General features: G+C 39.6%; 2 protein-coding genes, 1 long non-coding RNA gene, 1 other non-coding gene and 1 pseudogene across 6 annotated transcripts; 2 read left to right on the top strand and 3 right to left on the bottom strand.

The window, feature by feature from the left end:
- Positions 1–60655: 60655 nt before the first annotated feature.
- Positions 60656–84949, bottom strand: YEATS4 (YEATS domain containing 4). 3 transcript variants are annotated; one of them, XM_067697300.1, is made up of 8 exons: positions 84669–84946; positions 81634–81753; positions 78512–78578; positions 78311–78405; positions 74103–74195; positions 73927–74014; positions 63858–64050; positions 60656–60968 (listed from the first exon to the last, which is right to left on the bottom strand). In XM_067697300.1, the coding sequence occupies exons 1-7, from the start codon at positions 84717–84719 to the stop codon at positions 63881–63883; spliced, it is 684 nt and encodes a 227-aa protein (XP_067553401.1). In that variant the 5' UTR covers positions 84720–84946; the 3' UTR covers positions 60656–60968; positions 63858–63880. The 3 variants fall into 3 exon arrangements, with proteins under 3 accessions (XP_067553401.1, XP_067553400.1, XP_067553402.1); XM_067697299.1 differs by lacking the exon at positions 60656–60968 and having other exon boundaries at positions 63615–64050; positions 84669–84944; XM_067697301.1 differs by lacking the exons at positions 60656–60968; positions 63858–64050 and adding an exon at positions 66445–69097 and having other exon boundaries at positions 84669–84949.
- On the bottom strand, positions 69012–69084 carry TRNAG-CCC (transfer RNA glycine (anticodon CCC)). The gene has a single exon. It is a non-coding gene; the product is annotated as a tRNA-Gly (tRNA).
- A 24-nt stretch (positions 84950–84973) lies between the features above and the next one.
- LOC137202188 (uncharacterized) lies at positions 84974–97289 on the top strand. The gene is made up of 2 exons (XR_010932484.1): positions 84974–85112; positions 96992–97289. It is a non-coding gene; the product is annotated as an uncharacterized lncRNA (long non-coding RNA).
- Positions 93724–106884, bottom strand: LYZ (lysozyme). Its single transcript, XM_067697302.1, has 6 exons — positions 105984–106884; positions 102522–102648; positions 99762–100101; positions 98366–98530; positions 95965–96043; positions 93724–94652 (listed from the first exon to the last, which is right to left on the bottom strand). Exons 3-6 carry the CDS (start codon positions 99895–99897, stop codon positions 94586–94588), a joined length of 447 nt encoding a protein of 148 aa, XP_067553403.1. The 5' UTR covers positions 99898–100101; positions 102522–102648; positions 105984–106884; the 3' UTR covers positions 93724–94585.
- A 1277-nt stretch (positions 106885–108161) lies between these two features.
- On the top strand, positions 108162–110814 carry LOC137202925 (cytochrome b-c1 complex subunit Rieske, mitochondrial pseudogene; annotated as a pseudogene).
- Positions 110815–122204: the final 11390 nt, after the last annotated feature.

Genomic DNA, 122204 nt, shown 5'->3' with positions numbered 1-122204 from the left:
CCACTCAGACCACCTGATTGTACAGAGGAGGAAACCCGGGTCTCAGAAAATTTAGGTGCAAGGATCCAGCGCCTACACCCTGCCCTCCGACTCTTCCAGTATTCTTACCACTCCAATCTACCTCCTTTAAAAATAATGATAGTTAACATTTATTGACCACTAACTGCGTGATACACACTGTATTAAGCGCTTCTGTGCTTAACTCAGTTAATCGTCCTCAAATCCCTTGAGGTTGGTGCTATTATCTACGTCTTGCAGAGGAGGAAGCCGGTCAAAGATACCAAACCCAACACCACAAACTTCGGTTCTTGATTTTATTTTCACTCATGTTGTGTGTATAAATTTCACCTATCCCTAACACGATTTTTAAGTTCTTCAAGGGCAGGAACCAAATTATATTCCTATATTCCATCATCACTTGAGGCCAAGAGCTGGGAGACTCTGGAATCTTACTACCTGGATCCTGTTATTTAATACTTTTACTTTTTCAGCGTGGGCAAGTTGCTTGACCTCTCCAAGCCTGTTTCCTCATTTGTAATATATTTGATATATTTGATGTGTGTTTGTGTGTATGCACATATATAATCATCTCTGGATTGTTACGGGAATTCAAAATAAAAATGCTTGATAAACAGTGGTGTACCTAGTACCAAAGTACGACTGAGTAAAAATCAACAATTCTCATGCCTCATCATTAACAGGAACAGTTTTTCCTCCAGTGGAGTCACTCTAGCAGGGGGTAATTTGAAAAAATATGGGTTAGCAATAGACAATAGAAAAGGTTAGTTAAGGAAATAAAGAGTAGAGGTTTTTGCAATGGGAAAAATGAAGGTAGGTGAGACAAAGAATGTCCTGGGGCCAGCCTGGATACTTGTGAGGCTGTGAGCTGAGACAGTTTGAGGACCCAGAGTCAGATGCCAGGCAGGGAAAGGAGGGGGAAAAAGAAAAAGGGATTCCTCAGCCACAAAATCAGGAAGGCACCGAACATCTGAGGTAGTTTCTGTATCTGAGTCCAGATTTTGGGGGGGTATGGGGGTGTTTAGCATGCATACTATCTGCAAAACATCTCTAAAAACTGAGGGGGAGGAAGAGGAAGATTTTTCAAAATTGTCACTAAGCAAGGCAGGGGAAATAGAAATAGTTCAGAACCCGTTATTACAAATTTAAGATGCAAACAATGCCTTCGCTTTTGGCTTTTATTACAGCGCTGTGTTATTTTTGTGTGTGTGATCACAGAAGTGTTTGTAAATACTTCTGTAATACCCAAATTTACCAGCCTTTCGTGCCTTGGAGTGTGAAGAAGTAAAAAACAGAGCCTGGGTTGGCAGGACTCACTAACTTCTCTTTCCACCAAGGGCTTAGAGGGATAGTGAGAGGGAATCCTGAATCACAGACATTGTCAGGCTCCCTGCTGGACGCAGGAGTGCTAAAGGTTTGTTACTGAATCTGGTCATCTAACTAGTAAATGGTGCAGCCAGGATTTGAATGTGAGTCTTTCTCCTCAGCTGCTCTTCACCACTGTGCCAACAGTTCTCAATCTTGAGAGTGCATCAGAATCACCTGAAGGTCATGTTAAAACACAGAGTGCTGAACCTCACCCCCAGAATTTCACTTAACCATACTGGTGCTTCTCTGAGGTGTAGTCCCTGGACTAGTATCATCAACATCATCTTTGAACTTGTTACAAATGCAAATTATTAGGCCTCACTCCAGAACTTGTGAATCGGAAAGTCTGGCGTGGGGTCCTGCCATCTGTGTTCAGACAGGCCTTCCTAGTGATTCTAAAACATTCTCCAGTTTTAGAACCTCTGCATTCTACTATCTTGTCTTCCACATAACCCTCTTTTTTTTTTCTAATTATCCCCAACAGAAATAACTCTACTGAAGCAAAAGTTCTTCCCAATGAATTAAATGATGTATTGAAGCATTTTTATTCATGTTTTGCTCTCAGTGGGAGAGGAGGCTAGAAAAAAAAATAATGGAGGATTCTTTTTTGATTACTTTCAATTTGTACTGAAATTTAACCAGATAATACTGGGTTGGGGGTGGAACTAATCTCACTTGGGAACTTCTCTGTGCCAGGGCTTAACATGCATTTTCTAAATTGATCTTCACTGCACTACCATGAGGTTTCATGGCCTTAATTGTACAGAAGAGAAAAACTGAGGCTTAGGTGAAGTAATTGACTTAAGGCCACATTCTTATTAAGGGGCAGAAATCAGAGTTGTTCAAACAAAGATCTCTCTAATTCCAAAACTCATGATCGCTCCACCTCATAGCAGGAGCTTGGAGAACCAAATTCCACTGTGGGCTTCACCACCACAACTATGCAACATTCAGTAAGCAATTTAATCTCTATGTCAATTTCTCCATCTATAAATAATGTTATCATAAATCTGCCCCTCCCACACTGGAACGTTAGAACAAATGAAGAAATAAAAGTGTAAGTGCTCTGAGTTTTTTAAGAAAAACAGTAAAAAGACAAGTTATTACAATATTAATATGTTTAGCCAAGTGTTACTATGTGAGCCTGAGCATTGAATCTTTCCTGGTTATCTCCTGATTCATACATAAGAGGTTCAAAAACTATAGCTGATGCCAAAGAAAAAGCCTTTTGACTTAATTTGTCAGTATCTACTGGAGGTTAAAGAGGATGACAGAGGATTATATGTGTTTCTCTTAAAAATTACAAGAAATCTCTCAACAGGTTCATAGGCTCCAGGTTGTTGCCAAACTGTTGGCCCATCCACATCCTAGAGATCTTTTCTCCAAACCCTTTCTTCTCCCCATAACAAGCACCCCTCCACCCTCCTGCCTCCACCCACTAGGCAAAGACTTAAAATTCCTCCCACTTTATTATGTAGAAGGATTTAGCTCTCAATCCTCCTCTCAGACCAGACTCCAGGCCTATCTTTGTTGACAGAGTCGCCAAGTTGCACAATTCCAGGGGGTACCATTCACAAAGAATACAACCTGAATGGTGCTCGAGGGGGTGCCAATTGCACAGGCGACAATAGGAATGGTCCCCCTGGAACTGTGCAAGGCTGTAGCCCTGTCTATGCATAGCTCCCGCCCCAAAAATCCATTAAGGTGTTTTGTTAAACAAAAGAACCATCTACTTGGGTGTCCACCAGTTTGCCAACCTTTCAAATAATGGGGTTCTTTGTGTTTTTTGTTTGTTTTAACGTAGGACTGATCAAATACTTAAATCACCAGGCTTAAGTCCTGGGTTCCACACTCTACTATTTTTCACTCTCTTCTGTGACATTATTGCCCATCTCCCCGCTAGACTTGTGAGTTTCATGAAGGCTTTGTCATATTTTGTCTTCTTTACCTTTTATTCATGTCTTGGCACAAGTGCTTAAAAAACACTTGCTAATTTGAATAACAGCACGGTGTACTCATAGATATGTACTAGTATAGTTGGCAGAGATTTGACAAATGGCCTTAAATGTGCTGTTTGACCCACAGAGTTCTGTATCAAGAAATAAACTGAGCCAAAAATTTTAAAATGAGAAATGTCACATAAAATAAAAATCCCAATTTCTGGCATCTCTTGAAAATTTGGACACCAGCAAACTGGGCATGCATCCCACAAGGTGTTGGCATCTTTAGCTCAGGTGCAACTCTCCATTCAGGTCGTACAATGAGTTGGCTCCACTCATGTGTGAAATCTTCATGTCAAGTGCTGAGTTTGGAGCCACTGGTGTGTGGGATCATATGGATGTTTTAGAGAAACAAGTATAGAATTTTGCCTTGTAGATTTTACATGTGTTCTTAATGATTTAGTTCAGTGTATTCTGAGGTAATTTTAAATTGTTTTTCTGAGGTAGAAAATCATGGGGTACCATCTTGTGCCATTTCTAAACAAGCCAAGCAAGTGCAGACATCACATTATAAATATGATTACCACCAACATTCTACAGGCATTGTAGCTAATGTTATTTGTCAACTGCCTTGGAAACAGAAACGACAAATAATAACAAATATTTGAATAAGCTTCATGATAAACTAACTTTATGGATTGTGATTTTTTTTTTTTCCTGTATGGAGAAACACAAGCACAGCTAGTTCAGGTAGCAAGCAAGTAATGGAGCCAGGATTAGAACCCAGGCAGTCTGTCTCCGGAAACATGGTCTTAACCACTAAATTAATATTTATTGAGCCTCTCCCATGTGCTATGGCCGTGACTGCCTCCCAACTCAAAGAGACTACCAGATTTATAGAAGAGTGCATGTATCTCTTCCAAGCCTTTTATAGGCTGCTATATTAAACCCACACAGATCCTTCTCATCTCTCTCCCCCTCCCAACCCAAGTCATACTGACATGTTTATAATCTTCAGTTTTGAAGTGTACAAAGTGCCAGATGTCTAAGACTTCCTTTAATTCCAATATAATTCTTTCACAGAGTTTGTTTTTATTGCAAATTATCATGAAGAGTCTTATGCATTTGGTGAACAAAAGGCATCTTTTAAAGACAATGGAAGCACTTTGAAGCAATATAATATTGACAGTGGAAACCAATATCTGTAGTCAAATTATGCTTGTGTGGAGAAATGGGAGATAGCAAGGCTGAATTTTAGCAAAAATGTCACATTGACACAAATGCAGTAAAAGCTCAAAAATAGAGGAATGTCAATCAACATTCCATCAACATTCAAATATGTCATCAGCATATTTTACATTTAATTAAAACTGGGAACAAATTTTGGAACTTACATTTTCCTTAAGAGTTTTAAAGAATTAAACTTCTGTTGTTGTCCAAAATGAGCTGTTTAGCAAGTCTCAGGAATTTTTTTTAAAATTTTTATTGAAATAAGATAGATTTACAATATTCTGTAATAACCTATATGGGAAAAGAATCTGGAAAAGAATGGATATATGTATATGTATAACTGATTCACTTTGCTGTACACCCAAAACTAACACAACATTGTAAATCAACAGCATACTCTTTACTGACTGACGTTACTTCCTTTACAACTATCCCATTTCCTTAAGGATGTTAGCTGCAGTTCCCAAACAGACCATTTTCATTCACATCCTTGTTTCAGGGTCTGATTCCTAGAGAACCTAAGCTAAGATTCCACAGTTATCCTTGAGTCAGTTGAGAAAGAACCATGAATGGAGTCTCAGGAATTTGAGTTGCATACTACCTTCACACTTTCTTATGAAGATATAGCCTATCTTACTCTGCCTCAGTTTCTCCATCTGCAAAAATGCATGATAAGTGCATCTTTATATTGTAGAGACGTTGTGAGACATAGCTAATAAATGATTATAAAGAACAGCTCTTTGAAGTATAAAGCACTGCATAATTACTAAATACTATAATAATCATCCTCATAATAATAGTAATTTTCAACCAACACATCAACCAGACCCAGATGCCTTTAGTCACCTTCCAATTAGACAAAAGTGTATATGCCAACTATGAAATAAAGTAAAAACCTTAAACCACGAACTAGTTCCACTCCCTTCCTCTTTCCTATGCAGAATCTGAAGTCAGATGGCCAGAGACATAGCTCAGTTCCATCACTTGCTAGCTGTGTGACCCAGCTTGCACAAGATAGTTAAACCTCACCAGCCTCTATTTCTTCAACGGTAAAATGACATTAATAATAATACCTACCTCACAGGATTATTGTGACAGTTCAACAAATTAATACATGGAGCGCTCTGTACCAGTGCTTGGCAGACTGGAAGAGCTCAGTGGATGTCAGTGGTGATGATGACTAGCTGCATTATCTGGAAAAAAAACCCAAAAAACAAACAACTAATAGTGAGCAGCTGTCTAATCATGTTATTGGATGAAAGAGAAAGAAAAATCAATACACTCAACTTGGAGGACGATTTCAGCTGCCTCTAGATTACATTCACATTTATCAAATATAAGCATATTAATATGAAATTTTGATAGAAAAAAAAAGGTGAGGCGTTTTACTCTCCCAGTGTGTTAATTTGTTTGTTTTTAATGACTGTGCATGAAGTAAATGACTATAGATGATTAGGGGGAAAAAATAGAGTAAAATAAAAAAATACAATGCTCCCTATTCCCCAGCCCACTCCTCTCCTGTTAACCACTGTTAACATTAACCACTCCATTATCCTCTCCATTAACCACTGTTAATGATTTGGCATGCTCCTTTCCAGACCTATTTTTGTGCATTTACATTTATATAAACAGAATTACCCAAGAGGCAGATGAAGTATGTACTTAAGGCACCAGCAAACCAGAACCCAAAAAAAAAATTTTGTAAAGAATTTCATGTCTTTACAAATGCATTGATATAAAAAATCAGAACTTGTTGGGACTTCCTTTACATTTATTTCATTTTAAGATGGTTTTAATCTTAAAGTAAATAATAGGATACTATTTCATATGCATCATAAGCTCTGCAGTGCTTAGGGCTTTTCTTAATATCTTAATCCAAGCTTGCTACAGGCTCCGGACGCACAGGCTCAGCGGCCATGGCTCACGGGCCTAGCCGCTCCGCGGCATGTGGGATCTTCCTGGACCGGGGCGAACCCGCGTCCCCTCCATCGGCAGGCGGACTCTCAACCACTGCGCCACCAGGGAAGCCCTATACACCCATATTTTTAAGACCATAAATATAATCATATTGTTTTGCAACTTTCTCTATTTGTGTGATTTTAAATATTGTGATATTTACATAGTGGCAACCTAAATAAAAAGGAACTTTCAACATACATGCCATTTTACTTCAAGAACGATCTCTGTATAAGGGTCCTATTGGAACAATTTGAGTTTCAAAAACCTTCCTTTCTTTGTAAAGCAAATTTCATCTTCCATCACATTTTCAAGCCAATGTAATTCAATCCTTTTTTAATCTCCACAGAGCATATGATGGATTGAAATCCTGCCGACCAGGAGTTTTCTAAATGGTGACTATGGAGAGATGCCAAGGAAATTGAATGGTGCCAAAATGTAGAATCCTCAAGTTGCTCTCTAAACCAACGGAAATTCATTCGGGGCTGGATTTCACTGAGACAGGACGTATTTCACCTACAAAGATAGAGCACAGGTCTTCCCTGGTGGCTCAGTGGTTGGGAGTCCGCCTGCCGATGCAGAGGACGCGGGTTCGTTGTCCAGGTCTGGGAGGATTCCACATGCTGCGGCCGCGGAGAGGCTGGGCCCGTGAGCCATGGCCGCTGAGCCTGCGCGTCTGGAGCCTGTGCTCTGCAAGGGGAGAGGCCGCAACGGTGAGAGGCCCGTGTACCGCAAAAAAAAAAAAGATAGAGGACATGTGGAGATTATATATGGGACCAGGGAATAAAGAAGAAAAGTAAAGCTACATTGTATTTTAGTAGACAGTAAGAAGGGAACATTCCCTGAAGAGAAGACCACTGACCTTCTGTGAGGGAAGAAAGAATGCTTAAGCAATAGTTTAAAACTACAAGTATTTAAAATGTTCCCCTTATAGTAAATTAACTGTTGAATAAGCTCAATGCATTCTGAGGATACAAACATATATGCAAAGAGAGATATCCAGTTATTTCAAAATTTAAATGTATATATTTGTATACATATTAATATATGTGTATATATACATATGTATATATTTGAAATAACCTTGGATCTAAACTATTGCAAATGCTTATTACACATTTACTGTGAACAAGACACAGGGGTGTCAAGGGATACCAAGAACTCTAAGTCACAGAACCTGTCCGCTAAGAATCAAAATGCCAGTTGGGGAGCTAAGTTATGGACTCATAGAACCATATAATGCCAAGCATCCTGTGGTAAATGCTAAATAACAGAGCCACTAATCTTTGAAACCTCTTCCATCGTTAATGGTCGTGGGACCAAGTAAGAGGCAGAACTTAAATAGTATCTTAAAGGACTTGTAGAAATTATAGGAAAAGGAGGGAAATAAAAACGATCTCAGCTCTCAAAAAAGTATAGAGGTAGGAAAGTACAGAGCACATCCAGAAGACCTTGACCTTTTAACTGCAAAAAAGAGTTTGGGTAAGTAGGTTGGGCCTCTCGTCTGAAGGGTCTGACTACTAAATTAAGATACTTGAATATTATCTTCTTAGGCAGTAAAGAATCAAAGCTGTAATTCCATTTCTGGGTATATACCCAAAGGAAATGAAAACAGGATTTCAACAAGGTATGCACTCCCATGTTTATCACAGCATTATTCACAATAGCCAAGACATGAAAACAACCCAAATGTCCATTAATGAATGAATGGATGAAAAGAAAGATGTGGTATAGATACACAATGGAATATTATTCAGCCATGAGAAAGGAAGATATCCTCCCATTGGCAACAACATGGACAAACCTTGCACACTTTATGCTAAGCAAGATAAGTCAGAGAAAGACAAGTACTGGACGATATCACTTATAAATGGAATCTAAATAAGTTCAACCTCGGAATTCCATGGTGGTCCAGTGGTTAGGACTCAGCATTTTCACTGCTGTGGGCCTGGGTTCAATCCCTTGTCAGGGAACTAAAATCCCACAAGCTGCACAGCACAGCCAAAAAAAAAAAAGTTAAACCTGTAAAAAACAGAGTAAAACATTGTGTACCGGGGGCTGGGGGTAGGATAAGAATATAGACAAAGATATTGCACTGTAATTAAGTAATGTGATAAATATCACTACATTGGCAATCATATTACAATATATAAATGTATCAAAGTAACATGCTGTACACCTTAAACTTACACATCAAATTTATTCAATTAAAAAAAAAATCAAAGCTGTTTTCCTGACTGTGAAGCAACAAAATTAAAGAACACGATTAATTTTTTTTCATGAAGGAAATTTGCAAAACACAGAAAAGCAGAAAAATAAAATAAAAGTCACCTGGAAACCCACCATTCAGAAATATGCTATGCTTTTGATGGATAAACTTATAGCATTTTTTCTGGTTATATATATATCATGTGTGTGTGTGTGTGTGTGTGTGTGTGTGTGTGTGTGTGTGTAAGTTGAGATTATGCTTAATTCACTCAACATTATTTTGCAAATATTTTCTTATTAAAATTGTAACTGCACTGTATTTCATCATATAAATGTAATATGTGGTACTTACCCAATTTTTTATGTTTCATCCAGGCGCAAATAACTAAAATAAATCCAAAGTTAACCTAAGCAGTATGTTGAATGGATTGGAGAAAGGATAAACTGAGAGCAGGTGTAACTGTTAAGAAGCTTTTGGTAGAGGACTGCATATACAAATTAGGCATATTCACAAACTAGAATAGTTTATGACTATTATATTACAACATAACAATTATTTCAAAGAATGATGCTGCTCCCTGTGTATTATTTCAGTGTGATCTCCCAGATATATTTTCTCTTCTCCCAGTTTCTTAAACTTGGAGTGCTCCAGAACTCAGTCCTTTTCCCTCCATTTACATTTCTTCCCTTAATGATCTTATCCAGTCTCAAGGATTTAAATATTGCCTACATGCTAACCACCTGATGGCCTGTGGAAAGAAAGGGTATTCTATATGCAGAAGTGGATACAAGTTTTATGAAAAAGAATTCAAAACTGTAAGTAAAAAATGCCTGTTCCACTCCAATGCTATCCAACAGGAGAAATTATAAATACAAAATGCTGGTGTTCTGCTCTGAGAGGGGTCCTTGGAAGTCAGGGGCCTTGAAGCTGTATGCTACAGCTTAAGCAAGGGTCTGCAGACACAAGCAAAAGGATATGATGAAGGAATCAGTAAGGGGGCATCACTTCTCAGAGTCAGGGCATGGGATGGGTGGAAAAATTATCCATAAATTGAGGCAATTTGCTCTTTGACCTCTATTCATTCCAATGTTTACAGAATAACAACATGAAACCATCATTTGATTTGGAGTCCTAAAAAATGGTACATAACTCATTGTGAAAGGGGTAGGAAAGTCTCTGTGGGCTAATTAACAAAATAATTCTCCTGAGATAGAAAGCAAATGTACCTGATTCTTCATTTCCAATACCTTCTCCATGTCAAAGTTTCTCTCATTGTTTCTACTCCAAGTTGTGCTTTTCACCAAATAACACCCTCAGCTAAAATCTGCGAAGAATTCTTGCTTTCTGTATTGAAAAGACTGGGCTACTTTGACATGACTGTGGTCTGCCCCCCATTATATGTGAGTACAAACAAGTAAAAATGCTTATACATCTCTCCAATCTATAGAAAACCATTTCGGGGTCTTGAAAACAGTCTCTTTACAGATGGAGAGAATGTGAGAGAAATGCCCTCAGTGTGCTGGCTAAAAACTGCAATGTCTGCCCAGCACTTCCTCTCATAACGGGGGATGCTCTGCTGAATGAGCCCTTGTATGTCAAGATTCAAAACGTTCTTGTTTGCTCCAGTTGAACAAAGCTCTTACAGACAGTGGGATCTGCAGGGCAGCCACCAAGTGTGTTAGACCAATGTTCCCTCCACCACATCGCCGAGTAGTTTATCGTAATGGCAGTTCTCACCTTCATGTATAGAGGCCGGTGTTCGAGTTGCCGTCCTGCACAGAGCTCCCTCTGACTTCAAAGGAAAAGACATAGAACAGAACCCCATGGTGTAAAGAGAAACAAGCAGTATCTGAGCAGAATCGGGCCATTTTTTTTTCATTCTCTCTGTATAAATGGCTAAATTTATATACAGAATATTTAAAGGCCACCTTTCACTTCAGCAGTTTATGGATTGTCAGATGTACATACACTTATTGGGGAGCTTGACACTGAGCTGTTTTTTATGTAAGAGGGGAAGGGAGGGAGTTGTGTTGCAGAGAAATCCATCCCAATCCCATAGGTTTTGTTGTGGTTTTTTTGGTCTATAAGACCCCCAAGAGACCAAAGTCATTGGGGCTTTCTTAGTGACTCATTTCACTTAAAGCTGGACTTGAGGCAAACCCTAAAAAAGAAGGAGAAGAAAAAGAGGAGGAGAGAGAGAGGGAGAAGGAAGGCAAGGAAGAGAAAAAAGAAAATATAAGTGTACATTTATTAAATCTCTGCATAGGGGAGGTCTCTTTCTAAGCTTAGAAGAAAGAGAAGAAGTCACTAGGGTAAAGATTAGTAAATCTAACTACAAAAAATGAACAATTCTACATGTCAAAAATCAAAATAAGATTTAAATGGCAAATAAAAATCCAGGGAAAATATTGGTGACAACTCTGATGGGTAAAGGATTAATACTGTTAATATTAGAATTTTCTACAGACTAGCTAAAAATATAACAAAGTAAGTTCCAGATGGGTAGAGAAATGTTTAACAAAATTTCTAAAAATATTTAACAAAAATAAAAATGTTTAAGAAAAATATTTAACATTTCTTAAAATGTAAGTTTCTTAAAATCTTTAACAAAAATAAAGTATAGGTGAATATCTGACCTCTGGAGAGGGAAGGAAATTCGAATCTTAAAGATAACTAGGGGGCTTCCCTGGTGGCACAGTGGTTGAGAGTCCGCCTGCCGATCCGGGGGACGCGGGTTTGTGCCCCGGTCCAGGAGGATCCCACATGCCGCGGAGCGGCTGGGCCCGTGAGCCGTGGCTGCTGGACCTGCGCGTCCGGAGCCTGTGCTCCACGACGGGAGAGGCCACAGCAGTGAGAGGCCGCATACCGCAAAAAAAAAAAAAAGGTAACTAGGAAAAAATCAAAGCATTAGGCCAGGGCTTCCCTGGTGGCACAGTGGTTAAGAGTCTGCCTGCGGAGGCAGGGTACATGGGTTCAAGTCCTGGTCTGGGAAGATCCCACATGCCTCTGAGCAACTAAGCCCGTGTGCCACAACTACTGAGCCTGCGCTCTAGAGCCCACAAGCCACAACTACTGAGCCCATGTGCCACGACTACTGAAGCCTGTGTGCCTAGAGCCCGTGCTCCACAACAAGAGAAGTCACTGCAGTGAGGAGCCCGCTCAGCGCAATAAAGAGTAGCCCCCACTCACCACAACTAGAGAAAGCCCGTGCGCAGCAATGAAGACCCAACGCAGACCAAAAAAAAAAAAAAAAAATTAGGCCATATAAAAATTTTCAATTCTGTAAATTAAAAAAAAAAATTTAAAAGATTCCAACCAATTAAGTTGGAAAATATTTGAAACAAACAGGAAATTATTCTCCTGAATTTATAAAGAACTCAAGAAAGTTGATTTTTAAAAAACCACAAAGATTCTCAGAGAAGAAACAAATGATGCATACAATTCACAGAAACATAAATTAATATGGCTAATAAACATTTGAAAACTGTTCAGTGTTACCAGTAACCAATAAAAGCTATGAAATAAAAACTTTCTAACCTCAGATTGGCAAATATAAAAAATGAAACTATATATTGTAGCCTTTTCAAATATAAGCAATAAACAGAAAATGTAATTTTTTTAAAAGTGCGTTTTAAAAATAGCAAACAAATAAAATACCAAAGAATATATATAATAAAACATGTGCAGAACCTCAATAAAGGAAATGAACTTTCCTTCCTTCCTGACCAGAAGAACTGCCCAAAGGCCAGGCCTGCACAAAGAGAGCATTCTGTCAAGGTGGCAGCCTAAAGGTGTCAGGAGATTGGCCACACACAGGGTTATCAAGCAAACTAGCAGAATACTGAGGATAATGACAGTCAAGCTTTTCACTGTGAGAGAAGAGAGGTATAAATATGGAAGGAGGAAAGCTAGAATGAGCTCTGTGGTAATGGACTGAAATGGAACATGAACTCAGAGTGAACTCACCATTTTCAATATAGGTAGATACAGAAACAAACACAGATGTAAATGTATGTGTGAATATATGTATATTCCTGGCTCAGTCTAGTAAGACCGCCTAGAAGGGACACCCCTAGTAACTGATCTAGTGCTTGGTTTCTTTTTTTTTGGCCACGAGGCTTGCGGGAATTTAGTGTCCCGACCAGAGACCAAACCCGGCCCCAGCAGTGAGAGCACTGAGTCCTAACCACTGGACCTCCAGGGAATTCTAGCTCTTGGTTTCTAAATACCACCTTCTTCGCCACCTAAACTTTGTCCTTTGGGGAGCTCATCCATTTCCTAAGGCTTCATGCTGAGGAAGCCTACATTAGTATGTCAAAGCTAGACCTTTCATCTAAGCCCCAGATTAATATATTCAAACTACTAATTTGACATCTCTACTTTGTTATCTCACAAACATTTCAATCTTAACATAGTCAAAATAGAATGTTTGATTTCCTTGTGTCCTCCCTAAGCCATTCCTCCCCATTGTCCCTATTTCTATAAATAGTGACTTCATTCACTCAGCCACTGGAGTCTGGAGTCAGAAAACTGGGAATTGTTCTAGTCTCCTCCCTTTCCCTTATCCTTCATAGTCAGTCCATCAGCAAGTCTAAATTGTTCTACCCCCAAAATACATCTTGAAGTCATTCACTTTTTTTTTTTTTTTTTTTTTTGCGGTACGCGGGCCTCTCACTGTTGTGGCCTCTTCCGTTGTGGAGCACAGGCTCCGGACGCGCAGGCTCAGCGGCCATGGCTCACGGGCCCAGCCGCTCCGCGGCATGTGGGATCTTCCCGGACCGGGGCACGAACCCGTGTCCCCTGCATCGGCAGGCGGACTCTCAACCACTGCGCCACCAGGGAAGCCCGAAGTCATTCACTTTTACCCATCTCCACTTGTGACTATGCTAGTGTAAGCCACCATTCTCCCTCTCCTGGATTACTGTAGTAGCTTTCTAACTGGTCCCTGCACTTCCATGGTAACCTCCTTGCATTCCATTATCAACACAGCCAGAGTGAACTCTGAAAATGTAATTGGAGCATGCCAATTCTCCTCTTTAAAACTCTTCTGTGATTTTCCAGCCTGTTGGAACAAATCCAAGTCCCTGGCTATGGCCAAAAAGACCCTGCATGACTGGCCACCTGCCTCAGGCCTCCAAATTTATACCATGTACCTTATCCCACCAGTTACAACTCTGCAATCAAAGTGTCCTCTGCAGCCAAAGTTCCTAGAATACACCAAGATTTTTTCTGCTTCGGGATTTTTGCATCTGCTCTTCTTTCTGCTTATAATGTCCTTCTTCTGGCTTTCACATGATTGGCTCCTTCTCATTCTTTAGTTCTTAGCTTAAATGTCAATTCCTCAAAGCAGAATTCCTTGGCCAACCTATTCAAGTAGGGTCCTCTATTCTTCCTTACTAAAGCAACTGTTTACTGTCTTCCTAACACAAGCAGCAATTATTTTGTTTATTTGTTTGGTTCACTGTCTATCTCTCTCACTAGAGTGTAAGTTACGTGAGGGGAGTAATCTTGTCTTTCTTGTGTTCTCTTGTATTTCCATAGCCTAGCACAGTGCCTGCTATCTACCATGTAGTTGATGAATTCGAAAAATATCTGTAGAAATTTACCATATGTTAGGTGCTAGGGATTCAGAAGAACACGAAATTCCCTCAACTGGCTTATAATCTAGAAGAGTAATAAATAGGAAGGTAAATAAGAAATTGCATTCTGCATGATTAGTACTATAATGAGAAAAGTATAATTGGGAAAATATCATATAGGAGAAGCCCCTAATCTGGGCTCAAGGAAGATCACAAAAGGCTTATGGAAAGACGTGACACCATAGTGAAACCTGCAAGATAGACGAGGTTAGTCATCAAAGATGTAGTGGGGTAGAGCAGAGGCAAAGAACAACATGTGCCTGGAAATGAAGCAGAGCATGGTACATTCAGGGGCCTTAGGGTGGAGAGTAGAGATGAGGGTGAGGAGGATGGATGGTGAGAGATGAAGCTATAGAAATAAGCTGATATAATGGTTTGTACTTCATCTTAAAGGAATGGCATGGTCACTGGAAGGCTTTCTGCAGGGAGTAACATGAGCAGTTTTGTGTTACACAAAGGTCATTTTGACTGCAGTATGTATAAGGGATTGAAGACCAAGAACGAGTCAGGAGGCTATGGAAGCAATCTAGGTGAAAGTTGGAAGGATGATAGTGACCTAAACTAGGGCAGTACCAATGGGAAGATAAAGAGTAAGACAGATTTGAAGGCTATTTAAAAGGTAGCAGTGGCAGAAATTAGCAATTCAATACATAATTTGATAAATGATGTAGGGATAAATGGTTATTTGGAGGAAAGGAGATCCTTACTTCAAAAACTATGTCAAAATAAACCCCAGATCAATTAAAGATTTAAATGTTAAAAAAATAAAATTATAGGGGCTTCCCTGGTGGCGCAGTGGTTGAGAGTCCGCCTGCCGATGCAGGGGACACGGGTTCGTGCCCTGGTCCAGGAGGATCCCACAGGCCGCGGAGTGGCTCTGCCCGTGAGCCATGGCCGCTGAGCCTGTGCGTCCAGAGCTTGTGCTCCGCAGCGGGAGAGGCCACAGCGGTGAGAGGTCCGCGTACCGCAAAAAAAATAAAATAAAATAAAATAATAAAACTATCAGAGGGCTTCCCTGGTGGCGCAGTGGTTGAGAGTCTGCCTGCCAGACTCTCTCGCGGGTTCGTGACCCGGTCCGGGAAGATCCCACATGCCGCGGAGCGGCTAGGCCCGTGAACCATGGCCGCTGAGCCTGCGCGTCTGGAGCCTGTGCTCCGCAATGGGAGAGGCCACAGCAGTGAGAGGCCCGCATACCGCAAAAAAAAAAAAAAAAAAAAAAAAAAAAAGAAGGAAAACTTTTATTCAATAAAAGCCATCATAAATAAGTGATAACCCCCGCTTGCCGCAAGTAGAGAAAGGTTGCGCGCAGCAATGAAGACCCAACACGGCCAAAAATAAAATATAAATAAGTTGATTAATTTAAATAAATAAATAAATAAATGTGATAAGACAATCCACAAACTTCTCTTCTGCGATGGACAAAGATATTTTCAAAGCATATATTATGCCATTGAACCTAGACAAGGGGTAGGTGTCTGCCTTGCATTGCTGGTTCTAAACTTTTCTGCTTCTTTCCTCCATAAAACCCTCAGTTTTTTTTTTTTAGTTAATTTATTTTATTTTATTTATTTTACTTTTGGCTGTGTTGGGTCTTCGTTGCTGCGTGAGGGCTTTCCTCTGGTTGTGGTGAGCAGGGGCTACTCTTTGCCATGGGCTTCAGTAGTTGTGGCACAGGGGCTCAGCAGTTGTGGCTTGTGGGCTGTAGAGCACAGGCTCAGTAGCTCAGTAGTTGTGGCACACGGGCTTAGTTGCTCCACGGCATGTGGGACCTTCCCGCACCACGGCTGAAATCCGTGTCCTCTGCATTGGCAGGCGGATTCTTAACCATTGTGTCACCAGGAAAGCCCAACCCTCAGTTTTGATTAACATGGTATCTGACTATAGCACTCACTTTACTCTTTGTTATACCTGTCCTCCCATCCTGAGACACTTATCTTTCCTTGAAGATTTAAGCTGGTGGTTCACTGTCACTTCAGTACTATTCTTGTCATAATTCTTACAGATTTAGATATCCACTTACTGATGTGGTCTTTCCAATAACTTAGCTGCTAAGTTTTTGGCCTCCTCTTCTCCAATAACATTGTCTTCCATTTTAGCTACTCATTAACATGGTCATAATCTCTAGAATTGCACTGTCTAATATGGTAGCTTCTAGCTTCATGTTGCTCTTAATTTTAAATTTATTAAACTTAAATAAAATTTAAATTTTATTTCCTTAGTCAGCCCATTTCCAGGGACTGGTAGCCACCAGTGGCATATTAGACAGTGGATATAGAACATCCCCAACATCAGAAGAAGTCCTATTAAATAGTGCTGCTCTAGATCTTGTCATTTACCCGTAAATGCAATTCCTCCATAGTGTCAGTATTAAGCATCACACTCTGACCAAGACTTTCTACTTTTTAAGCTTATTCCTGTCTCCAAAAATTTGTCAAATATACCTAGACCTATAATCCATGATTCTTCCATCATTTTATTATCCCTAATCTGTGCCATGTTCTACTTCCATTATTATCTGACTTACATGACCAACCATTGTGATGAAACTTCCCTTGCATACACGTGTCTCTCTTGCTTTTTTTTTTTTAACTTGACAGATTCTGATTAAATCTAAATTTCTGCCTGTTTGTCACCTGGACACACCTAATTCTCCATTTCACTCTGCACCCACACCTCTGCAGCTGACTGTGGTGGGAGAAAAAAACCCACACAATCATCACTAACCTCACATAGGCCCTTAATTCTACTACCAATCAATATTGTTCCCTAGTGCATTCAATCTCCCATTCCTCTAGACTACTCATACTTTTCTCTAAGTTTCAAACCTCTCACAACTTCTCCCTATCTTCACTCTCAGTTGATGACTTGCATCTTACTTAGCTGAAAACTAGAAACAATCGAAAGAGAATTTTCCTATGCTTCCATAATCATATCTACCCACCTACCTGTACTTGTGACAATATGGTGTGCCTTCTCACCTGTTACTCTGAATAGACTGTCTATGCTCCTGATGAAGACCAGTCCTCCATGGAGCACTAGAGCCCATGCCCTCTAGCCTGTTCAGTACAGTAATTCTCTACTTTCTCTCTGGCATCATCAGTTTTCCCCCTCTTTACTGGATCTCTCTTATCATCATGAAACCATGGTTTTATTTCTCCCATCTTAAAAAAAAAGACTACTGTTGACCTCACTTTTCCCTCCAATTACTCATCCGTTTCCTTCCTTCCCCTTTTAGCAAAAGTCCTTGAAAGAGTAGTCTGCCTATATCCACTATCTCTAACTTCTCTCCTCCCACTCTTTCTTGAATCTGCATTGATCAGGTTTTGGTCCCACCATGTCATTAATTCTCTTGTCAAGATGACCAAAGATTTCCACATGACTAAATCTAATGGTCAATATCTGTCCTCACCTTGCTTGACCTATTAGCAACATGTGACATAGTTAATCCCTCCTACCTTCTTGAGACACTTTCTTTACTTGACTTCCAATCTGGTTTTCCCCCTACCTTACTATTTGCTCCTTCTCAGTCTCCTTTGTGGGTTTTTCCTTGTCTTTCTGACCTCTGAACATTGGAATACCTGTTTTTGGATTTCTTCTCTTCAATGTACTCACATAGTGGGAGATTGAATTATGGTTTACAACTATTTGCTCCCTCCCTTCTATGAGAATTGTACATACATACCATTTGAATTGCCTTTTCTGTGCACAATATACATCCTTGTCCCAATGCAGGGCTGGGCTATGTGACTTTCTTTAGCTAATGGAATGGAATGGAAGCAAGTGATATAGCCACATGCAAAGAGAAGCTTTAAATTGAATTGCATTGCTTAGTTTAGCCCCTGTTGATTCTGCCCTTTGCCGTGAGTATGGCTTGTGCTGGACAGTGGCTGTTTAATCAGTTTAGGCCCCAAATTAGAATACACTCTAATGAGACACATAGCTGGCCCACAGCCTAGAGCAGAACTGTAATCAACCTGTCACCCACATGTGACAAGAGCAAGAAATAAATGTTTGTTGCTGTAATCCACTGAGATTTCAGAGTTGTTTATTACATCAAAAATGGTGACTAATAAAACTCCCTTTAAATTCTCCTGAATGCCAAGCTCATATATCCAGTTGCCAGCTGGGCATCTCCTCCTGAATATCGAAAAGGCAGCTCAAACTCAATAGTCCATAAATGAGCTCCTGATCTTCTCTACCAAATCTGGTCTTCTTGAAGCTTTTTCACTATCAACTTATGGAAACTCTAACCTTTTAGAAACAAAAAAACCCTAAAGTAACTCCTGATTTCTCACTTTTGCTTACATTCCATGCCCAATTTATCAACAAATCTTGTTAGTTACACTCTAAAAATAAATCCAGATTCTGCAAACTTCACTGGGACCACCTTAGCCCAAGCCATTACCATTTTTGTGTATTTACTGTTATAGTCATACCAATCACCACCAATGTCTTGGTCATTTTTGTTTTCTCCATCCAGAGTCCCAGCTCCTAAACATTAGTAGAGAAATTTCTTCTAGCGTAAGAAAACAAAAATTAACCAATAACTACCCAACAAATGCTACCCAACCTCAACATGGTCATAGTTACTCATGGATTATCTTTTAGTTTTCTCTAATCACTTTTTAGCACCTCAGTATCACCTTAGCGCAAGCCACCATTATCTTTCACCTGAATTATTCTTTTTTTTTTTAATTTAATTTTAATATTTGGCTGCGTTGGCTCTTCGTTGCTGTGCATGGGCTTTCTCTAGTTGCAGTGAGCGGGGGTTACTCTTCGCTGCAGTGGTAGGCTTCTCATTGCGGTGGCTTCTCTTGTTGCGGAGCAGGGGCTCTAGGCGCGCAGCTTCAGTAGTTGTAGTACGCGGGCTTCAGTAGTGGCTCGCGGGGTCTGGAGCACAGGCTCAGTAGTTGTGGAGCAGGGGCTTAGTTGCTCCGCAGCATGTGAGATCTTCCCGGACCAGGACTCGAATCCACGTCTCCTGCATTGGCAGGTGGATTCTTAACCACTGCGCCACCAGGGAAGCCCCACCTGGATCATTCTGAAAGCCACTCAGTTTACTCCTCCCCTTGTCCCCAGAATGGGCCTTTTAAAGCAGTAAGTCAGATTGTGTCACTCCTCTGCTCAAATCTTTCCTTTTCTCAAAAGGCTTCCCACCTCACCAAGAGTAAAAGTCAAGTCCTTATAATGGTCTACAAACATCCTTTACATTCCGCACACATACATTCTCCACCTTGCTGTTCAAATCTCATGTCTTGGAGAACAGTATGGAGGTTCCTTAAAAAACTAAAAATAGAACTACCATATGACCCAGCAATCTCACTCCTGGGCATATTCCTGGAGAAAACCATATTTCGAAAAGATACATGCACTCCTATGTTCATTGCAGCACTATTTACAATAGCCAGGACATGGAAGCAACCTAAATGTCCATCAACAGAGGAATGGATAAAGAAGATGTGGTATATATATACAATGGAATATTACTCAGCCATAAGAAAGAACAAAATAATGCCATTTGCAGCAACATGGACGGGTCTAGAGATTGTCATACTGAGTGAAGTAAGTCAGACACAGAAAGACAAATATCATATGATATTGCTTATATGTGGAATCTAAAATAAGGGTACAAATGAACTTATTTACAAAACAGAAGTAGAGCCACAGATGTAGAAAACAAACTTATGGTTACCAGGGGATAAGGGGGGCAGGGAGGGATAAATTGGGAGATTGGGATTGACATATAAACAGTACTCTACATAAAATAGATAACTAATAAGAACCTGCTGTATAGCACAGGGAACTCTACTCAATACTCTGTAATGGTCTATATGGGAAAAGAATCTAAAAAAAAAAAAGAGTGGATATATGTAGATGTATAACTGATTCACTTTGCTGTACACCTGAAACTAATACAACATTGTAAATCAACTATACTCCAATAAAAAAAATTTTTTTAAATGTGTTCTTACCAAAAAAAAAAAAAAACCCAAAACAAAAAATCAAATCTCATGTCTTATGACTCATTTTCCCTATTCAGCTTTGGCCACACTGGCCTCCTTGCTGTTCCTTGAACATACCATTTATGTTCTACCTGCAGGGCCTTTGCGTTTACTATTCTATCTAAGATGCTCTTCCCCCAAACTCCTCTATGGACTGTTTCCTGACCTCCTTCAGGGTTATACTCAAAAGTCGCCTTCCTTGACCACTATTTAATTAAATTAAATTAATTAATTAACTTATTTATTTGCTGCACCACGCCGCTTGCAGGATATTAGTTCCCCTGCAGTGGAAGCACAGAGTCCCATCCTCTGGACTGCCAGGGAATTCCCTTGACCACTTTATTTCAAACTGCAACCCTTCCCCAGAATTCCCTAAGCCCCTTCCCTGCTTTATTTCTCTCTATAGCTTTTATCATAGAGTATGTAAAATTTAATATACCTTCGCTTTACTTATTTATTGTGTTTATTGTTTCTCTCCCTATACTAGAATGTAAGCTTCATAAACTAAGAGTGGTTTTTTGGTCTGTATTGTTCACTGCTGTATCCTTTGAGCATAGTAAATGCCCAATAAATATGTGTTGAGAGAATCAGTATAACTAACGAAGTGTAATATCCAGAATATGTAAAGTACTACTACACCTCAAAGGAAACATAAAACCAACTGAAAAACTAGCCAAGGATATAAATAATGACTTCAAAGAAGAAATACATAATCAATAAACCTAAGAAAAGGGACTCAACCTCCCTAGTAATCAGTGAATTAAGCAGAATGAGCTCTCCTTTCATAACCATCAGATTTGCAAAAAGTTTTAAAATCTAACAATACCAAGCCTTGGTAAGGACTAGAGCATCAGGAACTCTCATGCACTGCTGGAACAACTTTGGATATTTGAAATATCTAGTAAATACTAGATATACACATGCCCTTCACCTAGCAATTCCAGTCCTGGATATAAACCCAAGAAATAAGTGCTAACATATATTTTTACAAGAGACATGTAACAGAATGTTCATGTTAGCATTATTAATAATAGCCCCAAATGAGAAATTTACATTCCCATTAATAGTTGAATAAATACATAAATTTGGTACGTGCACACAGTGGAATATTGTACAACAATGAAAGTGAGTGAACTATAGCCAAACAACAATATGAAAACTACCTGAAACAACCAAAAAGCCAAAGTGTGACATCCTGGACAACGTAGTTCCCTGTGATACAGCACAGAGCGGGGAAAGGATGGGAGATGGTTCTGAGAGCAAACAGGAAACTGACAGGCACACATGGGAAGTTGGGTTTGAGTGCAGCTCCTCTTTTTGGTGAGACAGATGGGTGTGTGGTCCAGTCAGCCCATTTCCAGACAATCCAGAATAAGTTCCTGGAGTTATTTTTCATTTATCCACTTTGTCATTCTACAATATATTTCCCTGTCCACTCTTTACCTCCTCTATTCACCCACTCCAACGGTCACTCCTTCATTTATCAGATAGTACATTGGGTGCTATAGAGACTAGAAGGAAGTATAAGATGTGAACTCTGTCCTCTGGGAGTTTAGAATCTAGGTTTTATTTTGTGGGGGGCGGCGACAGAGCAGCTTGTGGGATCCTAGTTCCCTGCGCAGGTATAGATCCCAGGCCCTCCGAAGTGAGAGCACAGAGTTCTAACCACTGGACCGCCAGGGAATTCCCCCTAGAATCTAGTTTTAAAGGTAATACTGATGCTGAAGTGCCACATTCATTTGCTCATTAAAAAAATGTTATCATAAGGTAGTATACTAAGTATCCTGGGAACTTAGGCCAGAAAGAGATTGCTTCTGACTGAGGTAGACAGGGAGATTTCGAGGAGAGAGTCGAATTTCAGATATATTTTAGAAAATGGCTAAGGTTCCTGTGGGCACACATGGGGAAAAGCTCATGAATAATAATAACTCATGATGGTAGAGAACATAAGGGAGGTTCAGAAAAGGGCATCCAACAGGGGTGGATTGAAAGACAGCACAAATGTAGGGAAGAATAGGGAGAGAAGGGTAAAAAGGAAGGTTGAAACTGTATATCGAAGAATTTGAAAGGGATGCTAAGGAGTTTTAACTTCAATAACAGGTTTTGACATGGGAATAATTTGGTCAAAAATGTTATGGAGAAATAAACTGGCAGTAATAATGCAGATTAGCTTGGAAAAGCCTGTCTGAAAGCAAATATGTTTATTAAGAAAAAGAGATTATGTTAATTACTTCATGGGAATTCCCTGGTGGTCCATTGGTTAAGAATCCTCCTGACAATGAAGGGGACATGGGTTCGACCCCTGGTCCGGGAAGATCCCACATGCTGCAGAGCAACTAAGCCTGTGCGCCACAACTACTGAGCCAGTGATCTAGAGCCCGCGAACCGCAACAACTGAGCCCACGTGCCACAACTACTGAAGCCCATGCACCTAGAGCTCCTGCTCCGCAACAAGAGAAGTCACTGCAGTGAGAAGCCTGAGCACCTCAACGAAGAGTAGCCCCCGCTCGCAGCAACTAGAGAAAGCCCGCGTGCAGCAACAAAGACCCAACGCAGCCAAAAATAAATAAATAAAATTTTAAAAAACAAGGTAATTTTTATTATAGTTATTATTATATAAAAGTAAGTGTAATTAAAATACACTGTGTCTCAGCAGTGAACAATATTTACATGAACATAACAATGTAAACATGAACATTGAAATAATCAAAACTCCTATATTGGGAGGATGGAAGTACAGAGAAAGATGACTTCTCTTTTATGCTGGTTGAGTTTAAGTTATACCTGATGGGACTCCAGGTGGAAATGTCAAAAAGCTATAGGATGTCAAGCTAGAGGTACACATTTTTTTAGCAATCTGCTTGAGCTGTGAATGTGGGTAAGATTACTAAAGTGGACAGTGTAGAGACCAAGTTGAAGACAAAGAGCAGACCTATGACCCTCTTTACAGTCCAATGAAAGCATTCAATAAAGATGTAAATAAGCAGTTAGAAAGAGAGGTACTTGAAATAAGAAACTTTATGGAAGAAAGGGGAAAAGACATTCTTGAAAAAGGTGTAATAATATAAAATATTTCAGAAAGCTCAAGGAAGATGAACAAAGTCTCTTGATTTTGTTTTTTATTCTTTATTTTTATTATTATTATTTTTTGCGGTATGCGGTCCTCTCACTGTTGTGGCCTCTCCCGTTGCGGAGCACAAGCTCTGGACGCGCAGGCTCAGCGGCCATGGCTCACGGGCCCAGCCGCTCCGCGGCATGTGGGATCTTCCCGGACGGGGGCACGGAACCCGTATCCCCTACATCGGCAGGCGGACTCTCAACCACTGCGCCACCAGGGAAGCCCTATTCTTTATTTTTTAAATATGGGTGAAAAGATATATTTAGAATTAGCCATCTGGACTCAGTTTAGATGATCCCAATTTTGTTGGCAATATTCAAGGCACCATAGTCAGGAGCCAGTGGAACATATGCCTTCTTCTTTCCTTTAGGCCTGATGAGAGTGTTGACCTTGGCCACATCAGTGTCACGGAGCTTCTTCACAGCCTGTTTGATCTGGTGCTTGTTGACCTTGACATCCACAATGAACACAAGTGTGTGTTATCTTCTATCTTCTTTATGGCTGACTCAGTGGTGAGGGTGACCTTGATGATGGCGTAATGGTCAAGCTTGTTTCTCCTGGGTGTGCTCATCTGAGGGTATTTGGGCTGCTTTTTGAGCTGCAGTGTCTTAGGCTGTTGGAAGTTGGATGACATTCCTTTCTTCTCTTTTATTGTGGCTGTGGATGTCTTTCATCACTGCCTTCCACGCCTTCAAAGCCTTTGGCTTTAGGAAGGTAAAGAGCAGGGACTTCCGTCTTTGCTTTCGGCACCATCTTCCTGAAAAGCCAAAGGCTCTTGGTTTTCGTGGTAAGGAAGTCACTAGTGACCTTCTACAGAAGAGTTTCGTTCGGTGGCGGGGGGAAGAAGAATTAGGGAATAGGGTAAAAGGCAGCAATATGAGAGTCTTAAAAACTTCTTGGCATTACATGGGGCCAAAGTATCACTCCAGGCATTGGTTATTTACTGATTGGAAAAAAAGTGTATCATAACTTAACAGTGGGAAGATCTGGCTGTTGCCTCCTTAAATCAGTAATTAACGTTAGCATCACTAAAAGTGAGACAGTTAGAAGTGATGTGCATAAAATGTGATGCAATATAAAGCACACAGCACTAACTATGAATATTCCCAACAAAAATATTTAACTTGAAATCAGCCTTTATATCTCATCTCCATTTTATAGAAAATACAGGGGTAGATGAACCTCTAATGACACCAAACAATCAGACAAATCCAGAAAGTGGGACATTAAATAGGGACAATGGGCCCAGTCTCTTCAACAACTCAATGACATAAAAAGAGGGTGGGAAGCACTGTTGAAATCAAAAGAGAACTAAGCCATCCTAAGCAATGCATCATCTTTAATTGAATTTTACTTGAAAAAGACAGCTGTAAAACACATTTTTTGAGATCACTGGGAAAATTTAAATATGATGTGTTATATAAAATGAAGGCTTTATTATTAGTTTTGCTAATTGTGATAACGATATTTTTTTTTCTGTACGCTAAACCTAACCCGTACTGTAACCCTCACCCTAACACTATCCCGTACCCTAAACCATACCCTACTCCTAACCCGTACCCTAACCCTAACCCGTTACCATACCCTAACCTATGATGATATTTTTAAGAGATGCATTCTAAAGTTTTTAGGGGTAAAATGTCAAGATGTCTATCATTTGATTTAATATTTCAGGAGAGGAAAGATGAAGAAAATATGGTCAATTGTTAAATCTGGGTGCAAGAATATAGGTATCTATTATGGTATTCTACTTTTCTGTATGCTTGAAAATTAAAATAAACTTAGTGGTAAAAAGAAAGTGATGAAGTAGTAGCTTGAGGCAATAACTGAGTCCAGGTTGCTTTTACTGTGGACATGTTTGCAAGCTAAAGGGAAGGAGGAAATACAGAGAGAGAGAGAGGAACAGATGGAGCAAAGCCAAAGAAGAAATGGGATAGGATGGAATATAAGGACACGTGAAGAGTTTAGACCCAGAAAGGAAGATCAACACCTATTCCTCGGAGACAAGAGGGAGAAAAAAATAATGAGTGAAGAGATGAGAACTTTCTCAAGCGGAGATAGCCAAAGTGGGGAATGGCCTTCCACTGGAGGAAAGCTAAAGGCAGACTAAGAATAGTGAAGGTAGATTTGGGAACTTGAGGAGAATGAGAAAGTTCTGGAAATGCTGCTGGGTAACTTCTGTAGGGATGCACTTCTGAAGAGAGGTGTTACCCAGATGATGTTAGATAGCATCTATTTATAGTACACCCAGTCTGCATGATTTTATAATTTCCTTCTGGCATGCTCATCAACCTGGAAATGGAAGAAAAACCAGAGAATGCTAGATCTTTCCTGAAGTGGAAGAAGGGAAGGTGACAATCCCACAAATCAAATAGGTGAGTGTAGGTGTTCCTAGGTTTTTAATAAGCCTGTACATAAGTAGCCGCTCATAGGAAACACCCTGTGTGGGGCTTTGAGTCCCCACAAAGACAGGAAGGATATTAATAGACTAGCACAAGAAGGGATGAAGAGGCTAGGAAGTCATGTCTGCTGTGAGTGAAGTTGTGGGACAAGTAGAGGGAATGACAAGTAGTAGTCATGACAGAGAGCAGAGAGGGTGAACGTTTGAAGAACAAAATTCCAAGTGGTGTTGAGGTCCCAGGTATGGCCATACCAATTCATGACTGAAGTAGAAACTAGTCAGCCAAGGGACTTCCCTGTGGTCCAGTGATTAAGAATCCGTCTTGCAATGCAGAGGACGCTGGTTTGATCCCTGGTCAGGGAACTAAGATCCCACGTGCCACGGGGCAACTGCACACCACAACTACTGAGCTCACCTGCTCTGGAGCCCACGCACCACAACTAGAGAGAAGCCTGCGTGCTGCAACAAAGAGCCTGCGCGCCACAACAGAAAGATCCCACGTGCTGCAACTAACACCCAACACAGCCAAAATAAATAAATAAATATTTAAAAAAAAAGAAAACTAGTCAGCCAAGTTATTAGAGGAAAATGCACTTGGATGTAGTTGGCAGCCTCTAAGATCGCCCCCAAACATCCTCCTGCTACTTGCACCCTTGTGTAATCCCTCCCCTTGAGCGTAGATTGGATTTAGTGACTTACGTCTAACAAATAAAATAAGGCAAAAATAATGGACTGTCATTCCTGAGATTACAGAAAGACTCTGGCTTCCATCTTGCCTCCCCTTTCTTACTTTTTCACTTGTTCGCTCTATGAAGCCATATTGTGAGCTGCCCAATGGAGAGACCAACCAGGCAAGTAACAGCCCATGAAGACACGAGGCCCACCATAAGTCACACGAGTGAGCTTGGAGCGGCTCCTCCCCAGCCCAGCCTTAGATGACTACAGCGCCAGCTGACACCTCGATTGCAGCCTTATGAGAGACCCTGAGCTACAAGATCCAGATAAGTCTTAACCAGATTCCTGATGCACAGAAACTGTGAGATAGTGAATGTCTGTTATTTTAAGCCAGTAAGTTGGGATGATTTTATATGCAGTCATAGATAACTAATACAACGGGTATTGATATCTTAAGGATAACAGGAGACAAGATAGAAAGGAAAACTGTGAGCCACGAGCAGCGGTCATCATAAGGATGTAAAGCAGAGCTTCTCCAACTCTAATGAGTACACAAATCACTTGAGAGTCTTGTTAGAATTCCGATTCTGATTCAGTAGTTCTGGCACCTGAGGGTCTATAGTTCGAACAGGTTCACAGGTGATGTTAATGCTGTTAGTCCTTTGAGAAGTAGGGATCTAAAGGATCAGCAGAGATACTGATTTTCTGATAGCAGTATGGGTAAAAGGTGAGTCAGGAGAGTCCAAATCAATATGCTTGTGTAGGGGGTCAAATTGTTCAATAAAACAAGGAAGCAGGCTAAAGCACACAGAAGCCAGGGCCTAAGATGAGGCCAGAGAATAACAGAAGGATCAAATGAGTAGATCAGTCTGTGAGAAAACGTAAAGCATCAAGTATTGCGTAACACTGGCTTTTCTGGGTTCCCCATGGTATAATGTTTGATAGGTCTCTCCCCGTTAGGGAATGGGATTCATTCTTCTCTCTCTCTCTCTCTCTCTCACACACACACACACACACACACACACACACACATATATACAATTGCTCTTAATATCTATCTACATCCATTTAATAAAACCTGATATAGAAGGTCATTAGGGTAGAGGGAGAAAGAACTTCATTCATTCACTCATTCCTTCATTCACTTAGCAACTCTGCACTGAGCACTTATGTGCTAGGCATTGAGGAAACAAAAGCGGACAGGGACCCTGTCCCTGTCCCAACTATCTAAACAGCAGGGGAGACAGGTATATCAAGAAGTACTAGAATACGAGTGATTGGTGCTATAATAGGTATAAAAGTTATGCTAAGCTGGCTGGGTGAGTGATTAATTTTTCCCAAGGGCCCAGGGGTAGAAGAAGTTTCACAGAACAGGTAAGGTGTGAACTGGACCCTCAGAGGAATAGACATTGTTAAAGGGAATCAGGGAATTCTAGGCAGGTCAATTTATAAACAAATCTCTCTGAGACCCCCTTCCTCGTACCAATAATTTACACAGCAACAGACTTCTAGTCTTTGTTTGGTTTCCTTTGTGGGAAGAGAACTCACAAACGGGCCAACATAAATATCACCCCACTTGGCCTCTACATTTCTCATTGTAAATGATTAAACTGATTTTCTCATACAAATCAGATTCACCTGAATTTGGGATGCATGAGTCAGTTTTTCTTAGGTCCTGACCAATCCAAGGTAAGCCAAGATTGAGGATCCAGATTTACAAAGACAGAAAACCCAGAGAATCTAGAAGGGCAACATCTTGACCATCAACCCACTCCTCACCTGTACACAGTGAAACGATAAACCTAAAGAAGATTCAATTAGTGATAATATTGTTTAATGAAAGACACAAACAGCACATACTGTAAGATTTAGGGTCAGGGGAAGAGTCCTGAAAGAGAACTAGGAAGAGACCTAATGAACACATTTGAACAGATACTAAACTTTGGGTACTTCAGCCACGTGGGTGCACTAATAGGGGGCTTCAGCACCATGCTTTTATGCCTTTGACGGTGACAAATACCAATAAAGAGAAGAGAACTCGGTGAAATGTTCCTGGACCCTCTTTGTACATAACGTCAGTTTGACATCACACACTAATGTTCTGCTTGATCAAGTCTGACCAGTTTCTCTCAGTTAATAGGGCAGTTCTTTTCCTGCTCTGTGACTTCTCAGTGGTTTTGAGCTACTGCTCAGCAGTCCCTGATGTGACCACGGGCCAAGGGTGTATATGCATCTACGAGCACACTAAGTACAGCCATAGGCTGTGGGCTGCCTGCCCCATCCCCATCCTGACTTGAATTGATGCAAACACTGACATCCCAACATAAAAAAATCTGTCACCGTGTCCTTAGCCCAACCTGTTGTACTGGGGTCTTAAGTTTTTAAGTTCTGCTTCTAGTTTTCTCTTCATTGTATAAAATCCCATGTGAGTGCCCCCAGCAGAAAATTCCAAGGGCATTATTTGCCCTGTTTAAATTTTTATGTCACACTTAAACAGAAAATCTGATTCACATACAATACCAAACATTTTATTACTTTTTATTACTATCTAGTCTTTGTCAGTATGTACATGTGTATATTTACAGAGGTGAAAGCAGGGTGTTCATTATCCTGTTTGTTAAGTTTATTTCACATTTCCCACCTTTAGACACATGCTCATGCCTCAACACAGACCAGATTCTTGTCATTTAAAGTAGGTACTGAGTATTCCAGTGTATTGATAGAGCAGGTCTTGCTTAGCCCTGCCCTTTATTGTTGGGTTTTGGTTTGTTTCCAGTTTTTTAATATTGTGAATAAAGCTACTACATACATCCTTGTACAAGTTGTCCTTTTCTTCTTTTTAGGTTATTAACTTATAACACGTTTCCCCAAGGAAGGATTAATGAGCCAATGGGGGGACAGTGAGGAATCACTGAAGGATTATAAGCAGGGAAAGGGTATGATCAGGTTTTCATCTTTAAAGTATCTGTCCAGTGAGGGTAGTACCTACCACAGGGTTACTGTGAGCATTAAGATAAGGACAAGAAGGTGAAAGACCAGTAAAGAAACTCTGCAGATACAGATTATTATACTCAGAATTTGGGCAGCAAGTCTATCTGCCAAAGTCTAATCATAGTTAATTGAAGATTATTGATTAATTTAATCCCACACTCAAAGTGTTTTTCTTGGGTTCTTATTTTATCTTTGCATGCTAAGGATAATGCCGTGCCATGAGAAGCAGTGAATCCCAACAAATAAATACTCAAAATCGACCCATCCTTTATCCTGTGGGCAAATACCTGCTTTAGGAACTCAGGCCTGCCTCAAAAGCATGGAGGTGGCCCACTCTGAAGCATGACAACTCCTGTGACCTGACAAAGAGAAAGGAGACATTATCTAGTCTAGACACCGGCTTAAGGGACAGCGCCTCACATTTCTCTTCTCTCTTTTCATTTTATCCATTGTAATCCTCTTATTATATTTAAGTCCTGTTTTTGTGTCTCTCTCTTTTCTTAAATGCTCAAAATTTCCTGGCTTCACCATCTCTGGGCTCTATTTTCTCATCTGGAAAATAAGGAGGTGAACTTGAAGGATGTCGTCTGGTATTTGGAGCTCTGACCTCAGGGGTTCTATGGTTCTGTCCACTCTCTCTAGATGCCAAGGCCCAGTGTCTTGTTGCTGCAATTTCCCCACACCATGAACCACTGGCTCTTTAAGAAAATCTTTGTCAGACTGTGGCATCCCAATCACCTTAAAGCATGCTAAAAATGCAGATTCATGGGCTCCATGCCTGCAGAATCAGGATCTTAGGGGTAAAGCCTGGGGAAGCTGCTTTTATTTTATAAAAGACAAATATGTATTCAATACAAATGGTCGCTGCCTTAGAGGAACACCTCCCCTGCAACTCCCTTCACCTTCTAGTCACTACCTCTTATTTTTCAAGGTTCTGCCCTCTAGAACAGGTCAAAACAGTCACATCAGAATCATATGAAAGACAACAGGTTCAAATGATGGGATTGGCAGGCATTAGATGCATAAAGAAGGCCTTTTTAATCCCACTGATTCTCAGTCCTACCTCATCTGCAATTGCCTACCCTACTACCATTAAGGTTGACACTAAATGTGACATTTCAAGACTGTCATGGATTGAATTGTGTCCCCCTCAACCCTAAATTTATATGTTGAAGCCCTAACCCCCCAGTATCTCAAAATATTCATATGAACTTATTTAAAAACAAGGTCTTTACAGATGTGATTGGTTAAGAGGAGGTCGTACTGGAGTAGGGTGGGCCTCCAACACTATATGACTGGTGTCTTTATAAAAAGGGGAAATTTAGACCCAAACAGACAGAGCACACAGAGAAAACACTATGTGAACATGGAGGCAGAGATCAGGGTGATGCATCTACAAGTCAGGGAAAGCCAAAGATTGCCACCAGGTGCTAGGAGAGAAGCATGGAACAGATTCTGTCTCCCTGCCAACATCTTAATCTCACTCTTCTAGCTTCCAGAACTATAAGACAATAGAGTTTTGTTAAGCCACTCAGTTTGTGGTACTTTATCATGGCAGCTCTAGCAAATGAATACCCAGACCTTGGTTACATTCCTGGCTTAGTCACAGCAACTAGGCTATTACTTCAGCTACTCTGGGCTGGGCTGTGCCATCTCATCAGAAAGACAGAAAATAGGCTGTGTTCATTAGAAGATGAGTGTTGAATGAGATCTGTGTGAAAGCACCTGTGAAGTATTGACTGTTAGTGATGTTATTATTTACCAAGTGGCCAACTGGGAACTGCTTTGGGAAAATCATAAAGGAATTCCTTGGTAACCAGGACTTATTATTCACTATGTATAAAGATAGGCACCAGATTGTAGGTGCCTTCAATTATCCAAAATGTGCTGTTAGCATAGATGAACTCCCTCTGCGCTTGTCCAAAGGCAATCCCTCTACTTGTACATACCAGACTGCATTCCCTCTCACCTAGTCAAGGACATCAATCTAGCATTTTCCCCTTTCCCTTCTAAAATGTTCAGTTTTCTCCTCCCATCAACATATAAACATGCTATTATTTCTCTCAGCTTAAAAAAACCCTTCTTTAACCCTCCTTCCTCTGTGAACTACCCCTCATATCTTTCCTCCCCTTTGCAGCAAAACTTCATGAAGGAGTTGCTATGACCCTTGTTTCCAGTTCCTCTCTTACCATTTTTAATTTTTAGGAAACTTTACTTTAGACATTCAGAAGTGTGCAGAAAATCCTAAGTGCTCAGTTAATTTTCGCCAAGTGAACAATCCTGGTAACCAACACCCAGATCAAGAATTAGAAGATCATCAACACACTTGAAACTCACCACCTGACCCCTCCCAGTCAGTAACCCCAAGGTAACCAGCCTACTTACTTCTAGCACCGTTGATTAGTTTTCCTGTTCTTGAACTTCAGACAAATAGAATCATGCAGTGTGTACTGCTTTGTATCTGGCTTCTTTCCCTGAACACTGTATTTTGGAAATTAGTCCATATTGTTATGAATAGCAATAATCCACTCATTCTGATTGCTCTAGTCCAGAGATGGGCAAACTTTTTCTATAAAGGACCAGATGATAAATATTTGAGGCTTGTGGCCATAGGACGTTAGCACAACTACTCAACTCTGCTGCTGTAGCCCACTAAAGCAGCCACGGATATTACGTAAACAAATGGTTGTGTCTATGTCCCAGTGCAACTTGTTGAAAATAGGCCCTGTGCTGGATTTGACTCTCAGGCTGTAGCTTGCTGACCCCTGCTTAGTCTATAGTATTCCCTTGAATGAATATGCTATAATTTATCTACCCATTTGAATATTGATGGGTATTTGTGGAATTTCTAAGTTTTGGTTATCCTATTTCATACTTCCTCTCTTCTTGTGCTTTTAAGTTAACTTTATTGAGGTATAATTTATACATAATAAAATGCACCCATTCATTCATATACATATATATACATATATATACATATATATATATATATATATATATATATATATATATATATATATTCCAATCTGGATTTTCCCCACCACTCCAGTAAAATGTTTGTTAACAAAATCACCAATGACCTCCATGTTGGTAAATCCAATGATCATTCTCGGTCCTCATCTTACTTGACTTTTCAACAGCATTTGACATTGTTGATACCCACCTCCTCCAGGACATACTTTCTTCACTTGGTTTCCAGAATTTAGCATTTAGGTGGCCCTCCTACCTCTGGTTATTCCATCTTGGTCTCCTTTTTCGAATCCTCTTTTTCTCACAATCCCTTAATGTTGGGGTATTAAGATTGAAGTCATACTACCTGGACCTCTTCTCTATACATACTCACTTCCTTCGTGGTCACAACGAGCCTTTGGCTTTAAATATCATCTGTATGCCAACAACTCCACATTTACCTCCATTTATCTCCAGACCAGACTTTTCCTCCGACCTCCAGACTTGTATATCCAGCAACTTGCCCCACATGCAGTCTTCTCCATCTTGATGGTTATAGTCATCTGACTCATCTTTTTCTTTCTTTCTTTCTTACACACCACATCCAATCCACAGCAACTCCAACTGGCCCTACCCTCAAATTCTACCCAAAATCTGAGTACTTCTCACCACCTCCACCGTTACAATCTGGTCTGTGCTAGCATCCTCTCTCTTCTTGATAACTGAAATTGCATTCTCTCTGGTTTTCTCATTTCCACTCTTGCAATCAATTTGCAACACAGCAGTCAAAGTGATCTGGTTATAACATAAGAGAGAACTTGTCACTCCTTTGCTCAAAGCTCTTCTAATGGAATCCCATCTCATTCAGAGTAAAAGTCCTACAGTGTAAAAGTAGAAGCCCCGACAGTGGCCTATGAGCCAGCACATGATCAGGTCCTTGCTACCTCTCCTGATCTTCCATGGTCCCCCGCCCCCGTCATCCTTCACCCACTGCTCTAGCCACCCTAGCTTTCTACTATTCCTCAAACATACCAGGCGCACTCCCGCCTTGCTGTTTCCTTTGCCTGGTGTGCCCTTTCCCCAGATGTCCACTTGGCTGATCCTTTCAATTCCTTCAAGTCTTTGCTCAAATGTTACCTTCTCAATAACATCTACCCTAACTATTCTACTTGAAATTGCAACTATCCCCAAACACTTTCAATCCCTCTTATTCTGCTCTACTTCTTTTTTTTCCCATAACACTGAAAACCTCCTCATATACACCATATAATTTACTTATTTATTATGTCCATTGCTAATCATCTATCTCCCCACACTAGAGTACAAGTCCCATGTGGGCATGAATGTCTGTTTTTCTCACTGATGTATTTCAATCTCCAAGAACAGGGCCTATCACACAGTAGGCACTCAATAAATATTTGCTGAATGAATGAATGATTTAGAAAATGGGTATTTCTATTTCTCTTTAAAAAGCATTAGTCTTAGTTTTTTCTTGCAAATCCTCATCTTGGATTGGAATCTAAAGGACTCATCTGTCAAGTTCCCAGTGAGTGGTTTGGCAATTATATCAACTACAAGCAGGTCCTCTTAGGTCGATAGACACCTGAGGCTATTTATTTTATTGGTGAAAGCTTGGTGTGAGAGCATTTTGGTCCAGTTCACGAAAGCAGCAGTGTTCTAACCAGCAGCTCCAATAAATCTTACACATTCTTGAGCCCATAAGTCCTGGCTTCTTGCCTCTCTACACATCCATTCATCCAACTAAGAAGAACCTCTTGTTGGAGCACACAGGGGCACTTGATTAGTATGAGCTATGGGAAGGAGTACAATCTTCTTTCCTTTCTGTCTCGGGGACAAGACTTCAGACAACCAACTCTTTGCTCAGGACACACGGACTCTGATGAGAAAGACTTTACATCTCTTTCCACATATACCAGATGGTTTGCCCACTGTCCAGAGACAGATAATGTTAACACACAGAGCCCTTCACTGATATAACCTTATTCCAAGGCAAGCTGTGTTTACTTCTGGAACTGGCAGTTACTACATGGCCATCAAAGTCTATAGGAATTAGTAGGCTGAGAGATGGTTCATTCAAAATAGCATGTTTCCTATAATAATTTTCTGATTCCAATCTTCTTACCTATATGTTTTGCTCATCCACTACACTAGCAGTTTCTCATAGCTGGGACTATGGTTTATTAATTTGGCAGCAAAGTATAGTAGTTAAGGGCATGAACTCTGAAGCCAGATTGTGTGGGTCAAGTCCTCGCATTAACACTAGATGTATGAGCCTGGGCAAGTTATTCAAACTCTTTGTGTCTTGATTTTCTGCAATGTTAAATGAGCATACTAACACTACCTGCCTCATGAAAGTGTTGAAAGGCTAAAATGAATTGATATATATATAGATCACTTAGTGCAATACCAGGCACACAGGAAGTATGAATATATATAGATATAGATATAAATATAGATATATAGATAGATATGTAGTATAAATATATATTCATATATGCCGCAACTACTGGATCCCGCGCGCCTAGTGCCCACGCTCCACAACAAGAGAAGCCACCGCAACAACAAAGAGTAGCCCCTGCTCGCCACAACTAGAGAAAGCCCGCACAGCAATGAAGACCCAACGCAGCCAAAAATAAATAAATTAAAAATAAAGAAAGAAAGAAAGAAGAGGGAGAGAAATGTCTCTCTTCGTGCACCCAAAGTCCTTGTGCGGACACAGCAAGAAAGTGGTCATCTGCAAGCCAGGACAAGAGCTCTCATTAGGCACTTAATTGTCCCACACCTTGGTCTTGGATTTCCAAGCCTCCAGAATTGTGAGAAATAAATTTTTGATGTTTAAGTCACATAGTCTATAGTATTTCGTTGCAGCAGCCTGAGCAGACTAAGACAGGTTGAAGCAGAAAGCATGCCCAGATGAACTCTATAGCGGGGGTTTAGTGCTGGGATTTATGGAGCAGCATGAGGTGCCCTCTGTTACCTGGGCAGCCATTCTTGGTCACAGAGCTTCCTAGACAGGGATGATCTATAGGCTCATGGAGAAATGAAACAAAGGCTCAGCATGGATTGGATTATTGCCTACTCTTTTATTTAGTATTTACATTTCCTGGTTGACTCCATTTGTCACTGTCCAATACACAGCGTCCTTATTAGGCAGTCTGACACCAAGCTTTTTTTGGCCTCCTTCTGACTAGCCCATTCCCATGGGACTCTGGCTCCAACCAAGTGTAGCTGGAGTAGTAAGGTTGGTTTCACATGGCAAGAAATAGAACAGCTTTATGCAGAACAGACCACAAGGGGCCTGTTTCTCAGAAGGGGGCTGTAGAGCTTCAAGGGTTTCTCCTTAGTGTAGAGTCTGACCCTTTCTATAACAGAGCTTGAAAACAGTAATTCTGAGGTAAGTTGTCCTATAATACTTGTATGGTTTTCTAGGGCTGCTATAATGAACCACGACAAACTGAGTGGCTTAAAACAACATACATTTATTCTCTCACTATTCTGGAGACCAGAAGTCTGAAATCAAGGTGTGAGCAGGGCCATGCTCCCTCTGAAGGATCTAAGGAAGAATCCTACCCTGTCTTTTCAAACTTCTGTTGGCCTCAAGCACTCCTTAGCCTGTGGCAGCATAACTCTAATTTCTGCCTACCTTCATCCTCAAATGGACTTCTTCTCTGTGTGTATTTCTTGTGTCCTCTTGTATTGTCGTAAGAACATAAGTCATGGGATTAAAACCCACTGTAATCTAGTATAATAACCTCATCTTAATTAATTATATCTGCCAAGATCCTATCTCCAAATAGGAGATAAGGTCACATTCCGAAGTTCTGGGTAAATATGATTTCTTTAGTTGAAAATTACAGAAAAACACTTGAGCCATATTATGCAAAACAACAACAACAAACAAAGAAAGAAAACAACAAAGGATTTTATTTATAGGACATAGGAGTGTTTTATGGAAACAGTAAAGTAGTCAGGCCTCGGGAGGAAGAACCCAGAACTGTGCAGCTATCAGAAGTAATAACCTCTCTCTCTTCCTCTCATCTCAAACTCTTCCTGTCTATCAGCTTCATTCTCTCTCTAGACCGGCTTTCTCTGCATCTCCATGCCCTCAGCAGGCAGCAGATGGCCAATCCATTGCTCCAGAGTTTACATTTCTGTTCAAATGCTCAGTTCAAACTGGATAGTCTTGGTCCCAATTCTAAATTCTCAGAAGAGGGAACCTGATTGGTCCATCTAGGATTAGGTGTTCAGTCCTGGTCCAATCAATTGTGGGTAGGTGAGTGGGGTGATGTAGTAAATCCAGCTGGGGACCTGGAGTCATACTAGTGGATGGGAAGGCAACCCTCAGAGAAAGATGAGTCATTGTGAGCTGGGTAGAAAGCACAAAATAGTCTACACTTATCTTGTGTTTCATAGCATTTAACAGCATACAAAGTGTTTTCATGTACTCAAATCTGATTTGTGCAAATACATCTGGAATAGGCATAATTGGCATTCTGCCCATTTTACAAATGCAGAAACAGACGCAGAGAGATGAGACTACTAGCCCATAGAGGTGGTCAGTGTCAGAGACCAGACACAACATTAAGCCTTCTGACTCTTGGCCTGACTCTTCCACCTCGCCACACAATACAGAAATGTAACTGTAGTTTTTACTGCAACCAAATGTCGCTTATGCAAAGTTATTACCCAAGTTTACGAATGTGCTTTCAAAAACAAAAATTTAGGGCTTCCCTGGTGGCGCAGTGGTTGAGAGTCCACCTGCCGATGCAGGGGACACGGGTTCGTGCCCCGGTCCGGGAAGATCCCACATGCCACGGAGCGGCTGGGCCCGTGAGCCATGGCCGCTGAGCCTGCGCATCCGGAGCCTGTGCTCTGCAACGGCAGAGGCCACAACGGTGAGAGGCCCGCGTACGGCAAAAAAAAAAAAAAATTATTAGTCTGATGCTCACAGCCCTTCTACTCTTGTCCAGCTCATCCAAAGTTTTCCCCACATCTCATTTTCCTTCTTCTTTCCCAGTCCACAGTTTCTTCACAGTTCTAACCTCCTCCACATCATTATTCTCCCAGAAAGTTTTCACTAGGATTTAGTATACTAAAAGAAAAAGGGAAATCATTTTCCTTTTAACATTTAAACTCAAATCCCTCCTCCTATGCATTCTAGGGTTCCCTTCTTACTGACTCTGGCGTCCAATCAATTCACAGTGTTTGGGGAAATGTGGCTGTTTTGGGGATACACATTTGTAATCCTTTTATTCATCTTATATTTTCTCTAAGGCTTGTTTCCCACAGTCACCGGTTCAGGCTCCCTCTTCTCATTCGCTCACTCACTGGATTCCCTTGGCCTCTTCTCATTGGCCTCTTAGTGAATGATTTTGCCTACTGTTCACTGAAACTCCATTCATTACCTTGGCCTTGTTTAATTCCCTTGAACTTTCTGTCTCTATTTTATATCCACCTTCTTTCCATTACCTCAGGGAAAAATCATTCCTCTTCTCTTTAGAGATAAAAGTTTTCTCTCCTAAAGCTTCCTAAAGCCATTAACCTCACATAATTTCTTCTTTCTAACCAAATTAAACATTTCCTTCCCAACAACCTCCTTCTCTTTAGTTTTCATTTTTAGCTTCTCAGTTTCTTTCTAGGGAAAAGAAAGAAAAGATAAACCAACAACCCAAGACTTTGATAGGGCTTGCTGTCCCTTTCTGTCTTTGTAGTCCTACTTCTTCTTCTTTTTTAAAATATTTATTTATTTGGTTGCGCCAGGTCTTAGTTGCAGCAGGCAGTTTCCTTAGTTGTGGCATGTGAACTCTTAGTTGTGGCATGCATGTGGGATCTAGTTCCCTGATCAGGGATCAAACCCGGGCCCCCTGCATTGGTAGCATGGAGTCTTATCCACTGCGCCACCAGAGAAGTCCCTACTGAAGTCCTACTTCTGAAGTAATCAGTGTTTGCCCACTACCTTCATTTTGCCCTCATCATCCCCTCCCTGTTTTCAGTCTTGTATCCCTCTCCACAGCTCTGTTGAAACTTCACTTTTTTTTTTAATGTCCTCCATTTATCTCCTCATTGATCATGTTTTCATTTAAATAGTCAAACATAGTTGTAATACTGCTTTAACATTCTTGTCTGCAAATTCTATGCATCTCTATCATTCCTGAGTCTGTTTCCTTTGAGTAATTTTTCTTCTGGTTATAGGTCACATATTTCTGCTTCTTGGCATTTTTAGTAATTTTTTACTGGACATTTTGCATTTTACATTGTTGAGTGTCTAGATTTTCTTGCCTTTCTTTAAAGACTGTTGTGTTTTGTTGTGACGGACAGTAAAGGGTACTTGATCCATTGGGGGCTTGTTTTTAAGCCTTTTTAGGGCAGACATAAAGTAGCCTTTATTCTAGGACTAGTTAAGTAACACCACTAAAGCATGGCCTTTCTCGGGTCTCTATTTGAATGTTCCTAGTGATCATTGAGGACACTCCTCTCTGGCTAGTCAGAACTTGAGCAATCCTGCCCTGTGTAACCTCAGGGACTGTTCAGCTCACAGCTCCCCAACCTCTTTACCCAAACTGTGGAGTTTCACTGTATTCAGCAAAGACTCAAAATAAGCCCATACAGATTTGTGGAACTCTCTTTCTAAGTAGCTTCCTCCTCCCTGCAACTCTGCCCTACAGCTTGCAGCAGCTTCAGGTGTCCTGAACTCTGATCTTTGTCTCCTCAATTCAATACAATCATTGGGGTTTACATGGGACCCACTTCCCTGCTCCATGGCCAGGCGTGTGTCTCAGGGTAGAAAGCCAGGGCCATCTTAGGGCCACCTTTTCTCAGGGATCACAGTTCCATACTACCTGTTGTCCAAAGTCTGAAAACAGTTGTTTCATATATTTTATCCAGTTTTCTAGTTGTTCAAGTTTAACCCTGGTTGCAATGACTTTATTCTGGCTAGCAGCTGGAGTGTCTGAAACTGTTCTTTTAAAGAACACCAGTGACTGCTTCTAAGTAATTCCAAAGGCTTTTCCTTATTCTTCTCATCCTTGTGGCAATATTTGGGTCACTGTCTTCTTAAAATTCTCCTCCTGGGACTTCCCTGGTGGCACAGTGGTTAAGAATCCGCCTCCCAATTCAGGAGACATGGGTTTGAGCCCTAGTCCAGGACGATCCCATATGCGTGAGCAACTAAGCCCGGGAGCCACAACTACTGAGCCCACGTGCCACAACTACTGATGCCCGCATGCCTAGAGCCCGTGCTCCGCAACAAGAGAAGCCACCATAATGAGAAGCCCATGCACCACAACGAAGAGTAGCCCCTACTCGCCGCAACTAGAGAAAGTGCGTGCGCAGCCAAAAATTAATTAATTAACTAATTAATTTATTTATATATAAAAAAGAAGGGAATACAATTCCAGAGCAGCATGAGTGAGTAAAAAGGAAGTCAGTCAGGGATGGAGAAATAGTAAACGTAAAGTGGTGCATTAGGCAATCGGCTCTGGTTTCATGAGAAAACAGTGAGTTGCTTGGTCAAGCCCTATGGAATCATGGTGCCCAGAGTGGTCCATCAAGGAGGAAGGGGAAAGGGAAAGAAGCGCTGGCTCCTGTCTTTCTTTGATGAAAACAGATCTCACAGACTTCAAAATGATTGCTGCAGCTCCAAACATTATATCTCCAAAGAGCAACATCCGGAAGCAGAGGAAGGAAAGGGACAAGAGAAACTTTCTTCTCAAGCATTTCCTTCTTTTCAAAGAACTGCTTCCCAGAGGCTCCTTGTATACATCCTTTTATACCCTATTAACCTAAAGTGGGCTGCATGCCCCAACCCTAGGTCAATCAGTGGATGAAGAGATTGAGATTGCCATTATTAACTTCAATCAATCAAGATATATCCTTCGTGGCTGAATTTCTTTCGCACATAATTGCACATTGAAATTGGTCTCCTTCTTGACCTTCTTGCTTCTAGCCAGCATGCTCTTTCTAACAAACAAGCTGATGATGTCACTGTCATGCCTGACATCCTTCCAGGGCTTTTCCTCATCTATAGGACAAGTCCAGGTTCCATGACCATTCATATTTCTTCATGTTAACTCATCACTTTCATCCCCTCCCACTCTGCAAAGGGCACTGTGTTTCACACACGTGGCATTAGCTGAAATTCCCAGAGCACACCATGCTTGTTGTTACCTCTAGCGTTTTCTATATAATGCCTCTTCTGACTTTCTCCATTGTCTTCATAGCAACTACAACTTAACTTTCAAACATAGGCTTAAATGCCCCCCCCTCAGAAAGCCTTCCAGGATGTTTCTCCTGTTTTCTCAATAGCACCCTGATTATACCCCTTTTATGACATTTACAGCCTTGTGGTAATTACTTATTTCTTCATCTACCCGCTTAACCTGATCAGAAATCCCAGGGCTTAGCTCACTGCCCAGAATGCAGAAGCCACTTAAAAAGTGCTGATTAAATGGAAAATCCCTGTAGATGTATGCTATCAATCTCAACCAGGTCTTTATTTGTTTAATTTGTCACTTGGTGAATCCTGACCCTGGGGACTGTTGCAAACACTCCTCACCCTCCCAAGGCCCAAGTGCAGTCTTCACGTCCCTCATCCTCAGCAGGTAATCTCTACTTCTTAGAGTCCATTGATGACATTAAGTTCACAGTCTTTAAACTTCCCTCATTTACCTCAACGCCCATTCCCAACATTTAACATTTCTCTGTTTTTCACTCTCTTCATACTTCTCATCTGAAAGGAAAAGGTGTCTCTTCTCCCTCAGGATCTCATGCCTCTCACCTGCTCCTTGGACCTCTTGCCCCAGAATCTTTCATCTTCCCTTTGACACCAGCTAGCACTCCAGTCTCTAAAACACCCATCAGACTGGTTACTCTTGCACTGCCTTATATACAAAAGATTCCTGTCCTGTCATCAATGCCTTCAAAACTAGCAGAGGTTGCTAGAACTGGTGGCTCAAAAACCAGATACAATTGATAAGAGTTTCACTTGACTCCCACAGAGTTTTTTCATTTGGGAAATTTCACTTAAAAATTAAGGATTTGGGTATTCTCTGTAAAGATCAGACAGCTGGCTGCCCTGGGCCACCCTTTCCATGTGGCAACAGTGGTCTGGGTACAGCAGCTGTGGGTGGGGCCTGTGATCAGTAGGTCATCACAGTCTCCTCTGACCCTCTTTGCTCACTTCTATCACCTGTCAGGTCCTTATAAGCATCTGAGTTTGCAATCCCTTGCTAGTGTTTGGTTTTGTCCCTATCTTTCACCTGCAAGTTTCCTCTTGAAAGTCCCTGGTGATTTTCCAGTTATGAGATACACAGGTGTGCGCTCCATCCTCATTGTCCTTGAACTTTCTGCCTCTCTCTGTCACCTCTGTAGAGACCACAACCAGCTTGGCTTCCTTAGCACCTTATGCTCCTGGTACTATTAGATCCTTAATGCCAATGTTGCTGGCTGTTTTACTTCTGCTCCCTAAATGAAAGCTTTTCCTAAAATTCCTGGAATTTTCTTTCTTGTCCCCATTCACCTCCGTGGGCTCACCAAGTCATGCGGCTTTTGCCATCCATCCCTTTATGTGAAGAGCTGCCAAATATCTCTCAGTCTATAATGTCTCTTCCTCGTGTTCTTTTCACATATCTCCAATGATCTGCTGGAAATATCCTCCTGGATGTATTTCCAGCACCTCAGATTTAATACATCTGAAACACAACTCATCATCTTGCCTTCCGCCCCCTCCCCCCTACCATCCAGGTGCCTGACTAGTTAACTGTTGATGGAGATTTCACAGCAACGCAGTTTGCAAATCACTTCACCCCTTTCCTTTGACATCCAAAGCATTTCTTCAGATCCTCAAAACTCCTGGCCTCCCAACTAGCCTCCCTGCCTCCTACGCATCATTCATATCTCATTCCTTATACCTCAGAAAATTATTCTTCTAAAACACTGCTGTGATTATGCCCTTCTACCGCTCGACGTTTGGTAGCTGAAAGAATGAAACATGCAGTTAGTCAAGGTTCCTATCCATGTTCTTCTCAGCAATCCAGTTATATTTAAACCTCAAAGCAATGACAATCCATCCTCCCCACACTGTTCTTGGTAGATCAGAGACTTTTAGTAGTTCTCCATTATTTGAAAAAGATAATCCAAAACTTATGACTTTCAGCCATCCAGGCTCAATTAGGTTTCCAGCCTTATCTCCCACTGCTTTTGGACACTGACCTAATGTAACCTGGACAACTTGAAATTCACCAGACAACGTGAAGTTACCTCATGTTTTCTCCCTTTGCTCATGCAGGTCCATTGCTTGTAAGCTTCTTCCCACATCCTTCCAGGCCCATCTCAAATGTTTCACTGATAATGCCACCTGTCACACACATTCTTATATTGTATTTATGGCTAGGTCTTCTGTGATCCACTACATTCTACGCTCCTTGGGAGTAGAGACAGACTCCTTCTCCATCTTTCATCCCGTTGGAGTGCCCAGCACATGGCACCCTTTCGATCAACAAGCATTTAGACAAGCCTTCTATAATGGCAGACACTGAGCCAGATGCTGACATACAAAGGTGGACAAGGCACAGCCCTGGCTCTGATGGGGTTCTCATTCGAACCAGTGAGAATGACACATAAGCACATGACTATAAACTAGGATGAGCACAGTAGAGGTGTATGCTAAGTAAGGGAGGATCTATTCATGGAGGGATGATTGAGAATGGGAAAGTGAGGCCTCAGAGGATGTGACACTTGAATTGGGTCCCAAGGAAAGAATGGTTAGAGAGGTGGGCAGGAGAAATGTTTGCAGTGAAACTTAGGCCAACCATATTTACAACTTAATGGCAATATTGATGATGAGGAGGTAGCAAGGCTGAAGGATTAGCCCAAATATATTTAGATTATGTAGGTTGTACTTTGATATGAAACAGATAAACAAGAGTTAAGTATCACACAAGGATGGATTCTACCAAGGGAAATACACAGAGGAAAAACCAACTGAAGTCACTCTGATCCTTGGTTGTTTACTCCCTCCGACACATACATCACTTTGTTGACAGGTAAATGTTTTAGAGCGGCATTTATTTATTATTGACGTCTTACTTTATTTTTTTGGCTGCACTGCGAGGCACGCAGGATCTTTGTTCCCTGACCAGGGATCGAACCTGGGCTCTTGGTAGTGAGAGCTCGGAGTCCTAACGGCTGGACCGCCAGGGAATTCCCTATTATCGACCTTTGAAAAAGAGGGATAGAGAGTTGTCAATCAAGATTTGGTGCAGGGGCTTCCGTGGTGGCACAACGGTTGAGAGTCCGCCTGCCGATGCAGGGGACAAGGGTTTGTGCCCCGGTCTGGGAAGATCCCACATGCCACGGAGCGGCTGGGCCCATGAGCCATGGCCGCTGAGCCTGTGTATCTGGAGCCAGTGCTCTGCGACAGGAGAGGCCCCAACAGTGAGAGGCCCACATACCGCAAAAAAAAAAAAAAAAAAAAAAAGATTTGGTGCAGATCAGAAAACAGGTAAAAAGTGCCTTATACAAATTGAAAGCAGAGTATCTGCAGTCCAAAATTGACTTAGATTTTGGAACTCTTCCAACCTCCGAACAGGATTAGAACAGCATTATCACCTGCCAAGGCTGAAGTCACTGCTAAAATGGCTTCCCTAAAACAAGACAATCACCAGAATCCTTGTCAGAACAATGACCTTTGATTTCTGTGCTAGAATACACAGCTTTATTTGACAAAGATAAACAAGCCAGAAACTTAAATATAACTGATTTTATTTGATCATCTTAACTGAAATCTCTTTCTATTTGAGAAAAGATACCCTATCAGCAGTTTTTTAAAGGGACATCTGGCTTCAAAAGCTTTGATTACTTTTTTTTCTACTGTAAAAATATTAAGTAAAGCATTTCTGGGGAGGCATGCAACAAAAGTGCCAACATCAAACTAAGCGCTACTGATTTCCACTGGGACTCTTTCCACAATGACAAGCGGTTGCTGTTATTTTTACAGAGACACCAATAAATAAACAGTCCTGGAAACACAGCACATGGATAGTGATTGATAAAATTAAATATTTCTCCACTTTAAAGCTAGTCCTAAAACATCACAGAATTCCTAGTGGAGAACACAGATAATTAGACTTGAAAAACAAAGGATTTAGTCACAGGAGTTTTAGCCTCCCACCCACGTAGCCCTTACGCATTAGCAGTTGGTCATCCTTTCTCATCTGCTCCAAAGCCTCAAAGGTATTCAGCCAAGATCTTATAATTCAGCCCTGACCAAACTGGGAACTAACCATCCATCTCCCACCGAGTGTATTCTTAACATCAAAATTAAGCATTGGAAGTCAGTCGCTACACATGGACCTGAGAGGAAAGTGGACTGTCCTAGGTGCCTTGTAATATCAAACCCAGACCTTGGTGAAGCCAACCTAGGTCATCTGATGGTGGTGGGAGGGTTGCAGGGAGGTGGGCAGGGAACATGACCCACTGTGCGTATTGGACTGCCCTTTGAACCAAATCAATGGAGATCTTTCCTTACTTGTGATAAGTGCCTTCACATACTGATAAGCACCATTTGGAAATCTTCACCATTCTGATAAACATCACAAGGCCACGGTGAGTATTACTGAGTTCTGGGTCTTTCCCTGCGACCAATCACTTTGCAATAAGCCTCTTGGGCAAACTCCAGTTCACTAGCTAGCGGACTGTAAATATAAAAATCAGGAGAATTTCTTTTTCTTTTTTATTGCTTGCTAGATAACAAATTAAACACATCAGAGGATTGAAAAGCCTTGAAACTGTTTCTTGTTATGTTGTTTTACAGGCAGGAGAACAGCTCATGAGCCAGGTTGAAGTATTTGTCCCTGTTTGCTCTTTGAAGCACAGCGTACAGGTGAGGGTTAGTGGTGGTGTCCGTAAGAGGGCATGGAGCTGGGTTCACTGTTCTTCCACTGAGGTGGGACTGAGGGCCTGGAAGGTGCCAGGCCTAGAGGATTCAGCATGCCTTTGGCTTCTAGGGCTGGTGTAATGGCTCTGTTTTCAGAGAAGTGCTGACAGAACATGACAAATAGAAAACAGATGTGAACTGACCTTCCACAAAAAATGTATTTCAAGGTTTCTTAATCTTCATAGGAATCCTTCAGAGTGAGAGATGCCACCTTCGGACAGTGACCCACAGGACATTTAAAGAAAGGCTGCAGTTCCTGCCTGGAGCCCCCAGCCAGTCACCCACCCTCTTCTCCTCCCACCCCTCCCTTCCTGCATTGACTTTCAGACATCTTTCCCCTCCCAGTCCGTTTCACATGTGGTCATGTCCCTGCACACATGCCTTTCCCCCACCTGTCCCCCCATACCTATGGCCTTGGCTTTTATAGATGTACCACCTTTCACCAAGCATTCAGGCCACTTCACTCCCAATTTTGCTTTGAAACCGTCACTGTCACTGGGTCCATTACTAGCTCTAAATACTTTTGTGACACTAAATGTTGGCTTGGAACCACTGAGTACACTGGACTTTTGTCCACTTAATGACTTAAGTTAGAAATACTGGAATAGAAGGGTACAAAGGCCAACTGGGGAAACAAGTTCTCGTGTTCCTCTCTTACTGCCTTCAGGGCCCCTGGCTCTGAGGGCAAAGTACTGCTCCTTGTGCACGTGATACGGGCTTGAACCATGCATGATTCTAGGGGTTGTGAATTGCTCTGCTTATGCTCTTTGTGGACACCTGTCTGCATCCTGCAGGAATTTGGGTGGGATTTCCCAAAGTTTTGCCCTTCCAATAGCTACAGTACTTTGTCAAAGACTTTTTTCCTTGCCAAGTTGTTGATATCTCACAAAACAATTTATGGCAACATTGTCCCTGAGAAAGAAAGTCACGTAAACGCAAGGCAGTGCAAATTCATTCCCAATGCCACTGATGAGCAATCAACTACATCACCCTGGTTAATCCCAAGTCAGTTGGCTTCAAGGTCTGGTCACCTCTCAGTGGGCCAAGCTGGCCCTGACCCTGGAAGTCCAGGGGATTCTCTGTTTAAGAAGTCAGTGCATTCTCCTACTTCTAGACATCATATGCCAAGAAATTCCCATCTTATTTTGAAGTAAACTAAACAGAAAGTTCTGGACAGAAGTGGATCGAGTTTGTGGATGTCAAATATTTGAATCTGGGCTTCCCTGGTGGCGCAGTGGTTGAGAATCCGCCTGCCGATGCAGGGGACACGGGTTCGCGCCCCGGTCCAGGAAGATCCCACATGCCGCGGAGCGGCTGGGCCCGTGAGCTATGGCCGCTGAGCCTGCGCGTCCGGAGCCTGTGCTCCGCGACGGGAGAGGCCACAACAGTGAGAGGCCCGCGTACCACAAAAAAAAACAAAAAAAATTTGAATCTTTTTTCTATTCCAATATCACTTAAGACTAAAACATTTGTCCAATTTGTAGGATAATCAAGAATGCACTCTTTATCAGATATGCCATTGTTGTTTAGATTTTTTTTTTTTTTTGACTTGTGAAGTGACTCCATTTGGGTGATAATCATGGAAAGGACTACACGCTCAGATGTGAACTGGATGGGGGATGAGCACTACAGTTTAAATGAGATAGCATAGCAGGGATCACATCTGGATGCACTGTCATTTCTCTATGGATAAGGTATCAAAGAAACTGCACAGATAACTTGTTTACTAATGTGCAGGAATAGCTGGAAAAGAAGACTGATAGGAAAACTTGATCTACCGAACTTTACAATGCATCCCACCCTTAACAAACTGAATCACCTTCAGTGTCATCTCCTCCGTCCCATATCATCCTATTATAACCCTCATCACACCCGCCAACTCTAAGGAAGGCACTCTGCAGCCCAACCCCCTGCACCTGAATTCTGACTTTGCCTGATTGTGCAAGTTTGGGCTATTCACTAACCCTCTCGATGTTTGACTTTCCTCACCTTTAAATGGGGACTATAGTGGTACCTGAGCTCTCGAAATAGGTCCATATTAACTGAGAAGATACCTGTCAAGTGCTTCGAGCTGACCTGGCTTTGCAGCAAGCCCTCTGTCCATGTTAATCATTACCATTAGCTGTTTATAGTGATAGGGGAGGCAGTGTCACTAGGCTGGCCACCACAGCATCCTGGCACATAGCACAGTGCCTATGAATATTCACTGGGTAAAATGAATCTCCAGTTGCACAAACATAGCTCATCCCCAGCTCCCAACCCCGACCATCATCATCTCTTGTCTGGATTCTGAAATAGGGTCCCAACCAACGTTCCTACTTCTATCCTTCCTCCCCTCCAGTCCAGCTAGAGGGGTCTTTTCCAAACTTACGTCAGGTCATGTTGCTCGTATGGTCCCCATCTCCCTTGGAATAACAACTATAGTCCTTGCAAGGTACATGAAGACCCTACGTGGCTTGGCTTCCTATTATCCACCTAAGCTCACCTTCCACTCCTCTACCCTTGCCCACTCGGCTCTAGCCACACTGTCCTCTGTGATACTCCTCAAACACAGCAGGAATGCTTTTTCTTTAGGGAGTTTACTATAGCTGTTCCTTCTACCACTGTTTCCAGAGATAATTGCTAAGTCTATCCCCTCCTTCATGTCTTGTTCTAAGGCCACCTTCTCAGTAAGGCCTACATAGATCACCTATTTAAAATTGTAACCTCATCACAAGAAAGAAAGAAGAAAGAAAAGAAAAGAAAAGAAAAGAAAAAGAAAAGAGAAGAGAAGAAAAGAAAAGAAGAAAGAGAAGATAAGAGAAAAGAAAAGCAAAGCAGGGACTTCCCTGGTGGTCCAGTGGTAAAGAATCTGCCTTCCAATGCAGGGGATGCAGGTTCGATCCCTGGTCAGGGAACTAAGATCCCACATGCCCCTGGGCAACTAAGCCCTGGCGCCTCAATTAGAGAGTGCGTGCTACAAACTACAGAGCCCACGCACCACAACTAGAGAGAGAAAACCTGCACGCCACAACTAGAGAGAAGCCCACGTGCTGCAACAAAATATCCCGTATGCCACAACGAAGATCCCGCATACCACAACTAAGACCTGACACAGTCAAAAAAATAATAAATAAATAAATAAAAAGGAAAGCAAAGGAAAGCATAGAGGGCAGGAAGAAACTTTTGGAGATGATAGATACATTTATGGTATCGAGATTGGTGATGGTTTCACTGATCTATACATATCTCCAAATTCATCGAGTTGTTTTCTTTTTTAATATTTATTTATTTATTTATTTTATTTTTGACTGCATCAGGTCTTAATTGTGGCACACGGATCTTTGTTGTGGTGCTTGGGTTTCTCTCTAGCTGTGGTGTGTGGGCTCCAGAGCATGTGGGCTCTGTAGTTGTGCCCCACATGCTCAGTAGCTGCATCACGCAGGCTTAGTTGCTTCGTGGCATGTGGGATCTTAGCTCCCAACGAGGGATCCAACCCCAGTCCCCTGCATTGGAAGGGGGATTCTTAACCACTGGACCACCAGGGAAGTCCCTCATCAAGCTTTATATTTAAATATGTACAGCTTTTTGTATGTCAATTATACCTCAATAGTTTTTTTTTCAAAAGCAAAAAAATAAAGTTGCAACCTCGTCTATGGTCACCCCCAGCAATCCTAACCCCCTTACCTTGCTCTGATTTTCTTTAACTTAACACCTTCTGACTTGAAGCTTTAGTTAACTTATTTATTATTATTATGTTTACTGTTTATTTTCTGACTTTCTCTTTTAGAATGCTAATGCCACAAGCACAGGGACCCTTGTTTATTCACTGATATATTCCCAAGTGCTTAGAACAGTACCATGTGGCACATACAATTAATAAGTATTCTTGAATAAATGGTTCCATATGCATGCATATGTACAGCTGTGCATAGTTTTAGTTTGCAGTTACTACGGGATGGTAAAGTTAACAGGAAACCAAGTCTTCCAGGTGAGAAAAGCAAAGACCTCTTCACTTGCAGTTTTGACATAATGCCCTAGCTAGATTTCATCTAAGTGGATCTTTTCAACAGAAGGGGCATGATACAAAGCCCCATCTCTGTGCAGCCTCAACATTGTCTTTGGCAGTTTGGATGCTCTGCCGCCTAGGCGTGGCCCCGCACACGTGGGCCTGATAGAATGTCCCAATTAGTTATCAGATGTGCCTGAGCGGCTCTGGGGACGAGCTTGTCTGTTCAGGTCTCACCAAAAAAAAAATAGTTTCTCACTAGCAGTTCGACTGAAATCCTCCTTGGACTGTCTCAATCCTTCTGCAGCTCAAAAAAGCACTCTCCCTCATAGTCTCTTTTGTCAAACTTTTCCCCTATTGATTGCTAAAAACAAACTTATAATTTCTTAATTTATGACTACAGTGCTAATTTTGACTGAATATTTCAGCCCTATTCCAACTATTCTGTGGTATATATAATAATTTTTGTCTTACTTATATTGGAAATAAACTATATCAGGAATATGTTACTGTATAACATATGTTATATGTTATATGTTATATTATGTTATATTCAGTATATTCAGTATGTCATGAATGTCAGTATGTCATGAATATATTATATTCAGTATGTCATATTCAGTTTACAGGACAGATCTGGGTTCAATATACGAAGATTTAATAAACAGATTATCAAGCTATAGAATGGGCTGACTCAATATAAAAAATTTCTTAATCATTGGAGATTATTTATATGAAATGTCCAGAAAGGCAAATCTATAGAGACAGAGAGAAAACTAGCAGGTGCCTGGGGCCAAAGGTGGGAATGGGGAGTGACTGAAAGTACGGACAATGTTTCTTTGAGGAGTGATGAAAATAATATTATATCGTACTACTCTGTTAATTTACTAAAAATCAATGAATTATACACTAAAATGGGTGAATTTTATGTCATGTGTCTTAGTTTGCTAGGACAAAATACCACAGACTGGGTGGCTTAAACAATAGACATTTATTTTCTGACAATTCTGGAAGCTGAAGTCTGAGATCAAGGTGTCAGCAGAATGGATTCCTTGTGAGGGCTATAAGGGAAGGAGCTGTTCCAGGCCTCTCTGCTTGACTTGCAGATGGCCATCTTCTCCCTTTATCTTTACGTCATCTTTTTTTCCCCTTTTTTAAAAACATTAATTATTATTTTTGGCTGCGTTGGGTCTTTGTTGCCACACGCGGGCTCTCTCTAGTGCAGTGAGCGGGGGCTACTCTCTGTTGCAGTGCGTGGGCTTCTCATTGCTGTGGCTTCTCTTGCTGCAGAGCACGGGCTCTTGGCACGTGGCCTCAGTAGTTGTGGCTCACCGGCTTAGTTGCTCCGTGGCATGTGGGATCTTCCTGGACCAGGGCTTGAACCCATGTCCCCTGTGTTGGCAGGCAGATTCTTAACCACTGCACCACCAGGGAAGTCTCGTTACATCATCTTCCCTCTGTACATCTGTCGCCAAATGTCCCCTTGTTATAAGGACACCAGTCATATTGGTTAGGGTCTATGGTAATGACCTCATTTTAATCTAATTACATCTTTAAAGACCTGATCTGTGGGGCTTCCCTGGTGGCACAGTGGTTGAGAATCCGCCTGCCGATGCAGGGGACGCGAGTTCGTGCCTCGGTCTGGGAAGATCCCACATGCCACGGAGCGGCTGGGCCCGCGAGCCATGGCCGCTGAGCCTGTGTGTCCGGAGCCTGTGCTCTGCAACGGGAGAGGCCACAGCAGTGAGAGGCCCACGTACCGCAAAAATAAACAAACAAACAAAGACCTTATCTGTGGATACAGTTCCATTCTGAGGTACTGGGGGTTAGGACTTTAACCTATGAATTTGAGGGGTGAAGTGGGGGACACAATTCAGCCCATAACAATATGTAAATTATACTTCAATAAAGCTGTTTTTAAAATATATCAATTGAGCACTTATTAGGTTCTAGGTACTATGCTAAGTATTTTATATATATCATCTCATTTGATCTTCTCAATAACACTATGAGGTAAGTATAATTATGCCCACTTTAAACATGAGTAAAGTAAGACACAGAGAAGTAAATAATTTGCCTGTGATCACAAAACCAGTAAGCAATGGAGCCATGATTCAAAGATTCAAACCTCGTAGTCCGACTTCAGAGCCAGCACTTTTAATCCTTATGGTAACACCCAAATGTGCTGGGCAGTCAGGCCCTTTAAATCATTCCCCTGAAATCGGTTTTATAATTTCAGTTATGCAAGAGAATACTGAGGCTCAGAGAAATTAAGCACCTGTCCCAGTTCACACAGTCCATATTGGGCTTTCTCCAAAACCCAAGTCATTTCTAAATATTATGGTATTTCTAATTATGTGTAACTGTGGCTCTCACCATTTGGGATGGGAGAGCTCTAGGGCAAGAAAAAGCTTCTTAGCACACAATAGATGCTCAATAAATAGTTGTGGAATGAATGAGAATATATTGAAAGGGGCTGGTCTGTAGTTTTAATGTCAGTGATGGACAAAGAAATATGCTATGCTGGAGACCTGAGCTGCCTCCAGCCTGAAATTCTGGAGATGACTTGGGCTGCAAGTCGATTGTCTTGCATGTGAAATTCTTGATACAAACTCCAGAAGTCACCTCTCAGCTGAATTCCTTTGTATGGGGAAATGGGCACCCTCATAGTCTGCTGGTGCAAGTGCAAACTGGGGAGAAGTTTTCTTGAGCAACCTGACAACATGTATCAAAAGCCTTAAACACACACACACACATGCACACGCACACACACCCACACCCCTTTATGTCCTGATAATTCCTCATCTAAGAATATATAACTGTTAAGAAAAAAACTGGAAACAATCTAATCTAAGTATCCAATAGTAAAAGAACATGGTACAGTCATAGAATGGAATAATGTGCAGTCCTTACTTACGGTGTTGCTTTTTATTATTGTTCTAGATAAAGTTCATGCTATATAATATTAAGTGAAAAAAGAAAGAAATCAGACCAGTTGCATGGCAGTTCACAAAAAAAGAAACTCAAATGGCCAATAAGTATATGAAAAGATATCCATTCTCACTCAGAATTGAAAGAAATGTAATTCAAAACAATGAAATATTTTTCACCTAAGACTGATGAAGAGTTGGCCAGAGAGTAGGGAAACACTCTAATGCACAGTTGTAGAAAGTATAAATTGGTACAAACTTTTGGGAGAAATTTGGCACTATCACTAAAATTTAAAAATACATATACCCAGGGTATTCCCTGGGGGTCCAGTGGTTAGGATTCCGCATTTCCACTGCAGGGGGCATGGGTTCGATCCCTGGTTGGGGAACTTAGATCCCCCATGCTGCGTGGTGTGGCCAAAAAATAAATTGCTTTAAAGTGATTAAAAAAAAAAATACATACACCCTTTTTGGACCTAGCAATATTACTTCTAGCAATTTTACTTTGTCCTATAGAAATACATATATATGCAGAGATGTTCATTATAGCACTAACTCTAGCAGCAAAAAACTTGGAAACAAGTTAAATGTTCATCAATAGCCAAATGATTAAATATATGGTGGAACATTCAAAAAAGTGAAACATAGGCAGCTCTCAAAGTAAATGATGTAGATCTCTATGTGCTTATTTACAAAGACATTTACATTAGTTAAGGTCCAGCCAGGAGCATAAAAGTCATGTCAGACAATGCAACAGAGGGAATTTAACATAGGAATTAATCGCAAAAGTTTAGAGGCTAATTATTTTATATCTAGAAGGTGGTGATCCAGAGACACAGGCAGCCCTGCAGGCAAGGCACAGGCAGGTGGAGAGTTGAGAGGGCAGAATCAAGATTACTCTATCTAAGGCCATTTCTTCTACTCTTTCTGCTTTTCCTTGTGTATCAACTTCAATTTCTCTCTGTACACAACTTTCAAATTCCTCTCCATGCACATAGCTGCACCAGTTTTAGTTCAAGCATCAGTGATGGTTGAAGATAATCCCAGGAGATAATCTGATTCAGACTGGGCTAAGCATCCACCCAAATCCAATCATCTCTAGCCAGGGGGAAGGGCCACAGGACTCACCTCTGTGAGTAGCGACTGCAGTTCTCACCAGAGGAGCCTAGGTTGGGAAAAGACTGTCTACCCTTGACAACATGGAAAACTGGATTGGTTCTGATGCTATCAAAGGAGGGAATTCATGATGGGGAGAGGATAGGGATGGAAGATGATAACTTAAGTTTTGGACATGTTCAACTGAGATGCCCAGAGAACATCCAAATATATTGTTTAGGAAGTAAATGAATGTAAAGTCTGGAGTTCAGCATGGGAATTTGGACTAGAAATCCAGGCTTCAGACGGTCAGCATAAAAACTGTATTTGAAGCCATGGGTACATGAGAAAAAAATTGCTGGTTCAAGATACAATTCTAGAGACTAAAAAATATAGAATAAACAGAGGAAGAGGAAACACTAAAAGAAACTAAGGAAAATTGACCAAAGGACTGGTATATAAAAAAAGAAACAACACAGAAAAAATAACATGGAAAGAGGAAAGAGAGAAGTTTCAAGGAAAAGAAAGTGGTGACTTCTACTAAATAAGATAAACCCGGAAAACCGCCCAGTTGGATATGGCCCCAAGGTCTCTGATGAGGGGCATCAAAGTGAAGGAAAACACAAAACTGCAATGAGTTTAGGAGGTTAGGAAGTGAATTCCTCATGATTTAATGCTTTTGTAGTCACCCATGAGACAGCAAGGTGACAAGCCTTGGTGAAATTAAATGGAAGGAATAAGTCCGTGTGCTTTTGCGTCACAGTTCTTCAGCAAATCTGCTTTGTATAGAGTAACTTGGACTAACCTAGTCAACTGGGGACATTACAGGCCATGGGGACATTTAAGGCCCAATCTCAGGTTTTTATTCCGAATTTGCAGAAAAAATCCTAGAGCTCCCTCTTGGGGTTGGCCACTCTTGTATATTCCTAGTCTTAGAAATACTAAAAGGATCAGCAAACTGTGGCCCTGGGGCTGCATCTGGCCCTCTGCCTGTTTTTGTATGGCCTGTGAACTAAGGATGTTTTTCATCATTTTTCAATGATGAAAAACAATGAAGGAACATTCAAATTTCAGTGTCATTAAAGACATTTTCATTAGAAGACAGTGCTCATTTGTTTCAGTATGGCTACTTTCATGCTACAATAGCAGAGCTGAGTAGCAGTGACAGAGGATGTATAGCCTGCAAAGCCTAAAATATTTACCATCTAGTCCTTTTCTGAAAACATTTGTGGACCCCTACTCTAGAAGAGTGGAGAGGGTGGTCCTGGGACTTTAGGTTGCCTTTTAGAGATATAAAAATAGCTTAGTTCTGGTCACGAAACCTCAGTAAAAAACAAACTATAAATCTGTCTAATCTCTGAAAATCTTAAGTATAGGAACAACCCCAGCATAATTAGACCCACATAAATGCCTCCATTTTAGGCCAAATCCAAGTGTTTCCACCTGACTTATTTGTGCTTCTTTGTGATATCTGGAGACAGAGCTGGGCAAGACTCTGTGCCTAGCACTGGGACAGGCTAGAGTAGATGAAGGGAAAGCCAAGATCTGCAACTAGACTTGTGCCTTGGTGTGGAATAGATCCCGGTGCAGGTGCTGGAAGTTAAGTGGCAGAGAACAATAAAATGACAGCGACCATTTATTGAGCACTTCCTGTATGGTAGGCATGCCAAGTGCTTTACATTCTATTATCAAGACAAACAAAACTAACTCCCTGCTCTTTACCAAGAGTGAAAAGTCTGAAGGCTGGTAATACAAGTATAGGGTTAACATCAGTTTCCACATATTTATATATATATATGTATAGTTTCCAAGCGGGAACCAGGAGTTCATCAATTCCAGTTTACCCTTTTGAGGTATGTGAACTACAACACAAAAGAGAAGGAAGCAAGATGCCATGGTACTTCAGAGGAAGATGAACTTACTTGGGAGTGGGAAAGGGAAATTTAAGCCTGGAAGAAAGGAAATATTTTAACAAAGGAAGATGGAGGGTGTGAAACAGGAGAGTGCAGGGTACATTTAAGGAACAGCATGCAGATTCTACTCGTTGAAAAGGAGGGTGTGTATAGACTAATTTTTTAACTTACAGATTTATTTTCACTTCGTCATAAAGGCCCTTCCAACCATGCCCATCACAGGTTGGGGTGGGGGCGGTCTTCTTAGGTTCAACTACACATTGACTCACAACTAGAGTGTAGACCACACTTGGATACTCCAAAGGGTACAGAGCAGGAACCACAGATGTCTGCCAGGGTGTGGGTGAGCACCCCCAGGATTCCTGGCGGTAGACCCCTGAGCAGTGCAGCTTAGACTCCGGGAAGCAAGGCAACCATCCTGCAAGCATGGAAGCTGCCTTGGTTTACAGGCATCACTCCCTACAGGAGCTGATATCTCTTGTAACAACTTCATAGGCATAGCTTCCAGGTTTCTAATTACTAGAGTCACAGCATTCAGGGAAATCCAAAGATAGGACTTCCTGCTAGGGATTGAGAAGTTCTCTCACTCCAGATGTATTTTACCAAACAGGGGTCATTTATCCTATGTGCAGTGTTGCCTAGCAGCATGGTTGACACATTATCCTTATCAAGTTGCCTGAGAAACAGAACTAGAAAGTTAACCAAGGGTCTAATTGTCAAGCAGGAAGGGGAAAGGTTTTGTTAACATTTTACCCATCTTCCCCAACGCCCAATCCAATTTCAGTGCTTTCCTCAAAAGTAACTCCTGTTAATAACCTTTCTAAAAATTTACATAAAATTGTGTACGTATCTGTAGGCATTTAGTTTACATCCAAGTTTTCACTATCAAAAACAATGAATATCTTTATGTACACATGAGAGTATTTCCTAGCAGTGAAATTATTTGATTAAATGATAAACGTAAAATTCTTATAAATTGCTGTTAATCTTACTGCACACCAGCAATGTATGAGTACCAATTCCCCTTCACTCTCTGTGACACTGTGTATTAGAAATCTTTAAATTTTGTCATTATAATGAATGAGAAATGGTCTTGTATTAATTTGCATTTCTCTGAATACTGCTGACTTCACACATCTTTTCAAAGGTTTGGCCACCATTTGATTTTTCCTTTTCTGAATTACTTAATTATATTTTTTGCCCATTTTTCTATTGCGTTGACTTAACCTTTTTTATTGATTTGTGGGTAATACATATATTATTATATAACCTATATTATATACTACTTATATATTTCATATTATATAGTATATATAATAGTATACATATTACTGCATATATATACAATACTCCATCTATATTACTACATATTTTCTATATATTACTATAGCATATATATTGAAGTAGTGTTTATATATACACACATAAATATTTTATTTGAGTATTAACAGATATGTAATGGGAACTATTAACAATTTTTGATCGGGGAAGCTTGGTGCTGGGAGTGATTAAATGTTGGGGCTTTGGAGTTAGACCTGAGTCTCAGCTCAAATGCTTCCTCGTATATGTGACTATGGGCAAAGCATTTAATCTCCTTGAACCTAGGTTTTCTTATTTGTTAAGTAGGGATAATAACATGCATTCACTGGGTTACCTTTAGCTAAGTGTGGGGCCATTAAGTCTTCAGTAAATGGTAACACTTAGCATTATTATTTTTTAAATTGAGATATAATTCACACACCATAAGGCATACAAGTTTTAGTATATTCACAAGGTTGTGCAACAATCACCACTATCTAACGCCAGAACACTTTCATCACCCCCCAGAAGAAATGGTTTCCTCATCACTCCCCACCTCCCATACCCCTATCCCCTGGTAACCCCTAATCACTTTCTACCTCTGTGGATTTGCCTATTACGGACACTTCACATAAGTGGACAATACAATATGTGGCTTTTGTACCTGGCATCTTCCATCTAGCATAATGTTTACAAGATTCACCCATATTGTAGAAGATTTCTGCATTTCATTCATTTTTATTCTGAATAATAACCCATTGTATTGATATACCACATTTGATTTATCCATTCATCAGCTGATGAACATTTGTGTTGTTTCCACTCTTGGTTATTATGAATCATGCTGCTATAAATATTCAGGTTCAAGTTTTTGTGTGGACCTTTGTTTACAATTCTCTTAGGTATATAGCTAGGAGTAGAACTGCTAGGTCATGTGGTAACTCTATGTGTGACTTTTCTGGAACTCCCAAATGTTTTCTTTAGCAGCTGTACCATTTTACATTCTCACCAGCAACATATGAGAGTTTCAATTTCCTCACATCCTCACATCCTTGTAAACACTTGTTATTGTCTGAGTCTTTTATTACAGTGATCCTAGTGGGTTCTGATTTCCGTAGTGACAAATGATTTTGAGCACCTTTTCATGTGCTTATTGGCCATTTATATTTCTTCTTTGGAGAAATGTCTATTCAAATATTTTGCCCAATTTTTAATTGGTTGCTTTTGTAAGATATATAGTTTGCAAGTATTTTTCTCCCATTCTGTGGGTTGTCTTTTTACAATCTTGATAGTGTCCTTTGAAATATAAAAGTTTTTAATGATACAGTCCAATTTATCTATATTTTTCTTTAGTTACTTGAGCTTTAGGTGTCATATTCCTAAGTATTTTATCCTTTTTGATGCTATTATAAATGGAATTGTTTTCTTAATTTTACTTCCAGTTCATTGCTAGTATACAGAAATATAGGGATCCCTGGTGGTGCAGTGATTAAGAATCCACCTGCCAATGCAGGGGACACAGGTTGGAGCCCTGGTCCGGGAAGATCTCACATGCCACAGAGCAACTAAGCCCATACACCACAACTACTGAGCCTGCGCTCTACAGCCCACGAGCCACAACTACTGAGCCCGCGTGCTGAAACTACTAAATCCTGTGTGCCTTGAGCTTGTGCTCCACAACAAGAGAAGCCACCGCAATGAGAAGCCCGTGCACTGCGACAAAGAGTAGCCCTTGCTCGCTGCAACTAGAGAAAGCCCGCGCACAGCAACAAAGACCCAACACAGCCAAAAATAAATAAATTAATTAAAAAATATATATATATAACTGATTTTTTGGGGGGAAAGCAGGGGTGTGCTGGGATGAACTGGGAGACTGGGTTTGACATATATACACTAATATGTATAAAATAGATAACTAATAAGAATCTGCTGTATAAAATAAAATAAAATTCAAAAAAAAGAAATATAACTTATTTTTGTATATTGATCTTGTATCCTGCAACCTTGCTAAACCCATTTATTAGCTCTAATAGTTTGTGTGTGTGTGTGTGTGTGTGTGTGTGTATTTCTTAGGATTTTCTAGGTACAAGATCATGTCAACTGCAAATAAAGGTACTTTTACCTCTTCCTTTCTGATCTGGATGCTTTTTCTTCTTCTTGCCTAATTGCCTTGGCTAGAATCTCTAGTAACTCAATGAACAGATGTGGTGAAAGCAAACATCCTTGTTTTATTTCTGATCTTAGGGGTAAAGCATCCAGTCTTTCACAATCATGTATAATGTTAACTGTGGGTTTTTCATAAATGCCCTTTATCAGGTTGAGGAAGTTTCCTTATATCCCCAGTTTGTTGAAAGTTTTTACCCTAAGAAGGTATTGTATTTTGTCAAATGCTTTTTCTGCATCTATTGAGATGATCACATGTGGCTTTTGTCTTTTATTCTATTAATATGGTATACGTATTAGTCTGCTAGGGCTACCGTAACAAAGTACCATGGACTGGGTGGCTTAAACAACAGAAATTTTTCTCATAATTCTGGAGGCTAGAAGTCTGAGATCAAGGTGTTGGCAGGATTGGTTTCTTCTGAGGCCTCTCTCTTTGGTTTGCAGATGGCCATCTTCTCCCTGTGTCTTCACATGGTCTTCCTAATCTCTTTTATAAGAACCCAGTCATATTGGATTAGGACCCATCCTAATGCCCTCATTTTAATTTAATTACCCCCTTCAAAGGCCTTATCTCCAAATACAGTCACATTCTGAAGTATTGGGGGTTAGTTAGGACTTCAACATACGAACTTTGAGTGAACACCATTCAGCCCATAACTGTATTACACAGATTTTTATATGTTGAGCTTACCTTGTATTTATGGAATAAATCCCATTTGGTGATGAGATGACTTAATCCTTTCTATATGTGGCTGGATTCAGTTTGTTAGTATTTTGTTGAGGATTTTTATGAGCAGCTACTAGCATTATTATCTTCTTTATTCCCACCATTCCAAGTGCTTTTACATGTACTATTTCACTTACCTTAAACAGAATTGCATGAGGTGGGTAGTATACTCATATTCACTGAAGCAAACTGAGGCTCAGGAAAGTAATGTGATTTTACCCTAATTATAAATTTGCAGTAATACATCATATAAATTGAAACCAAAACCACAGATGAGAAGAACATTAGGGAGATGAAAGAAAGCAGGATTTGGTGAGAACAAAGAGAAACTTTGTACAGCTAGAAGTTTACGGGGTCAATTTGAATGGCATCTGTGATTTCAGTGACATGAGAACTGAGGTCATCTGCTGATGTGCATAATAAGAGTAAATAGACTTGTGGTTTCAGTTCATGCATGTAATGAAACCAAGTAGGGGTGACAATTCTCAGTAATTTTGAGATCATGATTTGACCAGATAAACTGGAAGGAGAATAAACCAAAATTTTGATGATAGAGATTTGACTGTATCAATAACAGCACACTGCAATTTACAGATTCCTTTTTCCTTGGAAAGCTTTTCCAAGTAACCTGCCAATTCACACGCTCTTCTCTAAGCCTTGGTGGAGCCGTACAATGATATACCATGACTGCTCAGTCAGAGAAAGCTGAGTTCAAATTCTACCTCTGGCTCCAAAGGACTGTGTGACTTTGCAAGTCATTTAATATCTGCAAGACTTTACTCCCTCATCAAATGAGGGAATTGAATTAGATATTCTCTAAGCTGCCTTTTAGTTTTACGACTCTATTAATTTAATGAATAAGGGGAGTGGTGATTCAGTGGACTGGGAATTTTCAAACAGCATTGCTGAGGAATTCACTGAGGGTAGATAAGGAATTACTGAAGAGCAATGAAGTCTGGTAGCGGACAGAGAGCAGGTAAGCTAGGGTGAGTAGCCAGTGAAAGTGAGAAAGTAAGCAGATTGGAGTGGGGGCGGCTACCCAGAGTTGGGGATGTCATGGGGCATATTACACAGGCTACTGCAATCTAGTTGGTTAATTAATTACACATTGTTTTAATTAAAAATAACTAAAAGTAATTAAAAATCCAGATCAGAGAGTCCAGACTGGGACAGAAGTCAGATATACCCCACACCTTTCACCACCTATTTTTACATCACGATTATGATCCCAGTTCACTGGATGATGCATTGAAGAGCAAGGATCTTACCCATAAGTCCCTCCAATAAAATTCCAGAAGAAGTCCTGGCCCATCAGCTTCTCACGTCATTCACAGGTCACATTTCATTTCTCTGAACTGTCACATGACACTTCATATTGATCTGGTTCATCGGAGGCAATGTTCTGATAATCAAAAGACATCAGTTTTTCCTTTTAAGTTTTAAACTATTTTAAAATTCTCTTTAATGCAAATGAAATGCACTATTACTGTAAAAAAGTCTAACATTCACACACATTATGTAGATACTGACAGTCCCTATAATTCCTTTTCCTATTGTTAAGATGGGTGAAAATTCCTCCAAGTCATGCTTTCTCTCTATACGCTAATGTAATATTATTTACAAAAAACGGAATCATGAACACTATTTTGCAAAGTGCCTTTTTCTTGCTCACCAACCAGTATAATCCAGGTATTTTTTCATGTCAGAGCATACAGATGTGCTTTATCCACTTTGACAACTACAGAGGAGTCCATCATATCACTATATCATAGCATAATTTATGCAGCTCCTATTGATGGGCATTTACCTTGTTTCCAATTTTTTGTTATGTAAAGAATAGTGCAGTGAACATCCTTGTATATATCTTGCATATTTGGGTTTTTAAAAATAAATTTATTTATTTATGGCTGCATTGGGTCTTAGTTGCTGTACGCAGGCTTTCTCTAGTTGCAGCGAGCGGGGGCTACTCTTCATTGCGGTGCGCGGGCTTCTCATTGCGGTGGCTTCTCTTGTTGTGGAGCACGGGCTCTAGGTACGCGGGCTTCAGTAGTTGTGGCACGCGGGCTCAGTAGTTGTGGCTCGTGGACTCTGGAGCGCAGGCTCAGTAGTTGTGGTGCACAGGCTTAGTTGCTCCGCAGCATGTAGGATCTTCCTGGACCAGGGCTCGAACCCATGTCTCCTGCATTATCAGGCGGATTCTTAACCACTGCACCGCCAGGGAAGTCCCCGCGTTTCTACCTTTCTTGAAATAATAGAGCATAATATGCTGAAAATGCTGCTTTTTCTTCCATCTTCAACATTAAAATGGCTACACAAAACTTCACCAATTTTGATGTCTTTTAAATGCATGCTGATATGACAGCTGTCACATACAATCTAACAAAATTGTTTCAAATGAAGTTAAAGACAAGTAAGTGCTACTAGAGCCATCTTATGGAAAAAACCAAATTAACCTTTTGGCAAACCCAGTAGAATGAGACTTCTCCCCATTCTTTTTTGATTTATCCCCAAGCCCTACCCTATACTGTGGGCATTGGGGTAAAAGGTAGGGGAGAGCTGAATGATGCCTAGCACAATTAGAAGTGCCATCTCCAACCCCCCAGAGAACCCCTGGCAGAAATCTCAGACCACAGCTTTGTCCAACCTCCATAATGCTTATAAATGTCACAACCTAGAAAATAAAGCAACAAAGTAAAAATTAACCAATCCACCAGGGCAGGTAGATTAAAAGTATCTTAAAGTACTAGAGTGGCTAGTTATCACTCTGTAGAAGGTATAGAATCTGCATTAGGCACATGTGTGGTTTCCATTTTTAGCAGCTTTGTAACATGTTAATATTATATGTTTTCCAAAATACTTTCCTACTTATTGTTGCTCCTAGGTTGCCAAGATGGGTCGGCCAACATGGCCTTAAAAATTAAATACCACTAATGTTCAAATTAGATGAGTCAAAAATAGAGGACTCACCATGTGGATCTGAACAGGACAGCCTGAGGATAAGGTAGAGAAATTAGGGGAAGTATGTAAAATTGATGCACAGCTGCATCCTATATGTCAGCAGTCCCCAACATTTTTGGCACCAGGGACCGGTTTCACGGAAGACAGTTTTTCCACGGACTGGGGATGGGGTGGGGATGGTTTTGGGATGATTCAAGCGCATTACATTTATTGTGCACTTTATTTCTATTATTATTACATTGTAACATATAATGAAATAATTATACAACTCACCATTATGCAGAATCAGTGGGAGCCCTGAGCTTGTTTTCCTGCAACTAGATGGTCCCATCTGGGGGTGATGGGGCTGTCTCAGCTCCACCTCAGATCATCAGGCATTAGATTCTCATAAGGAGCGCACAACCTAGATCCCTCGCGTGCCCAGTTCACAGTAGGGTCCCCACTCCTATGAGAATCTAATGCCACCTCTGATCTACAGGAGGTGGAGCTCAGGTGGTAATGTGAGTGATGGGGAGCGGCTGTAAATACAGATGAAGCTTTGCTCACTCACCAGCCTGCCACTCACCTCCTGCTGTGTGGCCCTGTTCTTAATAGCCACAAACCGATACCAGTCTGTGGCCCCGGTTGGGGTCCCCTACTATATATCTTTGGAACAGGCATGAAGGACTGAATATTGTTCTATGTAAAACTAATGACACTGTGGGAGTTAGGCAGAACAATACTTAAGATATGATCTTGGCTGTCAGAGAGCTTCTGTATGCTACAGTGACTGCAAATAAGAGATGCATGGTCACAATACTATGGAGATACATTAACTGTAACGAGAGAGTGTGAATTGCTTCAAGGCAAAGAAATACATCAAGAGGCAGAAACAGCAACTGTAAACTGCATTTATTGAGTGCTTATTGGGCACTGGGTACATCAGATACAAAAGAGTTGGGATGGGGGCAGGTAAGAACTTAAGAAATTAAATACACACATTAATTTTACCACGAATTCTAACTACTAGGGAAGTACAAAATTCGTACAAGTTATACTTTATAATGAAATTTTGATGTCTGTCAAAAGGATAAGCTATACATACAATGCAATAAAAATGTTTTAAAATTGTGCTTAGTATCACAGAACTACCCCGAAATGGGTTGATAAAATGCCTATACAGCATTATACACATATATTTTATATTAAAGATTGCTTGTAAAGTACAAATACTTTGACCCCATTGCTGAGAAATCTATGGCTGACAACTATATGTGCAGTTCCTCTAAGAAACATTGCAGCATTTGTAGTACATCTCTCCTTTAAACTCCACCTTATTTTTAGTTTCACTTACTATCGAGTTCTCTTCAGAACTGTTTATATTTCTTTTGTCTGATCATCTTCTTCGAGCTTCCTGATTTCATTTTTTAAACAATTTATAGTTTCACGACTTGCTTTTAATCTCTCTTTAAGCTCTGCAATTTCAAAGCTTGTTTTTTTTTTTGCAGCTTCTAATTTTTCTCTGGTTTTCACTTCAAGTTCTGCAACTAAAGAAAACATACACTTTTACTGATTTATTTCATTTTTCTCACATGTACAAGATATTTCATAGAGCAATAAATGTGGCATTTCCTTAGGCCAATGTTTTCATGATGAAATGCGGACAACTTAAGATATGTAACTTTAGACAGAGGGGGGTAGGTAAGAAAGTCTGAACTCTCCAGAGAGGATCTAATATGTTTTCTACCACTAAGAATGAAATTCTGACCACTAATTTTTTAAATTTTATTAAAAAAAATTTTTTTGACCACTAGTATTTTAATTCACAGTTAACATTTTAAGACATAATATCTTAAATTATGTCTTAAAATTATGTCTAATTTTCTAATTTGATTTGGAAATGAGGGAGTATACAGTCCAAGAAACATCCAGCTAATAAGAGTTTACTAAAAACAGTACTCTTAAATTTATGTACAGGTAAAATTTACATAATCACACTGGTAAAACAAACCTCTATCTTTTTTCAAAAAGATATCAATAAGTGTCTAGGTTTGAATTCCAGCTCTATCATTTACTAGATGTGCCACTCTGAATAAGCTATTTATTATCTCTATGCTCTATTCCTCATTGCTAAAATGAAGATTATAATAGCAAACACCTCATAATATTATTTGTTTAAAAGATTTAAAAAGAATACTGTCTGGCACATAAAAAGCCATATTAACTACTATTATTACTGAATATTTAAAACATTCTAGCTGGCTACATAACAAATTACAAAATAAAAATATCATTACTGCAAAATAGATTATATCGATTTAACTATTCCACTTGGATAGTGTAGCATCAAGTTTTACAGAGAAAAATGACTACTATCATCCAACATTTCCACCTTGTGGACATTTCAGGTAATTGCTGCTGACGAATGTTGAGGCACAGTTGTTTGTTAACCTAAAAGGATCACTAATTGGAAGCAGTGTGGTTTGGTGAAGAAAAAAAACCAAAACCATTGAAATCAGAAAGACTTGAGTTCAAATACACCCTTGGCCCCTTAATAGCTGAATGCTGATATCTCTAAGTCTCCCTTCATCTCGTCTTTCTATATGATACAGTTAAAACTTCGTATTTCTCGGATTTATGAGGATTAAGTAATATACCTAAAGCATCTAGCGCATTAAAAACACACAATGTGGGACTTCCCTGGTGGCGCAGTGGTTAAGAATCCTCCTGCCAAGGCAGGGAACATGGGTTTGAGCCCTGGTCCAGGAAGATCCCACATGCTGCGGAGCAACTAAGCCCGTGCGCCACAACTACTGAAGCCCACGCACCTAGAGCCCGTGCTCCGCAACAAGAGAAGCCACCGCAATGAGAAGCCCGAGCACCGCAACGAAGAGTAGCCCCCGCTCGCCACAATTAGAGAAAGCCCGCGCCTAGCAACGAAGACTCAGTGCAGCCAAAGATAAATAAATAAAATAAATAAATTTATAAAAAAACAAAAACAAAACACGCAATATGTCCTTATTTTCCTCACTGCTGGTGCTTTCTTTTTGTGATATATTTTGTAACACAGGTAAACTTTTATATTGCCAAAACAATCCATATTTTTCTTTGTAATTTTTCATTGCTTTTATTTTTTAAATTATTTTTGAAGACAGTACATACACATGATACAAAATTAAAAGGCTGAAAAGTGTAGACTATGGAAAAAATGTCTCCTTTTTATATGTGTATGACTGATTTACTTTGCTGTACACCTGAAACTAACACAACATTGTAAGTCAACTATACTCCAATAAAAACAAAAACAAAAAAAGCCTCCTTTTACCCCTGCCCCCCACCAACCAGCACTCTTCCCAGAGATAATCAGTTAGGTTTCCTTGGTATCTTTCCAGAAATAATTGGTTCAGAGACGAGCATACACCTAAGTGTGATTTCTCCTCACCCCCAACACAAGTGATGTCACACTATCCACACTGCTCAGCACCCTGCTCTTTCACTTAACATTACTACATCTGAAAGCTCACTCCATATCACAGGGCTGTCTCATTCTTTCAAAGGCTGCAGAGGACCTCATTGAATGGACATACATAATTCATTCATCTGTCCCCTCTGATGTACATTTGGAGTATTTCCAGTTTCCTCTATTACAAACAATGCTATAACGTGTATGCTGCGCATAATCATTCCAGTATACTTGTGGGCTAAATTCCAGTAAACAGTAATTGAAGGACATTTGATCTTGTAAATCTGGAAGAATGACAAGTGACTCTTAGAAGTCCTCTTAATTTATAATCTCACTAGCATTGTACGTCTATTTCCCTACTGCATCAACTTTTTGGTCTTAGTTACTCTGAAAGATTAAAAATGGTATTTCAGAATAGTTTTACTTTACATTTCTATTACTTCTGAGGCAGACAATCTTTTAATATGTTTAGGGGACATTTCTCGCTTTCTTTTTATGGATTGTCTGCTTTTCCTTTGCTCATTTTTCTTTTAGGTTATCGGCTCTCCCCACCACCCTTTTAAAAAATTGAGGTATAACTGACATATACTAGTTTCAGGTGTACAACATAATGATTCAATACTTGTATATATTGCAAAATGATCATCACAGTAAGTCTGAAGTTAACATCTGTCACCACATATAGTTACAGATATTTTTCTTGTGATGATAAATTTTAAGATCTACTCTCTTAGTAACTTTCAAATATGCAAGACAGTATTATTAACTACAGTCACCATGCTATAAATTACATCCCCAGGACTTACTTTATAAGTAGAAGTTTGTACCTTTTTGCCCACCCCTCACCTCCCACCTCTGGCAACCACCAATCTATTCTCTGTATGTGAGCTTTTTTTTTTTTTTTTAAGATTCTACATATAAGTGAGACCATACTGTATTTGTCTTTCTCTGATTTATTTCACTTAGCATAATGCCCTCAAGGTCCATCCATGTTCTCACAAACAGCAAGATTTCTTCCTTTTTTTTTTTTTTTTTTTGCGGTACGCGGGCCTCTCACTGTTGTGGCCTCTCCCGTTGCGGAGCACAGGCTCCGGACGCGCAGGCTCAGCGGCCATGGCTCACGGGCCCAGCCGCTCCACGGCATGTGGGATCTTCCCGGACCGGGGCACGAACCCACGTCACCTGCATTGGCAGGCGGACTCTCAACCACTGTGCCACGAGGGAAGCCCAAGATTTCTTCTTTTTTATGGCTAATATTCCATTATGTATATATGCGCGTGTGTGTGTGTGTGTGTGTATATATATATATATACATATATATATATACACACACACACACGCACATATATATATAAAACACCTCTTCTTTATCCAGTCACCTGTTGATGGACACTTATGTTGTTTACCTGTCTTGGCTATTGTAAATAATGGTGTAATGAACATGGAGTTGCATATATCTTTTCAAGTTAGTGTTTTTGTCTTGTTCAGATACGTATCCAAGTGGAATTGCTGGATCATATTGCAGCTCTACTTTTATTTTCCTGAGGACCCTACATACTGTTTTCCATAGTGGCTGCACCAATCAACATTGCACAAGGGCTTCCTTTTCTCCACATCCTTGCTAACAGTTGTTATTTCTTGTCTTTTTGATAGTAGCCATTCTAACAGACATGAAGTGATATCTCATTGTGGTTTTGATTTGCATTTCCCTGATGATTAGTGATGTTGAGCATCTTTTCGTATACCTGTTGGCCATCTGCATGTCTTCTTTGGAAAAATATCTACTCAGTTCTTCTGCCCAATTTTAATTAAATTGTATGCGTTTTTTGGCCATTGAGTTGTATGAGTTCTTTATATATTTTGGATATTAACCCCTTATCAGATACATGATTTACAAATATTTTCTCCCATTCAGTAGGTTGCCTTTTCATTTTGTTGATGGTTTCCTTTGCTCTGCAGAAGCTGTTTAGTTACTGGTTATCAGCCTTTTTAAATGATGTGCAGGAGCTCTTTATACATTAAAGAAACTAGTCATTTGTGATTTGAGTACAATATTTTTTAATGGCTTGTCTGTCTTTAGACTTTGTTGACAATGCTGTTTTACTATGCAGAAATTTTTATCCCCTTGCTCTCCCCCTCTCTCTCCATATTAATTATAAAACATATATGGAGTGAAAGGCACATTGTGAGATGGTGGGATACAGAAGTAGGAGACAGACAAGAAAGAAAAATGCATTACAGTGTCATGAGATAATCATAGGGTGCTATGACATACCAAGGGGAAAGGGTGTGTGTGTATATCAAAGAAGGCTTCTTGGCAGTAGTAAAATCTGAATTGAGTTTTAAAGAATGAGAAAGGAATTAGGTAGATGAAGTGGACATAGTGGGCCTTGGAAAGCGTACAGAAAGATTTGGGAAACAACAAGGAGTCCTATATGACTGTAACAGGTAGTTTTAAATCTAGTTAGGAAGACCTGATTTAACTCATTTGTCAGAGGACAGCATGTACTGTAGATACAGATTTTTGTGGTCTGATTTAGTCACTATACTTTATTTTTGACAAATCATGAGACTGCAAAGGGTACCATATATTGAAAGAACTGGGTTAATTACCAATGAGATGATAGGGGAAAACATTTAAAAACTTCTTTTAGCCTGTTCTGGTTTTCTGCTTCCAATATATTAAATGCTTATACATACATTTAAGATATATATATATGTATGTGTGTGTGCCTGTGAGTGTATATATATATATATATATATATATATATATATATATACACAGATAGATAGATATAGATATAAAATTTCTGTTTTAAATTTCCAAATAAAGCTTCAATTTAGAGTAAGTCAATCCAAAGAAGAGTTAATATTTTTGCAAAGCCAATGTAACTTACTGGTTAGAAAAATAGACTGTAAGGCTTTTTTTTTTTTTTTAATATTTATTTATTTATTTATTTGGTTGTGCTGGGTCTTAGTTGTGGCAGGCTGGCTCCTCTGCTGTGGCATGCGAACTCTTAGTTGAGACATGCATGTGGGATCCAGTTCCCTGACCAGGGATCGAACCTGGGCCCCCTGCATTGGGAGTGCAGAGTCCTAACCACTGTACCACCAAGGAAGTCCCTGTAAGGCTTTTTTACAAAGAGATAGAACAGTTCATCGGTTAAGAGCACACACTCTGTCTCGGTTTAAATCCTGCTTTGCTGAGTGATTTGGGGCAAGATATCAAATCTCTCTATGCTCTAGGGTCTTACCTAGAAAATGGGGCTAACAGTAGTACCTTCCTCCTAGGGTTGTTAAGGGTATTCAATAAATTAAGAAATGCAAAGCACTTATCTAGTACATGTAAACTCTCTTCAAGCATTCACTATCATTTTTAAACATTTTGTTTTTTTGCGGTACGCGGGCCTCTCACTGTTGTGGCCTCTCCCGTTGCGGAGCACAGGCTCTGGACGCGCAGGCTCAGCAGCCATGGCTCAAGGGCCCAGCCACTCCGCGGCATGTGGGATCTTCCCAGACCGTGGCACAAACCCGTGTCCCCTGCATCGGCAGGCGGACTCTCAACCACTGCGCCATCAGGGAAGCCTATTCACTATCATTTTAATTATTCCTTGTAGAAGCAATTTCTATTAAAAGCTAGATCCCTAGTACTTAAGTAAATTTCCATGGGTTTACCAGTATAAACATCTTTATAAACTTTTAATGTGTTTTAAATTTTATAATGAGCAACCTCTATCCCGGCCATTACTCTATCTAAAAATATTACTATGTTTTTAGAGCCTAAGTTCTGAGGACTGCTTAGGATAAAGTCCTGGCTCTACCACTAACTCATGTTAACTTGGGCAAGTTTCTTACTCTCCCTGTGCCTCAGTTTCCTTTTCTAAATGGATTACCTAATAAAGTTATTGTAGATCTAAATGAGTTTATACATGTACAGATTTACAAGAGTACAAACAGTAAGCACTCAATAAAGCTAACTGATATTACCAAATATTGAGTATAATGCTCTCAAACTGGTAAAAGTATACCTACCTTTTTAAGACCTTTGATTAATATTCCCAAGTTGCTTTCCTAAAAGGCCTACTCACACAAACAATTCATAGAACACAGGGTTCACCACATTCTTAATAGGTACAACTATTAAAAATTCCTTTTGCTTATTTGATACAAATATAACCACCCATTATTATTTGGTTTGCATTTTAAAAATTACTAGCAGGGTCAAATATTTTCCCTTTTTATTTACTAGTCATCTCCTCTTTCATCTGTCCATGTCTTTTGTCCATTTGTCAACTGAAGTTTAAAATTTTATTCTATTTTATTTATTTTAGGGTTTTAAAGATATTAATCCTTTGTCATATTTTCTACAAATTTATCTTTCTTTTTTGCCCTTTTGAAATGAATAAGTTAAATATTTTTTTGCAGAATCAAGTTTGCCTTTCTTTCAATGTGATTTCTTCTAACACTTCAAATTTAGAAAGTCTTCACTAGCCAGGACAGTCATTTCTCTAATTTTTTAAACAGCTTAACTGACTTTAAAAAAACAGTTAACTGGGCTTCTCTGGCGGCGCAGTGGTTGAGAATCTGCCTGCCGATGCAGGGGACACGGGTTCGAGCCCTGGTCTGCGAAGATCCCACATGACGCGGAGCAACTAGGCCCGTGAGCCACAGCTACTGAGCCTGCGCGTCTGGAGCCTGTGCTTGGCAACGAGAGAGGCCCGCGCACCACGATGAAGAGTGGCCCCCGCTCGCTGCAACTAGAGAAAGCCCTCGCACAGAAATGAAGACCCAACACAGCAAAAATAAATAAATTAATTAATTTAAAAAAAAGTTAACTATCATTAATTAAACTGGAATTTGTTTTGATAAGTGCTATAAAGCAATGATCTAAATTAAGTTTTCTTCTCAAAAGTTATCAATTGTGTCAATACCATTTACAGAATTATCCTTTTCTTCCTTATGGATTTGACACTGTTGAGAAAATAACCTGAAGATAATATAAAACATGCAATTTACTGATAAAAACTTCCGAAGGTTATAAATCTCCACACATAAACTTTAACACGTCAAAAATTAATTTGTAGAAAAGTCTTTTTATGAAACATTTGTCTCTACTATTATACTATATTATATAGTATAATATATATATGAATTAATGATATTATTTTTGTTGAAAACACAGAAATATGGGTACTTGAATTTAAAAAGAGAAGTTTCCTCTATGAATTGGGCACATTTCATAGTATGAGAGAAAGGAGATCTATAATGGAGAGAATATGACCAGTAACAAATTAAAATAGCATGTGACTAGTGTTTTTTAACCTTTTCAAAAGTGATCATATACGTATCTGTTTTATGTTCATAACAAAGTAGCCCAAGTATTTTTTCAGATGTAGAAAGTGAAACATAAAATTTTTTAATGAGTGTGATTTTCAATTTTAAATGACTACCAAGTAGCAATTATAATCAGTATTCAGATCTTTTAACTCTTGGTCAGGGTTTCATGAAAATACAAACAAAACACTACTATAACCAACAATGGTTAAACAGCAACCTCTTTCTCTCCTGCTTTCTCATCCCCCACCCCCCTTCTTTTATTGGATCGCTTCTTCCAGCCTATAACGATACTGGTCTGTTTCCCCTGAAAACTCTGCTCTCTTGACTCCAAATCCTGCTCTGCTACTGCTTCAAGGGCTACTTTCCCTTTATAGTCAAGCTCCAAGACAAAGTTGTCCATAGCACCTGTCTCCAATTTCTCATCTCACTCTCTCTCTCTCTTTTTTTGCCAGCACTGCACGGCTTGCAGGATCTTAGTTCCCTGACCAGGGATTTGAACCCAGACCACGGCAGTGAAAGTGCCAAGTCCTAATCACTGGACCGCCAGGGAACTCCCTCATCTCATTCTCTCTTGATCCACTTCAACTGATCTTCTGTCCTTACTATTCTCCTTCAACTGCTCCTGTTAAGGTCACCAAGGACCTCCACCTTGCTATAGCCTATTTCTTGGCTCTGATCTTACTTGACCTATCAGAGGTACTGAACACAGCTAATGACTATTTCCTGATACACTTTCTTCACCTGGCTCTAGGATATTATGTGCACCTAGTTTTTCTCCCTCCACACTCACTGTTCTTTCCTAATTCCTTTGCTGGTCATCTCCTTAGTCTCTAAATGTTGGAGTGCTCAGGGCTCAACCTTTGAACCTCTTTTCTATCTTCACTTACTCTTGTGATGATACCATTTGGTCTCACAATTTATAAATCCATGTGTATATTAACTTCCACATTTATATCTTCAGCCTAGACCTCTCCTTGAATACCAGACTTTGAGCACAATTGCCTTCTCAACATCTCCACTTAGATGTCTTACAGGCATCCCACAGCCATCATGTCCAAAACTGTACTCCTAATCTTTCAACTCAAAGCTGCCCCTCCCAGACTTCCCATCTCTATGAAAAGTAATAACAATTTTTGTTTGTTTGTTTCCTCTGGCCCCAAACCTTAACAGTCATTCTTTGTTCATCTCCTTCTTTCATATATTGTTGTCAAATCATCAGCAAATCCTACTGTACCTATCTTCAAACTAGAACCTGACCCCTTCTCACCACCTCCATTGCTATCATTTTGGTACTACCCACAATTCTATATCTGGATTACTGGAATAGCCTCCTAACTATTCTGCTTCTACCCTTTCTGCTTTACAGTCTACTCTCAACACAGCAACCAGGGTGATTGATCTTTTTAAAATATTAGTCTTATACTGTCACTCTTCCTGCTCAAAACCCACAAAAGACTTCCCATCTCCTTCAGTTTAATAACTTAAACTCCTTATATGAGCTGGTCCCATAATAACTTCTTTGGCCTCATGTCCCACTCCTTGTCCCCTTGTTCACTCTACTCCAGGTACACTGGCCTTCTTGCTGTTCCTCGGATATGCCAGGCATGCTCTTACCTCAGGGTTCCTGCCCTTGCTGCCACTCTACACGTAACATTCGTCTCTCATGTAGCTGCATGGATCATCTCCCCACTCCTTTTGGTATTTGCTCCAATGCCACCATTTCAGGAAGCATTCTCTGACCTGATATTTAAAACTCTTAACCATCTCCTCCCACCAAAAGCGCTCCCTCCCCTACTTTAGTTTTCTTCATGCCATCCAATCACTACTTCACATTTCATTGTTCTGTTTATTTAATATTTGTCTTCTTTCCACTAGTATGTAAGCTCCATGAGGGCAGGGCTTTTGTCTGCTCTATCCTCTGAACAATGCCTGGCATCTTACTGTTGCTCAATATATACTGTAAGCAAATAAATGAAAAAGCAAAGGAAAAACCGAATAAATGGTGACATAAATGTCAACACAGGGTCGGTAAGTAGATTTCATCTTGAATGACAACTGCAAATGGTTGGCAATAGCTGCATGAAACAATGTGTAGGGGATTCTGAGGCCTCGTAAGCTAAAGGGAAAAGACAGCATGACTGACTGACTATCAATAAGACATTCTGGTCTTCACCACCCCAGCATTAATATAAAACTATGTCAGGTGACAGGTTAAAAAGAGAGAGGGAGAAACTAGTTCACCGTACACTTAAGTATAATTATGTTCTGCAAGGTTCTTCACACCGATTTTGTTAGCAAAGACTAGTAAACAGAAAATGATTGAGTGACAGGTTAAGCAAGATTAATGAAAAGCTATGCTTAAATGTAATTAGTGAATAAAGACAAACAGTATTTCAGAGTGTGTCAGAGGCTGTCTTTTACCTTTTTGAAAGTAGGCCTACTTTGAGAACTATTTAAAACATCCTTCTTACCTGTTCTTTAGTAATACGTATATTGTATAACTCCTAAAAATTTTACCTGTATCTACTAAGGAAAAAAATTTGATAGTTGCTAATCATACAATCCTTTCACCATTACAGAATACATTATTTCTCAGGATTAATTATGAACTCATGGCACTTACATTCTGTTTCATGCTTATAGGCTCCTAAGGTAAGCTGACGAGATGTTGTTAATAATTGTTGCATCATTGCTGTTGGGTCTTGAAATATCTAATGGAAGAGAATGAAAAAAAGCCCAATAATTGCAAAATCTACAATTTAAAATGTTTTAAAAACTCTCATTATAAAATCTTCTTACCATTTCATCATAGAACTCTGAAACCACTGTCTTTTTTCCCAGCATTGCATTGGTGTCTGATTGAAATAGCTTTAATAAGTGATACAGGGTTACCTGTGAAACAAAAACAGACATGACATCTGTGCAATGGTTTTTATCATCATTATGAGACATCATCATTTCTGTAACTGATTTAGAGACTGAGTTAGTAAACACATCAAATTCAGGATCTTGTTTCAACTACAACTTACTGTGGCAGGTCACCCAAATTCTGTGTGTACTTTTATTTTCCTATTAGGTATTACCTAATTATCTACATCTATTCAATATGTATGTTTTGAAGAGGGTAAGCAAACATTAGTTACAAAGCATCTCTAGAGAGTGACTATATATAAAAATAACACAAGATACAGCTATGGAAATTAAACTGGTAAGTCACTAAGATGAATTCTTTTACTAACACAGGCGACATTTGATTAACTGTGACAGTTAAAGTTTACAAACTTACTATGGCGAAAAAAGATTTGATACTTTCAAAAGGAATGATCAATACTAAAATGCTCAGTGAGGACAAGTTAATTTCTTTAGTGTAATAATAAGATTAATACATAAATAGCATAATAAACAAACACAAAGTTAGTCAGTGAAAATTCACTTCGGCAAGAGCAATATGTCTTCAAAATATTTAAAAACAGATACAGCAAGACATCAAAGGAAAAGCTTTGCAGCGCAATGAGTGATTATTTGAGCAAAACAAAACCTAGCTGGTAAAACATCAGAGTTCATGTTGAAGGTATAGAAACCAATTCAAAGGCCTCAAAGAATTTTCCAAAAAGTTAGCTAAAATCATCATAAGGAGTATAGATCATATGCCATATTTAAAGCAGATAATTTGACAAATTTCTGGAACAGACAGAAAGCAGATGAGACTACACAGATGGATAAACCATAACAGGGAAATCCATAACCTAAAATCTTAAAGAAGAAAACTGCATCAGAGGTGGGAGCTGCTGCCCCCAGTGGAGCTCTGGGGAGAGACTGCGAGCACAAAGCTGGCAGGTACAGAAATCAAGAAGGCTGTGGGGCGGCTAGGCTGGCCAACCTTCCCTCCTCTCCCCCCACTCACAGACGAGAGAGTGCACCTCCTGTGGGACCTAGAATTCTTCACCCAATCAAGTGAGAGGTAAACAAAAACAAAGATATTTTCAGAGAGCATTGGCTCTGAAATTTTACTTCTCTCGCATCCTTTCTGAATAAAGTCCTGCAGCAAAATGAAAAAAGAAACCAAGAAAGACAAAGAAAAAGGATCATCACTAGGAGCTGACAGGCACTATCTAAAATTGAAAAATCCAACCTTAGGGATTTAAATACACGAGATGAATGGGAATAATTTCTAGAGGAACTGAAAACAGTAACTGTGGTTTTCCTGAGGAAGGGGTCAGAGATGGGGGAAAGAAGATGTTACGGGTTGAACTGTATTCCCCAAAAGATATGTTGAAGTACTAAATCTCAGAACATGTAAATGTAACGTTATTTGGAAATAAGAGCCTTTTGCAGATGTAATCAAGTTAAGATGAAGTCATTGGGGGGGGACCCTAATCCAATATGACTGGTGTCCTCATAAAAAGAGAAGTGACACAGAAACAGGGAGAGAGAGAAGGCCATGTGAAAATGGAGGCAGAGACTGGAGTTACGCTGCCACAAGCCAAGGAACGCCTGGGGCCACCAGGAACTAGAGGAGGCATGAAAAGATTCTCGCCTAGAGGCTATGGAGAGAGCGTGGCCAACACCTTGATTTGGGACTTCTAGTCTCCAGAACCGGGAGGATAAATTTCTGTTGTTTTTAGCTACTCAGTTTGAGGTACTTTCTTATGGCAGCCCTAGGAAACTAATACAGGAGACTTGTACTTTTTAGTTTTTAAATCTTTTAAAAAAACTATATGCGTGTCTTTTATAATTTAAGAAGTATTAAAAACTACATCATAAAGCCTTCCATTCCCAAATTTATTATTCAGACCTGGAGAGGCATTCATGCAGATATAGGCAATGAATAATTTCAGGACAGATGTCTCTAATTTTCAGTGGTGTTTGAAGATTCTTAGAGCAATGAAAATGCCTATACTTGCCAGAGATATTTCTAGGAATAAAAACCCAATATTAGCATTTTGCTTTTAGAAACAACCATTCCTTTTACAGTGGTTTGATGAGTAATAGGTTACTGGATAACAGAAGTAAATCACAAGTTACCCATATCTTTCTTTTATATTTTAAATAAACCTCATATGACTTATTTTCTGTAAGAGCCAACTATTCAAAAACTATAATGGGTTCATTATACTAAAAGAACACTACAGTAATTTGGAGGGGATAAAACTCAGGCCTATGTAGATCTATATGGAAACCTATTCAATAAAGGAATCACTCCAGAAAGGCAAAAGATCGTATTACCCTACTTTGCCAAGAGTTGACTTTGAGAGCTGTCTCATAATGACGTTACATTATATAATGATTTCTTTCAGAGATGTATTTTCCAATTGAGGGCAGGGTAGGGAGGAGAGAAGGGGGAGACAGATGAGGAGGCAGACAGGTAAGGCAGCACATTCTCAAAATAAAATGAATTCAAAGCAATCATACAAAGTTAACAAGAACCTCTGCTCTAGTAACATGACCAACTTCTTCTTCCTCTCTCTCAACATCTGCCTATTCTGTGCTCTATTCTCCCTAATAGACTACTTTGGTTAAGGATAGGTGTAGTGTCTCATCTTTGTATCCCACCCCTTGGGCAATATCTTGCAAATATGGATATTTAATAATTTCTTGTCAAACAGAATATAATGTCTGTGAGAGTATCCCAGAAGGACAAGAATGGTAGGAGACCTGGAAACCTTATCACATGGAAGATATTTAAATGAGCTATAGATGGTTCTTCAGGAGAAAAGAAAACTAAAGTATGAATAGTTATCAGTAAAAAGTTCAAGGAAGCTTAACATAAAGTAGAGCTTTCTTAAAACTAGAACTACCCCAAACCTGAATAGGATGTTTCACTTAATAACAGAAGTCAATATTCTCTTCTTGCTATACTGGACTGCCTAAAGGAACTTCTATGAGGAAAAGTACGGTCTACCTCAATGGGTCCTAAATATTATTGCACATCAGAATTACCTGGGGTGCTGGCCCCTCTCCAAACCTGTGAATCACGCTCTGTGGAATGGGGCCTAGAAGTCTGAACTTATAAAAAAACATCTCAGGCATTTCTAATGCAACTAGTTAGGAACTAATTCTCTGTATCACTGGCCCAGGTGACATCCAAATCCTTTAAAAGCACATCGTTTTACAAATGTAATCTGATAATTAAAGTGTCAATGTTTGGTGCTAAAGGAGCGAGCTGAATCTATCAAGATGAAAATTAATGGTGATGAACACTAAAGCCCTGAAACTGGAGTTAAACACCAGCCACACAAATGTGCAATGAGAGAGCCTGAGTTGTGACCCTTTAGGTTTAAAAATAAAACAGGCTTAGTGGTTTTAGTCAAAAGCAAGAGTAAAGGAAGGAGTGTGAGGTCTGAATGCAAATACCTGGATTCAAAAACTAACTCCACCACAATTAACTGTGTTTTTGAGCACATGACTTCATCTCTGAGCCTTAATATGCTCATCTCTAAAATGAGGATCTCACCAAGCTCACAAAGCTGCTGAGGGGTCAAAGTGAAAGCTTTGAGAGACTTTTTACATTATCAAGCAACAATCTGAAGAGATCAAATAATGAAAAAGTCAGTGGTTATAAATAAGGATCCAGGTATAAGATAAAGCTGCTAGTACTGATGACAGTTTGAAAATGTACAAAGACTTTCTAGGGCTTTTAACTATAAAAAACCGGACACTCCCATTTCAGAGAGCATATGGACTCCACTTGTTTGTTACTAATAACCAAACGATACTAATGAATTTTAAATTTTTTTGCTGTAGTAATCATGTAATTTCCATGATTCCTTTCAAATAACTGTTCACATTCTATCCCTTCTTTTTATACTAGAAAAACAAAAGAGTTTTGAAAGGCACTTCACTTAAAAATGAAAAACCTTAACTCATAGCGAGATACACCAAGCCATAAGCTTACATAAAGTATACCTGAATGAAAATGTCAACATATAACAAGCTATTGAATATTGTAAAATTTTCACAATTACTAAAAAATCCATTTTATATTTGCAGAGATTAACATTACTCACAGGTCTTTCATTAGGATCAATGAAAAATATTTTGATGATTATTTCGAATTCACCCCAACCTGTTTCAGTAATTTCATATGGAGGCTTAGTAACAACTAAAAGAAAGAAAAAAATAAAACAATTATAAATTGTAAATTACTGATACAGTTTCCTAGCTCTTTTAAAATTTATAACATTATGAATTTTAAAAAACTATTGTACCTCTTAAAGGATTGCCATAGCTTTCATGTAATTTAAATTGGATTTTCTTCACATATGCTGACATATCCTAAAATACAGAGGCATTAATTAGTTCTGCCATCTACACATAACAATTAGGAAGGAAATACACAGAGCACCTGTGCCAATTTTATAAAATACACTTCCCCTTAAATTTTATGGAAACGAATTTTCTAAGAAACATGAATTATACCCTGGAGGTTTGTTTTTAATTTTAAACAAAGGAAGGCTGTGCAGAATTCTTTCAAAATTCATAATATATAGAAATATATATGTCCCTAATTCATTGTTTTGCATTCCTATTTTTATATATCTCTGTAGACAATACTCAAAATCAATTTTGATTTTTCCATAAAACAACAGTACATTTCCAATATTTTCTACAGAAATAAACATATACACCAAAGCAAATCTAAGAACTAAGCAACTTCAAAAAACAAAATTATATTATACAAAGGTCAACTAAGCTAAGCAACCTAAAACTGTTGGATATAAAACTCTTCCTTTCCTTAATTATATTTTGAAGCACAAAAGCATATTCATTAGTTCCGGCACACAAAAGGGATCCTGCTAGCGAAGGAGGCCTTTTCAAAAATAATTCATTATAGAAAAACAGGAAAATGCAAAACAGAGTAAGTTGCATTCAACAGTAATGTTCATTAATCTTTTTATTTGCTTTCAGGAATTTTTATGTGCTTATTATCTACATATTTTTTTAACTGGGATCCTACTGTAATAATATATTACTATCTGCCTTCATCACTTAACATTATTTTGTGAACATTTTTTCTGAGGCAGATTTTCATAAGCCTCTTTGAAGACTATTTTGGGAATACTTTCATTCATTTTTTCTACAAATAGGAGTGACTACCAATACTGTTAGATGCTATAATGATAAATAACAGAATCTTGTCCTCAGGGTCTCACTGTAAAGTGGGGGGCAGACAAGAAAATCAGCATTTCAATGCTGTAATCTGTAATCTGTTGTGTGCATATTAGGTCATGTGTTATGAGGACATTAGGTACAAATCCATAGGAAAGGCAGCTATTTTAGTCTTTGGAGATCAAGAAAGTAGATCTAAAGAAAATACACTTGAACTAAGACCTAAGGGAACAATAAGAATGGAGTGGGTGGGAAGAAAGGAAGAGGTTTAAGAGTGTTCCTTTGGGAAACTGAGAGTAATTTAGTATTGGTAAAATGTAGGATATAAAGAAATGAGGCAAACACAGACAAGGGACAAGGCTGCAGAGATAGGATAGGGAAAGGTCATGGCAGGCCTTCTAAACATGATAGCTTTATGATGAGGGCAATAGGTAGTCACTGAAGGTGGTTTTGTTTTTTTGTTTTTAACAGCTCTATTGAGATATTAACATACTACACAAATCACCCATTTAAAGTTCACCATTCAATGGTTTTTAATATATTCAGAGTTGTACAACTATCACCACAATCAATTTGAGAACATTCTATCACACAAAAGGAAACCTCATACCCATTCTTCCTCCCACCTGCTGTCAACCACTAATCTAGGTTCTATGTCTATGGATTTGCCTATTATGGACATTTTATAAAAATGGAATTATACAGTATGTGGCTTTTGTGTCTGGCTTCTTTCACTTGCCATGTTTTCTAATTTATTCCATGTGTTAGTAGCATGTATCAATACTTTATTTTATTCCTTAATAATATTCCACTATATGGATACACTACATTTTATTTATCCATTCATCAGTTTAGAGACATTTGGACTATTATGAATAATGTCACCACAAACATTCATATACAAGTTTTTGTGTGGACTTTGAAGGTTTTTTTCCTTCGTCTTTTAATTTTATTTAATAGAGAATAGTATAAATGCTGAAGAAAAAACATTATCAAGCTTAATTGGTTTCAACATGTATTAACTCAGCCTTTTGGTGGAATATATGAAGAAAAAAAGAACTCAAAAGTCAACTGCCTTATTCTTTGTCCTTGAAATTAAGATAACTTTGGGTTGCATCACTACTTGATGTCCTGTAGATTTCAGCTCAAGACCTCTACATTCAAGTGGTCACCTTTAAATTGTGGCTACAGCTGCACTGAGTTCAGTTACTGTAAACTGTCCTACATGGCAGTTTAATGTGTGGCATATTCCCCTTCTTTCAATTTACCTCTAAATTTATCATCTCTTAATTTATTAAATGTGACTGAACATACTGTGGGGTACATGGGAAGAAAAGAGTATTCAGCATTGGAAGTAATTTTGAATGATAAGTCAGCATTTCTACCCTTAAAATTGACACTATAAAGTTATTTTGAATAATTATTCAATTTATTTTAAAAATGTGACCCTTGATAAAGTAAAAGTATGTCCAAAATTCTAGTCTCTTACAGGTGGTAAAATATAATTCAAAGTGTTTGAAGCAGACTACCTTTATCATCATCAAGCTGTGAATCTACCCTTGGGCTATTTGGCACCATTTTCATCTTTTCAGAAGTAACAACTCTTGGTGACATCTCTAACTGCTTTTTCAGATGTTTCTGAAAGGTGACGAATGATTACAATGATAACATAAATTCTCACCTGCCTTCTTGCTTCCACTATATTGGAACAATGATATTTGAAATACAGAATGAAGGGTTTTAAATAGAGGAATAGTTTATTCATTCAGTAAGTATCTGTTGAATACCCACTATGTACTTACTGCATTCCAGGCATTAGAGATTCAGTAGCAAAACCAAATTACCAGCAGCTAGATTATGTAGCAGTTTGTCTTTCATCTTTTCTGATGGTCTGATTACCAAATTATCACTTAAATTTACTATTCCTGAAATACCTGATTATATACTAGGCTACCTTAAGGTGTGGTGATTGGAAGACGTACTGTGCATATAGCATAGTTCTTTTTACCGTAACTTAATTTTAATTAGAAAACATTTTTGGAAAGTTGATTCTACTAACAATTATAGAAAGATGACAGCTCTTACTTTATTCTTTCAACTTTTTTGGTAACATTTCTACAGTGGGCCAATTTTATTATCAGTTACTATACAATATTACAATTTAACTCTGAGCAAAAAAAACTATAGCTTCAAAAAAGTTTTAGGAAAAACAATTACCTACCTCATTTCTATATGGTTTTACATAGACTGTCCACTGATGGGTGTGCCCATCCTCTTCTCTTTTCTTTCCAAAATATCGAGCAACATTACCATAAACTATTGGTTTAACGATTGTAACCCCCTACAAGAAAACAATTTCAACACCAGTTAACACTGTATTAGGCTTCCCTGGTGGCTCAGTGGTTAAGAATCCGCCTGCCAATACAGGGGACACGGGTTCGAGCCCTAGTCCGGGAAGATCCCACGGGCCGTGGAGCAACTAAGCCCGTGCGCCACAACTACTGAGCCTGCGCTCTAGAGCCCGCGAGCCACAACTACTGAAGTCCATGCACCTAGAGCCCGTGCTCTTCAACAAGAGAAGCCACCGCAATGAGAAGCCTGCGCACCACGACGAAGAGTAGCCCCCGCTTGCCGCAACTAGAGAAAGCCCGTGTGCAGCAACGAAGACCCAACGCAGCCGAAAATAAATAAATAAATAAATTTATTAAAAAAAACCACCACATTGTATTATTACCCAAATAAACAGAATTAGAACTCTGAAAGCTTGTTTTAAGAAATGGCAGGCAGTCTAACAACCTAGAGTTTGCTTATAACATGGATTTCCCTCAACAAATAATTTCCAGACAATTAGCCTCATTTCATAATACCACAAATAACTAAACACCACATTAATTACAATGTTCTCACTTTGAAAACGTGTATTTAAATCATGTGGAGTACTTTGAGAGTTCCTTTTTTCTTTCTCTCTCTCTTTTTTTTAAAAAGAAACAGAAAAAGCTCTATTTACAAACTTTAAAGAGCAGTCTGGAATAACGCTCACCAACTTTACCATCACCTGATGGTAACGTCCTTATCAGCTTACACCAGGGTTCTCCAAAGCACAGTACAAAAATTAAAGACAGTTTGGAAGGGGATTTTAGGTAGAATAAGGGCAAACATTTTCATTTTATTACTTGTGTTTAATCTGTATTAGAAAAACCATAACTATAACTAGCAATTCAAACCCACAATTTCAAAAATAGTAATGCTTAGGAAGGGACTTGAAAAAATTGATTTAAACAAAAATGTTAAACACTACATTTCGATTCAGATAATGGCAAAGAGGCACTTGGACGACTCAAGCTCGGTAATCCCTGGACTGATGGCATGTGTGCTATATTTGTGTTCAGTTCTGAGATGTACATACATGTTTCTCATCACATCCGGTTAAGTGTAAAGGCAGATTACGATGAAAAGGAGATAGAAAAAATTCCAAGTGAAGAAAATTACTGAATGTTGCACACGAATTTGAGACCAATTGTTCAATAGTAAGACTGTATCTGAAGGTCAAAGAGCAAGATATATCACATGTGAAAAGTGCTGTGCCAATGTAATCAACAATTAATAAGAAATGAGGAAAAGCAGTGAACAAATGGAAAAACTTTTCATTGTGACTAGATAATTCACAAATAAAACCAATACCTATTAGCCTAAAGTTAGTTCAGGAGAAGGCAAGTGGTTTGTACACAAACTTAAAAAAAAAAAAATCACAGCAAGTGTCCTTTTGTGGTACCCAAAGATGGGGCCTCACATTCAAGGCCCGAATGAATAAGTACAAGGAGCGTTGACATGGTGAGGGATAATAGATCCTGAACTGCTACAATGTTGCTAGGAACTTGGGGAGTTCCTCAATGATGAAAAGCGGGTTCATCTGCCAAAAGACTTTCTACCTGGATCAAATTTATCTAAATTGGGAAAAGATGCTTACAAGACCACATAACAATCAGCATGGAGAAGAAATAAGTCCCTAATTTTAAAGTTTTACATGACTAACTCGGACCCATTTTCGGTGGAAAAGCATTTGAGGACTACAGGCCTAATCTCAAGTGATTCTGGACTTAAAAGACTTTTAGAACCTAACATGATTACAAATAGAGAGAGTTCTGTAAGTTCTTCTCCAAAAGCTAGTGTTCTAAACCTTTGTTCAGTAGTACTTTCTTATTATTCCAAAACCTCGCCCAAAAGTGAGGGAAAATGTATGTTTATGAACCTTATGGTACTATGAATTTTACCTGGCATCTGTTTCCCCCTTCCATTAAATTTCAGTAGCTTTTGAAACTTTCAAAGCACTGTGTATGACAATTGTATATTCAGTATAAAATTATGTGAAAACAATACGACATACAGAAGGACTCAAAAAAAAAAAACCTAGATAAACTAGATTGGTGCAAAAGTGGGTGATTTCTTTTATAAAAAATTTTCCTTTCTGCGGTAAATAAAAATCCGAAGGGGTAAAAATAGGTGTTATATCAGGAACCAGTTGGTCGTCTCATAAAAAATTAATGTGCCAGGGGATGTAGTAAAGTGAGTGGGAAATGTGTCACAGTGTCATACATTACGTTAGGCTCTATGATCACTTTAATTAAAAACTAAGAAGCTACCGTGTACTGAGTGTTCCCTATGTGCCAGGCAGTGTTATGTTCTTTGCATGCCTTGATTAGTATCTTGGCTGTAGCCTTGGGACTTTAGGAACACCATGAACTTGGGGAAGTCTTCTGAACTTTTCTAGTTGTAAATACTGGGAGTGATACTGCCTTTGTAGGGACTGAACCAGAGAATCGGGTAAAGCGTCCACCCACTGTGCTTACTTCGCACGGTATCTGCTACTGTTATTATCCTCACAATAGGTGGGTACTGCCCTCCCCACCGCCTTTTTACAGGTGACCTGGGTTGGCAGAGGATGAGCAGCAAGCCAGGATCTCCCAGCCCCGCAAGTGGCTTTTTCCTCAGCAACAATGTCCGGCTCTCCCCCAGGCACCACCGATTATGTTTGTTTTTTGTCTGGGATGGAAGGGAGGCGGTGACACATGAAGTTGGGGCCAAATGAAATCATGATTTTCCCTCTGGGGCTTTGACTCGCCTTCCGCCTGGAAACCGCGGCTCCCGCCCGAGGAGAAAAGGCGCGAGAAGAAACAGGCAGGCCCTCCCCAGGCCGCGCCACGAGGGGCCGGGGCGAGAGAGCGACTCCCGGAGGGGAGGCGCGGGGCGGGCACTGACCTTCACTCTCCCGCCGGAGTCAGGCCCAAATTCGGCCATTCTCTTGAACATATTGTCCTACGGAAGAAGCCGCCGCCGCCAGGGAAAGAGACCGGGGCCGGCGGACTCGCCGCTCCGCTCAGAGGCCCCGCTCCTCCCGCGCGGGCCCAGGAGGAGGGTTTCCGGCCGAAGGAGGACGAGTCAGCTGAGCTCGGGGTGCTGAGGGATCGCCAACGCCTCACAGGGGAGGGCGTCGCGGAAGCCCACTCACCCCCGCGCGGTTGGAGAGCGGGCCGGGAAAGGTGGCAACGGCGACGTTTTGTGCGCAGGCGCGACGAGCTCGCGCACACTGCGCACGCGCCGAGCCGCTGCTTTTAGGCGAAAGAAGACCGGTCTTGGTTGCCAGTGCCTGTCGACAAGCCAGACCGCCTGGCTTCGTAATGACCGAGAAACTGTCTTTTGGAGGTAATACCTTGCCATCGCCAAAGCATGACAGTTCTGAAATTAAGTTCATGAAATCTCGCCCACCGACAGCTTTTCGTTGTGTTCATCCAGATGTCCTCAGACTTTCAGGCTTGAACCGCTAATTTCTTTTTTTATTTACTCCCTTCTTCCTCTCCTTCCTTCCTTTCTACTCATTTTGGATTCTCAGGTCCATAACGTGACGCAAACCTCCCCTCCCTTGCCCTTCTGTGGTACTAACTACTTTGCAGGTTAGTGCAGTGCTAAATGAATGACCTCCAATTTAATTGAAATATGAGGTGCTAGTCAGAGGTTCGCTCTCCCTTTTCTTCTGTTTTAAACTGGAAGCTATTCTATTTCCCTAATCTCAAACCTCCAACCTTGACACCAACCCTCTCATTCTGATCAGGTGACTTTGCATCTTATTTCAACAGAGAAAACGGACCTCCATGCCACCAGACCTGAACACAAGCTTTGGTTTGCCCAATATCCACCCTCCCTTCCTTTCTTCTCTTCTGTTCAAGAGAGAATCGGCTCCCATTTTATTTATTTATTTATTTGGGTGAAGTAGGAAAGAATAGCTTTATTGCTTTGCTAGGCAAAGGGACACAGCGGGCTCGTGCCCTCAAAACTGTGTCTGTCTTCCAGTTTAAAATCAGTCCTTCAGTCAGTGTTCTTGATCTCATTCTTTTTCACTTTATTGAGGATTTTGCCCCATCAACCGTCTCCATTCTGCCCTGTACCTCCAACTTTTCTTCTTAGGCTTTTTCCCTTAAGAAGAGTTAAACAAACTTTAATCTTTCCTGTTAAAAACCAACCAAACACATATGTAGTCCTGCAAAACACTCTGTTTTATCTTTCAAAGTCAAATTTGAACCTGAATTTCATTCACCTTCACAGAAACCTCTCTGACCAGTTACTGACTTTATCAGTAAATCCAACATCCACTTTTAACGCCCTTAGCTTCTTGGCAGGATTTGACTCTGCTATCTACTGCCTCCTTTTATAAAATACATTCTCTTGGTTTTTCTCCTATCTCTCTGGCAGCTGATTTCCGGGTGGTTTATAGTCACACTGTCCTTTCTGTTTCCATGGTGCCTAAGGGATTGAAACACTTAACAAGTTTATATATGAGTTATTTGTGAACTCCACAAGGGTAGTAATCGTATCTTATACCCCTTAATGTTCTTAGGCCCTAGTAAACATTTCTAGTCATCAATGTTTGTTGACTAGTAAATAAATGAAAAATGGAGAAGTTAAGAAGACTTGAGGCTCTTTTTCCAAAGGTGGTTGAAATCAGTGAGATCTGTTAAAGTCCGCTGTCATACAACATCCTTCATACCACAGTATAGGATTGTTTGTCCCCTGTGAAACAGGAGTGCAGGGGGCAGGGCACAACCTTTGAAAGAATGACATGACATAAACTGATTAGAACCAAATGGATCCAAGATGGCAGACAAGTCGACTTCCACTAGACCTTGAGCCTCAGTATACACTCACTGTAACTCATCAGCAAGCTAAATGACACACCCACAGGCACCATGACTGTTCCAAGGCCAACCATAAGGATCAAAAAGTGGGCAGTGGCCCAATTCTGGAAATCCCCGCCCCTTCCTGAAATAGCTGGAATACTCCTGCCACTTATTAGCCTATGAAATTACCCACCCCTATAAAAACTGACAAGCCCAAACCCTGGTGCTGCTCTTGCCTTCTGAGATGGCCCACACTCTGTCTGTGGAGTGTGTTTCTCTCTAAATAAATCCCCTATTTACCTATCGCTTTGTCTTTCACTAAATTCTTTCTGCCATGAGACCTCAAGAACCAGGTGTGTGATCTCAGTTGGAAGACCGTGGGTTTTGGCTGGGTTTGAGTCCCAGTCGCGTGGGTTCAAGTCCTAATCTGGGTTTAGGCTGGGTTCAAGTCCCAATGTGAGGTGCAGTTTCACCTGTACCCTCTCCTCCATTTCCGCTTTCAGAACATGATCTCTGGAGCACAAATTTGCCCTTTGTAATTATTTCTCCAGCTTTCGTATTTCTGCTTTCCCCCTGTTTCTCAACGAATTTTTTAATTCTTTGCCCAAAGTGTTACCCTAAGTTTTTTTTTTAATGAATTTATTCATTTTATTTGTTTATTTTTAGCTGTGTTGGGTCTTTGTTGCTGTGCACAGGCTTTCTCTAGCTGTGGCAAGCGGGGGCTAGTCTCCCTTACGTGGGCTTCTCATTGCCGTGGCTTCTCTTGTTGCGGAACATAGGCTCTAGGCGTAAAGGCTTCAGTAGTTGTGGCACGCAGTTTCACTAGTTGTGGCACACGGGCTTAGTTGCTCCACAGCATGTGGGATCTTCCTGGACCAGGGCTCGAACCCGTGGCGGATGGGCAGGCGGATTCTTAACCACTGCACCACCAGGGAAACCTAACCCTAAGTATTTTTAAAGCAAAATAACATTTTAACATTTAATAAAATGAAATTAATACGTTAAAACACATTGGGAACTTTGAGGGAAAGATAGCAGATTGAACACACATCTTTTGCTTCCTTTCAAAACTCCTTTGAAATAAGTAAAGAGATTTTCAAAAAGGCATAAACCTTTTAGAAAGGGTGGGGAGAATGGGAGAGAAGGCAGAAACAAAATCTTGAAACTTGGAATACAAAAGGCAAGTGGTATACAGCAGTCCTAAGAGCTGAGTAGTCAGAGACAATAAGCTATTCAGTTCACACTGCAGAAACCCCCCGAATCTCAAGAATTTGTGGTTGTAGGGATCTCTGGAAATAAGGGAAGGGAGGAGGAGGAGAAGAGCTAGCAAAAAAAGACTGGTTGAGATTCTGTTTAAGAAATATTCAGGTCCTTACAGCCCAGCAATTACCCCTTACTTATCCCCAAGGGATAGAACAATGGTAAAGCAGGGTCTCTGCATTGAGGATCACCAGACAGAATTGAGGGAGGAATACCCTACAGAAAATAGGTAGATTAGCCAAACACATGCCGGGTACTAAGACCTTCATCGCACTTAACTCTTAAAATACTGGCAGCCAGACTTTTTTTTTTTTTTCCTAGTAGAGAATAGGGATAGGCTTCTCTGAGGAATGTGACCAGTCTAAGAGGAGAGATCTAAGGAGCCCCAATGAAACTGATTCAACCAACTTGGTCATCCTTCAGTGAAGTACACATGGTCAAATCCACATAGGCCCTTGGAACTTCAAATTACTTTTTTAGTTCCCCAATCCTAAATATAAGTAGATAACCAAGAATTACCAAATAACAGAGAAATGCCTCTAGTATGAAAGATATAATCCAAATTAAACAAGCAAAATGGCAGATTAGAGGAAACATGGAGAAGTCAACTAAAACCAAAACAAACCCAAAGTATTATTATTACTATATCCAGATAAAATAAGAAATAGCAAACGTGACACAAAACAAGGAAACAAAAGAATATATATTCAGAGAACGAAAAACAGCTGTTGGAAATTAAAACTGTGATAGCAGAAATGAAAAAACTTGGAGAAAGATGAGACTGATGAAATTCTAGCTGTGTCTGAAGACCTGAGAGGAGATTTAAATAGAAGACCTAGATAGCAGTGGGGATTTAGAGGTACAAACTACTATGTATAAAATAAATAAGCTGGGAATTCCCTGGCAGTCCAGTGGTTCCGACTCTGTGTTTCCACTGCAGGGGGCACAGGTTCCATCCCTGGCAGGGGAACTAAGGTCCTGCAAGCCGTGCAGTGTGGCCTAAATAAATAAGCTACAAGGATATATTGTACAATACAGGGAACATAGTTAATATTTTATAATAACTATAAATAAAATATAACCTTTAAAAATTATGAATCACTATGGTGTACACCTGAAACATATAATATTGTACAGCAACTATACCTCAATAAAGAAAAAAAAGACCTAGAGTTTGGGAATTGAACTAATGATAGAAACAAAGAAAGCTAAGCCAATTTAAAAATCATGCAGGTATTAGCTCTAGGGAAAATAAACTCTTGCATAAGAGAAGAAAGTAATTGTATTTATGGCTATGTAAATACTGAGTATTGATCTAAAAATATATATGTAATTACACTGGAAGGATGGGTTTTAGGGAAAGGTGCCATGTATGACAGAGATGGAGGAGAAAATAGAACTTAATCCTTAACTTGCATAGTGGGAATCAATATCTTAAAATGGAAAAATCCAGAAGGAGCAATACAAGCCTAATACTTAAAAGCATGGGAGTAAATATAAAATTCTTTTTTTTTTTGGTCATGCCACACAGCTTGTGGGATCTCAGTTCCCCAATCAGGGATTGAACCCGGGCCACAGCAGTGAAAGTGCCAAATCCTAACCATTTGGAACTCCCTAAAATTCTTAACATTAAGCTAAAAGAGTAGAAAATTGTGCATGTGAAGGGGGAGTTACATCTTTCAAAACAAACCTTGTAGAACTATCTGACTCTAAACATTGAGAATTTATAACCTTGTTAAAATTTAAAATGATTCAAAATATAATTTGCCTAAAAGACGTGCATTTAATTGAAAAACACTATGTCTATGACATTAGTCACTCATGATTGTAACTTTTAGTAATTCCCTTTAGCAACTTCTAAGAAAATATTTTTTAAATAAGTCCGCTATATACAAGTGCAAGAAATGTGCTCAGGGCTTAGTTACAATTAGTGCTACATGAAGAGCCCCGTTATCATCTGGAGTATCACTCTGCATTTCAAATAATATCCTGAGGTGAAACTAAGCAACATAGGAATTGAATTTCTTTTAAAAATGGTCAAACTTTGATATTGATTTTTTACTTCATTCTCAGAATAAGGGTTGAAATTTGGTTTGGGAACTTGATTGTATTAATATAACAGGTATAAGTAAGACAGATTTATCAATAAGCAGAATCGCCAAAAACTATTGCTTTCCCTCTTAAGCCAACTTTTGCTAATCTCTGATTATTTCTTCAGTCAGCCATTGTTATGGGTCTGTCCTGGTGCTTCTTGGATATATCCTATCTCTGCATCTGAGCTGTCACTCTTCAAGCCTCTCTCCCCTACCTTGATTCATTCTTCATACACCTCTGGAAATCCTGATATGAATAAACCCATATTCTTTTTTGTTTATTCATATCAAAATGGCCCCAGAATCTTGAAGCCTGAGGCTGCACCTGTATTGGGGCCCTCTGCTGTCCTCTCATGGCTGGTCACATAGATTTGAGACCTGACCCTTGGAACCCCAGAAGCTGCTGTACTGGAATCATGTGGGATCAGAGAGTAAGAAAAATCTCAGAGGGACTTCCCTGGTGGCGCAGTGGTTAAGCATCCGCCTGCCAATGCAGGGGACACGGGTTCGAGCCCTGGTCTGGGAAGATCCCACAGGCCACGAAGCAACCAAGCCCGTGTGCCACAACTACTGAGCCTGCACTCTAGAGCCCACGAGCCACAACTACTGAGCCCATGCACCACAACTACTGAAGCCCGCACGCCTAGAGCCTGTGCTCCGCAACAAGAGAAGCCACTGCAATGAGAAGCCCGTGCTCCTCAATGAAGAGTAGCCCCCGCTCGCCACAACTAGAGAAAGCCCGCACGCAGCAACGAAGACCCAACATAGCCAAAAATAAATAAAATAAAATAAATTAATTTTTAAAAAAAGAAAAGAAAAATCTCAGAATGCCCAGCATGGGGGAATATACTAAATAATCGGAGAGATTCAATCAGTGGATATTTATTGAGCACGTATCATGTTATAGGCACTGTTCTAGGTGTTTGGAATATGGGTGTAAACAAGAGTAAAACATTTCTGCTCTTCTTCCTGTAAGGACAGTGGCCCAGCATGGTGTGTCAGAGTAACACATGTAACACAGTAAAGAAGGTGTCCAGATGTGGAAGTAGGGGTGGCCCAATGAGGGGTATCAAAGCCTGAGTGGAGAGCATGTATTCCATGGTGTGGCAGTGTTGGGAGATTGGTTACATACAGGCAAATTGATCAAATATATGCATGTGCTAAGGATACGTTTTCAGGATATGAAGGACAATGGGTGCCAGGTTTCTCACTGTCATAGAAGGGAGTTACCAACATGAAAAAGGAAAAAACTAGAATTAACCTTGTGGTGTGGGATTGGAATTGGAGGTATTATACAAATTCAATTTAAATAGATAAATATTATGTCAATACACATATCCTCTAGCCCTGGCCATTGATGGGGCCTGGGAACAATGACACTCTAGTGCCCAGAGCTTATTTTTTAAATACCGTTATCCACTATGAGGAAGAAGGGCTCTTTGGAGAAATGGCTGATTCCAGGCTGAAGCAGGAAAAGAACAAGGTGAGCCTTAGAATATCTTATGCCAGAAAACAAAAAAGTGCACAAAGAATGATGGGGACATGTCAAAATGACACAGAAACTAGCTTGCAGAGGCTCTAGTGGCCAAATCAGGGACAATGTGAACATCAAAATAAATGATAGTAATGGATTATGACTCATTATAATTTGAATAAAGTAGGAAGCCAGGGGTCCATACTGATATAATAAGTAAATGCGTACATTGACATTTTGATGAGGAACAAAATTTCTCAAAGTACCTTACCCTCTCCCAAATACTTCACAGTGGAGGTGACTTGCAGACATCACCTTATTCAAATGATGAATGTGAACACCATCAGTAACAGAATATTTAAAAACTGCATGTCACCTGAAAGGATCCAACGAGAAAAGCACAATCACTTCTGTGTTATCCCTGCCAAAGATGCATAACCTAATCTAATCAAGAGAATATCAGAAAAATCTTAGGTCATTTTACAACATAGCTGGTTTGTGGTCTTCAAAAGGGTTAAAGTCAGCAAAGTCAAGAAAAAAAGTGAAGAAGTGATCTAGATTGAAGGAAACTGAAAAACATAACAACCAAACATAACACATGATTCTGAATTATACCTTTTAATTAAGAAGGACCTATGGGGACAGTTGATGAAATTGAATAGGATCTGATGATTAGGTGGTCCTAATTTGTCAGTGTTAACCTCCTGATTTGGATGATGTTTTGAGGTTATGTAGGAATTACACACAGAAGGATTCAGAGCCACTGGGCACCATGTTGACAGTGTATTCTCAAACTGTCAGAAAACATAAAAGGCTGTACTTGCAAATTTTGGGAAAGATTGAGATGATGTCAATGTCTTTAAAAAGTGGGAAAAACTCTTATTCTTTTGAAAGTTATAATTCAGCAAGAAGAGACAAATAAATGAGGAAGTAAAACATGTCTATCAAATGGTTATAGGCTTGAGCCCGGGGCACTCCCACAGTTAAAAATCAAACAGCAGAGAAACAGCCAGCCAAGAAGGACTGAGAAGGAGCCATCAATGAGGCAGGATGTAAATGAGAAGAAGCTGAGGAAGAAACTAGAAGTATGACAAATGCTGCTGAGAGATCAAGTAAGATGAACAGAAAACAAGTGATCACTAGAACTGGCCCCAAGGCATCATAAAAGGAGTCATGTTGGAGCAGTTTTCAGCTGAGTGAGGATAGCAGTCAGATGAAGACGAGTTGAAAAGAGAAAGGGAGGTGAGGACGTGGAGCTGGTAAATATAGATATATCTCATCCCACAAGTGCTGCTGTAAAAGGAAGCAGAGAATGATGCTGTAGTTGGAGGGTCATGTAGAGAATACAGAGAGTTCTTTGTAAGATGGAAGGTTACCAGGGCAGTTTGTACAGTGACGGGGGTGATCCAGCAAAGAGGGAGAAACTCAGGATGCAGGAAACCGCCTAAATTGGAGCAGTGAGAGGGCTTCGATGACGATTGCATGTGGAGACACTGCCATTGGCAGGAACAGAGGCCCTTCATCCTAGTAATAAAGGGGTTTGATGGGCCCAGGGAAAGATGTGACCTCTGTTAATGGTGGTGAGGAGGGGGAGAATTTTGTCTAAGGTTGTGTCTATTCTCTCAGTGTAATATGAGGCCAGGTCCTCTACTGACAGCAGAGAGTGTGGAAGGCCAGTGGCTGGGCGTGTGTGCTGGGACTTTGAAATGAGAGAAGTAAATAGTGATAGTCATTTTGGAGAGTGGGGACACCAACACAGAAGGATTGCAGAGAAGTGACTAAGATGACCAGGCAGACTTGAAGGCCCATTTGAGATTTGTGGTTATGAATTTAAAGCGAGGGGAGGGCTTCCCTAGTGGCGCAGTGGTTGAGGGTCTGCCTGCCGAGGCAGGGGACACGGGTTCGTGCCCCAGTCTGGGAAGATCCCACATGCCACGGAGCGGCTGGGCCCGTGAGCCATGGCCGCTGAGCCTGCGCGTCCGGAGCCTGTGCTCCGCAACGGGAGAGGCCACAACAGTGAAAAAGTGAGGGGAATTCCCTGACAGTCCAGTGGTTAAGACTCCACACTTTCACTGCTGAGCGTGCGGGTTCAATCCCTGGTCAGGGAACTAAGATCCCACAAGCCGCGCAGCACGGCCAAAAAAAAAAAAAAAGTGACATCTGTCAGCATGTTTTTGGATTTTTCCAGCAATATCCAGCTGTTTCGGTACAGGTGAGGATGTAGGAAACACTAAGTGTCAGATCATTTTTTTCCAAATATATACACATGTATTTCTTCAGAGATACTAAAGGGCTCTAAACAAAGAGACAAGGTATGAATTGCAAATCTTTTAATGAAAATGTTTGTATTTTTTACAGCATGCAGAATTTCACACCTGTGGTTAATTAGCAATTATTTCAATACTTGAAAACTCACCTGCCTCTGAATTTGTCATAATGCATGAATCTAACTTAATAAAATTAAGGAAAAGCAACAGGTCATCTAATCCCTCTTTATATTCCTTCATGACCAGCAAGACGCATAAATGAGTTCTTTAAAAGGGATAAGATAGATTGATATATAAATTGTGAGTTTATATTTAAAGCTGTGTAAATGCAACATTTCTAAGAAAACATTCAAATCAAAGGTCACACTTTATGGAAACAAAATTCTTAATTCAGGCTGTTTTTATTTTTAGCCACTTGGCACTCTGCTCTTTTTAAAATTTTATATTGCCCAACAAAGAGTGGTTATCTTTTACTGTTTTGGGAGATGACAGAACAGATGAAGGTGTCACATGCCTACACAAGTGGGATTTTGCCTAAGATCAATTTGTTTAAACATATTCTTTGGTTATATTTTTATTGCATATTGGGGAGTACTTATATCATTCAAAATTAAGTCTGGGTTATTTCTTTGATTAAGAACTGAATGTACTGGACATATATTTGATAATTAAGATTTTAGACAAATATTCACCAGCATTAGTTCTATTAGCAAACCAAAAAATATTGTAGGCCTAATATAAAACAATAAACACATGAGGTAAACATTAAGCCTCTTAGAAGAAAGACCATATGCTCCTGCTTCTGTAAAAACATTATTTATTTGAAAGAATGGTAGTATGACCTTTCGCTCAACTATTACTTCCTTAATGTGAAAAAGAGACAATGAGCTGAAGAAAGAAAACTCCACAGTTACACTCCGCAACCCTGAACATATGTCCTGAGATCTTGGTTTTGACAGTGACTTCTCCATGCCACCCTGCAGAGAAAGATGAAACACATGGTAATAAGGTTAAAACATACCTTCATTGTAATACACATACTTCAAATCCTTTGGGAGAACAAAATAGTTTATCAATACTGAAATACAGGCTACAGATCAATCCAAGTATTAAATGGAGATATGTATACCAAGTACTTCCTGTCTCTCCCCAAGCCTTCACTAGAGCACAGAATGCTGAAGAAGAATGTTGAGTCCCGTGTAGTCCACAACTGCAAAGTACATTCCACATTTACTTAATTACAAAAATAATTTCAAGATATGACAAGGAGTTCATAGAGTGGGGAAAATCTTAAAAACTCTAGAAATTGGGACTTCCCTGGTGGTACAGTGGTTGAGAATCCGCCTTCTAATGCCGGGGACGCGGGTTCGAACTCTGGTCAGGGAAGTAAGATCCCGCATGCCGCGGGGCAACTAAGCCCGCATGGCACAACTACTGAGCCCGAGCACCACAGCTAGAGAGCCCATGTGCTCTGAAGCCCATGCGCCAAAACTAGAGAGAAGTCCGCGCACGGCAACGAAGAGCCCATGAGCTGCCACGAGGACCCGATGCAGCCAAAAATAATAAATAAATAAATATTTTTTAAAAAGAAAAAAACTCTAGAAATCGCCTAAAAAAAAATTGAGGAGTAAAAGAATAAGATTCTGAATCAGTTAACATAGATGGTTTCTATGTGATACGTTGTTTAGCATATATACCTAAAGCTGCAATTTTCAGTTCTCAGTAGCATACGTTGGTCTTTGAAAATATTCCCTCACTTCTCTCATAACAGTAGGGTAAAACAGCTCTCCCCTTTAATGATTAACACATAGCATGCTCTGTAACAGGAACTAACATAGTGTTGTAGGTCCATTATACTGCAAACACAGAGAAACGAACATACAAACAAACTCATAGAAAAAGAGGTTGGATTTGTGGTTACCAGAGGTGGAGGTTGTGGGTGGTGTGAGGGGAGGGGATTGGATGAAGGCAGTCAAAGGTACTACAAACTTCCAGTGATAAGTACTAAAGATATAATGTACAACATGATATATATAATTAACACTGCTGTATGTTATATACGAAAGTTGTTGAGAGAATAAATCCTGAGACTTTGCATCACACACACAAATTTTTCTTCTATTTCTTTAATTTTGTATCCATATGAGATAATGGATGTTCACTAAACTTATGGTGATAATCATTTCATGATGTATGTAAGTCAAATCATTATGCTGTACACCTTAAACTTATACAGTGCTGTATGTCAATTACATCTCAATAAAACTGGAAGGGACAAAAAAAGCATACCATGCTCTAATGCCTTGTGGATCATTGACAACCCTCTTTGCACACCTTACAGCATCAGTGATGTCATCTTTCAGCAACGCTGAAAAAGAAGTGGTGAGAAATGGAAACAATGCTCATAGAAATTTCATTTTAAGTTTAGGTTCAGCCAGCTTCATTCTCTTAGGCTGAGAAAAGAACAACTAAAATTATTTTTTAAGAGTCCATGTATCTGTGAATGTGGGGGGAAAACTCTTTCTTCATTCCATCCCATTTGGCATGAAATAAACCATTCTGTTTCTCATTTACCAAAGTCATTGGAAGCTCTGGAATTATTCACTAATGTGATAGAAGGTTCTCTTTTTACTAGGCACTGTAAAAAACAAAACAAAACAGAAACAAACCAACAAGTAGAAACCGGTCTAGCACTTTTTTGCTCAGCAATTCTACTATTGGAAATTCACCCTAAAGAAATAATACGAGATGTACCCAAAGATGTATGTACAAGGTGTTTCATAGCAATTAATAATAGGGGAAAATGGAAACAGCCTAAGTGCTTAACATTAAGAGTTGGATTGATAAATTACAGAATATTTATAAAGTGGAATTCTATTCATCTTTAAAAAATAATAAAGATTGGTATTTGTTGACAAAAATAATTTTGTGTAATAAAGAGCAAATTGTAAAGCAGTAAATATAGTACAATTTCATTTTTGTTGAAACACACATTGCTTACATGTTTGTATGTGTGTACATATGTGTATAACATAGCTTTACATTCATATATGTAAGTGATACATATCCTCAAAGAATATATGTATACCAAAAGTTTCCAGTGGTCATACATCTCTGGGTAGTAAGAATGTTTTTTCAATGACCACAGATTATTATATAATACAGAATATTTTTTTAAATAAATTAACTGGATACAAAAGAATATTCTAAGACGAATGTTCTCTTTTAATATTTAAAAATTAACAATATCAATTTTGTGATACTTCTCCAGTATTTTATGTACTAAAGATTCCACATGTTCTCTCTCTTTTAAAAGGAACTGAATAGGGCTTCCCTGGTGGCGCAGTGGTTGAGAATCTGCCTGCCCATGCAGGGAACCCGGGTTCGAGCCCTGGTCTGGGAAGATCCCGCATGCCGCGGAGCAACTGGGCCCGTGAGCCACAGCTACTGAGCCTGCGCGTCTGGAGCTTGTGCTCCACAACAAGAGAGGCTGCGACAGTGAGAGGCCCGCGTACCGCGATGAAGAGTGGCCCCCGCTCCCCGCAACTAGAGAAAGCCCACGCACAGACACGAAGACCCAACACAGCCAAAAATAATAAATAAATAAATAAAATTTTTTTTTTAAAAAAAGGAACTGAATAGAATATTTGTTTCACCCCAATTAAACAAGTCCGTAAATTAACTTGTTAGAATAACAATGTTTATATAGGAACTATATTTTTTGGAGATGCAAACTAAAGAATTTAGAAATGAAATGTCATAATGTTTCTAATTCACTTTAAAATCACTCAGCAAAAAAAAATATATATATATATATAAAATATATACATAAAAGAAGTAAATATGACAAAATGTTTTACTGTTAAAGTACATGATGAGCATATTGATGTTTATTATACTAATATACTAATGTTTCTAATTTTCCATATATTTAAAACATTTCATAATAAATAAAAAGTAAAAACAATTTTTTAAAAAGGACCACACATATTCCTCCTCTTTGGTTAACTACTAATCCTTTCATTTTCCAATAAAGGAGAGTAGATTAAAAAAAAAAAATGACCACACACCAAATTATCCCTAAACCTCCCCAAACAAGGTAAGTAGGAGGAATGGCATTGTTCTTTTTTTTTCCTTTTTTTAAAATTTTATTTTATTTATTTATTTTTTTAACATCTTTACTGGAGTATAATTGCTTTACAATGGTGTGTTAGTTTCTGCTGTATAACAAAGTGAATCAGCTATACGTATACATATATCCCCATATCCCCTCCCTCTTGCGTCTCCCTGCCACCCTCCCTATCCCACCCCTCTAGGTGGTCACAAAGCACTAAGTTGATCTCCCTGTACTATGTGGCTGCTTCCCACTAGCTATCTATTTTACATTTGGTAGTGTACATATGTCCAATTGGCATTGTTCTTTACAAAGCATCAACAAGTCCAGTTATAATAAAGTGATGTCATTCCAGAAGCTTTTGTATGTTAGAAAACAGCAAACTTTTATGATACCAGCTCTTTAATTTCTTCCTTAAGGAATTATGAGAATAATAAAGAGTTTCTAGAAGTTAAGGTGGAGTTTTTCTAGGTCCCTGATGAACCCTTCAAGACCTTTTCATTTGTATTGAATCTCTATTCTTGTAAGTATAACCAGATGGATCCTGTGCCATCACTCAACATTATCTTGTCTTACCACTGCAGGGCATGCCACAGGCGTTATGTGCTCTTGGGGTTTTGCCATCATTACACCAGTAGCGGCTATTGATTTGAAATATCCCATAGTCAGTGCTTCGGCTTCCAGGATTGTAGTTTGTAGCTTGTGTGTTATAATTGCTTTCCCATTTGGCCAAACACATCCCTGAAAAAAACGTATTTTAAGTAATAAACAGCAACACCATATGATTTATAGTTCATAGCATAATTATATAGTTCTATTTAACTAATTCTATTTTACTAACGACTTTATAAAGATGTAGTTTACTTGTAAAATATTTTAACACTTTGGTGTTAAAGGGCCCTTAGAATTCTTTTGTTAGCAAATCATTTGGTAATACTAATGAAACAAGGTAACATATTTTTTAAAATATTAAAATAGCTGTTTCTTCCATTGCTATTACCCTTCCCCTGCTCCCATCCCTCAGGTAAGATTCAGCCTAGAATAGGAAAATCAACAGAGATGTTGAGTGGGTTTGGTAATTAGCAGCAGATGCATATGCTAATGCTTTTTATTAGGAAAAATAAGGATTTTCTGGGAGAAAGAAAATTTCTTATGATACCTAAAGATGAATTTGGATATCAAATTAGAATCCAGACAACAGGAGTCATAGAATAGGAAAGACTGTGTCATCCATCCACCCATCTAGCCATTTGCTCATTCATTCAAAAATAGTTATGGAGGGGAAATGTCTGAATTCAATCTGAAAAATTCAGTGATTACATTGGCAGATATGGACTAAAATATAAAGTAACTTTTACTTAGGGCACATCTTGAATTCTGTGGAAGAAAATGAAAAATAATCAACTAGAGTAAGAATAAAATGTCATTTCATGCTGCATTTCAGGAATCCTTATATAGATATTGACTGAGGGGAAATAGGTTCCTACTGTCCCTGTTTTAAGAATTCAATGTAATTTTTTAAAAACTTTGCTGTTAAAAACCCAACATCATGGTAGGGGGATTAAAAATGAAAAAAATACTACATTACTCAGGCTTGCAGAACCCAAGTTCCAAATTGGAAATGGCTGGAGTCCAACACCAAGGGCTTGATAGACATATCCTCGGTGCACAAATGAATCTTTGAGTCAGCTTACATGTGCCAGCGGGCAAATTTAGTGGCACTAGAAGCGTACAACGGGTCCTGGCATGCTTAAAATGGTACAGAATTTGGTCCTCCCATGCCTCAATCCTTCACCTGGTACATCTGATTCTAAAGGAACAAGTTGATGTTCTTAACCATTTTAAGTGTACAAACCATCAAAGGAATAAAAAAGTCCATTCACTCAAAGTCCCTTTCTTATTCTTCATCCTCTATGAGTATCTGTTCCACACCTGGCTAACTATTTGGACGGATGAAGAAGAGTTAACTTACAGTTTGCCAGGCTGACTCCCCTATAGCCATCCAATCCAAGTCTTTTCAGAGTTCTGGCAAGCTCACACCTCTCAAAGGTCTTGCCCTGGACAGCGACAGAAAGGAGGAGAAGCCCCAGAATAAGGACAGCCTTCATGCTGACTGAGAAGCCAGACCTCCAGGCTGGCCAGGGTGAGCTGGCCCTGGTATTTAGCGTCTTTTCACTTCCTTCTTCTCCGAGTGGTCTGGCAGCTCCACCCTTTGAGACAGGTGGAAAACAGGAACCGTTTATTGGTCCACTGTCTTTAAAAGTTTTCTTCCTTATGTTTGAAGAGGGATATTCTGAGGTCCTAAGGATGACCTGCAAGAAAATAATGAAATGACATTGCTCAAGAAGAATTGGGATTAGCACTATTGCCAAAAGAGGAACTTCCTCCTATTTTATCATGAATTTCAGCAACTATAAAGGAAAAAAACTGAACATTTTACGTAACTGAAAATGAGCTCCAATCTTTGATTAATATTCATTTTCATTAAATTGTTTTATGTGCCTTCACTATGTTGTCTTCATCTTTTTCACTTAAAATTACTTTATATAATTTCCACAAAAGAACACGACACTCTGTTGTTTTGATAGTTACATAGCACAACACCATGCTGCTCAGCCAGATTCCTATACTAACTTCTTTGGTTACTATTGTAAACTCTTAATTTATAAACCAATGTTTACTATTATAAATAAGTCTCATGTCAACAACATTCCTAACTCCTTTCTGACAATGCCTTACTTCACATTTCCATGTTAGAACATAAAGGGTCATTACAAAGCAAGGGAACTTTATAGCAAAACCTACAGAAGAATACCAGAATATATCACCAAAAAATCTTGCCCTTTGGCATGAGAATGATTTTGAGCTGAAGGCAATTGAAAAGAAGCAGATCCAAGAAAAGTTCTCTGTCCTCCCCCTATTTTCTTGAAAGCAGAACATAAATTTGTGCAGAAATTAATCACCTACAACCCTAGACACTTAGCCCCAAGACAGCACCAGAGGACTCTACAAAACAACATCTACTGACTAGCTATTATCTTCCATTGGTTTCTTATATATTGATCATCCCACAATTTGCCACCCTTGGAAGCCTAGTGCTTGTTGCTCCTCTAAAAATATATTGTTCTTTGGTTAAGAGGATATGTAAGTCCAAGTTCTAGCCACCTCTTTGAGTTACTCATCCCTGCATTTCTTATAAGTATATATGAGATATATATATTAATAAACTTGTTCTCTTGTTAATCTGTCTTTTGTTCCACAGCCCCAGCCAAAAACCTAAAAGGGTAAAAGGAAACAAATTTTTCCTCCTGTACAGTTTCTGGTGATGGGACAGTAAAAGGCTGGAACACTCTACTCTCCCTAGAGACTGTAGTTTAGATATGGGATAACTGACAACAGACCAGCAGAAGGTAAGAATTCTTACCATGTCAGTCTCCCAGATCTCTGTCTGTAGTGGACAGTCAAGAGAGGAGGATAAACATTTCTCCTTGTCCCTTCCTTTCCAAATGCACAGTGGCATGAGAAAAACATTTGTGAAGATAGATCTTGAACCATGACTTTTGTGATTTTGTTGTTGGTAATCAACACATATGGGTATTGATTCTTAGCCCCCCAGAAAGAGTCATGTTTTCCTGTGTCTCTGTCTTTTGTGTCATTTGTCATAAGGATGAAAAACCGTAAGATGAGAATCTCCTTTTGTCTCATTTTATGTACTGAGAACTTGGCTTTGTAACCGGTGAGAATATTCCCTCTGGTTTCTGCCACTTTGGGGGTGCAGACTGTCTGTCAGGCTTGCATCAGCAGCTAGTCAGCCAGCTAAGAGCCTAAGACATGAAGTGACAGGCAACATTCTCTTTGTCGAACCATGCTGGCTCTCAGGGGAGTTTGTCTTAATAAAGGGTCTCAGTCCATAAGGGGCCTTTATCGCCTTTACCTTCATTGCCTTGTTTGTGAGGGAAAAATTCTCATCCCAGTATCCCCTTTCTGGTAACACAGATAAGTAGGTCAGTGATTTCAGGTGTCTCACTTTGTGGGAGATAGATGTTTCTCTGACACCTGTGACAATGAAGGTCTTTGCTTTCTTAGGCTACCTCTGGAGTGGCTCTGCATCTTGAGAGGGTTACATTTCTTAGGGGACACATTTTGTGTCCATGGTTAAGCCTTGAAATTGGTTTTAAGACATAAAAGAGGGCTTCCCTGGTGGCGCAGTGGTTGAGAGTCCGCCTGCCGATGCAGGGGACACGGGTTCGTGCCCTGGTCCGGGAGGATCCCACATGCCACGGAGCGGCTGGGCCCGTGAGCCATGGCCGCTGAGCCTACACGTCCGGAGCCTGTGCTCCACAACGGGAGAGGCCACAACAGTGAGAGGCCCGCGTACCGCAAAAAAAAAAAAGATTTACCGGTTTGGAGTCACAGTTGAAATAGGTATATTAAAGATTTGGACTTTTACATCTGAAAGGATTTTTAAGAGAGCTCTCATCTTAAACAGATGTCCTACTGGTACCTATGGGAAGATCAGATTGAAGAAAGGAAGGAAGGAGGGAAGGAGGGAAGGAAGGAAGGAAGGAAGGAAGGAAGGAAGGAAGGAAGGAAGAAAGAAAAGAGAGATACAGAGGAATACGTTGGCTAGTGTGAGAAAAAACAAAACACTTCCTTAACAAGATTAGGAGGGGAAGATCAGAGAACAAATGTCAAGAAGTGCAGGTGGCACTCAAGCAGGTGTACAACTTACGTAAATATTGATAGCCAGGAAATAGCTTTGAAGGTTCAGAAAATACACAGGAAGAGTTGATTTATTGTCCCTTACTCTGTAAGCAGACCCCACCAGGTCCAGACCTTCCCCGTATCTTGGGCCGGCACTACAAAAAAAAAAAAAAAAAAAAAAACCACTGAACTATCCTATCTTATTGTTAAACAAAAGAGAAACATTACAGTAATTATCCTAGATTTCTGATAGTAGGCAAATATGCCCGAGTTCCTTCTTAGATAAAACCTACAATCCTTTCTCAGTCCGTTGGAAATATTGATCTTACTATATCTTTGAAATGTAAGCATCCAAAGAGATAATTGTTGGAACTTCCCTGGTGGGACAATGGTTAAGAATCCACCTGCCAATGCAAGGGACAAAGGTTTGAGCCCTGGTCTGGGAAGATCCCACATGCCACGAGCAACTAAGGCTGTGCGTCACAACTACTGAGCCTGCGGTCTAGAGCCCGTGAGCCACAACTACTGAGCCCACGTGCCACAACTACAAAAGCCTAGAGGCCATGCTCCGCAACAAGAGAAGCCACCACAATGAGAAGCCCGCGCACCTCAACGAAGAGTAGCCCCTGCTAGCTGCAACTAGAGAAAGCCCGTGCACAGCAACAAAGACCCAATGCAGCCAAAAATAAATAAATAAATGCATTTATTAAAAATAAAAAAATAAAGATAATTGTTGGCTAAAGCAACCATGGGACTGGAAAAAAAAAGAGAGAGAGAGTTTTAAAAAGAAACTGCTATTTTATATTTCCATAAGCTCCCTTGCCCCAAATTTTGTCCACAGCCTCCATAAGATCATGTATTAAAGAAAAGTAAAATTCTTAAAAGTCTTTTCCACAAATATTGGTAAAAGCTTCAGCCATCTGAGCAGGTAAACTTAACTTGTTCAATCTGCCAGAAACACCATTTAGATCCAACTATTCTTTTCTTTTGCGGTATGCGGGCCTCTCACTGTTGCGGAGCACAGGCTCCGGACGCGCAGGCTCAGCGGCCGTGGCTCATGGGCCCAGCTGCTCCGTGGCATGTGGGATCTTCCCGGACCGGGGCACGAGCCCGTGTCCCCTGCATCGGCAGGCGGACTCTCAACCACTGTGCCACCAGGGAAGCCCCCAACTATTCTTTTATAAGCTAGTGAGTTTTGTACTACTGTACCTGATATGTGGCTAAAATTTTTAAATGAAATCTATAAGATCTCTGTTTGCATCTGTCTATGTGTCTATGTATATCTATATATGTATGTTATGTATATGTGAGATTTTTTTCCCTCTGGATAGTATTCCTAAAAACTTGTGAAAGAGCTCTATTTAATTGGCTTAAAGAAAATACAGGCACTTATATAAATTAAGACTAGTCAAATAAGTTTATGTTATCTCTACTAGATGCCTGAGATTATAAAATCATAAATTTAGCCTAAGGAAATAAAGTTACAACAAAAATGATTTTCTTCATGTATGTCAACGTGGTAGGGGAAAAAAAGCCATGTTTAAATGTTTGGGGTCTTTGCTTCTGTGATTTTTGCTACTTGCCTAGTTTATCAACAACAAAAATAACTTAAAATGATGGTTAACTTTTCATATCTCATGAAATTTTCACGGCAACTCAAGAATAATTGTTAAGAACACATGAATTAAATGGATGTAAGTGGGAGAAAAGTTTGTAAATGAATTTTGCAACAATCATTATGTTCTATAAAATATGTCTGCTTAAAAATAGTTTCCAAAATCTATTCGTAACCCTAACTGTATATGATGGATATTCATTGAATATCTAGATAATTTCCAAATAAGAGAAAATACTGAAACATTAATTGCCAAACATAGGTTAAGGTTATCTGCTTTTGACTTCTTATTACAGAGAAACTAAAGATATTTGGGTCTGTTAATAACATGTTCTTTTTGCCACTTTAAAAAAATTGTACTATAAAAAGGCATATGTCTCTAGAAATTGCAAAATGATGTATTCTTGGGAATTCCCTAGCAATCCAGTGCTTAGGACTTGGTGCATTCATTGTCGGGGCCCGGGTTCAATCCCTGGTTGGGGAACTAAGATCCCACAAGCTGTGCAGTGCTGCCAAAAAATAAATAAAAAGTAAAAGGAGCAAATAAGATAGAAGATGTGGGTTCTAGGAAACAGGGTTCTAATACAGGAAAGAGGAGAAGGGAAATTATAGAGATGAAGGGAGAAGTGTCCCTGTGGACTCCCTAGGGAAAACCAGAAGAGATGGCCTGGAATGTCTGAACCTATTGAAGGGAGTTTGACAACTCTGGCTGAGACTTTGGGTAATGAATTAATACATGAATAAATACATGGAAAACTAAGCAAACAGAAAAGTAAGGCAATTATTAACTCCAAGGAAACCAAAAAACTTAAGAATAGAAATACAACCAAATTATACCATCAAATTATACTCATCTGTGAGTGTGCAGTGTTTGTACTGACACTGATAAATCAAAATTGTCTGTATTAATGAAAAGAGGCATTGGCATGAGTTTTGTCAAAAGGTATAAATAATCACTTGTTAGTGAAGCAGTGTCATTTTCTTGAAGCCATTATGGACCCTGGAAGACCACGGTCAGGGCAGCTGCACTCACTGCATTCTCCAGCTGATGCCGTCCTTGTGTAGTTTGGCTCAGGGGTGCAGAGGACCTAGTCTCATCTCTGCTGTGGCAGCATGGCTGCTAGGAGAATTTGGAGGGGTGGGGCAGTTGGGAGGGCTGTGGCGGGGAACACCGCAGGGCTCTCTGGGGGAGCCCACATGTTGAAAGGTTAAGGTGGAGTAAATTCTTCTTCAACTAATGTGGCGTGTAACAGCCTTGTGAAACAGGACCAGCACACAGCTGCTCCCAGCAAGTCCAGCAGCCTGGCCACAGGTCAGAGTGGCTCCCTGTGGGGACACTCCCTGACTTAGGAGCAGTGCTTGACCCCAATCCAAAGGTGGCATTTTGTTGGCCCCTCAGGTATATGGGTCATTGAAAAATGGTAAATGGTTTGGGTTTGCCTAATCCAGACCACTGTATTTTTTTCCTCAAGGATTAGTGACCATTTTCTCTTCTTTTAGCTCTCGATATCCCTGTAATTTCAGTTCCCACTCTTTGCAAAATAGATCAAACAAGATAATTTCCTGTGTTCCCTGACACCATCCAAACTCCAGAAATCATCTAACTTTTGTACTTGATTTTCTCTATGGTCTTGCTGTTTTTGTGTTTTGAGTCAGGTAATTGGTTCATAACAAGAAAAAATAATACTATTTAACATACACAAGAGAAATTATTTCTACTATGGTAGCAATACTGTGCTGTAAGAGTCTCTAGTTACTGTGCTCTAGCACAGAGCCACAAGTTACTGACCCATCAATTGATCATTAAGCCTAAAAAATACTACTAGCCTAGTAATCTGCCATGTACTTTACTGCTAGTCATAGAGGAGACTTTACCATTCCTGATACTTGCCACGTACTCACTCTCTTCTCTGTCTTCATTCCTGCTGTTTCCTCAGTGTACTATGTAGACAACGAAAGAAATGTTAGGATATCTGGTGGCAAAGAGAAAGTTGGAGGGGTGAGCAGGACCAGACCTGGAAGCTTAATCCCCAAAACTGTGAGATTTAGCGCTTAATCCCAAAGACAATGGGAAACTATTCATGAGTATTAAACCGGAGAGTAACTGGATCAAAATCTTAACGAAACAAAACACTCTAGATTGGATTCAGGGATTGCTGCTACTAGAAAACTGGCAAGGAGTCCAGATGGCAGACAAAGGTGGGGGTGGGTAACAGAGAACTGGGAGTGTTTCAGAGATATTTAGGAGGTTTGAATAATCAGGATTAGAGATTATCCAGACGAGTTCAAGATACAGGGGAAAAGGAAAGGTAAATACTACTAGCTTTTGTTTATCAAATGCTTATGAAGTGTTAACCACTTAATAAACATTACTTATAATTCTTACAGGGGTCTTAAAGATAGGTATTATATCTATTTTACAGATGAAAAAATATATGTCCCAGAGAAGAAAAGTCTCTTGCCCAAAGACATATAGCTAGTGAGTGGAAGAGCTGGGATTTGGATTCAGGTCAGTTCCATGACCTTTTCAGTTTACCACATTACCTTGTAAAAGTTGAAGTGAATGGGAAGAAATTCTACCGCGACCCAATTCTCACCCTTTGACACACTATAACTTCTTTGTCTACTTCTTGTCTGATTTTAGCTCCCGATATAGTTGTGCAAACCCATTTTATGTATTTATTTTAAAAGTGTGATTTTTCTCTAAGAGGTTGATCTAACACCAGGCAATGCCATGGAACAGTTAAGAGACTATTTAAAAATCAATATTCTTGATATGTGAACAACTGATAATTGTGGCAAGCTTTTGATTTCTTTGTGAATACTTCCTTTGTACTATTACTTCTGTTATCATTATGCAATCAGAATTTAGGCTGGATCTCACTTCACTTCCTCCTTTTTTTTTTCCCTGCCCCTTTTCACATTATGAACAAATACTTCCCTTCCCACAATCGGTCAGGTTACAAAATCCTTTCTCAGTTTACACAACAATTGGGCATTCATCATTGAGAAATTATAATGAAATAGGTAACTGACTTTTCAAACGTGTTAAAACAGTCTTGTTTACAAAGAGATGAAAATGCTCCCACTTTAGTTTCCTCTTTCCAGAAGAGTATTCTGATTTCATTTCTCTATTAAGTATGACTTTTGGGTTTCAGGTTTGTTTGATCTTTTTATTTGTGCCAGTGCAACTGCATAATCATTAAACTTCTTTCATTGAACTAGAAAACAATGATTTCAATCCGTACATTAGCTCTGGTAACATCACAAAATGTTGGGGGAGGAGAGAAGAAATTGTTGTAAATAGGGGAATAAGGTCATGTATTTGGGTTGTATTTTCCCCCCTCTCGACAAACAAACATTTTATTGCTACCCTTAGCAAGTAAATAAGATAATATGCTTAACTTCTTATTAACAACAATTTATATGTACACATTTAATTGAAGATGGTGCTGTTCTTCCTTTGACATCACTCTAAGTTGTTTAAGATGCAGCCACACATTTTCTCACCCCAATCCCCCATCTCAATCCCCCATCTCTCAGGTCAATATCATACCTCTGTGAAGTGGCTGGTTTGCTGGCATAGGAGTGGTCTATTTCCAACTCAGTCAGAAAGGAACTGAACTCACAAACATAGCACCATTTACACACAGGTCTCACAATGACCTGACCCAAAGATGATGAGGGCTAGTTATCAGTGCCTTACACATTTATTTTGGAAAATAGTTTCTTTGACTGCCGATTCATAATGATTTTCAATTAAAGAGTAACTTAGTAAATTAGAAATACTATACAAATATAGAATGGTAAACTCTAACCTGCTAAAAAAAAAATGAATGGATGTTTTAACATCTAGGAACTTAAGATAATTTTCAGTTTCCTCATAAGAATACTATCTTCTAAAATGGAAAAGTTTACAGATATACATACACACATGACTACTAATTTTTGTGAAAAATAATGGGAATAAAATAAACCTAAATACAGAAAAACTACACTTAAAATATCTTCCTCATGTAAGAAATTCAATTCACTGCAAGTCAAATATGCTCAATGTACTCTGGTATGTGAAATCTAGTTTAGATCTGAATTTTGTGACAGGACTACTGACATGGCTTTCTAAGTAGTCCCCTTATGTCCAGTTTTTCTCCCCTCCAACCTACTTTGCATCCAGAGCATGCCAACCCTGAACTCAGAGGACTCAGAGTTTATAACACACATATGTCAATCACATGTAATCTATGGCTTTATTGTCTATTCTGTGGTTTGCTGTCATATTGTCCTCATATTCATCATGATGAGCTCTTTGAGGACTTATGCTCCTTTAAGATTTCTCCTCTGCCATCTCAGAAAGAAGCACACTCATGTGTAGACATTCAACAAAACTGGTAAATTCCCTGTATAAAAAATGCATTCCACCTTCAATTAAGGTGTTATTCTTCTCTCTTGACTACCTGTGTTAAAACAGTGTTTAAAAAAAAAAAACCACAAAAAAAAACAAAAAAAAACCCACAGTGTTTTGACATTACAAATGATGCAAGGAAATAATACAAACTTACAAATAAAAAACAACTACAAACTACATAAGGATGTGCTTCTCCAACATGAGAAAACAATTACAAAAAGGTAACCTAGAATTTTAAAGAAAGAATCATTTTTTTATAAAGAGTTAACTCAGGCCTCTGGAATAAATTAGAAATAAGACAATATGTTTGAGACACAGGATTCCTCATGCCAATATATGTAAAAATTTTTGAAGGTATTATTCAACGCTTCACTATAGTAAGGGAAAAAAATTTCTACTTCAATTGTCAAGAAATTATACATGAATAATTGTATTATGGAAGAAGGTTCTGTGTACATTTGGTTGTAAGTTTAGGAATTTGTCTATTAACTAATTCAATAAATAATAAAAGTTGATTGATTGAATACTTTCTATGTTAGAGGCACCATGTTAATGCTGAGGATACCAAGGTGAAAAGGCATGACTGTTTTCCTCTACAGGACATGCAAACCAACAATTACAATCCAATATATAGTTGCTTTATTGTTGGTCTGCACAGAGGGCTGATGGAGCACAGAGGGGACCTGAAGTCAGTGGGGAAGAGACAGTGAAGGCTTCACAGCATTTCAGCTGGATGAGAGTTGGAGGGAGAATAGGATTTTGTTTGGTGGGCAATTGGGGTAGGAGACTTGTGATAGGAACTTCCCATGTCTGGTTCTCTTCCTTCCAGGCAGAGGGGAGGATTATACTCCCCTACTCCCTTGAATTTAGGAAGAGCTATGTAACTAATTCTGGCCAATGAGCTATGGGTAGAAATAATGAGTCACTTCTAAACTGTTAACATTTAAGTGCTAGTGCAAAACACTCCAGTACTTTTCTATCTGCCTTGGCAGCTGGTGAAGTTGTATGTGCCAGAAGGTTTAGCTACCTGTTGGTAAAACCTCTGTCAGCCCAGGTGCGTGAGTGACTGTGTGGAACAGAACCACTTGCTGAACTATGATAGATGATTGTGGCATGAACAAGAAGTAAATCGTGTGTTTAGCCATGGAAATTCTGGGAGTGTTTTGTTATTTCATCATTTCAGATGGAGGTAAAACAATTTTAAAAACAAAGGAAAGGGAGGGAGCTGCTGTCACCATATCGTTGGTCGCCACCCGCTCAGGGCCCTTTTGCGCCCGTCCTGTCGGCCACTAGTGCAGGCCACGGTGCCCGCCACCTCGGAGTTGCCAGTGCTGGACGTGAAGCAGTCCTTCCTGTGCTGGGAGTCACCGAGTGGTCAGGCCACGCAGGCCAGCTTTTTGTCGCCTCCGTGGGCCTCAATGTCCCTGCTTCTGTTCGTTATTCCCATACGAACGTCAAAGTGCCTGACTTCTCTGACTATCGTCGTGCTCAAGTGTTAGATAGTACAAAGTCTTCAAAAGAGAGCAGTGAGGCTACAAAAGGTTTCTCCTATTTGGTAACTGCAACAACTACCGTGGGTGTCGCGTATGCTGCCAAGAATGTCGTTTCTCAGTTCGTTTCCAGCATGAGTGCTTCTGCTGATGTGTTGGCCATGTCCAAAACCGGAATCAAGTTACCCGATATTCCAGAGGGCAAGAACGTGGCTTTCAAATGGAGAGGCCAACCCCTGTTTGTGCGCCACAGAACCAAGAAGGAAACTGACCAGAAAGCTGCAGTTGAAGGACTTCAGTTGAGGGACTCACAGCATGATTTAGAACGAGTAAAGAAACCTGAATGGTTTGTCTTGATAGGTGTTTGCACTCATCTTGGTTGTGTACCCATTGCAAATGCAGGAGATTTTGGTGGTTATTATTGCCCTTGCCGTGGGTCACACTATGATGCATCTGGCAGGATCAGGAAGGGGTCTGCACCTCTCAACCTTGAAGTTCCCTCATATGAGTTCACCAGTGATGATATAGTGATTGTTGATTAGAGACCTGGACTCAAGTCATAGGCTTCTTTCAGTCTTTGTGTCACCTCAGAAGAGTTATTTGAGAACAAGCCTTCTGCACTTCAAATTAGTTGATTTGAAATATTTAAGAATTGCTAATAATGTGTTTGCAAACATGTGAAGTAAATTGAATTTCATGTTGAATACTTTCAAGCATTCACCTAATAAAGCCACTGTTAAACACTGTTATGCTCAAAGACTTCAAAGGTGCAGTGTCTTTGATAGTTAATTCTAATCAAAAATTACAGACTGGTGTATGGAGAGAAAAAAAAGAAAAAAACAAAGGAAAGGGAGAATAGACAAATCTCCCATGCCAAAGTATTCCAAAAAATTTATGTAGATACTCTGCCCTCAAGAAAGTGGAGTGTAACTAACCACTCCTTAAGTGTGGGCTGTGCATAGTGACTTTCTTCCCAAGAATATAGCATGGAAAGGAGCAAAAAGAGTAATTTTACTGCAGAGAAACCTGACAAATGCTACTTCAGCCAGTGGATCAAGGTTAATATCAACAGTAATAAGTTATGTTGATAGTATGTATCCTAGATACCATGTGATGAAACTGGTATCTGTGGTCTCCCTCCCCAAAACACATAATCCTTGCCTAGTCATGAGAAAAACATCAGACAAATCCCAGTTAAGCGTCATTCTACAAAATACCCCATCAGTGCCCCTCAAAACTGTCAAGGTCATCAAAAACAAGCAAAGTCTGAGAAATTATTAGAGCTAAAAGGAGCCAAAAGGACCTAGCAACTAAATGTAATGTGGTACTCTAGATAGGATCCTAGAACAGAAAAAGGACATTTGGTAAAAACTAAGGAAATCTGAATAAAGTATGAACTTTATTTACTAATAACTTTTAGATATTGGTTCATTAATTGTAACAAATGTACTATGCTGAGGTAAGATGTTAAAAATAGGGGAAATTGGGTTTGGGCAATACAGAAACTATATGTACTATCTCAGCAATTTTTATGTAAATCTCAAACTATTCTAAAGTTAAAAGATTATTTTAAAAAAAGGTATAAGAGAGAACATAGTATGTTCTGGAAATTCCTTTTGAAGTGGGGAGTGGAAGTAAAGAGTTTGGCTAGGTAAGCAAAAGACCTTTTATGCTATTCAAAGGAGATTCAATTTGTAAATTGTATAGGCTGGGTGAGGAATTCCTAAATCTGTGGTTGGGCTTCAGGGGTGTTGCAAAACCTCTGAAGTTGTATAAGATTTTATTGTGTGTATGTGTATATGTACGTTTTTCTCAGAAGAATGTCAAAAGCTTTAATTATTATTTACCTATTCTTAAAGGGAAAAACACCTAAATGTGTTAATAATCATTGCTGAAGGTAATGTTGAAACTGAAATATTCTGAGCAAGAGATATGAAACAATTATATTTTGTTTTTTTATTTGCTTGCTTGTTTGTTTTGGCAGTGCCATGTGGCATGTGGGATCTTAGTTCCCTGACCAGGATTCAAACCCATGCCTCCTGCATTGGGAACATGGAGTCTTAACCACTGGACCAGGGAAGTCCAAAATAATTATACTTTGTGTGCAAAAGAGATCCCTTCTTGGTAGTACAGACTAAAGTGATAATGTGTGTGTGTTTGGAGGAGGAAGGCAGGAGTTAAAAGCCAAGATAGTAATAAAGACCATGATCTTCAAACTCTTTTGACTGTGGTCTACTTTGCAGGGGAAAGAAATGATCCCATAAGATACTTTACCCTACTGTTGCCGCTTTCCTGAGAAACAAGTACTGAGTCTTTAGGATGAAGTATCATTTTTTTTAAACCAAAGTTTGATGGGATTATATATACATCTACTTTATCATTAGGGTTGTGAATGATTAATATTTGAATCAAAATGAATATATGTCTTTAAGGGTAGCTATAAACCTAAAGCACTATGATATAAATCTACATTTATGGGAAATTATAGTTAAAAAGCAGGAACTGAAAACCATGACAATGATGAGGCATCCTTTCTGAAAATTAGGGTAATTCCAACTATTGACGTACAATAACATTGCATTCTGCCAGACTTCTTTATAGGGTATAGTTTAATCGGTAAATCCTATTCGTGTGCTAATTTTAGCTTATTAATACAAAATTTCAGTAATCCTTAGTAACTCAGGTAGGTGGTTATTCACAATTAATCCTTTGTTGTATATACAAATGAAAATATATGGAGTTATGCATCATTAGCCCATAAAAATGGGGGAAAAAGTTTTAATTTTTTTTTTTCAATTCATGGTCTCTTAGGAGGACCGTGGACTGCAAATAATTCTTTGAGAAATTGCTGTTACAATCTACAAGAGAAATAATGAAAGACCAAGATAGAAGCAGTCAGGAGGTACAGAGAACAGCAGACAGATAAGACAGATATTCAAAGGATCAGAACCAGGGGAAGTTTTGGATTGCTTGGATGGGGAGATGCAAGGTAGAGGGGGAAAGCTACCTTGATTTTTTGGTTTCTGGCAGGCCAATTATGGGGAATACAGGACAGTGAATAAACTTAGAGGAGGATAGGGTGGATAGGAGATAAGTCCAATTTTTAATATGTTGTGTTTGAAATCCCAAGTCGATGTGTCTGGTAGGCAGCTGGGTCCTGTGATCTTTCAGCTTTAGAAAAAAGGGTCTGGGCTGGAGCTGTGATTTTTTTTTTTAAATAAATTTATTTATTTTATTTTTGGCTGCGTTGGGTCTTCATTGCTGCGTGTGGGCTTTCTCTAGTGGTGGCGAAAGGGGGCTACTCTTCATTGCGGAGCACGGACTCGAGACGAGCGGGCTTCAGTAGTTGTGGCGTGCAGGCTTCTGTAGCTGTGGCACACGGGCTTAGTTCCTCCGCGGCAAGTGGGATCTTCCTGGACCAGGGCTCGAACCCATGTGCCCTGCACTGGCAGGAAGATTCTTAACCACTGCGCCACCAGGGAAGCCCTGGAGCTGTAAATTCTTAACTTAGAAAAGTGAAGCATTCATATCACAGTGTGACTTTAGCATTTACAACAATAAGTAGGAGTTCCAATTTTTAAAAAGAATTCCATTATATATCTAGAAATAAATATAGGGAGGGGGGAAGTCAGCAATTAAGAATTCCTGAGATACAGCAAGAGTATCTTTTTATGATTAGAAATTCTTGGTGGGGGAATTCTCTGGTGGACCAGTGGTTAGGACTCTGCACTTCCACTGCCGGGGGGCCAGGTTTGATCCCTGGTCGGGGAACTACGATCCTGCAAGATGCATGGTGCAGCCAAAAAAAAAAGAAATTCTTGGTGAATGAAGTTTCCATTGCCTCATTTCTTGAAATTATGTTCCACTCATCTTTGTTTCTCCTTACCAATTTCTCTTCTCTTTAAATCATGGAATTCAGGTGTCCATTTATTCGTTGCTGTTGTTGTTGCTGCTGTTTTTCCTTCTTTTTTAAAAAAATTTTATTATTTTAAATTTTATATTGGAGTATGGTTGATTTATAATGTGTTAGTTTCAGGTGAACAGCAAATTGATTCAGTTATACATATATCTATTTTTTTCCCATTTAGTTTATTACAGAATATTGAGTTTCCTGTGCTATATAGCAGGTCCTTGTTGATTATCTGTTTTATATATAGTAGTGTGTACATGTTAATCCCAACCTCCTAATATATTCCTCCCCCCCCACCTTTTCCCTTTGGTAACCATAAGTTTGTTTCCTGTGTCTGTGAGTCCGTTTCCGTTTCCTAGATAAGTTCATTTGTATCATTTTTTAGATTCCACATATAAGTGAATCATATATTTGTGTTTCTCTGACTTACTTGGTTTAGTATGATAATCTCTAGGTCCATCCATGTTGCTGCAAATGGCATTATTTCATTCTTTTTAATGGCTAATATTCCATTGTGTGTGTGTGTGATATATATTTATCACATGTTCTTTATCCATTCATCTGTCAATGGACATTTAGGTTCTTTCCATGTCTTGGCTATTTTAAATAGTGCTGCTATTTACATAGGGGTGCATGTATCTTTTTGAATTTTGTCTTGGTATATCCCCAGGAGTGGGATTGCTGGATCATATGGCAACTCTATTTTTAGTTTTTTGAGGAACCTCCAACCTGTTTTCCATAGTGGCTGCACCAATTTACATTCCCACCAAGAGTGCAGGACGGTTCCCTTTTCTCCACGCCCTCTCCAGCATTTATTATTTGTAGAATTTTTAATGATGGCCATTCTGACTGGTGTGAGGTGGTATTTCGCTGTAGTTCTGACTTGCATTTCTCTAATAGTTAGTGGTGATGAGCACCTTTTCATGTGCCCATCGGCCATCTGTATGTCTTCTTTGGAGAAATGTCTGTTTAGGTCTTCTGTCCATTTTTCGACTGGGTTGTTTGTTTTTTTTGTTACTGAATTGTAACTAAGCTGTTTGTATATTTTGGAAATTAAGCCCTTGTTGGTTCCATCATTTGCAAATATTTTCTCCCAGTCCGTAGGTTGTCATTTCGTTTTGTTTATGGTTTCCTTTGCTGTGCTAAAGCTTATAAGTTTGATTAGGTCCCATTTGTTTATTTTTGCTTTTATTTCTATTGCCTTGGGAGACTGACCTAAGAAAACACTGGTATGATTTATGTCTGAAAATGTTTTGCCTATGTTAGTTTGAATAATTTCAGTGGGCTCTGGGCTATAGGAGTGGTCTCTAGTTGTTTGGTCCCTGGACCTGGGGTGATTTAGGGCAGGAGAAATATTGGCTCAATGTGTGAGAGTTAGATAAAAGAGGTAGTCAGAAGTATGGGCTCTCAACTGGTCGGTTTGCATATGAAAGGTATGTTCACGCAAATTATTTACTATCTCTAGGAATTAGCTAGTCCTGGGAGGGGCAGTCTCTCCCCAGCCAACAAGGTCCCCAAGATGCTAACTGTCATAAAATACAAAGAATAAAAACATGATTAATATGATAAAACAGAATAATACATATTATTTTTGGCATATTAATACAGGCTTTATGAGTGTTTCTTTCGTAGTCCCTCTTGTCTTTGTCAACCCCATTCTCACCTCAGCAGCTTCTGAAAGATGATTCAGTTGTTTTTTCTTTCTGGGTGATCCAGGCCTTGCCTTCTCTCTATCATAGCCACATTCTAATGCAGCCTGCCTGGATAAGGCTGGGAGCTCCACTAAGAGGAAGACCTTCTAGACTGCTGGAGGTCAGGGGTGGGCAAGACTAGGGAATAAGAGTACTTTGGAAGGAGCTTTCTTCATTGGAAGACCGACATCCATATTCTGGGGCTGGAAGAGAGGGAGTCCCAGTATAAAACCCAATGAGAGGTCAATCATGGGTCACCAAGCAGTCAGCATCCTGCAACAGAGAATAAAATCTATTCTCCCTGACAGGGCTTCCCACATGCTTCAGCAACAACTGTCTCCAGGCTGGTGAAAGGTACAGTATATTGGCCTCTCCCTGAGAAGGACTGAGGCTTAGCAATAGTAGTAACAGCTATGATGAACAGGTCATTTTCTTGAGTTGTCTGGGCTGTCCAGTTTCAGGATGAAGTGAGAGTAAATAGGATAGATACTCTGGACTGAGTAAGTATCCTTGGATTCTTTGAACTTCAGAGGAAGAGGTGTTTAAAGAAGATAGAACACACTTTTCTGTTAATGTGGCCAAGTGGGATCTTAATTGGGAAAACACCTCTGAATGGTGAAGTAGGACACTAAGGCAGGGCACCTTGCAGGATATAGAATTATGCAACTCAGGTACTAGATAAATACCCTTTCTTTCCAACCATCCTACCATGAAGAGGTTATCCATGGCTGAATTAGCACCATCAGAATCTACATTTCCTGTAAGTGATATAAACTTGGCTTCAGGTGCCTCATACATATTTGCCCAAGGAACTGCTCTCTCTTCAAAAAAAAAAAAAAAAAAGATTAAAAAGCTGCACTCATCTCTATGATCCTAACCAGGATCATCCTCATGAAGTCATACTCTATGAAGTATATGCTCATACTCATTATTCATACTCTATGAAGCTCAATTTCTTCCTCTATAAAATGAGAGTACTAATGTTTACTCTGTAGCTTAGTTGAAATCATACCATGAAGGTTATGGCAAATTTTAAACAGTCAAGAAATGACAGCTCCTCTTCTTCCCCTCTCAGTTCTTTCTCTCTAAACAATAAAAACAACTTATTATTTTAATACAACACATGCCATAGCATTTACATATAATACTCTTCTGACTGTCTGAATAAACCACAAATCCAGAGAGATAAGAATAAAATGAGATTTCATCATAGCTGATACAATATAAGAGCATAGTTGAATAAGAATGAGAGAAAACAGAGAAAATATATTACCTTCATGGCATCTATTTGTTAGTTAATTTTAGAAATTTCTGGGGAAAAATAAACAATAAAAAGATACCACCTGGAAAGACAGCTATTAAAAACTGATCATAGTAATCAAGAAAGTATGATGTGGGAGGAAAGATAGACACATAGGTCAATGGAACAGAATAGAAAGCCCAGAAATAGACTTATACAAATATACCCAGTTAATTTTTGACAAAAGAGCAAAAGCAACTTAATGGAGGAGGGATAGTCTTTTCAATAAATGGTGCTGGAATAATTGAATATCCATTGGCAAAAAGAAAAAAAAGAACCTTGACCTAAACCTCACACTTTATGCAAAATTATGCTCAAAACAAATTTTGAACTTAAATGTAAAATTATAAAACTTACACAAAAGAACATAGGAGAAAATCTTGAGACCTAGAACAAGGTAAAGAATTCTTAGACTTGACACCAAAAGCATAATTCATAAGAGGAAAAATAGATAAATTGGACCTCATCAAAATAAACTTTTGCTCTGCAAAAGACCCTATTCAAAGGCTGAAAAGACAAATTAGAGATCAGGGGAAAACCTTGCAAATCACTTATCAGACAAAACCCCTTTATCTAGACTACATAAAGGACCTTCAAATTTCAACATTAAAAAAATAATAATCTAATTAGAAAACTGGGCATTGACACAGAAAAGACATTCACAGACATTTCTCCAAAAAGGATACACAGGTGGCAAGTAAACAAATGAAAATATTTTTAACACTATTATCCATTAGAGAAATGCAAATTAAAACTACAATAAGATATCATTATACACATGAGAATGAAAAAATTAAAAATAGCAAGAGCACCAAAAGCTGGCAAGGATGCAGAGAAACTGGATCACTCATACACTGCTCGTGGCAATGTAAAATATTACAGCCCCTCTAGAAAATAGCTTGGCAATCCCTGTCAAAATTAAAAATGGACTTATTATACAAACCAGGAACCCACTCTTGGGTATGTATTCCAGAGAAATGTCTTCTTTCCATATAAGAACTTGAATATGAATGTTCAAAGCAACTTTATTCTTAATAGTCAAAAACTGTAAACTATCCAAATTCCCTTGAATGGGTGAATGGGTGAACAAGCTGTTGTGTCCACACCATGGAATACTACTCAGTGATAAAAAAAAAAAAAAAAGGAACAAACTATTGATACACACAACATCTTGGAGGAACCTCAAGGAAATTATACTAAATGAAAAAAGCCAATGTTGAAAGGATACATACTGGAAGATTCCACTTATTTAACATTCATGAAATAACATAATAAAAGAGATGGAGAAGAGAATAGCAGTTACCATGGGTTAGGGATGGGAGGAAGGAGATGAGTATGGCTATAAAGTAGTGAAAGAAAGGAGTCTTGTGGTAATGAGTACAGTTGAATATCTTGATTGTGGCAATAATTATCTAAGGCTCTACATGTGATAAAACAGCATAAGGCCACATATAACATACTCACAAACACACACATGTATAACTGGTGAAATTTAAATAAGCTCTCAAGATTGTATCAATGTCAGTTTTCTGACTTGGATGCTGTTCTATAGTTGTGCAAAATGTTAACACTGGAGGAGGCTGGAGGGAGAGTGCACAGGATTCTTCTGTACATTTCTTTGCAAACTTCTATGAATTTATAATTATTTCAAAATAAAGAATTTTTTAAAACTGCTATGAACATTTGAAAAATATAATTTATGATAAATAATTTTGTGAGATATACCGAAAAGACTTTCATATTTGTTCAACTTTACTGAATCTAAAACTTACTTTTTTTTTTTTTTTTTTGGCGGTACGGGGGCCTCTCACTGTTGTAGCCTCTCCCGTTGCGGAGCACAGGCTCCGGACGCGCAGGCTCAGCGGCCATGGCTCACGGGCCTAGCCGCTCCGCGGCATGTGGGATCTTTCCGGACCGGGGCACGAACCCGTGTCCCTGCATCGGCAGGCAGACTCTCAACCACTGCGCCACCAGGAAAGCCCTACTTTCTTCTCTTACCTTTTATTGAAAACCTTTCAACAGAATTATTTTGACACTTAGAAGCTGGTATGGACAAAAGAGGCCAGTGAGAAATGTGTAACTGCTGGGTGTCCATAAACGATCTGGACATTCTGTCATTTTAGGAAAGAGAAAATAAGCCGGGCGTGAAAGTGTACCCTTTATCTTTAAATTTCTTCCTGTATCTGTTGCAGGTTGCTTGAACCTCAACATTGTTTTTATTATTATTATTTTTTTACCGGTACGTGGACCTCTCACTGTTGTGGCCTCTCCCGTTGCAGAGCACAGGCTCCGGATGCGCAGGCTCAGCGGCCATGGCTCACGGGCCCAACCAATCCACGGCATGTGGGATCTTCCCGGACCGGGGCACGAACCTGTGTCCCCTACATCGGCAGGCGGACTCTCAACCACTGCACCACCAGGGAAGCCCTGTTTTTATTTTTGTTTTATTTATTTTATTTTTATTTTGTTTTATGACTGTAAAAAGAACATAGATGTTGCAAAATTATATACAATATATAATTGTTTTTAAAAAGAAAGTGAATTCCCCTGCCTACAAATCAAAATAGATCCTAATAAAGAGACCAAGGGAAAAAAAGGAAAAAAAAAATGCAGTAAAGGATAAATAGTGGGACAAAAAAGACATGAGATATAAAAAACAAAAAGTAAAATGGCAGATGTAAATCCAACAATATCAATAATAACGTTAAATGTGAATGGATAAGAGAATCAATACCAATTCTTCACAAACTCTACCAAAAAATAGAAGATGAAGAAACAGTACCTGACCCATTTTATGAGGCAAATATTACCCTGATACCAAAACTAGAGAAAGACATCACAAGAACAGAAAACTACAGACCAATACTTCTTATGAATATGGATATAAAAATCCTCGACAAAGTACTAGCAAACTGAATGCAGCAACACATAAAAGGAATTATACACCATGACCTAATGGATTTTATCCCAGGAATACTAGCTGGTTTAACATCTGAAAATCAGTGTAACACATCACATCAACAGGAAAAAAAACAAAAATCACATGATCATCTCAATACACAGAAAAAAAGCATTGAAAAAATCCCACACTCTTTCATGATGAAACTACTCAACAAACTAGGAATAGAAGGGAACATATTCAATCTGATAAAGGACATCTATAAAAAACCCACAGGGCTTCTCTGGTGGCGCAGTGGTTGAGAGTCCGCCTGCCGATGCAGGGGACACGGGTTTGTGCCCCGGTCCGGGAGGATCCCACATGCCGCGGAACGGCTGGGCCCCTGAGCCATAGCCGCTGAGCCTGCGCGTTTGGAGCCTGTGCTCCGCAACGGGAGACGCCACAGCAGTGAGAGGCCCGTGTACTGCAAAAAAAACACAAAAAAAACCCCACAGATAACATTATACTTAATGATGAAAGACTGGATACTTTCCCCCTAAGATCAGGAACAAAACAAAAAAGATCACTCTCACCACTTCTATTCAACACTATACTGAAGGCCCAGGCCAATTACTTATGAGAAAGAAATAAAAGGCATCCAGATTAGAAAGGAAGAAGTAAAACTACCTCTATTCACAGATGACATGATCTTGTATATATTGGGTTGGCCAAAAAGTTTGTTCGGGTTTTTCTATTATAGCTTACTGAAAAACCCGAAAAAACTTTTTGGCCAACCCAATAGAATATCCTAAGGAATCCATTTTATTAAAAAAACCCATTAGAACTAATAAACAAGTTCAACAAGGTTGCAGGATACAAGATCAATATACAAAATCAACTTCATTTCTATACACTTTCAATGAACAATCCAAAGATGAAATTAAGGTAAGAATTCCTTTTACAAAAGCATAAAAAAGAATAAGATACTTAGGAATAACTTTAGCAAAAAATAAAAGTGCAAAACGTATACACTGAAAACAAACCATTGTTGAAAGAAGTTAAAGATCTAAATAACTGGTAAAACACCACACTTTCGTGGACCAGAAGACTTACCATTGTTAGGACAGCAATATTCTCCAAACTGTACAGTAGTCAGGACATGGAAGCAACCTAAGTGTCCATCGACAGATGAATGTATAAAGATGTGGCACATATATACAATGGGATATTACTCAGCCACAAAAAGAGATGAAATTGAGTGGCCTGTAGTGAGGCGGATGGACCTAGAGTCTGTCATACAGAGTGAAGTAAGTCAGAAAGAGAAAAACAAATACTGTATGCTAACACATATATATGGAACCTAAAAATAAAAAAAAGGTTCTGAAGAGCCTAGGGGCAGGACAGGAATAAAAACACAGACGTAGAGAATGGACTTAGGGACACAGGGCAGGGGAAGGGTAAACTGGGACGAAGTGAGAGAGCGGCATGGACTTATATATACTACCAGATGTGAAATAGATAGCTAGTGGGAAGCAGCTGCATAGCACAGGGAGATCAGCTAGGTGCTTTGTGACCACCTAGAGGGGTGGGATAGGGAGGGTGGGAGGGAGACGCAAGAGGGAGGAGATATGGAGATATAGGTATATGTATAGCTGATTCACTTTGTTATAAAGCGGAAACTAACACACCATTGTAAAGCAATTATACTCCAACAAAGATGTTAAAAAAAACAAAACAGTGGTACATTCCTCCCCCCCCCAAAAAAAATCTCCAAACTGATCTACCTATCAGAGTTCCAGTAACTTCTTTGTAGAAACTGACAAGCTGATTCTAAAATTCGTATGGAATTCAAGGAACCCAGAATAGACAAAACAATCTTGAAAAAGAACAAAGTAGGAGGACTCACTCTCCCCAATTTCAGAACTTACTACAAAACAATGGTAACCAAGACAGTGTGGTACTGGTTAGGAGGGCTAGATTCAAAAAGACAGATAATAACCAGGCTTGGTTAGGATGTGAAGAAACTGGAACCCTCATACACTCCTGGCAGGAATGTAAAATGGGGCAATCATTTTGGAAAATAGTCTAGCAGTTTCTTAAAAGGTTAAACACAGAGTTACCTTATGACCCAGAAATTCAACTTCTAGGTTTCATTTCAAAAGAAATGAAAACACACGTTCATGTAAAACTTGTAAACAAATGTTCATAGCAGCATTACTCATAACAGCCAAAAAATGGAAACAACTCAAATGCCTATCAACTGATAAATAAAATGTGGTACATATATTTAACAGAATGCATATAATGGAACATTATTTGGCCATAAAAAGAAATGAAGTACTGATATATGCTACAACGTGATGAATTTTGATAACATTATGCTAAGTGAAAAATGACACTCATAGAAGACCACACATTATAT

Source organism: Pseudorca crassidens, chromosome 11, assembly GCF_039906515.1.
Source record: "Pseudorca crassidens isolate mPseCra1 chromosome 11, mPseCra1.hap1, whole genome shotgun sequence".
NCBI lineage: Eukaryota > Metazoa > Chordata > Mammalia > Artiodactyla > Delphinidae > Pseudorca > Pseudorca crassidens.
Note: the sequence above shows the minus strand (reverse complement) of the source record. Positions and strands in the feature narration are given on the sequence as shown.

Coding starts and splice junctions, on each gene's coding strand:
- LYZ (XM_067697302.1), bottom strand. CDS start 99,897: ATGAAGGCTGTCCTTATTCTGGGGCTTCTCCTCCTTTCTGTCGCTGTC. Junction 98,531..99,761: donor GGGAGTCAGCCTGGCAAACT/GTAAGTTAACTC, acceptor CGTTTTTTTCAG/GGATGTGTTTGGCCAAATGG. Junction 94,653..95,964: donor CCACAAGGCATTAGAGCATG/GTATGCTTTTTT, acceptor CTTTCTCTGCAG/GGTGGCATGGAGAAGTCACT.
- YEATS4 (XM_067697300.1), bottom strand. CDS start 84,719: ATGTTCAAGAGAATGGCCGAATTTGGGCCTGACTCCGGCGGGAGAGTG. Junction 78,579..81,633: donor TAAAACCATATAGAAATGAG/GTAGGTAATTGT, acceptor TCTGTATTTTAG/GATATGTCAGCATATGTGAA. Junction 74,015..74,102: donor CAGAGTTCTATGATGAAATG/GTAAGAAGATTT, acceptor CTCTTCCATTAG/ATATTTCAAGACCCAACAGC.